The following is a 141515-nucleotide window of genomic DNA, read 5'->3' on the forward strand; positions in this document are numbered from 1 at the left end:
AGTACCAGAGGCAAGGAAAAAGAGAAAAAGCCAAAATAAATCTTTGAAGAAATAATGGCTGGAACTTTCTCAAAGTTGGTTAAAAAAAAATAGATAAATTCACATATTCAAGAAGTTCAGCAAAACACAAGTAGAACAAATACAAAAGCCAAAACAAACAAACAAACAAAAAACTCCTACACATATCATAGTCAAACTGGTGAAACCAATGATAAAAGGAAAAATCTCGAAAGCAGCTGGAAAAAAAATGGATCAATAATTTCAATTACTCCCCCCTTCTCATCAGAAACTACAGAGTCACAAGACAGGGAGACAACCTCTTTAAAGGGCTAAAAGAAGAAGGGGGGGAAAAAAAGGCTGCTAATGCAGAATTCAATATCCAGAGAGAATGTCCCAAAAGAATGATGCTGAAATACAGAGATTTTCATATAAAATAGGCTGATTATAAAACAAAATGAAAAAGTTGTAACTATAAATCTTGTAGGAGCAGTAGGAGACTATCTTGGCAAACTTGGGGTAGCAAAGATGTCTTAAAAGGACACTGGAAACACTACACATAAAATAAAATTCTTGAGAAACTGGGTAGCATCAAAAGGAATAACTTCCGCTCTCCAAAAGGCACATTAAAAGAAAGAAAAAGCAAGCCACAGACTAGAAGAAAAAATTCGTAATACATATATTTGACAAAGGACTTGTATCCAGAAGATACATGAAAGAATGTCTACATATTGATAATAAAAAGACAACCCCAGGGGAAAAAATTGGCAAAAAAATAAATAGTGTCAGGGGCACCTGGGTGGCTCAGTCGGTTAAGTGGCTGCCTTTGGCTGAGGTTATGATCAGGTCATGATCCCCAGTCCTGGGATGGAGCCCTGGCCCTGGTTCCCAGCTCAGCAGGAAATCTGCTTCTCCCTCTCCCTCTGCCTCTGCCTCTACCCGCCCCCCACTCATTCTCTGCTCCTGCGCTCTTTCTCTCTCTCAAATAAATAAAATCTTTTTAAAAATAAATAAATAGCGTTCGTTTGCAAACTAGCCTCCACACACAGAAGGCAGGGAGAGACAGAGAAAGGGAGGGAAAAGGCAGCCTCCCAGATTGGGAGGGTGACAGGTTTAACAAGCAAGGGAATTTACTTACGAGGTTTGTGTTGAGCGGCTGCAAGACAGTAGATCCCTGCACCCGCCCGCCAGAATCTTAAAGGTTTATACAGAGGCCTCAGCAGGGTTCAGTGACAAACTGTCGAGCTGATCTCAACACTTTATTCTCTCAAGGCTACGACCTTGAAATGGCTCTGGCTGTGGAACGATGGGCAGTGGACATTCCAGGGACAGAGGAGGGATGAGGAGCCTCTGACGGCCCTGGTCCAGCCGAAGGGTCAACTGGAGGTCACGTCCTCTCCGTGACCTCCTCCAAAACAGAGACACTTTACAAAAGAAGATACACAAACAGCCGGTGAGCACGTGAGAAGGTGCTTACCCGTATTCCCGTGCAATGCAACTCAAAACCACTGTGAGATCCCACCCCGCCTTCCATCAGAATGGCTAAAACTTTTAAATGTCAGAGAGGACAATGGGACAACCAGAACTCCAATAGATTGCTAGAAAAAGTGTAAAACACAAACATCACTTTGGAAAACCCTTTAGTGGTCTCTTAGTTTAACATACACTACTCAATTGACCCAGTAATTCTACCCCTAGGTATTTACCCAAGAGAAATGAGAAATAGAACCCTGCCCGTGTGAAAACTAGCATGAGAATGTTAGTAACAGCTGTGTTCATAATGGCCAAAACGTGGAAACAACCCAGACATTCCTCAATAGAAGAACGAATGAATTGTGATTTATTCATCCAAAGGAATTCTATTAACAGTAGAAAGGAGTGAACTACTGATACACATGATATGGATGAATTTCAAAAATATTATGCTGACGGGCACCTGGGTGGCTCAGTCATTGGGCGCCTGGGTGGCTCAGTCATTGGGCGTCTGCCTTCGGCTCGGGTCGTGATCCCAGGGTCCTGGGATCGAGTCCCGCATCGGGCTCCCTGCTCGGCGGGAAGCCTGCTTCTCCCTCTCCCACTCCCCCTGCTTGTGTTCCATCTCTCACTGTGTCTCTCTCTGTCAAATAAATAAATAAAATCTTTAAAAAAAAAAAGTATTATGCTGAATGAGAAGAAGCCAGAGATAACAGAATACAGACTCTTAGGAACTTCAAGAGCAGTTACCAATGGTAACCAAAGTTACCAATGGTGACAAAATCCAGGGGAGTAGCTGGTTCTGGGGAGGGACGCTTGACCAGGAAGAAGCATGAAATAACTTTCTGGGTTGATGGAAACTTGATAGGTATGTAGGTTACAAGAATATATGAATTGTTAGAACTGACCAAACTGTACACTGAGGATCTGTGCATTTCACTGTATGTAAGAGATACCTCCCTTTGAAAAACTTGCAAGGGGCAGATTAGCTATACTTAGAGAAAACGCGTCACCTTAAATACTTGTAGTAGGAAAGGAAAAAAAAAAGTAAAAATTCACAAACTAAGTTTCTCACCTAAATTAGAAAAAGAATATCAGAATACATTTTTAAAAGAAAGAAAGGAATGTGGTATATTTTAATTTTTTATTATGGAAATTTTGAAACATACAGGAAAGTAGCGAGAATTATATTGTAAATTTTTATTACCTGACACTCAGGTTCAATAATTACCAACAAATGGCCAATCTTGCTTCATCTAAATCCTCCCAGCATTCCCCTGACCCTATGTAACATAGGGTTATTTTTAAAGCAATTCCAGAATTTATATATTTACATTCAAAAATACTCTCTAAGGGATTTTTTAAAATATAAAATTTTAATGCCATTACCACACCTAAGAATGACAATAATAAAATATATAATAATATAATAGAAAAAACTACAATAAAGATAAACAAAACCGAAAGCTAATATAATGGCTAAACCTCTGAAAACCAACCCAAAAAGCAAATAGGCACAAATAATATTGGGAAAAAAGTAGAGATTCAAAAAATTTGAAGAGGTTACTATCTACAACTTAAAGCAATATAGCTGGACAGTACATGAAATAATTTCACAGGGAAATATAACTTATTCAGAAGGAAAAAGAAAACTTACATAGTCCTGAAACTATTTAGGAAATAAAATCAGTCATTAAAACTAAGCCCACAAAGGAAAAAGAAAAAAATTGTCCAAAATAATTTTGTAGGTATATTCATCCAATCAAGGAATTGATTAATCTAACTTGATGAACCATGTTTTTCATTAAAAAAAAAAACAAAAACAGGGGCACCTGTGTGGCTCAGTTGGTCAAGCCTCTGCCTTTGGCTCAAGTCCTGATCTCAGGGTCCTGGGCTCAAGCCCAGCGTCAGGCTCCCTGCTCAGCGGAGAGTCTGCTTCTCCCTCTCCCTCTGTCCCTCCCCCCCACTTGTGCACCCTCTCGCTCTCTCTCTCTCCCTCAAATAAATAAATAAATTTCTTCAAAAAAGAACACAAGACTTAAACATATGTGTGAATTTGACAAATGACAGAAAGGGCACTAAAAATATCAGTGGAGAACAGAAGCTCCTTTTTTTCAACTTCAAATCACATTTTATTATTGGAAAAGTCATTTACATTTTTAGGATTGCTGTCAAATAACAATTTATTTTTTAAAAATCTCAAAATATGTTCTAGTATGTTCAGTAGCAAAGATCTACCAGTGTTACACATATTAAGAAAATCATCAGTCGTCATCAGGGAAATACAAACCAAAACCATGATGAGATACCACCTCCCACCCGTCAGAACGGCTCAAATTAACAAGTCAGGGAACGACAGATGTTGGCGAGGATGCGGAGAAAGGGGCACCCTCCTCCACTGTTGGTGGGAATGCACGCTGGTGCCACCACTCTGGAAAACGGTATGGAGGTTCCTCAAACAGTTGAAAAGGATACAAAAATACTGATTTGAAGGGGCATATGCACCCCAGTGTTTATAGCTGCATTATCAACAATAGGCAAATTATGGAAAGAACCCAAAGTCCATCAGTTAAGGAATGGATAAAGATGTGATAGACAGATAGATGAGACAGATATAGATATAATATAGGTATATATACACGATGGAATGTTTCTCAGCCATCGAAAAGAATGAAATCTTGCCACTTGCAACGGCATGGATGGAGCTAGAGGGTATTATGCTAAGCAGAATAAAGTCAGCCAGAGGAAGACAAATACCATATGATTTCACTTATGTGTGGAATTTAAGAAATAAAACAGATGATCACAGGGGAAGGAAGACAAAAAAAGAGAGGGGGGGGGGATGCAAACCATAAGAGACTCTCAACTATAGACAATAAACTGAGATTTACCAGAGGAAAGGCGGGGGGGGGGGATGGGCTAAATTGGCGAGGGGTATTAAGGAGGGCACTTGTTATGATGAGCACTGGGTGTTATATGTAAGCTATGAATTACTAAATTCTACTCCTGAAACCAATATTACACTATATGTTAGCTAACGAGAATTTAAATAAAACTTTGAAACAAAAAAGAAAACCTATATTACATTTCTTTTTGGACTGATTAAAATCTACATGCCTATAAAGTCAGTGGTTGTGCCTAATGGGGCTCTTTATGGATCAAGTACATGCATAAAAAACAAGTTTGAAAACTTCAAAGAATTTTAAGACAATTACTTTTTCACAATTTTCCAAAGTCAGTCATGATGTTTCTTTAGCTTATGGTCTTCAGGATGTACCTGCTTCCACTCATTGACACAAAAAACTCGGTAAGAGTCATATTTGCCAATCCTACAAAGCTCAGGTGGATACCTCCACTACTTTGTCAGATATTCATCTGAGAACTTGACAATGGTTTTTGCTTGAAGATTGTGGAGACCAAAGAGGTTTAGGAAGTTCTGACACATCTCTGCAGTCTGCGGTTCTTGCTACCTCAGCTGAAGGATACTTACTTCTCCAGAAACTCCCAAAGCACAGGCATTGACATTTTGCCTGAGGTCCGATTGAGAATTACAGTAGCAATGAGGAGCTTCCGTGGAGCGTGGAAAGGCGTCTCTTGGACAAAATTAAAAGGTGACCAAGGAGGTGTCCACTTCTTAAAGGCTTTGCGTCGTGGTGGGGGGCTAAGAACTTCTCTGTTATATTTGCTGGAAAAACATAGGCTTGTTTTCCTTTTTTCTGTTTGTGTCTGTGGAACGGTATCTTCTTGACATATTTTCAGAGAAATAGTCTTTCTCAGTTTTTGAGCAGTTGTTGTCCATTTCAGAGCCACATTTTCAAATGTCAGTATGCAAATGTTCCTTCCTTCCCCCAGTTTCTACTTTTGTTTATATTTCCCCAGCTTCTAAAAAGGTTTCCTCACACTTCTCGTTGTGCTTCTTCGCTTGAACATAATTTGTTTACGATGCCAGAAGTTATTTGCTCAAAACAAAAATTTGATCCTGAACTCAATAATTTTTTTTTTTACAAGTCTCTTTTCTTCATTGGTTACATCAAGGGGCTTGTTGCTTGCTCCAGCATCAGAAATGGAGATAAAACTTTTTTTATCAAGCTGACTTTCTGCACAAGGTTCACTTTCAGCATCTGCCTTATTAAACTCAGATTCTCTTCTCCTATTACTTTGAGCAGAATCTGGAAGACCCTTCTGGCACCCTGTTTTAGTTGTCTTCATTGGAATTCCTTTCAAAATGTCCCCTTTCCTTTAGACTTTCTAACCTTTCCGGAGTCAACATCATTAACACCTTCATCTTCTTTAAAGTTAGCTAATCCCCTGCTCTTTTGCCATGCCAAACTACCACTTGGGAGGGGAGAGGCATCCTTTTTCCACCAGCTTCGTGTCCTGAGGTTCCAGTTTGAATTTTTACTTTGATTTTGCATTTGCGATGTCAGAGGTGCTATGCTGCAGTCTTTATATCTGGACCTGATGCCCCTTTTAGAAGGTTTAGAAACAATAAAATCAAACTCTTCTGGTGTAAGACAAGTCTCTCCATTTTTGTGAAGATAACTAGCAAGTGCACTTTGGGATCTGAACTTTAGTCCTTGTGGACTAATCAAATATATATCCTATCTTCCTGCTGTTTTCCCCGATCACCTTTGCTTCACAACGCATGGGACAGACTCGTGACTTTCTGTCGTGATAGTACCACCAATCTGAGCAGAAGCATTGGATTCTTGCAGCAAGGGATTCCACTCGCTGCTGCTTTTTATCCCCATTTGTTTCTCATCTCCTTCCACTCTTTCCAATCCCAGAGCAACATCTTCCTCACAGAGGTCACAAGGTTGGTCTGGGGCTAAGCACCCACTGGAAGTGACCAAGGGGGCAGCCCCACAGTCCCCCAGGCTCAGACCCACCATTCCAGCTGTGCCCTTCAAATGGGTTCCGGGGGCAGCAATGGGACCGAGAAGGTGCAATGCCTTAGGAACGGAGCAGAACGAGATGCGAAAACTTCCTCAGCTCAGGGCACTAGGCTGAAACCAAAAGTCAAGGCAGTGCAAGTCTGTCAGACTTCACAGCTGCTTTCTGGCCACCCCCTCGGCCACAGTGGCCATCACATAGCTCAGCCAATCAAATCCCACAGAAACTCTTTAATAAACGGTGTTAGGATCACTGATCGCCTACACAGAAAATCATGAAAAGTTTATCCCTACCTCAGATCACAAAAAATTGATTTTGCAGGTGAATTGAAGTTCTGAATGTGAAAAGCAAGACTTTAAATTTTTTAGAAGGAAATAGAGGAAAATACTTTCATGACCTCAAGATAATTTTCTTTAACAAGAGGGGGAAAATCACAAACCATCAAGAAAAGACGGCTTTTCTTGTGTGATTACATTAGAATTTAAAGTTCTATATAACAGAAGTACCATCAACAAACTGAAAAGACAGACTCAGAATGAGGGCTTTCTGCAACACATACAACTAACAAAGAAATAATAACCTAACTATATAAAGAATTCCTACAAATCAATAAGAAAAGAGGGGTACCTGGCTGGTTCAGTCAGTACAGCATGCAACTCCTGGTCTCAGGGTTGTGAATTTGAGCACCACATTGGGTGTAGAGACTACTTAAAAATAAAATGAAAAAAAAAAAGAAAAGAAAAGAAAAACAATTGCAATAGGCAAAGAACAACAGTGTTCACACTCAATAATTACCTAATAACATTGGAAACATGGAGGGATGACAACAGAGCAGGCTTATGACAGCACAAATAGGAAGGAAGGGTAAATTCTCATTCACCAAAGAAAAAGATAGTGCCTGAAACTGAAAAGTCAAGAGATAGCAATGCAAGTACGGTATTTGCAAATATCAGCTAAAAGAACTGAGAATGTTTGACTGTGGGGGGGTGGGGGAAGTATCGAAATGAGATAAAGGGAGAGGTGGCAGATGATGCTGTTTTCTACAGTGAACCTCACAGAATTATTAACTTTGAATAAAAATTGTAAAGAATGAAACCGGGAAAGAAAGGAACCCAGAAAAAAAAAAGATACCTCACGGGGCAGAAAAAAAAAAAAACTTTTAAATTATAACTAATGTTTTCAGAGAGAAAAGATATTTCATCCATGAAACAAGAGGAGGAATTATAGAAAAAGGACACCCAAAAAATATATAAGAAGGGCACCCGGGTGGTGCAGTTGGTTAAGCATCTGACTTGGTTTCAGCTCAGTTCGTGACCTCAGGGTCATGAGGTTGGGCACCGTAGGGAGCGCCGCACTCAGCAGTGAGTCTGCTAGAGATTCTCTCTCTCCTTCTGCCCCTCTCCCCTCACACTCACTCTCTCTCTCTCTCTCAAATAAATAAATCTTTTTTTAAAAAATAGAAAAATCTCCAGGAAATCAACAATTCAAAGACTTCATAGAAAATAACTTAAAAAGTCAAGAAAACTTTCCAGAAGGGAGGAGAGAGAAAGAGAAATAACATGTCTCAAACTGATCTCTTGATCTTAATCTCAGAACTGCTTTTCCCATCATCTTCCCCATATCTGCAAATGGCGGGTTCATTCTTTCAGGGGCTCAGGTCAGACATCTTGTAGTCAGGCTTGACTTTTTTATTTCTCCAACACCCTACCTCCAATCCTTCAGAAAAAAAATCTGTTGGTGTCACCTCAAAATATATCAAGATTCTGACCACTTACCATCTCCGCTGGTCCATCCTGGTTATAAGGATTCATCATCGTTCATCGACAGATGAACGGATAAAGAAGGTGTGGTATATATATATATATATATATATATATATATATATATATATACACAATGGAATATTATGCAGCCATCAAAAGGAATGAGATCTTGCCATTTGCAACGACATGGATGGAACTGGAAGGTGTTATGCTGAGTGAAATAAGTCAATCAGAGAAAGACATGTATCATATGACCTCACTGATATGAGGAATTCTTAATCTCAGGAAACAAACTGAGGGTTGCTGGAGTGGTGGGGGGTGGGAGGGATGGGGTGGCTGGGTGATAGACATTGGGGAGGGTATGTGCTATGGTGAGCGCTGTGAATTGTGCAAGACTCTTGAATCACAGATCTGTACCTCTGAAACAAATAATGCAGTATATGTTAAGAAAAAAAAAAGAAGATAGCAGGAGGGGAAGAATGAAGGGGAGTAAGTCAGAGGGGGAGACGAACCATGAGAGACGATGGACTCTGAAAAACAAACTGAGGATTCTAGAGGGGAGGGAGGTGGGGGGATGGGTTAGCCTGGTGATGGGTATTAAAGAGGGCACGTTCTGCGTGGAGCACTGGGTGTTATGCACAAACAATGAGTCATGGAACACTACATCAAAAACGAATGATGTAATGTATGGTGATTAACATAACAATAAAAAATAAAAAAAAAACAAGGATTCATCATCTTGGTTTACTACAACAGTGTCCAGACCAACCTCCTTGCTTTAGGCTGTGCCCTCCCACTGCCTATTTGCAATACAGCACTCAGAATTATTATTTTAAAATAGAAGTCGGGGTGCCTGGCTGGCTCAGTCGGTTAAGCATCTGACTCTCAGGTCTCAATCTCAAGGTGGTGAGTTTGAGCCCAGCACTGGGATCCACACTGCGCATGGAGCCTACTTAAAAAAAATTTTTTTTAATTAAAAAATAAAATAAAAGCTAAATCAGGTCACTCCTGTGTTCAAAACGTACGGGTGATTTCCTATCTCAGAGTCAAAGTCTTTACAGTGGTCTACAAGACCCTACAGAATCTGGCTCCCTCCTATCTTTCTGACTCATCTGTTACTCTCTTTTTCTTAATTCAGAACGGACACTGGGCTTCACGAATAAACAAGGTCGTACTGTGCACTGCCAAAGGGGCTGGAAGATCACTAACCAAATTGCTAAATTGCTAAAGGGCTTGCTTCATCCCTGCTCATCCCTATGAGCACTGGCATTGCACGGTGTGCAAAGTTAAAAAAAAAAACAAAAAAAAAAACAATGTTTTTCCCCCCCTCAAGCATAATTTCTAGGCAATATCTTGTTGGAACCCTAGGGTCCCACAAACCCCCAGTCAACCCCCTGGATTTAGTCCTCCTGTTTTGCCTTCTTTGGACTCATCAATGTCTTAATTATTTTTCTCCTGTATTATCTTTAAAAACGTTCTTAGAGTAATCTTTCCACGGGCATTAATGTATGGATGCTTACTTAAAAATAGTTGTTGCAGACTTCTTTAAATTAGTGCTTTTGCTACTTTTGAAACAATACAAGAAACTTATCTCTGTTTTTAATACCCTCTTGCCTTTTTTTGCCCTTTCTTTTAAGATTTTTTATTTATTATTTGAGAGAAAGAGCACAAGCCAAAGGGAGGAACAGAGGGAGAGAGAGAAGCAGACTCCCCACAGAGCACAGAGCCCACCTCAGGACTCCCTCCCAGGTCCTGGGATCATGACCCAAGCAGAAGGCAGGTGCTTAACCAACTGAGTCATCCAGGCACCCCCTACTCTTGCCTTTTTTTCTATACATTGTTGTCATATGTCCTACTTCTGTATATATTACAAATTTTATGAAACATTATCATTATTGTTTTCTAATTAAGAAATATTCCTTTCGGGCGCCTGGGTGGCTCAGTTGGTTAAGCGACTGCCTTCGGCTCGGGTCATGATCCTGGAGTCCCGGGATCGAGTCCCGCATCGGGCTCCCTGCTCAGCAGGGAGTCTGCTTCTCCCTCTGACCCTCTTCCCTCTCGTGCTCTCTATCTCTCATTCTCTCTCTCTCAAATAAATAAAATCTTTAAAAAAAAAGAAATATTCCTTTCTATTTCTCACATATTTTTTTCTTTCTGGTACTCTTCATTCCTTCCTGCAGTGTGCGCTTCTCTTTGAGGCCGTTTTCCTTTAGCCTGAGGAAATCCCCTTTATTTCACTTCTTTGAAGGATATTTTTACTGGATATATAATTATAGGTTGGGTTTTTTCCAGCACTTCAAAGATGTTATCCATTCTCTTGTTCTTCCTTGGTTTCTGTTGAAAACCCAGCACTCCTCACAGGGACTTCTGCCTAATGGCTCACTGGCCTGACCCGTGTCAAATGGTCACCCCAGGCTTCAAGGCCGAGAATTCTAGTATTTCCTTATTTCCAGCCTCTATTGTAGAGCAAGGTCAGGGAGAAGGGAGTTGGACTCGGCGTCATAGGAAGTAAATGAAAATATATGAGTGTTGCACTGGTGGCATCAGAAGAGACGTGTTCAAAAGACATTGTATGGGAATGGTCTATAAGATAAGGTAGCTGTTTGGATGTGGAGGGAAAACTAAAGGGTAACCCTAAGGTGTGTAGACTGAGTAACTGAAAGAGTAATGATAAAATTCACAGAAATGTGAACATCCAGAATATCTTGTTTTGGGGAAAAGAAGAGTTTGGTTAAAACCCGATGAGTTTGAGGGATTGACAGGCATAGACCTGCTACTGATTTTTCATGTAGATATTGTATCCAGTCATCTTACTAGCTCTGATGGTTGGATTTTTCAGTTAATGGTCATGGATTTTTTAGGTCAAACAATCGTAGGATCTGCAAATGATGATAGTTTTTGTTTACATGTCCATATTTTTGTACTAAAAAAAAATTTCAGGCATTGCCTCTCCACAGCATTGTGATAAGTCATTCTGATGCTTCATCTTTTTGTATGTTATCTTTTTCCTTTCTATAACCTGTTATGATTTTCTCTTTATCCCTGGAAGTCTAAAATTTCATGACTTGGTGTGAGTCTTTTTTTTTTTTTTTTTTTTTAATCATCCATTGAGAGAAGTACTGAGATGGGTCATTTTAACTTAGAGATTTTGGTTTCCTGAATTAGCTAATTATATCCCCCCTCAGCTTTTTCTGAGTTCACTTTCTGGAACTCCTCTCATTTGAATGTTAAACCTCATGAACTGATTTTCACTCTGATTCTCTGTGTTCCCTCTCTCTCTCTGTCTGTCTCTCCTCCTCACCCCCACCCCCCACCCCCCGTCACCCCTGGTTAAGGGTTCCCTTGTTAATGGCAATGTAGGAAGATCTTGAACTCACCTCCTCCATGGATACACCAAATCTATACCTATTTATAGAGTAATTCCTCCTAAAAAAGAACCAAGGGCTGGCTGAAAGTGACATCTAAATGGAGACTTCCAGGAGGCAGTTGAATAGGTTTAGGGGAGGAATCTGGGCTAAAGATACATATTTAGAGAACAAAGTGTGGATGTTATTTAAAGTCTGGAACAGAGAACAGATCATCTAGTAAAGATTTCTACCTGGCAGGGGTGCCTGGGTGGCTCTGCCTTCGGCTCGGGTTGTGATCCCTGGGATCGAGCCCCGCATTGGGCTCCCTGCTCAGTGGGGAGCCTGCTTCCCCTTCTCTTTCTGCCTGCCTCTCTGACTGCTTGTGATCTCTCTCTGTCAAATAAATAAATAAAATCTTTAAAAAAAAAAAAAAAGATTTCTACCTGGCATTTCTCTGCATATAAAAGGGTTATGGGGAGTGCCTGGGTAGCTCAGTTGGTTAAGTATCTGACTCTTAATTTCAGTTCAGGCCATGATCTCAGGGTCATGGGATCAATCCCTGCATTGGACACCATGCTCGGCACGGAGTCTGCTTGAGATTCTCTCTCTTCATCTCCCTCTGCCCCTCTGCCCCTCCCCCACTCACATGCTCTAAATAAATAAATAAATAAAATCTTAAAAAAAAAAAAAAAAGGTTACAGTGAACCAAGATGTGGCAGCCCAGGGCAGCCTTGCTGATCCCAGGGTGAAAAAACAAGGGGTTATTTCCTGTGTAGGCCCTGATGTCAGAAAGTTTCAGAAGTGGAAATGTAAGGAATGGGAATACAGAGAAGAGACCCAAAGACTGAGTCCTGGTGTACCCAAAATTTAAAGGTTGGGGCAACGAGGAAAAGCCAGCAAAGGAAAATGCAGAAGAGTGAACAGTGATGAAGGAAGTGAGCCAAGACAGCGTGTTCTCTGAAGCCAAGGGTTTACAGTGTTTGAAGAAGGAAGGAGTGACTGTGTCAGATGCTGCGGGCTGGTCAAGCAAGATGAGGTCTGAGCAATGAGCACTGGATTTAACAACACAGGGTCATTGGTGACCTTGGCAAGAGCCACTTCAGCAGAGGGGAATGGAGGGGCTGAACGCCTGTGTGCTTTCAAGGAAGAACAGGGCAACTCTCTCAAGGACTTTTGCTCTAAAGGGAGGAGAGAAGTGAATCATCACTAGGGAAGGATACAGGGTAAAGAAGTTTGTTTTGTTTTGTTTTTCATCTTACAATGGGTGATATTATAGCACATGTATATGCTGATGGGAATGATCCAGTAGATAGGGAAAACTTGAAGATACAGAATAGGGAAAAACTGCTGGAGCCAGATGCTTGAGAAGGTAAAGGAAGCTGGTAGCCAAAGTTACAGGAGGGAAGGCCAAGTACACACGCACACAGAGGGACGCAGTCCCTGTGTAGATGAGGTGTAGATGGGGTGATGGGAAGTCCACAGGTTCTCTCCCACTGTTGGAAGTGGAATGAGAGAGAAGGGATATGAGGTTTCAGAAAGAGGAGAAGTTGTTAAATTGTCATCTAGGTGCAATGAACATTCCTTACATAAAGTAAGGTCATTGTACTCCCCACGGTCTCTGCTCTCAACTGTATAGTTTAAGAGCTACTTATACTGAAATAATCCTTATACACATCAAACCCATTACTTTAAGAAGCTGGCCTCTTCTAAGGAGATGTGCTTAATAATCTGTATGAATGAAACCATGTCCCAGTTTCTCTATAAAGTATGTAAAGAGCAGAACTATGATTTAATGCCATGTGTGTTTTAAATACTATACCTTAAAATGCATCAGGTTCACATAAACAACTATATAGCAGCCTGGAAATTCAAGAGCAGATAATACAGCTTTCAGCATCAGTCAAAAATCTTCATTTCCTCCACGCCAGCCCCGTTTCTACAGCCCATTCGTATAGGATGTATGAATAGCTTCCATAAATATGATGCTTCTGAGTGGATTTTCTCCACCCTGGTTGGTGTTGGGGTTAGGGGACCAAGACACTCTAAGAGCCAAGGAAAGGTGTGTATCCTGCTCCCCTCCCCCACCACAGACACACACTAAGATTGTAAGTAAATATACTGCAGACAGAAGCTGCTCTAGACCAACAACCAAGATCCCAGAACTTGGATCCCATTCCTCACTACACACACACACACACACACACACACACACACACACACGCACAAACACATACACACATACACACACACACGCACAAACACATACACACATACACACACATACACAAACACACACATACACACACAAATACACACAAACACATACACACACACAAACACACATACACATACACACACATACACACACACACACACACACACACACACACCAAGGAGCAAGGGCTTGATCAGCTACAGTGAGGATCTGTTCTGGACCAGGCTGTGATGTGACCTTCCGTTCTGTTTCTAACCAGCTCACGTGGCTCAGTCTGATGACCGCTTTGGGCCTAACAATATTAATTTCCACTCTGCAGGGGTGCTGAGACACAAAAGACTCAATGAATGTAATTATTATTATTATTATTTAACTTCTCTAAGCCTGTTTCTTAATCTTTACAAATGCAATGGCTCCTAACACCAGCACCCCTTTCCCTGAAGGGCTGCAGTAAGGATCCTGTGAAATCACATACACCAAGTATGGGCAAATTACAAGATGTTCATCGGAGCAAGAGAGGCTGCAGGAGACATGAAAGGGTGGGAGTGATAAGATCATTTACTGAGGGCACCTGGGCGGCTCAGTCGGTTAAGCGTCTGCCTTCGGCTCAGGTCATGATCCCAGGGTCCTGGGATCGAGCCCCGTGCTGGGCTCCCTGCTCCGTGGGAAGCCTGCTTCTCCCTCTCCCACTCCCCCAGCTTGTGTTCCCTCTCTCGCTGTCTCTCTCTCTCTCTCTGTCAAAAAATAAATAATTTTTAAAAAAAAATAAATAAAATTTTTTTAAAAAAAGATCATTTATTGATACAAAGAAAATGTTTCTATTTTGGAGAAGTATGCTTTCTCAAAAAAGAGTCTGGACTGGAAAAAAAAAAAAAGGACTAACCAAAAATTAAATGAGAGGAAAGTTAGAGAAAGCCCGCCTTTGCACAAGACATAAATTCCCCTGTCCAGTTTATTTCTCATAGATTATTCCAAAGAATAATCTCCTCAGATGGCTCAAAGCCAAAAGTGGTGTTTCTCCAAGTATGGACCCAAGGACCACCTCATTTTCACACCCTTCTTGAGGTTGTTTAGAAATACAAATGCCTGGGGGGCACACGGGTGGCTCAGTTGGTTAAGCAACTGCCTTCGGCTCAGGTCATGATCCCAAGGTCCTGGGATCGAGCCCCACATCGGGCTCCCTACTCAGTAAGAAGCCTGCTTCTCCCTCTCCCACTCCACCTGCTTGTGTTCCCTCTCTCACTGTCTCTCTCTCTCTCTCTCTCTGTCAATTAAATAAATAAAATCTTTTTAAAAAAAATAGAAATGCCTGGGACATTCCACCAAGGATTCTGATCTTTAGATCTGGATTTGAATCCAGAAACTTACATTTTAATAAGCTTCCCAGGTGATTCTGATACCACCAAGTACTAAGGACCACCACTGCAGCCAGTCCCAGGGGCAGCCCACTATCTTGAGATTGTGCCTACAGAAAAGACTCCTAGTACTAGCTTCATGCTGAGCTGAGCCTCCCGCTCACCCCCAGCACGCCACAGGCTGGTGTCTGCAGGGGTCTGTGTCTCCCCTCGAAGCCATTGGTTGTAAAAACGGAAAGCTGGTTTTGCAGGAATATAATTCTTATTAAATGATTATACCACGAGCAAGAATGCCGAAAATCCTGATATGAAACACCGCTAGGAATACGATGAATGGGAGAATCTGCCACGCATTTGCATTTTTGGTCAGAGGCAGGGAAGTATACAAGGTGTATCAAATGTTTTAAAAGTGTACAAATCTTTTGAGCCAGCAATTCAACTTCCAAGAAAACCATGCTTAGGAAATACAGAGATGTGTACAAAGCTGTATGTACAAAGATATTCACCACGCCCTATATATAATGAAAAATCATTGAAACAACTCATCTGAAAATTGTAAACTGGCTAGAAAAATAATGGAACCATAAAATAAAATGCTATGTAACTACTACTACTAGCTACTCTTAGAACGCATGTTCTAAAAAAAATATTTATTGGGGCGCCTGGGTGGCTCAGTCGGTTAAGCGTCTGCCTTCGGCTCAGATCATGATCCCAGGGTCCTGGGATCGAGTCCCACATTGGGCTCCCTGCTTTGCAGGGAGCCTGCTTCTCCCTCCGCCTCTGCCTCTCTCTCTCTCTCTCTCTCTCTGTCTCTCATGAATAAGTAAATAAAATCTTTAAAAAATAAAATAAAAAATAAAAAATATTTATTGACAAGGAAAAATGTTCATGATACATCGTTAAGTAGATAGCTGGTTACAAAATAACATAGTATTATATGTAACAAATATACCCCATTTGCTTTACGTATGTATTTATATATTTACATATATATTATGTAAACACTTATTTACCAAACATGGGAGGGAGGTGGAGGGATACTGGTTAAACTATTAAGAACCCTTCCACCCGGGCGCCTGGGTGGCTCAGTCGGTTAGGCGACTGCCTTCGGCTCAGGTCATGATCCTGGAGTCCCTGGATCGAGTCCCATGTCGGGCTCCCTGCTCAGCAGGGAGTCTGCTTCTCCCTCTGACCCTCCCCCCTCTCATGCTCTCTCTCTCTCTAGCTCATTCTCTCTCTCAAATAAATAAATAAAAAATCTTTTAAAAAAAAAAAGAACCCTTCCACCCACCCCCGGTTACAGATGACAAAATCTAATGGATGCTAAAACAAGTGGACAAAGGTTTAAAGACAAATAAGATTTGCATAGTCTCAAAGATATTGATTAATACAAAGGGAAGATAGTAACTTTATGGTGGAGAAACCCAGAAGATACCTCAATAACCAAGTGATCACAGTTAACAAAGCCAGTACAAAGATACCTCAAGATCACGAACCCTTGGATATGATGTGCTAAGAAAAGCACATTTCTCTGGTATTCTTGCCAACGGTACCTAATATAATTGCAATCATGTAGGAACACCTACCAAACACAAATCAAGTTATATTCTACAAAATAACCAGAGAGTCCTCTTCAAAAACATCAAGGTCAAGAAAGACTGGGGAACCATCACAGATTGAATGAGATTAAGGAGACACAATGATTAAAAGCACTGTTTCCTTCTAGATGGGATCCTGGAACAGGAGAAGGACAATAGTGGGAACACGGGTGAAATTCAGGTAAAGACTGTAGTTTATTTTTTTTTTAAGATTTTATTTATTTGACAGACAGAGACACAGCGAGAGAGGGAACACAAGCAGGGGGAGTGGGAGAGGTTGAAGCAGGCTTCCTGCTGAGCAGGGAGCCCGATGCGGGGCTCGATCCCAGGACCCTGAGATCATGACCCGAGCTGAAGGCAGTCGCCTAACCAACTGTGTCAATGTCAATGTCCTGATTTTGATCATTATCCTATAATAAGTAAAATGTTAACATTAGGGGAAACTGGGTGAAGGATAGATGGGGAACTCTCTGTACTCTTGTATTCGTTTTCTATTGCTGCAGAACAAAGTGCCACAAAATTAGCAGCTTAAAACACCACCCATTTATTATCCCACAGTTCCACAGCTCAGAAGTCTGGAGCAGCATGGCTAGATTCTCTGCTCAGGGTCTCACCAAGCTAAAATTCAGGTATCCGTGGAGATCATGGTTCTCACCTGGGACTCTGGGTCCGCTCCCAAGGTCACTCAGATTGTTGGTAGGATTCAATTCCTTGCAATTACAGAAGGATATTCCATTTCCTTGCTGTCTGTCAGCCAGGGGCCATCCTTATCTCCTAGAAGCCTCCCTCTGGTCCTTGCAGGGCCCCCCCCCTCCATCTCACAGCTAGCCAAAGTGGGTTGAGTCCTCATGCTTCGAATCTCTCCGACTTCAGTCAGAGAAAGTTCTCTGCTTTTAAGGGCTCTGATTAGATTGGACCCACCTGGATAAACAGGGCTAATCTCTCCTTACCTACATCTGCAAAGCCTCCAGGGCCATCAGCATAACATCTTCAGAGGATTCTGAGAGTAGGGCATGGATATTTTGGGAAGGACCATTTTCCTACGACTATATTTGCAATTTATCTCCAAGGTGAAAAGTAGTTCAAAATTAAAAAGAATGATAATCTTTTGATGTTGATACTTAGGGAAATTTGTTTTTCACTCTTTCTAAGTCTGCATGGAGTTTATATTTCTGCAGTCATAAAGGGGGATTTCTCTGTTGTCTTGAGTATATATATATAACATATATATATATATATGCTTCAAAAATGCTGTGACAAGTGAGACTACATAAGAAGATCATGGGGCGCCCAGGTGGCTCAGTCGGTTAAGCGTCTGCCTTCGGCTCAGGTCATGATTCCAGGGTCCTAGGATCGAGTCCAGCATCGAGCTCCCTGCTCAGTGGGGAATCTGCTTCTCCCTCTCCCTCTGCCGCTCCCCCTGCTCATGCTCTTTCTCTCTCTCTCTCTCTCTCTCTCTCTCTCTCTCTTTCAAATAAAATAAATAAAATATTTTTTAAAAAAGATCTTGCAATTCCTTGGAATGCCTGGGTGACTCAGTCAGTTAAGCGTCTGCCTTCAGTTTTAGGTCACGATCCCGGGGTCCTGGGATAGAGTCCCGCATGGGGCTCCCTGCTCAGCGGGGAGCCTGCTTCTCCCTCTGCCTGCTCTCCCTGCTTGTGGTCTCTCTCTCTCTCTCTCTCTGACAAATAAATAAATGAAATCTTAAAAAAAAAATAAGGAGAAGATCCTGCGGACTCCTTCACAACCGGACTGGCCCAAGAACAGCAAACAAAAAAGCCGCCTGCGAACAACCTCCCTCCTTCTCAGGCAAACACTGCTTGTAATTCAAAGAGAATTCTAAAACTAGCTATTCCTGTCAAGTCAGTCACTTTGTGACAACGTCTTACCTGTCACAGAGATTCCCCTCCATATATTTTCTCAAAATACCTTGTCACTGGAGAAGTCGAAGGCCCTTGAATTGTTTTCGTAATAAGTCAAAATGTTTGAATAGGTCGTTATAAACAAGCCTAGAAATGTCATTTTCAGGGAGCCTTGCATCAATTTAGACATTGTTATTCATTGAATAATGACAGCATCATGCTGTCTTCCTAAAATTCCAACATAGAGTAATGAGACTAATTACTGGGTAAACTCAGCCCTTAAGAGGCCAAGAGGGTGGATCTTCTCCGCAGCTGTCCCAATGTGGAGGATTTGGAGAAATGGCAGATGTCATATAAAGGCTGCTGACGATGCAGGGCTCAGTCAGGAGGCTCAAAGTATGAGGGGTGTCCTAAGAAAATGATAGGTGGCCATTTTTCTCCAGAAAAGTGGGGAAAGCATGGATTTAAAGTATTTTTCAGGGATGCCTGGCTGGCTCAGGCCATAGAGCATGCGACTCTCAATCTCAGGGTCATGAGTTCGAGGCCCACATCGGGTGCAGAGATCACTTAAAAAATAAAAATAAAATATAAAGTATTTTCCAAATACAAAGCAATTGCCCGCCCTTCAATAATGCTGCAAGGCAGAAAGAATAACTCTTATTCATTTAATAAATATTTCTTGGTCATTGTTTCAGCACTGGAGACACAATGGTATAGAGCTCGCAGCCTAGTGGGAGAGCTAGACATTAAACTAATAACCACTCAAATAATTACAAAACCATGACAATGCTCCAAAGGAAAAGTTCAGGGTTCAACAAGAATGTGAGTCTGAAGGATCAGAAAAAAAGGATACTCTGAAGATGTAAAGTTCTTTTTAATTAAACTTATTTTAAGATAATTATTGATTTACATGCAGTTGTAAAAAATAATAGAACTTTTTTTTAACATTCAGTTTTGAGCGTTCTTTATATATTCTAAATACCAGTGCTTTGTTGGATATGTGGGTTGCAGAGATTTCTTTTCCCCAGTCTGTAGCTTGTCTTGTCATCCTCTTCACATGAGCTTTAGCAGAGCAAATGTTCTTAACTTGGTGAAGTCCAATTTATCAACTTTTCCTTCTATGGATCGTGCTTCTGGTATCGAGTCTAAGAAATTTCTACCTAGTTGCAGACCCTAAAGATTTTCTCCCATGGCTTTTTCCTAAAAACTTTTTAGTTTTGCATTTCCCATTTTGATTATGGGTCAAGATTCATTTTTTGCCAATGGACGTCTAATTGCTCCAACACTCTCTGTTGAAAAGCTGTATTTCCTCTGTTGAATTGCTTTTGCGCTTTTGTCAAAAATAAGTTGAGTATATTTGTTTGGGTCTATTTCTGGGTTGTCCATTCTTGCCCATTGACCTATTGTCCATCCCTCATCCAATGCCACATTGTCTTGATTACTGTGGCTTTATAGTTAGGACTTCATATTTGGGTTAGAGTGATTCCTTCGTTATTCTTCTTTTTAAAAATCATTTTAGCTATGCTACAGCTTGTGACTTCCCATGTAAATTTTATCTTTTTTTAAGATTTTATTTATTTATTCATGAGAGACAGAGAGAGAGAGAGAGGCAGAGGGAGAACCAGGCTCCCAAGGAGCAGGGAGCCCGATGCAGGACTCAATCCCAGGACTCTGGGATCATGACCTGAGCCGAAGGCAGACGCTTAACCATCTAAGCCACCCAGGCACCCCCCATGTAAACTTTAGAATAAGCTTACCTACATCTATAAAAAAAACTTTGCTGGGATTTTAATAGGAATAGAATTAACCCTACAGATCATTCTGGGGAGAAATGACATTTCTACTATGTTTACAGGTCAAGCCCTCACCTGAGCAATCCCCCCACTCAAACTCCACACCATCTTCATCCACCACTCCTGCAGAGCACAGAAGAAAATGGACCGCACTGGAAATATCCAGCTCTCACGCTCCGGCTCCTGAGGAAAACAAATTACCCAGATACTGTAGAAAGACTGTCAGGCGCCTGGGTGGTTCAGTTGGTTAGGCAACTGCCTTCGGCTCAGGTCATGATCCTGGAGTCCTGGGATCAAGTCCCGCATGGGGCTCCCCACTGAGTGGGGAGTCTGCTTCTCCCTCTGACCCTCCCCCTTCTCATGTGCTCTCTCTCTCTCATTCTCGCCCTCTCAAATGAATAAATAAGTAAGTAAAATCTTTAAAAAAAAAAAAAGAAAGAAAGACTGTCAAGAGGTCGCCTCACTGAGTCACCTCAAGAGTACAGAGGCAGGCCTACACATGCGCAGAGCTGCCCAAGCATGAGCAGGTTGAATGAAAACAACATGCAATATGCAAACACTCCCAGGAACTTCGCCTACAAAACTAACTCTGAAGAAAACTAACTCAAGGAACAGAGGGACCCCTGCCCACATTGCTTCTCATGATAGCAAGTCAAAAAGAACATGGATTCAATAAAGCTCAAGGACACGATGAAAACAACAGAATGGTATGAAAAGAAAGATTGTAGGGGCGCCTCAGTGGCTCCGGTTAAGCATCTGACTCTTGATTTCAGCTCAGGTCAGGATCTCAGGGGGGTGAGATTGAGCCCCGAGTTAGGTTCTACAATGAGTGTAGAGCCTGCTTAAGATTCTCTCTCTCTCTCCCTCTCTGAGCCCCTCCCCTGCCACTGCTTGTGCACACACGCTCGAAAGAAAGAAAGAAAGAAAGAAAGAAAGAAAGAAAGAAAGAAAGAAAGAAAGAAAGAAAGAAAGAAAGAAAGAGAGAAAGAAAAGACTGAAACATTACAGAACAATGTAATGTTCTGTCAATACAGAACAGTCCGTCAATACAACAGACATGGCAACAAACCAGACCACAGCCAATGATCAAATTTATGACAGACACAGAAAAAAGGGTTTACAGGAATGGCAGTGAACAAAGACTCAAGGTAAAAGAAATTAAAGCAATTAGAATGAAATTTATGACTGTGGAGGTCAGGGGATAGGATGATTTGTGTTCCCGCTGTGAAAACCCAGCAAATGGAAAGGCAGTTTTCAAAGAAAACACACAAGATAATTTCTCTGAATTTGGGAGGGAAAGTCTGCATGTTGAAAGGGCATACCACATAACAAGAAATTTGACATAAGAAGCTTAATATCCTACTAAAGCCATTGAACTTCAACCCTAAGGACTTCTTTGGGTACCAAGAAGAAGATTTAAGATGGCCTCAGACTTTCCCACAACAGCACACAGAGCCAAAAGATAACACAGAAATGCCCTCCAAGCGCTGAAGGAAAGAATGTGTGCACATGTGTGTATGTATGTCTGATATGATGCTTATTTAATGTTAATGGTGGGATTTGGAAAGGGTTATATATTTTTTAAAATTTTATCATTGCAGTTTTGTGCATTATTTGAACTCTCTAGAATGAATAAATATTGTTATCAAACTAAAAAGTTCTGTGGCGCCTAGGTGGCTCAGTCAGTTAAGCGACCGACTCTTGGTTTCAACTCAGGTCATGACCTCAGGGTTATGAAATTAAGCCCCCTGTCGGACTCCATGCTGTGCGTGGAGCCTGCTTAAGATTCTCTCTCTCTTTGGGGCACCTGGGTGCCTCAGTCGTTAGCGTCTGCCTTCGGCTCAGGTCATGATTCCAGCGTCCTGGGATCGAGCCCCGCATCGGGCTCCCTGCTCCGCGGGAAACCTGCTTCTCCCTCTCCCTCTGCCGCTCCCCCTGCTTGCGCTCTCACTCTCTCTCTCAAATAAATAAATAAATCTTTTTAAAAATAAATAAATAAATAAGTAAATAAATCACAATATCACATAAACTGATGGTGATTTTTCTTAAAAATACTATTTAAAGCAGATATGAAAAGATGTTAGCAGTGCCTAGTCCTGAGTGGTAGGAATGTGGATGATGGTTGTTTTCTTCTTTGACTTTGCTGTGCATTTTCAATTTCCAAAAATTAACAAGTAGATACATAAGAGTAGAGGAAAGAATGTTCCTAGCAAAAGAAATGGCATGAATGCAGAACCTAGGGGCAGAAGGAGATGGGCATTGCTCCTGACAGTGTGGAACAGGAAGTCCTACAACGCGAGGCGGAGGGGTGGAGAACCACCACCAGAGCTTGCTGACCACTCTGGAAACCTGCAGTGTCATGTATAAGCTTGCCCTGGATTGAAATTTAATCCACTCCAAACACTTCACTTTCCATCCTCAGCCACAACTAAAAATATTTTTTGAATACTTAAAAATGAACAATGTTCAGAGTTCTCTGCATGCCACCATGGCCAAAGCAGTGCACCTTGCGGACAACTCTATATTCAGTCCCCTACAGTACCTTCTGTCCTAAAATAGACCGTGTTCTAGAATAGTTGAGTGAGAGGGTTAAACCAAAGATATTAAATATGCCACATAGTTAAAATAATGATCAGTCAACTCCAACAAGCTACAAATGAAAAATTAGCTGTGCCCTAGATGTTAACCCCTGTTGGGTGTTTCAGAAAGTTTCTCCAGAAACGTCATTCCCAATGTCAGCAAAGACAGGAGTCAAACATATGAAACTGGGGGGCAGCACTTACCTGCCACAAAGGGAAGTCACACTGCTGTCATCTTTCATACATCAAAAATAATCAGGATTCAAAAATGAAAATTCTAGGAGTTCATACAAACAATTTCGTTTATAAATTTCAAACAGTGTTAATATTAATTCATCCTTTTCTTTTTACTATTCAGTGTGCCTAAACTAAGTACGATTTCATGAGCTCTTAACAGTAATGCTTGCTTAGGGGCGCCTGAGTGACTCAGTCCATTAAGGGGCTGCCTTCAGTGCAGGTCATAATCCCAGGATCCTGGGACCGAGTCCCGTGTCGGGCTTCCTGCTCAGCGGGGAGTCTGCTTCTCCCTCTCCCTCTGCCCTTCCCCTGCTTGTACTCACTCTCTCGCTTTGACAAATAAATAAAATCTTTAGGGCGCCTGGGTGGCTCAGTTGGTTAAGCGACTGCCTTCGGCTCAGGTCATGATCCTGGAGTCCCGGGATCGAGTCCCGCATCGGGCTCCCTGCTGAGCAGGATGCTCTTCCCTCTTGTGCTCTCTATCTCTCATTCTCTCTCTCTCTCAAATAAACAAATAAAATCTTTTAAAAAATCTTAAAAAAAAAAAAGGCTCACAACAGAATGAGGTCAATCACTGAGGACCATTAATGCCAGGATGAGAAGTCTGAAACCTATCTTATAGGCAATGAGAGCCACTTCAAGTTTCAATGGAGGGCATTCCCATGATCAGTGTGGTATTTCAGGAAGATTATTCTGGCATGGTAGGAGACTGAAAGATGAGAGGAAGCTGCCACAATTCCACTCAGCCTCCCTGTAAGGGAGCTTTCCAGTTTTTATATCAGCTTTGAGAACAGTTACCCGTCAACAACAGTTTCTGGATGAGTATCTCCAGGATGTTCACTGCAGCACGTACTTTGTTCAATTGGAAGAGATCAAAGATAACCAAATAGCAGGCTGACATATTCAAGCTCTGTGTCTCAATGAGCTTAAAGAAGACAAGGCTTAAAAAAAAAAAAAAAAAAGAAGACAAGGCTTTACTCAGCCCACACCCCCTGCATAAGCAGGAGATGCCCCCCACTCTGCTCACTCCTCCCTTACCTCCAGACAAAACACTTGCATCACCAGCTCACCTCATTTTGTTCCCATCAAGTCATTTATTAATATTCTTTTTTTAATTTTTTTATTGTTATGTTAACATTAATTTAATGTTAATACATTACATCATTAGTTTTTTGTTTTTTTTTTAATTTTTTTATTGTTATGTTAATCACCATATATTACATCATTAGTTTTTGATGTAGGGTTCCATGATTCATTGTTTGTGCATAACACCCAGTGCTCCACGCAGAATGTGCCCTCTTTAATACCTACATTTATTAATATTCTTATGAGATCTGTGAGTACAATGTAAAGATCCTGATGCTGTTCCTTACCCTCTCTTGTACCTGACATCAGTGTTCACTCTAAGACTTTGAGACTTCAGATCCTGTTGCTTTGCCTTTCTTTGGCTGTAATGGCAATGGTCACATCTTTACAGCTGAGACAAAGACCAATTTTTTGCATCCTGGGTCTCTACTCTTTACCTGTAGGGCTTCATCCTCTGTGACAGATGCTGTTGCCATGTGAGGGCAGTGAGTTGTTTCTACTCTTCAAAGCACTGCAAATATGGGGGCAAGTCTGCGTATTCTGCAAAATGGCATCTTGAGAAAGAAGCCTAAAATGCACCCACTCCCTTTCTGTGCTTGGCATAAAACATAACCACCAGCATAAAACTAGGATACTGTGCCTCTAAGACTGGTTCAGTCTCAGACTTACCTTTATTTTATTAAACACTTTAAAGGATATACAGTTAATGATATAACTTCCCACTCAAATATTATCACTCTCCTAATACCTCCAAATCAAATCCTTCAAAAGGAAAGAAACGAATACTTTGGGGGTGTCCTGGGTACCAGGCCCTCCTCTGAGCAGTTTCCCTACATGATTCATTTCATCTTCAAAACAACCCTTTTAGGTGTGTATTACCCCCACTTTACAGATGAGGAAACTAAGGTTGAAGAAGGTTAAGTCACTCGGCCAAGGTAAGAGAGAATGTAAGCAGTGGACCCAAGATTCAACCTCACCCCATCTTCATTGTAGGAGCCGGCCCACCTCACCTTCACATGCCTTCCAGGCTCTGAACAGTGTAGCCCACACTGCCTCGCCAACCAAGGACACATTTTCACAGCTCTTATTTTGTTACATATACATCAAAGTTGTTTCTCCAACCTAATTTTATTATTTCAAAAAAATAACGTCCTAGAAAACCAACTGACAATAGTCGCTAAAGCTGAATATGCACATATTTTACAACCCAGCCATTCTACTCATGGGTAAATACCAACAGAAACATGCAGGTATCTTTAAATTTCTTTTATTTGAGTAGGGTTGACACACTATGTTGCATTCGTTTCAGGTGTACCACAGAGTGAGTCACCTTCTCGAAACATGATTGCTGCGCTCATCACAAATGTAACGACCATCTGTCACGGAAGGGATAAATATTTACACAAGGAAAATATAAATAGCAATAAGAATGGGCAAGCTGCAACACCACACACATATGAATCTCACCAACATAATGCTGAGCAAAAGAAGCTGGGAACAAAAAAGTACATACTCTGTGGTTTCGTTTACATGAAGCTCAAAATCAAGCAAAATTTTACCTGGCATAGGAGTAGTTAGGATACCAGTCCCCCAGGTGCAGGGGAACAGATGTGACAGAGGGGGGCTGATGCCTTAGTACAAGTCAAGGTCCTGGCACCAAACTGTCAGAATCACTTGTGTTCTTCATACCCATGCGCTCACCATGGAGGGTGGGGGGGGAAAGCCAGTTTTACTCATCAAGAATGTTCTTGATAGGAAAAAAAAAAAGAAGAATGTTCTTTTTTTTAAATTTTATTTATTTATTTGAGAGAGAGAACAAGTGGGGGGAGGGGCAGACGGCGAGGGAAAAGCAGACTCCCTGCTGAGCAGGGACCAGGCCCAAGACTGAATGGTCACAATAGCCAAACTCCACAGAAGGATAAATTCCCAACAAAGGCAAGTCTCCTGCACCAAGGTCAGAGCCCAGTGGGGAAAAAATGGAATGAATTATCTCGATTGATGGCCCTGAAAATCTTGAATACCCAGATTCCCCTGAGCCCTCTGAGCCTACAGAAGTAGCCCACTCCTTCCCATTAAGAGCTAACCTCTCATTCCCCCTTGCTTGGAGATGATGCAGAGGCTGCTCCCCCACAAGACAATGTTCACCCACCCACCCCATCTCTGCAGGGGGTGTACATCCTCAGGACCTGTCCTTCCCAGCCACCAGGATTTTAATTTCCAAATGGTGATTTAATCTTAAAATTAGGATTGAGTCACAATATAACCCATTGGGCCTGATAAAGGAAGGAAAGGGACTATATAGCCCAAAGAAGCTAGCATGTGCCAGCAAAAGCCAGGAGAGCACTGGTAAGATCGGGTTCTAGAGTGTTTGATCAAGAGGACTGGAACATAAGCTGAAGAAGGGAGAGTCCATCCACTCACAAGCACCTTCCCAAGATACAGGATTTAAAACTGCATTAAGAGTATTAGTTGGCAGGGCGCCTGGGTGGCTCAGTCGGTTAAGCATCTGCCTTTGGCTCAGGTCATGATCCCAGGGTCCTGGGATCCAGTCCTGCATCAGGCTCCGTGCTCAGCAGGGCATCTGCTTCTCCCTCTGCCCCTCCCCCACCACCCATGCGCACTCACGCACTCACTCTCTCTCGCATGCTCTCTCTCTCTCTCTCTCGCAAAAATCTTTTTAAAAAGAATATTAATTGGCAGGGCCCCTGGGTGGCTCAGTCAGTTAAGTATCCAAACTCTCGATTTTGGCTCAAGTCATGATCTCAGGGTCGTGAGATTGAGCCCCATGTCAGGCTCCACACTCAGCAGAGAGTCTGCTTGAGCTTCTCTCTTCCTCTCTCTCTGCCCTTCCCCACCCACGCTCTAAAAAATATTAATAAAAATCTTAAAAAAAAAGGTGGGGGGAAGGGATAATTGGGTGATGGGCTTTAAGGAGGGCACTTGATGTAATGAGCACTGGGTGTCATGTGCAACTGATGAATCACTAAATTCTATCTCTGAAACGAATTAAAAAATAGTAATTCTTAAAAAAGGAATATTAATTGGCAAGCTATAGTTTGGGATTAATATTCTCAGTACATACATGATCTGACAAAAGACTTGTATCTAGAATACATAAAGAGCTTCTACAACTTAATAATAAGCAGACAATCCAATTTTTTTAAAGGGCCTGAGCAGACAATTAACAAAAGACATCTGAATGACCAGTGAGCACATGAAAATGGTGTCAGCATCATAAATCATCAGCAGAATGCAAATTAACCACAAGGAGATACCTCTACCCACCCTTTAGGATAGTTCATATGAGAAAGACTGACATGCTCACTTCAGCAGCACATATACTAAAACTGGAACAATACAGAGATTAACATGGGATGACACGCAAAAAACGTCTGACATCACCAAGTGCTGGTGACGATAAGAGGCACTGGAACTCTGATATTTCGCTGGTAGAGTGGACAACGGCACAAACGCTTTGAAGAACTCTTAAGCAGGGTTGTTGATTTAAACTCAGCAATCCTACTCCCAGGCATTTATCCAGGGGAAACAAAAACGTACATCCACAAAAAGCCTTGTACAAGAATGTTCAGGGGCGCCTGGGTGGCTCCGTCGGTTGGGCGACTGCCTTCGGCTCAGGTCATGATCCTGGAGTCCCGGGATCGAGTCCCGCGTCGGGCTCCCTGCTCGGCGGGGAGTCTGCTTCTCCCTCTGACCCTCCCCCCCGCCTCTCGTGCTCTCTCTCTGGCTCTCATTCTCTCTCTCAAATAAATAAATAATCTTTAAAAAAAAAAAGAATGTTCATAGGAGTTTTATTTATATTAGTGACAACATTGAAAACAGCCCAGGTGTCCATTGGCACAGAGATCAACTGCGGCAGAATCACGTAAAAGAACTGTACACTTGGGGCGCCTGGGTGGCTCAGTCGTTAAGCGTCTGCCTTTGGCTTGGGTCACGGTCCCAGGGTTCTCGGATCGAGTCCCACATCGGGCTCCCTGCTCAGCGGGAAGCCTGCTCCTCCCTCTCCCGCTCCCCGCTGCTTGTGTTCCCTTTCTCGCTGTGTCTCTGTCAAATAAATAAATAAAATCTTAAAAAAAAAAAACTGTACACTTGAGATCTATGCATTTTACTACATATAAATTATACCCTGATTAGTGTAAATAATCAAACCCCATGCTTCTTTCCAAACCCTTTCCTCCTATTTTTAAAAAGATTTTATTTATTTATTTGTCAGAGAGTGAGAGAGAGCACAAGCAAGGGGAAGGGCAGAGGCAGAGGGAGAAGCAGACTCCCCACTGAGCAGGGAGCCCGATGCGGGGCTCTATCCCAGGACCCTGGGATCATGACCTGGGCCGAAGGCAGACGCTTAACCAACTGAGCCACCCAGGTGCCCCTGCTCCTATTTTTTATCTTAGTTAGCACATCACCATTTATTTCATAGTCTTCAAGCTCAACTGGTTCTAGACTTCTCTCTTCCTCTCCTGCCGCCTTCATCTACTCTACTACCAAACCCTTTAGAGTTTAACTCTGACTCTCAGATATGTCCCCTTATTTCATTACTAATGACCCAGGCTTAGTTCACACCCCTGGATTAATGAAATAGACTGTAATAACTAGACTTAGACTTTCCTAATTAATTCTCCACAATGCCGGGGCACCTGGGTGGCTCAGTTGGTTAAGTGTCTGCCTTCAGCTTAGGTCATGATTCTGGAGTTCCATGATTGAGCCCCACGTCGGGCTCCCTGCTCAGCCAGGATTCTGCTTCTCCCTCTCCCTCCAGCCCTCCCACCACTCTCTCTCTCTCTCAAATAAATAAATAAGATCTTTAAAAAAAATTACTCTACAATGCCCTCTGGCCCTCCCGCCATTCTCTCTCTCTCAAATAAATAAATAAAATCTTAAAAAATTTTTCTCTACAATGCCAACAGAGTGATCTTCCTAAAATTCGTAATTTATTAGAGCACTCCCTCATTAAACATTCTTCAGCAGATTTACGCTACCTGTAAAAGAACATCTAAACTCCTAGCAGAACAACAAACCAAGTGCTACCTGGTCTCTACTCTACACGCCCAAGGAATGTAATGTCCCAAGTCACCTAGCCCCCAAGTAGAGGCCTGGCAATTCTCGTTTTCTATCTGGTGAACTATGCATTCATGTTTCCAGTTCATGTGGGATATCCTGAATTTCATAATCATCTCCATCCTGTAACAAAAGCTCATCCTCCCGACTCCCTGCCTCAGGGAGAGGAATCTCCATCTCCAGCCACCAAGACTCAAAGTGTGGAGGGACCAGCTGGTCCCTTCCCTCCTTTCCCACATCAGGTGCAAAAGTCCTGCCCATTCAGCCTCAACAGCACCCATTGCTGCTAACTAGCTGCCTTTTTTTTTTTTTTTGAGAGAGAGAGAGAGAATGAGAGCATGCGAGCATGCAAAGTGGGGAGCAGCCCAAATCAAAAGTCAGATGCTCAGCTGACTGAGCCACCCAGGCACCCTATAGCTGCCTTTTCTTTCTTCTTTCTTTTTATTTATTTATTTATTTGACAGAGAGAGTGCAGGAGAGCACAAGCAGTGGGAGGAGCAGAGGGAGAGGGAGAAGCAGGCCCCCCACCGAGCAGGGAGCCTGATGTGGGGCTTGATCCCAGGACTCTGGGATCCTGACCTGAGCTGAAGGCAGTCCCTTAACCAACTGAGCCACCCAGGAGCCCCTAGCTGCCTTTTTCTAATGTCAAGGCCATATCTCCTCTCTTTAAGATTACAGCTGTTCTCTCTCTCTTTCTCTCTCTCTCTTTTTACAGCTGTTGTCTCTTACTTAGCCAGTTTACTCTACTTCAAATGCAGCTTGGAGGATTTATATCCAATGCATTGACATCACACATGGCTCAGATTTTCAGTGTCCCAGAAATTTCCACTTTCCCTGGGGATCACCACACCTATTGCTTTAACTGGAGTTTTGTATCACAAACTTCAAAAAGATGAGCTACAAAATGAGGACTCTTGGTGGTCAAATCAGTTGTCGATTTTCATGATTCACTTGATCTCAAAGTTAAGATTAGAGGCGAGCCTAACATCAAAACAAAGGCTTTCTTTCACCTCATTGAGTATGTTTGAGCAAAAATGGAGCTGCTTTTGTTGGGGATGCTATCTATAAAAGAAATGTCCAGAGTGTGGCAGGTTATGAGATGCCTTATAACAAAGATATTTTTCTAATAGCCAATGTGCTGAATTAAAGGTGGCCATAAATTGACAGTGCTCCCATTAGAGGTGTCACTGCCCCTCAAATTTGGGCAGGTTCTATAACTGCGTTGACCAGGAGAATACTGCAAGAGTGACGTCATGCCAATTTCAGGCGCAGACCTTAAGAAACAAGCAGCTTCCTTTTCTTGTGTCTTGAAGCAGTCTGTCTCGGAGCCCTCAGCCACCATGTGAGAATTCCAACTACCCTAAGGCCACCGTACTGGAGACACATATAGGGACGTCCTGAGGCTGCATGAATAGAGAGATATGCCTAGCCAGCCCCCAGCTGAGGTCTCAGACATCGAGAAGCATAAATGATTCCTCCGCACTGTGTTCTGTCTGAATTCCTGTCCCACAAAACTATGAGGAAATAACAAACTGATTGTTGTTTTAACTCACTTAGCTGTGAGGTAATTTGTTAACCAGAAATTGATAACTAATACAATACGAACCTGATAAAATTAGAAGCTTTAAACAGAATTCTCCATTCTACAGAAATATATTGCTAATGAAAATAATCTGATTATTATTTTCAGATAGCTTTATGAAATGAAAATAATCTGATTATTATTTTCAGATAGCTTTATGACATTATAAAGCAAATCTATTAGATATGAAACAAAGATAAGAGTGGAAAGTTTGTATGTGGTTTTTAAAAAGAGACAATCAGAGGTGAATAATGGAATACTAACATATTTTGCTCTTCAGAATGCATATCCAGAAGAACATGTCAAATTCCACTTCTGGATGATTCCTAAGTTTACACTTGGACAGACTCTTTTTCAAAAATAGCATTCTGTTCATTTATTTATCTAATGAATATTTATTGGATACCTACCATGTGTCAGGTTCCATTCTGAATGCTAAAGATAGTGATGCATAAAACTGATGGTTCCTGTCCTCTGAGAGCTTACAATGAGTGGTAAAATATAAAAAGAGAAAACCAGTAAGCCATAGTTAGGCTCAAGAATAGGAAAATCATCTCAGTGGACATGGTACAGAGATATACACAGTGGTAGCAAGAGAATAGCCCCAGGCTTACTAGGGCCGAGGGACGGGTCCCAGCCCCGGCAAACGGGACCTCAATTCCTATGGGATAAAGGTCTCTTGCTTTCTGCAAGACTATAGTCCCAAGCCAAACTCAGAGTCTTTAGGCTCTTCCTCTTAAAAAGAAGCTGAAAAATCCCTAAAACTACATATAGTGTGTGTGTGTGTGTGTGTGTGTGTGTGTATAATACATTGTATGTTAACTGACTTGAATTTAAATATAATTAATTAATTAAAACAAAAGAAGCTGAAAAAGACAGCCACCAAGTGGGGCTAGGTGCCCTGATTTCACAGAAGGCTATGGGTCTGGGGAGGTGAAGAACAGAGGATTCGAGCCTAATTGGATTCAAGATTCCCAAATGTGATCACAGAACAAAGGCAGCCAAGTATGGTAAGAAGATCTGGTTCTGGGCCGGGGGCAGACAGAGAACATGTGATGGCAACTATTAAAACCAGAAAGTGACCAGACAAGAAGGAAAGAGAACTCATCTGCAAAACTGTACATCTATTTATGAGAAACAGATACCACTGAAATTAAACATAACCAGAACCTCTAAAGTCTACTTAACATGATTTGTCTACATAGAAGAAAGCCATACCACTGTTTTGTAAGGGAAATCTGTGCTTTCATTTGTCATCTATTGAGAGTTTTTATTATTGTTCCCAAGTGTTTAACGATTGCTATAGTGGGAAAACAAAAATTAGCAGCCTGCCAAGCACTTATGAGTCATGGCTGCTTATGAGTCTATTCCCCCTGACTAGCCGCCACTGTGCAACGTGGGAAAAGAACTGTGGGGCCTGCCCCAAGTGAGGATGGCTCTCCTCTCTAAGGGGAGCCACTGGAACTCTAAAGAATGGACCAAAAATTACCATAAAACTCCAGCTATTCTCACACACAGATTCGACTACTTTAAAACAAAAATGAAATGAGTCTTTTGAGTCATAAATAAGTTTTCATAACTTGATTGTGAGTAAAATAACAATTTCCTAACTGATGTCTTTTAAGTTTGGGTATGAATGGAGCACATCAGATTACCCTGGGTAACTTCTGCCTCCTTTATTAGTGAGGCAAATTAGTATCCAGGATCCAGCCATTTTATTCTTTAAAAAAAAAGAAAAAAAGCAATTGAAGTAAGTATCTACCCACAGTTTGACAAGAATGTGGCCAAGAGGCAATATCAAATAGTCAAGAAGAGCACAAACTCTGAAGCCAGAATAATGAGATTCGGATCTTGACTCTTCCAGATAATAGGTGTGAAATCTCTGGGAGGCAACTTTGCTTCTCTGTGCCTCACTTTCTTCAAGCACTTACATACTATATTGGCACGCACCTAGTACAGTTAAGGGGGTCTTCACAAATGAAAGTAAGTAGCAGAACAATATTTTGATAAGAATATATTGTATTATGGGGCGCCTGGGTGGCTCAGTCGTTAAGCGTCTGCCTTTGGCTCAGGTCATGATCCCAGAGTCCTGGGATCGAGCCCCGCACCGGGCTCCCTGCTCAGCGGGGAGTCTGCCTCTCCCTCTCCTGCTCCCCCTGCTTGTGCTCTCTCTCTCTCGCTGTATCTCTGTCAAATAAATAAAATCTTAAAATATATATGTATTGTATTTTGATTTGCATCACGAAAAACTACACATACCTTTCTGGTGGCTATCTAATGGAGCTGCCCCTAAGAACACTTTCATTTCTAGATGGGGCTGGGGACTTTGTTTTTATTTTTAAATAGGTTATCTTTCATACACTCGGGAAGGAAGAACTGTATTTACACCGAAAACTCCCCACCCAGGAAGAAGCAAACCACTCAGATGCAGCATCTTTTTTGCAGTAATGTTCCTGAGCATCTCCTGGGTAGTTGTCCCACTCCCGACAGGACTCGGGGACTGTGTCCTAAGTGAACAGAGGGACGGGGTAAGATCATCCCACTCGGCACCCGCAACTTCCCTCCTTCCCTTCCTTCAGGCAGACCAGCGGGCGCAAATATAACGCCGGGCGCGCGACCACAGGACCTCACTCACCTGCCGGCGGGAAGCAGCTCGGAGGTGGTCAGCAGCACCTCCCCAGGGCGTCCTGAGCCAGAAGGCGGGGCGAGGGGTGTGGCCGCGGCCGGGGCGGGGTTAGGGGGCCAAGTCACACCCACCGAACCTCGGGGCCGGCCCCTCCCCCGCCCGCCTCACTGCGCCTGCGCCCGAAAACGCGGGGCAGGCTGGGAGGTAGCGCTGGCTCGGTGCCTGGTGCGCCGGCTTGGTGCCTGGAGCAAGGACGAGCTACCTGTTGCGCTGCTTCACCGTTAGCCTCGGCCTCCGCTCCTGCGCCCGCCTTCCGAGCCTCCCAGCCTTCCCAGTCCCCAACCCCCAATCAAGTGAATGAACATAACCATCACCCCCAAAAGTTTCCTTCTACCCATTTGTAATCCCTCTTCCCAGGCACAGTCTACCATAACCACTACTTACAAAACCATAGATCTGCTTTCAGTCACCATAGTTTAATTTGCACTTTATGGAATTGTATGTAAGTGGAATCATATACTATGGGCTTTGGAGAGCGCTCGAAATCAGGCTTAATTATTTTTAGATTTCACCCATGTTGCTGAGTGTATCAAAAGTCCATTGGATATAGCGCCATTTGTTTATCTAGTCACACATTGTTGGACTTTTGGGTTGTTTCCAGTTTCTGGCTACAATGAACAAAACTATCAACATTGATGTGCAAGTCTTTGTACGGATATATGCTTTTATTTGGATTAATCCCTACAAGTGAAATGACTGTCATTATGATGGGCTATGTCTAACATTTTAAGAAAACTGCCAAATTGTTTTTCAAAGTGGTTGTTCCATTTTACATTCCCACCAACAGTGAGTGAGAGTTCTAGATTCTCCATATTCTCACCAAAACTTGTTAGACATTCCAAAAGATGTGTAGTGATATCACCTTGTAGGTTTAATCTGCATTTATCTAAATGACTAATGAAATTCAACATCCTTTCATAAGCTTATTTGCCATCCAAGTGGCAATTCAAGTCTTTTGCCCATTTTTAAAAATTGGGTTCCTCATTCTATTACTAATCAGTGTTGCAAGTTCTTTACATAATCTAGGTATGTCTTTTCAGATATGTGATTTGTGAATATTTTCTTCCAGTGTGTGGCTGGTACTTTCATTCTCTTGAAAGCATGTTTCAAAACAAACATTCTTAATTTTGATAAAGTTTAACACATTTTTATGTGTTTTTGTGTCCTAAGAGATCTTTGCTAACCCGAGGTCCCAAAGATTTTGTCTGTTTTTTCTCTACAAGTTTCATAGTTCTAAATTTTAAACTTATGATCATGATCTATGCTACATTAATTTTTATATATAGTGTAAGAGATGGGTTGAAGTTAATTTTTTTGCATATAGCCATCCAATTTTTTTAACCACTTGTTGTAAAAATTATCCTTTCTCCACTGAATTGCCTTTGCCAATTAGCTAAAAATCAACTGGTTATATAAAGGTGGGTTTATTTATGGAATCTATTCTGTTCATTGATTTATCTATCATGACATTGATACTACATGGTCTTAATTACCATAGCTTTATAATAAGTCTTGAAATGAGATAATTTAAATCTTCCCACTTTGTTCTTTTTTCTCAAAGTGGTCTTGGTTATATCCTTTGCATTTCTAAACGAATTTTAGAATCAGTTTGTCGATTTCAACAACAACAACAACAACAAAAGCCTGCTGGGATTTTGATTGGAATTGCAAAGGATCTATAGATCCATCTACATCAGACCTTAAAAATATTCAGTCTTCCAATCTATGAAAAGGGAAACATCTCCATTTATACAGGTATTCTGTAATTTCCCTCAGAAATGTTTGTAGTTTTCAGTGTACAGGCTTTGAACATCTTTTGTCAGATTTATCTCTAAGTTTTCATACTTTTAATGGAATTATAAATGGTATTATTTTTACATTTTTAATAGTTTATTGCTAATATATAGAAATATAAATGATTCTTGTATGCTGATCTTGTATCCTGAAAACTTACAAAAACTTACTCACTTATTAGTTTGAGTAGCTTTTTATACACGCCAGAAGATTTTCTGTACAATCATACCATCAATGAATAAAGACCATTTTCTTCTTCCTTTCTAATCGAGATGACTTTTACTTCTTTTTCTTACCTTATTGCACTAGCTAGACTCTCCAGTACCATCTAATGGGGAATGGATGGTCTTCTCAATAAATATGGCTGGGTCAGTTGAATATTTATATAAGAAAGCACGAACCTTGACCCCTACCTTACACCAGACACAAAAATTAATTTGAGAAGCATGTGAAAGGTAAGACAATAATAGTATTAAAAAAAACATAAGAGACCATGTTAATGGGTAAGGGCAGCCAAAGATTTCCTTAATGGGACACAAATAGCAGTAACCATAGAAGATTAATACATTAATTCAATTTAATGTATAAACTAAATAAGCTTAACTTATATATTAATTAAGTTAATGAAACTTCTACTCATCAAAAGACACCATTAAGAAAGTGAAAAAGGGGCACTTGTGTGGCTGAGTTGGTCAAACATCCGACTCTTGGTTTCAGCTCAGGTCATGATCTCATGGTCATGGGATCGAGCCCCGCATCAGGCTCTGGGCTCAGCATGGAGTCTGCTTCAAGTTTTCTCTCCCTCTCCTTCTCCCTCTCCCTCTGTCTCTCTCTCTAATAAATAAATAAGTAAATAAAATCTTTAAAAAAAAGAAGTGAAAAAGTAAGTGACAGACCAGCAGGAAATGTTTGCAAAACATATATCTGACAAGGACTCCTATAAATTAATAAGAAAATATCTGGATTAATTTTAAGGAAGGGGAGGGACAGAAGACTTGCACTGACCTTCACAAAAGAGAATGTCCCAATGGCCAATAAGCAGATGAAAAGGCATTCAACATCATTAGTCATCAAGGAAATGCAAATTGAAACCACAATTGATTTTCCACTATAAACCAACACTCTCAACCCCCACCATGGTGCAACCAGTTTGGAAAATTGGCAGCATTTACTGAAGCTAAACAAACATGGGACGCCTGGGTGGCTCAGTCGGTTAAGTGTCTGACTCTTGATCTCAGCTCAGATCTCAGGGTCGTGAGTTCAAGCCCTGCATTGGGCTCCCCTCTGGGCATGGAACCTACTTAAAAAAAAAAAAAGTAAACATACATATTTATCCTATGACCTAGGAGTTCCATTTCTGAGTATATGCCTGATACAAATGAGTGTTTATGTCTACAGAAATACATGTAATAGAGTGTTCATAGAAGCTTTATTTGTAATAACCAAAAACTAGAAGCAACCCCAATTCCATCAACAATAGAATGAGTGACTGTATTTTGTTATATTCATATAATGAAATACTCTTGTATGCAATGGAGTACTGCAATAATGAAAAAGAACAAACTATATCTGCATGCAAGCACATGGATGAATATCACAAATGTAATGCTGACCAAAACTAGCCAGCCACGAAAGGTTCCATCTGTATGATTCTATTCACATAAAGTTCATAAAGAGGCAAAACGGCCCCATGGTTATTTTTAATGGGGGGCTTGATAACACCTGGGACAGAGGACAAGCAAACCTCTTGGGGTACTAGAAATGATCTAGATCTTTGTGTGGTGGCAAAGCAGAAATATACACATGTGAAAATATACTGTGCTTTACACATAAGATTTATGTGTTTTACATAAGCTAAATCAACATAAAAGAAAACTAAAGTATCTGTTTCTGAATGTAATTATTCAATTCTATTGATATGGATGGCTATTTCTGGGCCAAAGTTGTACTCTTAATCACTATAATTTCTAGTAGGTTGGATGTCTACAAAATGAGTCCAACTCTTTTTCTTTCAAAAATTTCTTGCACATGTAGGCTTCCTGGTGAATTTTGGATCAATTTTTCAAATTCCTTAGAAAGATTCCTTGGGATTTTTATTGGGATTATGCCACATTTGTACTTTATTTGGAGAGCATTTATATCTCCAATATTGACTCTTTTCATCCAAACAACCTGGTAGGAATTTCAGTCAAGTTTTAAGGTATTCTTCATGTAGGGCTTGAATATTTTTTGGTATATTATTATGTATATTATGTATTATGTATATTATGTAGTCTATGTCTATATTATGAAAAATATTTATCCTATTACATTATGTAATCGTTGCTGGTACATTAAAAGACTTTTTAAAAAATATATCTGGCCACTTTGCTGAATGTCTTTATTCATTTTCATTGAACAAAGTACTACAGTTTTTCATATGACTCTTTTAACTTCTAGGTGTAGGTAAAGTATTAAACCTTTTTCTCCATTGTATGAGAGTCTGACTTTTGGTTAATTTCCTATGTTTTCATAATAAAAAAATAGAAAAAAATTTTTTCTGTTTTCCTGGAAACGGATAAAGATAGTACGTGTCAATTATGTTACTAGGCAACATTGCTTATAATAAAAATGACCTCTGGTTTGTACCTCTTCTCTGGACTGGGAGTCACCGTAGCCTTGGGTTCCTTTTCTAACCTGCAAGTCCCTTGTGGGGACCCCGGAAGCCATGCCTTTGCAGTTGTTTCCAGGGATCTTGTTTGCTGGAGGGGGGGGGGCGCATGAAATCAGGGCAACTTGTGCACGTGCCCTATGGAGATCTAGTCTTCTTGCACCTGAGCCATTGGCTGAGTGAACTGCTCCAAAGATTCCCACTGCTGGGAGTAGCTGACAGTGACTTGCTGGCATGTGTGGCTCCTGTCCCTATGTCTTCTGAATAGGCCAGTGTCGTGTGTGGCTTCCAGTAGCCTTATGAGTCTGCATATTAGGTTGAATCTAAGAAGACCTTCCCATGGCTTTGCAGAGTGATGGCAGCAGTAGGGCAGAAGGAAATGCTAACATGAGGCATTGACTATCTGGGTGGAAGAGTACTTTTACCCATTCCCTGTTGCAGAAAACTTGGAGGCACGGGGGCAGATGCGGGTTGGAGAAAAAACAAATTCATCCTGAGAGGAGAAACTGCTTGCTCATGGTCCATGGACGGGACCTGGCCAGAATCCCAGCTGGGCTACATGGATGTCTAACCGGGTGGGTGGTGGAGGGGGGCTGCGCAGACAAGAGAATGAACTCGAATACCCCATACTTGTGGTGGGACTGCCAACCCCATTCAAACTTTAATCTACGTGGAGGAATGTTTGAGAGCACCCAAGCGAGCCAAGGGCAAAGGCGGACACATGGCCGTGTGGTGGCCAGCAGGTGCAAGCAGGGCTACAGTGAGAACAAGATTTGGGGCCACCAGTAAAATGTTAAAGAAAGCTCTCTGGGTGTGGAAACGGGAAACCCCAGGCCAACACCGGAGTCTGACAAAAGGGATGCGCTTCAGTGGATTTAGTACAACACCGGAGCCTGACCAGTGTCCTCTGCTGCCATCTAGTGAAAGTTGATGGGAATGCAAACATTTTCTAAAGCGCCAGACGCAAGATTTTTAAAGCAGTAATTGGTTATTTTAAAAGGCCAAAGTACTTTCAGGATGGATAAAACCTTTGATTTACACAGCATATGGAGGGTGGGGGGGATTACTTTTCTAAAAAGCTTAAATTTCACTGTAGTATGTTCGGTTTGTTAAAAACGATCCTGTATGGGGCTCCTGGGTGGCTCAGTGGGTTACCTTCGGCTCTGGTCATGATCCCAGAGTCCTGGAATGGAGGCCCGCATCGGGCTCCCTGCTCAGCGGGGAGCCTGCTTCTCCTTCTTCCCCTCCTCCTGTTCCTGCTTGCTCTCTCTCTGTCTAAAAAAAGAAAAAAAAAAAAAAAGATCATGTAATATCTATCATTTGTTGTAAAATTCCTAGAATTCCCAGAACAAAAAGGGTATTGTATGGACTATAAAGACAGATGGCCAAAGACCATTCCAGTTACATAGGGTATGGAGGGGACCTCCTTATTCCACTGGTAATATAAATTCTGGTGATCGAAAGACGTGCTAACTTATCTTGTTCTTTGTTAAAAGTTTTCAACAGGGGCGCCTGGGTGACTCAGTCAATTGAGCGTCTGACCCTTGATCTCAGCTCAGGTCTTGCTCTCAGGGTTGTGAGTTCAAGCCCCATGTTGGGCTCCACGCTGGGCACAAAGCCTACTTTAAAAAAAAAAAGTGTTCGTAATATGAAAAAAAAGTGTTCAACAAGTCATGGGGGGTAGACTACTGGCAAAGGTTTAACAAAAGGCTTCTGCATGAGAATCTAATCCTAGGTTTATTTCCCTGAGAGTATATGTCAACTACATTGCTAGGCAATATTGCTAACAGGGTGCCTGGGTGGCTCAGTTGGTTGAGCAACTGCCCTCGGCTCAGGTCATGATCCTGGAGTCCCTGGATCGAGTCCCGCATCAGGCTCCCTGCTGGGCAGGGAGTCTGCTTCTCCCTCTGACCCTAACCCCTCTCAAGTGCTCTCTCTCAAATAAATAAATAAAATAATTTTTAAAAAATTGCTAACAGTAAAAAGATCATTGGTAAATGATCTGGACTGAAAGATAATTACCAGATGGGAAAACCACTGTTTGGGGTTTCCTGAGTGTAGAACTCTTGTAATTGGGCACGTCTCTTGCAGAGACCCTGGAAGCTATGCCTCTAGAATTGTGAGTTTACCTCCCGTGAGGTATGGGCATTTAAATTAGAGCAGCTCTCATAAAGGCCAGATGTGGATCTTGCCTCCTTGCACCCACAGAGTATACTGTGGCAAAGCACACTCGCTGCAAAGAGCCCCCGGAGCTGCCCTGCTGACTGCTGTGGTTCTTGCCCTCTACCCTTCTACTGGCTGAGTGTGGCCCGCGGTCATCTTGTGAGCCTGAATAAGCCTAAGAACACCCCTGACGGGCCTTGCATGGGTAATTACATCCACCGCCAAAAGGAGTTTTTTTCTTCTCCTTTCCATAACTACACTCATTTCCTTTTCATTCGTAATTTGTTATAATTTGTTGAATTATAGTGAATATAATGGTGGGGGAAAGGGGTTCAGTGAGTGAAGATGAGAGAGGGAAGGCCTTTTCCCCTCATTTTATTTTTTCACTTTTTATTATGAAATAATTTTAACTTCGAGAAAAGTTGCAAAAAGAACATAAAGAACTCCTAAAGGGGTGCCTGGCTGTCCCTGTCAGAAGAGCATACAACTCAATCTCTAGGTCATGAGTTTGAGCCGCACATCGGGAATAAATAAGACTTTAATGGGGGCACCTGGGCGGCTCAGTCGGTCAAGCGTCTGTCTTTAGCTTGGGTCGTGATCCCAGGGTCCTGGGATCGAGCCCCATGTCAGGCTCCCTGCTTGGTAGGGGGCCTGCTTCTCCCTCTCCCTCTGCCACTCCCCCTTGCTTGTGCTTGTGCTCTCCCTTTCTCTCAGTCAAATAAATAAAATCTTAAAAAAAAAAGACCTAGCAAGATTTCACAGATTCACTGTTAATATTTTGCCATATTTGCTGTATTTTATTTTTATTTTCTCTCTACATTTAGTGTTATTATTATTATTTGAGAGTAAGTTAGAACTGTCATATCCCTTTACTCTTAAATATTTTATTGTGAATTTCCTAAAAACAAGACACCTACTTGCATAATCTCAGTATAATTCTCAAAGTGAGAATTAACATTAATATAACACTATTACCTAATTGACAGACCTGTGAAAATTTCACCAATTATCCCAATATTGTACTTTATAGCGTATTTTTTCCTGGTCTTAGATCCAATCTTTTAGTCGTCACATTGCTTTTGGTTGTCTTGTCTCTTTATTCTTCTTTAGTTGGGAATAGCTCCTTAGCCCTTTTTTGTCTCCCATAGCATGGGAAGTTTGAAGAGTACAGGGCTTGTTTTGGCAGAATGCCTGTCCATTTGGATTTGTCTGATGTTCCCTTATGGTCAGATTCAGGTTTGGGGCCCCACACTTCAGGGAACTCCACTCTGACCCTCCTCGAGCTATATCTCCCAAGTCTAGAGCCAAAGAGGCAACCCCATGAGAGCCTGCCTACTCCCCCTTCTAGACCAAATGTCAGCAAACCTTTTCTTTAAAGGAACAGAGAATAAATAGTTTAGGCTTTGCAGGCCCTAAGATCTCTACTGTAACTACTCAATTGTACCACTGTAGCAAAAAAGCAGCCATAGGGGCGCCTGGGTGGCTCACTCATTAAGCGTCTGCCTTCAGCTCAGGTCATGATCCCAGGGTCCTGGGATCAAGCGCCACATCGGGCTCCCTGCTCAGTGGGAAGCCTGCTTCTCCCTCTCCCACTCCCCCTGCTTGTGTTCCCTCTCTCGCTGTGTCTGTCTCTGTCAAATAAATAAAATCTTTAAAAAAAAAAAAAGAAAGAAAGCAGCCATAGATAATATGCAAATGAATGAGTGTGGGTGGGACTCAAATAACATTTTATTTACAAAAACAGGCTGAGGGGGGCACCTGGGTGGCTCAGCTGTTTAAGGGTCCAACTCTTGGTTTCAGCTCAGGTCATGATCTCAGGGTTGTGAGACTGAGCCCCGCCAAGGGCTCTGAGCTTAACAGAGTCTGCTTGAGATTCTTTCCCTTTCCCTCTGTCCCACCCCCTGCTTTAGTGTGCTCCCTCTCTCTCTCTTCTCTCTCTAAAATAAATAAATAAATCTTAAAAAAACAAAAACAAAACAAAACATAAAACCAAGCATTGGGGGCACCTAGGTGCCTCAGTTGGTTAAGCAACCAACTATTGATCTCAGCTCAGGTCTTGATCTCAGGATTGTGAGTTCAAGCTGTGCATCGGGCTCCATGCTGGGTGTGGAGACTACTTAAAAAAAAAAAAAAAAAAGAAGGCAGAGAGCCTAGATTTGGCCCAGGGGTATGGTTTACTGAGCCCTAATCTAATCCATGCCCTGGCCACCCAGAGCTCCAACGTGCCATACCCAAACAGACTCATGCCCACTGCCAGGGTTAGCCTGTGTGGGCCTCTCTTCCCCAAGTCTGCTGTCCTAAGGGTGTGTGCTTCCCTAGGCTTGAGTGACCAAAAGGTGGCAGTTTTGAGGAATACAAACAGATTGGAACACACAGTTGCATGTGAAGGGGAGGCCTTCCCTGTGTGGGAAAGGACTGAGAGTGGGAAGACATGGGGGGGTGGCCCACGGTGGGGGTTGGCTGTCCCCACTTCACCGTGTTCCAGCGTGTGACTCCAAGGAATCTGAGAATTTTACTTTTGAACCTGGCCTTGGTTTTGAACCAGCTTGGTTTGAAGGTATAGTTTATTCAGAGAAAAAGAACATATTTAACTTAACCATTTATTACTTGAACTGTAACTTTTAAACATTTAGATATATGGGACATGGTCTCCATTGATATTTTTTCCTTGCCCCATAATGCAAGGGGCAGCCTGTGCAAACGTAAGAACACTTCTCAGAACAACCTCAGCCAGGCGGAACGGGTCCCCACAGATGCTCACCTGCAAAGGGAATCTGCAGGTGGCACCAATCTCCACATTGCCCCTGGGAGAGCCTGCAAGGATCTGTAGGCAATGCTGCACAGCCTCCTTTGCCTTCAGCCACAGGCCCCAGGCTCAGTGCTCATATTCTCAACAACAGAACGGTGATGACTCCACACTGGCCTGTCCCTCATTGTTCCTATCATATACTTCTGGAATTTCTTTTCTTTCCAGTTTATCTAACTAATTTCTTTGAACCTCTTGATATTTGATAGTACGTCTTGTGGCAGACTGAAGACCTCTGAGAGTTTGTATCCCTCTCTCGTTCATTTAACATACGGCCACCACCACCGTGACTATCACCATCTCTGTCATCATCACTGTTGCCATCACCATCACCACGGCCATGACCACCACCATGACCACCACTGTCACCACCATGACCACCACCACCACCACCATAAACCACCATGACCACTACCATGACCACCACCACCTTAACTACCACCACTGTCTCTGCTCAGCACAGAGGCTTTAAAGCACATTTCCCTCACCTGGCACACTCCAAAGCCAGAAGATATTGTAGGGGATTGCCTTCTTCCTGACACTAGTGCATACTCATGTCCAAGACACTTTGGGATTCCAACTAACTACGTAAATAAACACCAATATGGTGCCCAGATCTCATAAGTGGTGAAGTGTATCTGGAAAGATGACCAGTTCTTTAAAACGCTACCCCAATAAATACCTCTACTTTTTAATATTTTTTTAGAGGTAAGTGATGTGTATTGGTCTAAATATCATCATTTTCAATAAAGTAATACTTTCGGCAAGGCATCCAATAACATCTAAATTTAAGAATTACTGCTATGTAATTTACATAATGACTGGAATATAGTAACATATAATTTGCTGTTATATAATTTACTGTTCTGCTCATTTTTTTTACTTTTATTCTAAAATTGTTTTCTATAAACTCTGAAAGTTGTTCTATTGTAATCTGTTTCTTTTTATGATGCTTTCAATCTCCAGGAGAAGGCCATTTTATGAAAGTGTTTTGCAGTACTATATTGATGAGTTATTCTATCATTTTTATTTGCCAATAGTTACACCTATACTTATCATAATTTACTTATCTGTATCTTCAGTAACTCAGGTCACTGTCAGAACACATAAGATATGAGGTAGAGCAAAACGAGCAAAACGAATTTTGCACACAAAGATACAGAGCTGTATCAGTTACCAAGTGGATGACTTTCTCTTCTAGGTGCGGTAGACAGAACTGAGGTTTGGAATAAGCTGTGAGTGCTGGTCTTGGCTCAGCCATTAACCGCCTGAGGTCAAAACCACCACCCTCCCTGGCCCTCAGTTTTCTTCCCGCTGTAAAGAGAGGAGCATGATCACACTGGCTCTCTGCTCTGCAATGCAGGTCATCGGAAGATCAAATGATAAAATGCTTTATTACCAATACATTCATGGGCTGGTTGTTATCATTTCGTGGCATGTCAAAGCTGTCCGTGGGACCGTGATCCCTAATGCTGTGGTCGCATTGCTTTTCTTTGACAGATGTTATCAGAACAGATAGCAGGCCTCTCTTTATTGGAATCCTACCTTGGGAATGAGTGCCTTCTTAAATTGTGTGTGTTGGGTGCCTGCCTTGCTCCACCCTAGATGTGGCCCTAGTGCCCTGGGAGAGATGCTTACAAAGCTTGCAGATACAGAATAAACCACTGGAGTTGTTTCCTGGCCTATCAAGCTCTGGTTACTGAAGCTCCATCACAGAGGGGTTGGCCTTCTGCATTCCTCTGTATTGAGCTAGCCATGGGCCTAGAAGTCATTAGATTTTAACCTGTGGCTGCCCATGGACTAAATCCCCCCTCTCCACAAACTTCACATCTATGCATACACTTTGGAAAAAAATCACAAGAGCAGCTATGAAGCTGTATTGTAGATTCTCTTTTGTTTTTTGGTGGGTTTTTGTTGTTGTTGTTGTTGTTGTTTTGGCAGGGGAGAGCATGCAAGCAGGCAGGAGTGGGAGGGAGGGGCAGAGGGAAAGGGAGAGAGAGAATCTTAAGCTGACTCCATGCCCAGAATGGGACCCATCACGGGGCTCGATCTTACGACCCTGAGATCATGACTTGAGCCGAAATCCAGAGTCAGAGCCTTAACTGATTGAGCCACCCAGGTGCCCCTGTAGATTCTCTTTTGAATCTTGGACCTGGGGTTGATGTATCTCACCAAGTTGGGGGAATTTTGAACACTGGTATTTGGAATATATTTTCTACCCCGTTCTTTTTTTCGTCTCCTTTTGGGATTCCAAAGGCACATACAATAGACCCTTTGATATTGTCCCAAAGGTCACTGAGACTCTATTCATCTTCTTCAATCATTTTTTCCCTATATTTCATTTGAATAATTTCTACTGACATGTCTTCAAGTTGACTCTCTGGCACTCAGCAGTTCCATGTCTGCTCAATTAGGCCATCCAAGGGATGTTTTTGATTTCTGATAACTCTCAACCCTGGGCTTACTTGTAAGTCACGATCCTTTGGTTTTCAGTAGAAAGATGTAGGACTTCACTGAGCCCCTCCTACCTGTCAGGACTTGAACTTCAAACTAGTATAGACATTTCTGCCTAAAATTCTAGCCAAAACTTTCAACTGGGTTCCCTGAGGTCTTGCCATGTGCATGTTCCCTTTAGGAGTCAGCCAGAGATTACAGGGAATTTATATGCACATTTTATAGTTTCTCCCTATGACTCTCTTCTTTCTGGGCAGCCCCCCCTTCAATTCCCACCTGTTTTGGCAGCCCTAAAATCTAAGCTCCCTCTCTTCAGCTAATAAGACCTCCACTTGATATTTTAACTCTACTGGACCATGTCCCATGTGTTCCTGAGAACTGGAAGTGCCCTCTGAGGAAAAACCTAATAAATTGGAGCTAACCCTCTTTCCTTCCCTTCTTACAAGACTCATGTTCCCTTCAATTCCTGCCCACTTTAGGTTATTTGCCAGTGCCTTCAAGCAATAGCATTAAAAAATGTGGGGTTTTTTTTGGGGGGGGGCGCCTGGGTGGCTCAGTCAGTTAAGCGTCTGCCTTCAGCTCAGGTCATGATCTCAGGGTCCTGGGATCGAGCCCCATAGCAGGCTCCTTGCTCAGCAGGGAGTCTGCTTCTCCCTCTCCCTCTGCCCCACCCCCTTCATGCTCTCTCTCTCTCCCTCTCTCCTCTCAAACAAATAAACAAAATCTTTAAAAAAATGTTTTTTGTCCAGGGCTAGTAAATGTTATCAACAGGTAAGTGGGTCCGATACAAGATACTGTCATTTCCAGAATTAAAACCCCACCTTCCATAGCATTTTACTTATTTTTTAATTTTTTAAAGGATTTATTTATTTATTTGAGAGGAAGAGAGAGAGAGAACCCAAGCGGGGAGAGGAGCAGAGGGAGAGAGAGTACTCAAGCAGACTCCCTGCTGAGTGCAGAGCCCAACACAGGGCTCGATCCCAGGACCCTCAAAACATGACCTGAGCTGAAACCAAGAGTCAGACGCTTAACCAACTGAGCCACCCAGGTGCCCCTCCATAGCATTTTAAAGGAGCTACTTTTTCTCTGACACTTAATTGTAATAAACTCATACACAGTGAAGATAGAAATCTTAACTATTTCCTTTCTTTAAAAAAAAGTTTTTGTTGTGGTACGCTATCCATAACATAAAATTAACCAATTTCACCATTTTAAGTGTGCAATTTAGCAGCATTAAGGGTATTGACACTGTTGGGCGCCTGGGTGGCTCAGTTGGTTAAGCCACCGCCTTCGGCTCAGGCCATGATCCTGGAGTCCCGGGATCGAGTCCCGCATCGGGCTCCCTGCTCAGCAGGGAGTCTGCTTCTCCCTCTGACCCTCCCCCCACTCATGTGCTTTCTCTCTCTCATTCTTTCTCTCAAATAAATAAATAAAATCTTAAAAAAAAAAGGGGTATTGACACTGTTGTACAACCATCACCAGCACATCCAGAACTTTTTCCATCTTCCCAAACTGAAAACTCTGTACCCATTAAATAAATACTCCCCACTACCCCCTGCTCCAGCCCCTGGTAACAACCATGTTAACTTCTGTCTCTATGCATTTGACTACTTGAGGTACCTCATACAAGTAGAATCATACATTATTTGTCCTTTCGTTGGAATTTCCCCTTTTCAAAGTAAGTGAACTCCTGCTTAAAGATGACTGGATTTCTTTTGTTTTGTTTTGTTTTTTGTTTTTTAAGATGGCTGTTTAGGGGTGCCTGGGTGGCTCAGTCGGTTGAGCGTCTGACTTCAGCTCAGGTCATGATCTCAGGGTCCTGGGATCAAGTCCAGCATCGGGCTCCTTGCTCAGCAAGGAGCCTGCTTCTCCCTCTGCCTGCTGCTCCCCCTGTTTGTGCTCACTCTCTCTCTCTCTCTCTCTGGCAAATAAGTAAATAAAATATTTTTTAAAAAAAAAGATGGCTAATCCCACCTTTTTATCTCCATGCTCTCCCAATACCCTACTAAAATAATCGTAAGGGATGTAAAAGGTACAAATCCACAACAAGAGATGGGACTTTCAATAGAAATCAAGAAATAAGGGCGCCTGGGTGGCTCAGTTGGTTAGGCGACTGCCTTCGGCTCAGGTCATGATCCTGGAGTCCCTGGATCGAGTCCCACATCAGGCTCTCTGCTTGGCAGGGAGTCTGCTTCTCCCTCTGACCCTCCCCCCTCTCATGTGCTCTCTCTCATTCTCTCGCTCGCAAATAAATAAAAATCTTTAAAAAAAAAAAAAAGAAATCAAGAAATAAGACATTTCAGCAGACTTATTGAAGATGTGAAATAGAGGATGGACACAAAGAACAAATATTGTATGATTCCCCTTATATGAGGTACCTGGAGTAGTCAAATCATAGTCACAGAAGATAGAATGGTGGTTGCCAGGGGCTATGGGGAGGGGTGAACAGGGAGGCATTGTTTAATAGGTACAGAGTTTCAGTTTGAGTAGATGGAAAAGGTCTGGAGGTGGATGGTGGTGAGGGTTGTATAACACCGTGAACGTAGTTAATGCCACTGAGCCATATTCTTAAAGATGGTGGAAACAGTAAATTGTATTAATGTTTATTTTACCCTACGTACACACAAAAATAGAGAATGGAGGTAACCGCTAAAGCCAAGTACAGGAGGCCAAAGACTGGAATGCATACGTTGGGGGGGGGAGGGAAACGGCAGTCAAGCAGGGAGCAAATCATCCCTGGGACCCCCAAGTGGCTTGTGTCATATAAATACCCAGTACGACAAAGGGTAGGAATAAGACAGGGCTGAGCCTTACCCTCTCCCCACCACTCTGAACAAACAGCCATGTGATGGCTTGACATGGCACCCCACGCCCAGAAAAATGGCAGAGGTTCTTCTCTAAAAAAGTATTGAACATCCCCGAACTCCCACAGTCTTTTAGAGGTCTGCCAGTTAAATGTCTAAGAGAGTGGCTTCCCACCTGATGACCCTAAGTGAAGTCGTTCAGTCTGAGTCCACTGCAAGCAGAGAGGCCCCATAACAGAGAGGATTTATGATCTGGTTCTCCTATGTGCTCCAGTAGTCACCAGAGTTGGATGAAAGCCCCCAAAATAAAGACTCACTCGAAGACAAGCACACAAAACGTACACCCAAGAGGTGAGGGGCATCCTCATACAATGCAACTGTCAATAAAGCAAAGGCTATACATAGAACAAGGCACCACCCGGACATAAGGGGCCCACCTAAAGACGCATGCAGCCTCAGTCCCGCATGACGGAAATAAAGGCAACTCGGGAATGGAAAAGAAGTTTAAAATACCTCTAAGTACTACCCCCGTGAGAGAAACCTTCATTTAACATAGCTAGAAATTAAGATAATGTCTAAAATGGATGAATCAAGACCTGGTGATGTAAGCATATTATTTAGAGAAACCACCAAGAGAAACAGCCGAATGAGTTAAAAGTGGTTGCCTCCATAGGACCACGGCGGGGGAGAGGTAGGCTGGGAATAATTGCTATCCAATATAAGCCCTTCTGCATGATTCGATGGTTTAACCTTATGCATGTATTAGCAGCACTTTGATTTTTTTTTTTAAGAAAATGCCTGGAAGGTTTTGTTTTTGTTTTGTTTGGTTTTTTTTCTCGTGTAGCATTGTTTCATTCTGGAATTTTCCAATTAAGCTTTTGGCTAAACACATACATATGATAATGATAATTATTCAGGAATCAGGAGGTTTGTAAAAACGTTGTGTGCTATTAGAGTAATCAAGCTCAGCTCTAACACATCTTGGCTTTTCAGGATAATTAGATGACACTGGAGGCCCAGATGGGGTGAATGAGAAAGCCATGGGTGTCTGCCACATAGTAACAAGAAAACATCACCCAGAACTACTCAACTGACAATTGAAATTTGCATGTTAACTTAGTACACAACAAGAAATGAATAAAAAATGCCCGGATTTGAGGCAAAACGTTTCACTTTAAAAACCAAACATAGAACACAGGTGTGATAACGAAGCTCCTACACAACTCATTTTAAGCCCTCAAGTATCAAAATAGAATCTGTAGGGCGCCTGGGTGGCTCAGTTGGTTAAGCGACTGCCTTCGGCTCAGGTCATGATCCTGGAGGCCTGGGATCGAGTCCCACATCGGGCTCCCTGCTCAGCAGGGAGTCTGCTTCTCCCTCTGACCCTCCTCCCTCTCATGCTCTCTGTCTCTCATTCTCTCTCTGTCAAATAAATAAAATATTTTTAAAAATTAAAAAAATAGAATCTGTAAAGCTAGAAGTGGCTCCCTCCATATCTCCTATTTTTTAAAAAGGTCACCTTCTACTGTGAGCATCTTTCTTGAAAATTCACAAAACACCAAAAAATCATGTGTCTATTAATTCACCCAACAGAAATGTTTTGCATGTCTGCACAAGGTCCTGAGTTGGTACTAAGAATGCAGAGGCGACAAGGCATATACAGTCCCTGCTATCAGCACAACTTACCGCCTCGGGTAAGGAGATGGATACAGAACTAGGCAATTCACCTCAACGTGATTAGCTCAACGGCAGAATTAGCACAGTTTGGATCGGATCGTATGGACCGAGCAACTGTCTTAGACAGTCTCTCTCGGGACAGCAGTGAGAAGGCCCTGGGACTGGATATCTAGACGAGGAGCCTCAGGGAAAAGACTTCAGAGGGAGAAGAATTCCAGAGAAATCTAATGTGGCTTCCGGAACCGAGGGACGAAAGCTGGAGGGTAGAGACAATGAAAGAGGACTTTAACTGCCTCCAATTTTGACCTCAAACTTTCTAATTCGATTCTTCTTTCCAGCCTGTCCCTTGGCTCAGGTGGAAGACCCTGTGGGCAAAGCATCCCGTACTGGGAAACAAAACTACCCCCTCAAGCAATAAGGACTGTCCTGAGCCAGCAGACCCTGCCCAGGACTGTCTCTAAGATAGTGATCCATTTGGGCGCCTGGGTGGCTCAGTCATAACGCGTCTGCCTTTGGCTCAGGTCATGATCCCAGAGCCCTGGGATCGAGTCCCGCATCGGGCTCTCCCTCTCCCACTCCCGCTGCTTGTGTTTCTGCTCTCACTGTCTCTCTCTGTCAAATAAATAAATAAATAAATCTTAAAAAAAAAAAAGACAGTGATCCATTTGAGCTTCACTGCCTACCTGCTCACACCCACCCACCTTTGTCCCACATTTTCCTAATAAACCTGGAAGTATTTTCTGCACTTTGGAGATAATCTTTGAGACCCTAGTCTGCTGTCTTCCCCGGGGTTGGCCTCACTGAAGTAAAGTCCTTTCTCGCTTCCCCACCACCCATCTCATGCCTTTGGATTTCGTCAGCGGTAAGTGGCCAAACCCGGTCTGAGACACCACCACCTCCCACCCGCCCACCAGGGATTGTGCACCACCCCAACTGACTACAAGAGCAGACAGCAGAGGGGTTAGAGTTCAGACAGGAGAATTAAGCAGGAGCCAGTTCACACAACAGACCCTAGGTTATTCTAAGGTCATAGAGCTGCAAGGAGTCATTGAAGGTTTTTTGGGATAGGGTTTGAGGGCCAGGTCTGGCATCATAAGATTTGCATTTTAGAAAGATTTTCTTTGGATAAATTCATTAGAGACTAGTTTCTATTATTTTGCTTACTTTCCAGTCACACACACTTCTTACCCATTTCTGTTGTTTGTTGTTAAGGTCATTGGACAGATATTTGAGTAATGGTAAGATTAATAATATAACTAGGGGCGCCTGAGTGGCTCAGTCGGGTAAGAGTCTGACTCTTGATCTTGGTTCAGGTCATGAGCTCAGGGTCGTGAGGTCGAGCCCTGCCTCAGGCTCCTCGCTGGGCATGGAGTCTGCTGGAGATTCTCTCTCTCAAAATAAATAAATAAAAATATTTTTAAAAAAGATTAATGCAACTAATTATAGAGTGTTATTAAGTTTACAAAGCACTTTACCGTATGCACTCTCATGGCAGGTACTTAGGAGGTAAAGGGTATAGACTGAGATTTCCAGGTATCACCACTCTTCCACCTTGTGTCCACGGAAGATACTGATAACCAATCATGGCACAAAGTCCTGATGGTTTCAGACACATCCTCAGAATTGTCAACACAAATTTCCAGGCAAGCAGTGCCATCTACTTGAGTTGTCCTCTGATGAAAAATTCCATCTGCCATCCTAGAATGAGGTAAAGCACATCCATTATAGAATCATACTGATGAGGTTGAAATTCATGATTTCCCATCTTAGTGTTGGATCTAAGTTACTTGATATCCCTGAGCCTCAGTTTCCTCATTTAAAAATAAGAAGGGCGCCTGGGTGGCTCAGTTGGTTGAGTGGCCGACTCTTGATTTCAGCTCAGGTCATGATCTCAGGGTAGTGAGATCGAGCCCTGACTCAGGCTCAGGGCTCAGCAGGGAGTCGGCTTGAGGATTCTCTCTCCCCCTCTCCCTCTGCCCCTCCCCCATTTCAATAAATAAATCTTTTTTAAAAATTAGAAATAAAAACATGTTATTCAGAGCTACTATTCATTAAAAGGCAGCAAATAGGGGCACCTGGGTGACTCAGTCAGTTAAGCGCCTGACTTCGGCTCAGGTCATGATCTCAGGGTCCTGGGATGGATCCCTGAGTTGGGGGGGGGGGGTCCCTGCTCAGTGGGGAGTCTGCTTGTTCCTCTGCCTCTCCCCCTGCTCATGCTCTCTCATGCTCTCTTGCTCTCTCTCAAATGAATAAAATCTTTTTAAGAAGATAAAAATAAAAGGGAGCAAACAATGAAATTGTATCATCTGTGCACTTACCTATGGAAATTCAATGATCATGCTCTGAAAAGAGAGAGGGAGAGAGACGGAAATCAGTCACAATTTCACATAATGTACTGGCACTGCAAAGCAAACATGGGACCATCAATTAGTCTCAGTTTTGATGTGTAGCTCATAGAATGAGCATCTCACTGCACAGAGAGTGGTTCTTTGAAGGGATATATTTTCCAAAAACATAAGCCTTAAATGCAAGCCAACAATGTCATATTACTTAACGAAAAGGCTAGCAGTCTATCCCAACTCTAGAATAAAAACTGACTGGGAGGGCTCTCTAAGGATAAAATGGACATATGCCTAATGGATATATATGACCAAAAAAAACCTCCCAAATTCCACTTCCAATTAGATTGAAAAGGTCACAGCAGACAATCACTTCCCCTGTAATAATGGGGGGGAGAGGGAGAGAATGGGTAAAGTAAAATGTGTTTCTTTTTACAGATATCACAAAGTAGTCTAAAGGAACTAAATTCTGGAGAAGGGGGACAAGACTTCATAGATGAGAAGAGATTAGTGGCTACCGGGGGCATTTACCGCATCTGGGCATGGGCAGGCAAATAACGGGGCCTGCCACAGTCAGAGGGCTCTGCGTGGCTAAGAAGAAACTACTAATACTTTAAACATCTCTATGGGGTAAAGCAACAGATAATAGATGAAAATTCAAAACACAGAGCTAGTCTTCCTCTTTGGTTAAATGGGTGGCAGTGCAGAAGCCCGGGGCCTGAACTGAAAGACATCATCATCTCCTGATGCTTGGGTCCAGGTCTTACTAGAAGGGGAAGCCTACAAGACACACAGATCATATCTTGCCCTCAAGGCATTTGAAGCCCGGGTGAACTTGTTATACTGTGATTTATAATACATATATGGTCTTCATCCTGTTTCTGGAACAGAGCTCCTAAAACACTTGGAATTTCCTAAGTAATGATAGTGATAAAGTTGTCTTCTTGTATGTTAATGAGGTAACTTCTAGAAAGCGCCTAAGAATGGAGGCCGATTGCCAGTGCAGTGGACTGGTAATTACAGGGTTAGACCTCTCAGTGCCACCCTCCCACTCTCTACCCCCCACTCCCAACCTCCAGGGAGGCAAGAGAGTCTGGAGATTGAATCAATGGCCAATGGCCAATGAGTTAACCAACCATGTCTGTGTAATGAAGCTTCCATAATAACCCAAAAGGATGGGGTTTTGAGAGTTTCCAGGTTGATGAAGATGTAGAGATGCAGGGAGGATGGCATGCCTAGAGAGGGCATGAAAGCTCCAGGCCCCTCTCCATATACCTTGCCCTGTGCATCTCTTCCATCTGGCTATTCCTGGGTTATATGCTTTTATGATAAACCAGTGACCTAGTAAGTAAAATGTTTCTCTAGTTCTGTGAGTCACTCTAGCAAATGAATTGAACCCAAGAAAGGGGGTTGTGGGAACCTCTGATTAATAGCCAGTTGGTCAGAAGTATGGTAACAACCTGGGCTTGTGACTGAGTCTGAAGTCCAAGGGGGCTGGGGGTCGTTGGAGCCCCCAGTCTGTAGCTGGTTGGTTGGAAGCACAGGTGATAACCTGGGCTTGTGATTGGCATCTGAAAGGGGGGCAGTCTTGTAGGACTGAGACCTCAACCTGTGGGATCTGATGCTATCTCTGTGTAGATAGTGTCAGAATTGAGTTGAATTATAGGACACCCCAGCTGGTGTCCAAGAATCGCTTGTTGGTATGGAAATCCCTATACACACATTGGAATTGGGATCTTGTGGCTCTTAAGCAGGAGAGCAACATGGGATTTGGGTTTTTGGAAGCCATGGTAAATGAAACATGTCACAGTTCTCAACTGTTTTCTAGCACACAAGGTGGAGATTCATATACATAATATACTATGGGCTATCACACTGATCAGCTATAATTATGCATAGTTCCTGGTGCCATAGGGTGCGGGAAACCATGAGTTGCAAGACATTAACTAGAGGCAACAAGATTGGTGATCCATGGAGTGTATCTAGAGGAGTACTCTTGGTTTCAGTATTGGATACCTGGTTGAGTCCTGGGGCCAGTGATGGGAATGAGGAGCATGGATAAAGGGCAGGTTTATTTGGGGAAAGGAAGGGTACAGATGCAGATAATTTTGAACATGTTGAGTTGGAAGTGCCTGTGAGACACACCCCCAACAACTGCATCTAGAAAGTACATAGTTTGTGTGACAAGGGAGTCAGGAGATCCGGAAGGAAGATGTAAATTTGGGAATCACCAGCTTTGAGATGGAAAAGGATGGGCTCAGGAAGCATCCAAAGCTAAGCTAGGTTCCAGGCCCGGAAGGGAAAGGAATGAACACGAGTAAGAGCTCAATTCCCCGTCGGGAAGCCGGTACTGAAGCAGGTTATCTCATAGCCTTCCTTTGAAGCCATTGTGCACCAGCCTCAACACAACCTCTAGTCTTCTTTCCTGCCTCCCACTCTCCGCGTTGCCGCGCTTCTGGGTGAAGAAAGGGTGGCTAAAACAGAATGGTGAAATGAGACAACAAGGGGCTAAATCATACATGTTTTTATAAAGCCTACGTAAAGAGTCTGGCTTTCACTCTGTGCGACAAAAGGATCACTGGGGAGAGGAGTATTGAGTAGAGGAAGGACGTGATTTGACTTAGATTTTGGCAAGATCCCTCTGGCTGCTGTGTGGAGAATTAACTACTTGGGGCAAGAAGAGAGGTAGAGGGAACTTTTAGGAGGCAATTGCAGTAACCCTGGGCAGGGTAAGTAGGGTTTGTTGTAGAGGGGTAGGGATGGAGATGGTGAGAAGTGATCAGATTCAGTTTATATTTTATAGATGGAAAGGACAGGATTTGCAATCAGAACAGATTTCGGGGTGAGAGAGAAGTCAAGGATGACTCCAAGGATGAGCAGTTGAATAAATGGTACCAGTTACCTCAGTGGTGAATAGTGGGCAAAGATTAATTTTAGAGGGAAAATCGGGAGCATTGCTTTGGAGACACAGAGTTAATTAGATGCCGATTGGACATCCAACTAGAGAGGCTGAGGAGACTATGGCTTATATGAATCCACAGTTCACAGAATTGATCAAAGCAGCAGACAAATGCTTGGGAATGGTCTGTGTAGAGTGGCATTGAAAGCCACGAGTCTAGATGAGACCATCTCAAAAAAAGTGTTGGACAAAGTCCCAGCTCCAGCAGCTGCGAAGGGGAGTAGAGGAGGGGACTTTGTTGGGTTATGGGATGCTGTAATGGGGTCTTGAGAGCTTCAAGAGGGGCACAGTAGCCTCAAAGGGGGAAGGACCGGGCCTTAAAGGGGCTCGCCAGGAGCTCAGAGGCGGATGGGCCACTTTCCAGGCTGAGATCCGCATTAGCTGACATGGGATGCCAAGACAAAATACGACGGGTTTGGAAATGGCGGAGGCCGCAGGTGAGGTCAAGAGGGCCGCGCGCGCCTCCACTCCAGCCCACCGTGTCGTGGCGACACGAGCTACTTCGCCTCTCCCTGAATCGCCTCTCAAGCGGCGCGAGCACCGCTCCCCCGAACTAGGCCAAGAGACACCAGCGGCACTACCGCGACCGCCCGGTAAGGATGAGCCGCCCGCAGCCGGCCGAGTCTCGCGAGAGCGCGGCCTCGCCAGCCCAGCATGCCCCGCGCCGCCGCCGCTGCCGCCTCCGCCGCCGCCGCGCCGCGGCTTGAGGGCGGGAGGCTGGGGGAGGGTAGCGGAGCCGGCGCCGCCGCCATGTTGGGTCTGAGGCGGCTGCTGTAGGCGCCGACGGAGCTAGCGGGCTTGCGGAGCGGCGACAGCGGCGTGGGATCTGCCTCTCTGCGAGCGGCCCGGAGCGGCGGCGGCGGCGGCGCCATGAGCGGGGGCACCCCTTACATTGGCAGCAAGATCAGCCTTATCTCCAAGGCGGAGATCCGCTACGAGGGCATCCTCTACACCATCGACACCGAGAACTCCACCGTAGCCCTCGCCAAAGGTACGCCGGGGCGGGCCTCGGGGTGGGGTGCTGCGCCCGGCTCTCGGCCCGCGGCCTCCTCGCTCCCTCCTTGCCCCCGCCGTGGTCCTCCCGGAGGCCGCTCCCTTCCCTCCCTCCGGGCCCGGGCGTCGCGGGCCGGGCCGCGGCCTCCCCCGGGCTTCCTGGCTTCTACCCCGAAGGTCCGCGCCTTCAATCCGGGAACTACAGGACCGAGAGCTGGGCGGGCGGGGCGGCCCTGAAGTCCGAGAACGGGCCGGAGAACACGGAGAGACGTGTCTTCCAACTCCGAAATTCGGGGGTTCTGTCGTCTTGCCACAAAACAAAGCCTGAGTATTCAAAGAATTTTTCCGCCTAGCTCGAGTTAGGTGATTTGTTGATTCTAAGGCACCTATTTTCTCACGTTCTTAATTTCGATTCGTTACGGTATTCATCAGGTGAACTGTTAAGTAATGTGCCAAAACTTTGGGTTTGCTCAGCGACGCAGACGGTCTCCAAATGCCACCGGTACCATCGAGCAGATTGCATCCCACTTGTCTCCTACGTGGTATTTACCTGTTAAACCGGAATCCTTCTCAAAGGCTGTTGTGCAACCATCTCTTTTAAAAACGCTTGCGCTTCTCGCATCGACCCTGTTTCTGGAAAGCCGGTGGGGAGGAGGGGTCAAGCTTGATCCAGGACCCTGGTTCCCAAGGCAGATCTGAGTAGTCCGTGGGCGCTGACCTGTCCCTGTGGAGGCTCCCTGGGATGGCGAGTTCTGGGCGTTGAGGAGGAAAGTGTCGTACGCGTAGTATATTTCATTAAGCGTTGCCCAGTCTGAATGGGTTTTGTTTCCGTTCACACGTGCTGTGCTTTCGCTCCGCCAGAAAACCAGGAAGAAAATAAACTTTAGCTCCTGCTCTTAAAACAAATCTCATAAGTTTGAAACACTTAGCAGAGGGTGGCGAGCTAACGAAGGTAGCTTTCCAGTACATCTAGTAGAGTTTTGGAATGAATACCGGCGTAGAGACAGGTTCAGGGCTAGGAAGAAATTTCCTAAATCTGTAAAAAGAAGAAAAATTTAATCTATAACTAGAAGGAGAGTCATTTCACAGTATCACACAAGTATTTAGTGACATTTTTGAGGTCCTTTTTATTTTTTTTTAAGATTTTATTTTATTTATTTGACAGAGCACAAGCAGGGGGGAGCGGCAGGCAGGCAGAGGGAGGGGGAGAAGCAGACTCTGCCGAGCGAGGAGCCCGATGCGGAGCTCAATCCCAGGATCCTGGGAGCATAACCTGAGCCGAAGGCAGACGCTTAACCGACTGAGCCACCTATGCGGCCCTTGGGGTCCTTTTTAATGACACTCGGGTTGGGACAAATTTTATACCCGAGTAAGGAGTCTTAATTTTATTTATTTTTTTAAATCTTCGCTTCTTTTCCACTCTCACCCCATGGATATTTAGCTGTATAGTGTCTTAGTTTTTATGGCTTTATGAAATTATTAAAAAGGCTTTCTAAAGTTCTTGGTGAGAACCACATACAGTATTTTTCATTAAAGTCGTTTAGTAACTTTTAAAAAAGCATTGTTTTACCTAATCTGAATTTTAAGGTATCTTGCCAGCTTAGTGACTTACTGAGTTGACTGTACTTTTACTCCTCACAATGAAAAAAAATGTACATTTTTGAGATTTCTGATGTATTAACTTTTTTTTTTTTTAAGATTTTTATTCATCCATTTATTTGACAGAGAGACAGAGGTCACAAGTAGGCAGACAGGCAGGCAGAGGGAGAGGGAGAAGCAGGCTCCCCACCGAGCAGGGAGCCCGCCGCGGGGCTCGATCCCAGGACCCTGAGATCATGACCTGAGCCAAAGGCAGACGCCTAACCGACTGAACCACCCAGGCGCCCCTAACTTTAGCCTTTTAAAAATCTTTGAATATATCATTTTATACAGGAAAACAAAAAGTCTATATTGATAATGAGCCACATTTAAAAAATGTGGCTTTTCAGCTTCTAGTCAATAAACTGCCATTTTATTAGTCTGTAATAGTTCAGTTCATATGCCAATTTGTTCCTTGTATCACGACTTGATAAATAAGTACAGCAATGAAAATATTTTTTTAAATCATTGAATGTATATCTGTACTTATGGCTTTGATAATTAATCCCACATAGATAATATATGCTTTTCTTAAGCAGTAGAAGTTAGTTAATATGTAACAGAGGTTTGGGAATCCAATTGTATTTGCAGAAACTGAAGTTACCAAATTTTGGTAGCTTATTCTACTTAGCAGTATCTAATCTAAAACTCCTATATAGCTATCCAGTCAACACCGGGCACTTCAAATTTCAGAATTAGAAGTGGGGTGTTTGGTCTTAAAATTTTAGAATTTATATGACTTGTGATGTAATTTGATATCTGATATTCCACCTTTTTCAAAATTTGGAGGAGGAATGGCAGTCTAACAGATTAAAGCCAAACTTTATTTATGGAGTTTAGAACACAATATGTATTTGCATTTAGAGATCCCTGTTATCTTTGTGAACTATCAATTGAGTTAATCTCTTCAAATGACATTCTTAGAATTCTCTTTTGGAAGTTAATTTTTTTCCCCTCTGGGAAGAGTTTTTTTCCCCCTTTTATTGTGAAATACCCCACATGTTGAAAAGATACATAGATAAGAATGAAATATTTTTAAACAGAGATCGTTGTAACTACCACCCAGGGCAAGACAGACATTGCCAGCATCCCAGAATCCTCCCACTCCCTGCATCTTCCCATCACCACTACTACCCACTTAAGCTGGATATAAACATTATTTAACATTTATAGTCTTATCACTTAAGATTACATCCCTAAATAATAGAGTTTACGTTTTGTCCTTTTTTGAACTCTATATAAATGGAATCATCTTGTATATATTTGATTTTGTTTTGTTGTGGCATAGTATTTCATGAGGAATATAACAAGTTTATTCTGCATTTGTTTTTAATATTCTACAGTTAATGTTTAAATTGTTTACAGTTTTTGCTATTGTGAACAGTGCCTTTATGAACATTTGTGTTTAAGTGCACTGATGCCTGTTTGTGTACTTTTCTTGAGGGTGTATATTTGAATTGAAGGATCATGGGGAATGTGTGTCTTTACCTTTATTAGGTAATGCCAAGTAGTTTCATTGTTGTTGTTTACTAGTTTTTATTTCAGTTACTAGTATATGAGAGTTCTAGTTCCATATCCCTTACCAACAGTAATACTTAGTACCAGAGATTTTAATCCTTTCCAGTCTGGTGAGTGTGATTGTACCTGGCTTTAATCTTCCTGATTACTAATGAGCTGAACACTTTCTCATATCCTAGTCATTTGGATTTCACCTTTCATGAAATGCCTTTGAAATCTTTTGCCCATTTTACTACTGAAATATGGGTCTTTTTCTAGAGTTCAGTATTCTGAGTACGAATCCTTTGCTGGGTATATCTGTTGCAAATATCTTTTCCCATTTAATGGTTTCTTTTGGTGAACAGAAGTTCATTTTAATGTAGGCATGTTTATTCCTCTTATTTATGGCTGGTGTTTCTTTTTTTTTCTTTTAAGGAATTTTCCCCTACCCCAAGGTCATGAAGATACTTTGATTACTTTTTCAGAACTTTTTTGTTTTCCCTTTTCACTTAAATTTAGTAAGGGATTCACTTGGTTTACATGATCCAGATTAAAACTTAGGTCCTTTACTTGGATGTTACTTAAAATTTAAATTCATGTGGAACTATACAATGCTCTTAAAATTTTGGATTAGTTATATTTGATATGGTATATAGTTATGGTGACCATATGGCCTGGTTTACCCTGGTGGAAGGTCCTTGTTTGTGCCTGTTGTTATGGCATAATTATTAAAACATCCCTTTTCGGGTGCCTGGGTGGCTCAGTCGTTAAGCATCTGCCTTCAGCTCAGGTCATGATCCCAGGGTCCTGGGATCGAGTCCCGCCGGCTTCTCCCTCTCCTTCCTGCTTGTGCTCTCTCTTGCTATCTCTGTCTCTCTCTCTCTCAAATAAATAAAACCTTTTTTTAAAAAATAAAAAAAAAAACTTAAAAAAATAAAAATAAAGCATCCCTTTTCTCTCTTGAAAATGTTCCAGTTTAGGTAATAAATTGTATGATCACACTAAATATAATCAAAAGCCCAATCCCAGAGGTAGTAACTAACTGGGTGATGTCCTTTATTTTCTGCTAGAGATTTCACAGACTAGCTCTAGCTCTGTAAAGGTAATATTGAAGTAAGTTTGATGGGCTTTGATACACAGAATCTTCTATATGAATGTCAAGGAGTCTTTTTTTTTTTTAAGATTTTATTTATTTATTTGAGAGAGAGAGAAACAGTATGAGAGGGGAGAAGGTCAGAGGGAGAAGCACGCTCCCCGCTGAGCCGGGAGCCTGATGTGGGACTCCATATGGGACTCCATCCCAGGACTCCGGGATCATGACCTGAGCCGAAGGCAGTCGCTTAACCAACTGAGCCACCCAGGCGCCCCATGAATGTCAAGGAGTCTTAAAGGCAACCTAGTAAGAGACTGATGTCAGTCTATTAAGTATGTTAATAGATCATTTGGTCTGTAGTTTGTCTCTTGGAGTCTTTGTCACAGCTCTGAGTTTATTTTCTTCCTAACACTGATTATGACCTGCATGTAATCTTTGCTTATTTGCATGTGTTTATTGTCACCTTCCCTCCCCCCTCTCCCTGAGCTCCTGGGAGAACGAATGTTTAATGAATAAATGGAAATGATTTAACATTTTAGTTGATTAATCTTGTAGAAATCTCTTGGGGAATCTCCAAATAGTACTTTCCACGTTCACAATTGTATATCTCTTTAAAATTGAAATGCTTAAGATATGTTGCCCCCCGACCCTGCCTCCAATAGTGAGAGATTTTGGAGAATAGAAGTGCAGGAGGATAAAATCTTACAACAAAACTGACATTGTTAGGGAGATGGAGTTTTTACCTTATGACTCAGGCTCGTTTATAATTTTCATTTAAAATTTAAGGGAAGAATTAGTTCAGGATGTTTGAGGGAATTGGAAGTGGTGGCATGCATGAATAGTTTGTAGAATATTTCCAATTACTGTATATTCAAACCTATGTCTGTGAATATGATGCCCAAGCACATACTAGAGTGTGGATAGCAAGAGATTGCCCACAGGATGGAAGTTTCACGAATGCAGAGTTTTTGTCTCATTCGCTCCTCTATCCTTGGTGCCTAGAACAGTGCCTTGACATAGCAAGCCCCTCGTAAATATTTGAATAAATGAAAGGATAGTTGTAGTTATCGAAGATTTCTAATTATGGGAATTTCAAAGTTGGAGAAAGTATATATTTCCCATAAGTGTTATGTTTGTAGATTTCTACAATATTTAAATAAAATGGGCTAAAATGAGTGAAATTCTCATGTAATATATATTAAGGTAGCTATACCGGGAAAATTCACCACTCAAGTGAAAACCGGGTTGCCACTGCATTAGAAAAAGAGACTTTGTGAAGAAGAATGATTAATAAGCCAGCTGCTTTTAAAATGATTTGTCCTTAAAATCAAGGCATTCGTAGTGGAGTATCAAAGCTGGTCATGGATCATTTACTTAAGTCAGCTGCTGAGTCCTGCCCATTGGTATACCTTAGCCACTTCTTGATTGTTAATTAGCCACATACTCATAAACTCCGTTGAGTGAGTAGGAGAGCTTTGTAGGATGAATGAAATTCCTGTGAAGTGCTTTATTGGTTTTCTGCGTTCTCACATGAGTTGGGGACCTAATCTAGCAATTCACAAAATCGCTACCTAAAATGTCAAAGATCTGGTAACACTTCAAGCTGCAGTTTCTTTTGGTTGCCCTGTTTAGTGAGGTTGCCAGAACTTGGAGCCTTGGAAACAGTTTATTGTTGCTCTACAGTCCACAGAAATATTTAGTAATTTGGGGAGTCTGAAGTCAGTGCCAGAAACTAACTACATTTTCCAGTGGAGTAAGATAAGCTGTGGCTTTCTGAATCAGAAGTAGAGAAAACAGCATAAAGCCTGAAGAAGATAATAATAGAAGGACGGAAATAGGAAGAGTAAAGAAATTTTATCTGTGCTTGACACATAGCAAGAGTTTTATAAGTGTTTATAACTCAGTGCCAAAGTAATAATACCAGTAACTGCAGGTGGTTTAACTTGAGTTTACTACTCCATGGTAGAAGATGCCCTCTACAGGAACAATTTACCTTTTTATTTCTCTATGCTTTACATTAAGAGAGAAGCACATGTGTGCACGTGGGGGAGGGGCAGAGGGAGCCGGGGAGAGAGAATCTTAAGCTGGCTCTAAGCTCCTGGAGCCCGACCACAGGGCTTGATCTCACAACCCTGCGATCATGACCTGAGTGGAAATCAAGAGTCCGACAATTAACTGACTGAGCCACCCAGGCACCCCTGAAGTAATACTTTAATTAGCCATATTAAAATCTAGGTATCATTGAAGTAAGTTTTTTAATGGATGAAGTGTGAGTTTGTAAAATATTTTATTTACGGGGATGTTATTCTAGTTTTGTTTTTTGTGTTTTTTTTTAAGATTTATTTATTTATTTGGAGTGGGAGCAGAGGGAGAGGGAGAATGAGAGAGAATAGAATCTCATGCAGACTCCCTGCGGGGCTCGATCTCAGCCCTGAAATCATGACTTGAGTGGAAATCAAGAGTCCAGCGCTTAACCGACTGAGCCACCCAGGCACCCCTCTTATTCTAGTTTTGTAGGGTGTTTATTTCTCAAAGAAAATGTGACCCAAAAGGCCAGTTGGAATGCTTAGTAGCTCTTTGGCCTTGGACACGTTATTTAACCCCTAGTTTTAACTTGTTCTTTTTTTTTTTTAAGTTTTTTTTTGATAGACACAGCGAGAGAGGGAACACAAGTGGGGGGAGCGGGAGAGGGAGAAGCAGGCTTCCCGCCGAGCAGGGAGCCTGATGCGGGGCTCAGTCCCAGGACCCTGGGATCATGACCTGAGCCGAAGGCAGACACTTAACGACTGAGCCACCCAGGCACCCCTCAACTTGTTCTTTTAACTACAGATAATGCCCATCATTCAGTCATTCTGAGAATTAAATGAGGTAGTATCAAAAGTGACTAGTTTATTGTAGGTGCTTAATGAAGAGTAACTCATTGTTATTTCCAGCAACCATCTCCATCTCTGTCTCTCTAGACCTGAACTCCATAAGTCATTCAGACCTACTGCAATCTACAGTCTGTTGAACTTACTACCTTCCACATCCCCCTCATGGCTTTACTCGTCCCTCTTTATCCTGTTTAAATTCCATGAGCAGTTACAATCAGTACTTAGCATAAACCTAACCCCTCTGCGCTTCTGCTTTCTTGTGCAAGCTTAGAGAAACCATAGTCCTGATTATATCAACACAGACATGCTGACCAGTTTCACTCTAAATTTACCTTCACTAACCTCATCAGTCATGATTACTTTCCTGCAGTCATACTGTATTTCCATAGTCTACTCATTCCATTTTTTTGCATGACTCTTTCATTCCTTCTGTTTTCCTCCTCCAATATCTCCTACCCATCTTCACTTTCAGCCTGTGAACCTTGCTTCCTATTTAATTGAGGAAAGAATAGCAAGCAGAAGAGAATTTTGATTAACTCATCCCACAACCCCACATATACCCAGTTACTCACATCTGTGCTCCACACCTCTACTTTTTCACTCGTCAGTGTAGAGAAAGTGTTCTTTCTTCTCTATCAGACCACCCTTCCCCTTATGCAGATTTCATCACCTCTTGATTTGAGGTCGTTGCTTTAGCAATTCTCTGCTCTGTTCTGTGAATTCAGTTTTTCCTTCTCTACGAGATCTTTCCTGTCTATGTGGAAATATGATGCTAACTCACGCATCTTAAGAACAAGCAACAAGAGAACACTCCTATTTTTTTTTAAACACTACTCTTAACTGTTTCTTCTATCACCCCATTTCTATCCTTCCCTTTACACCCACACTCCTTGAAGGAGCTGTCCACACCACTTACTTATATTATTTTTTGAACCCAGTTTATTTAGGTTTTTATTTGCACAGATGACAGACTTCTTACCAAGATCACCAAAGACTTCCGTGTTGCTAAATCCAATGGTTGGTTCTTATCCTCAGTCTGCTTGACCAGTCACCAATATATGGCACAGTTGGGCTGTTCTCCTTGAAATACTTTATTCACTTGACATTATCCTGGTTTTCTCTCATACCTCACTGGTTGCGTCTCAGTCTCTTTTGTTGATTCTTCAACTCTTAAACCTCCAAATGTTGGCAAGCTCAAGGTCTCATTCTCTGTTTCTGTGTGTGTGTGTGTCTTTCACTGTATCTTTTAAAAAATTTATTTTACCATCTGCACTTTTCTCTTGATAATCTCGTGCAGTTCCTGGCTTTGAATACTCTCTGTACATTATTGACTCCTATCTCCAGACTGGACCTCCTCACTTGTATACCCAACTGCCTCCTTAACACCATCACCTGGAGAAATGTCCATTAGGTATCTCACATACCTGTTTCTCCATCTAAGTGAATGACAGTTCATCCTTTTAGTTGGTAAGTCCAAAAACCTTTGAATCATCCTTAATTCTTCTGTTCTTCTCACACTTCATATGCATTTTTAGTCCTATCACCTCTATTTTGAAAATATATCCAAAATTTGACCCCTTACTGCCTCCACTGCTCTTTTGGTTTATTATCTCTCACCAGACTTCAGAGACACTCAAGCACTCGTATTTCAATGTTGGCCTCTTATTTCATTCTCTTTTCACCCCCAGTTGTGTTTTGAGTGCATCTTTACCATTTAAAAACAAAAACAAAAACTACATGGAATGTGTGGGTGGCAAGTTTTTTTAGTGAGCCTGTGTTTTTCTTAATTACTTGGCTGATTATATCATTCTGAATTCAGAATTTTTTTTTTTTAAGATTTATTTATTTGAGAGAGAGTGCCTGCAAGGGGTGGGGGCGAGAGGGAGAGTATCCTCAAGCAGATTCCCTGCTGGGCAGGGAGCCTGGCGCAGGACTCAATCCCAGAACCCATGAGATCATGACCTGAGCTGAAACTGATTTGGACGCTTAACCAGCTGAGCCACTCAGGCACCCCAAGAATCTTTTTCTATAAAACTTTGAGGGTGTTGGTTTGTTGTATTCTAACATTCTGGCGTTGCTGATGCCAATCTGATTCTTAGTCACTTTTCTCTCCAGAAGCTTTATTCTTAGAGTTCAGAAACATTACCACACTGATTCCTGAGTAGTTCTCCGTGGACCTTATAAATCCGAAGATTCCAGTTATCTTTAACCTAATAAATTCTGTCTGCCTTAGATTAGTTTCTGTTCCTCCATTCCTCACCCATGTTTGTTTTGAATTCCTCTTGAATGCAATATTGTGTGTGTGTGTGTGTGTGTGTATAAATATTTTTTTCTGTTATTTTCATCTATGTCTCTTGGTTTTATAGTTTAGAAGATTAAAATATAAAACGAACTGCAAGGGGCGCCTGGGTGGCTCAGTCATTAAGCTTCTGCCTTCGGCTCAGGTCATGATCCCAGGGTCCTGGGATCGAGCCCCGCATCGGGCTCCCTGATCCGCGGGAAGCCTGCTTCTTCCTCTCCCACTCCCCCTGCCTGTGTTCCCTCTCTCGCTGTGTCTCTCTCTGTCAAATAAATAAAATCTTTAAAAAACAAAAAACTACAAGAAAGAAATCACAACTGAAAGCAGCTTAAAGAGTAAAGATTAAATTTAGACTGCAGGTTGGACAAGCTTTTACTTTTACTTGCTGTTGATAAATCCTACTAAAACTATATGCAAGGGACTTTTTTGTTTTAGGCCTAAAACCATAAAGGACAAGGTAGATTGGGAAAGGAGATAAGAGCAACAAAGTATTGGAATTTGGAAAGCAAATGGATGAATTTAAATGACTTAGAAGAGTTGAGAAAGCTATAACCTAAGTAGATAGTGGGTTAAGCCAAGAACTAACACCAGTTGCAATGGAAACTAGAAGACTATGAAGTAATGAGGACTGAAGATGGAGTTCAAAACTGGAAGATTAACTCAAAATTTGTTTTAATTGGTCAGATTTCCAATCCCCTTTTGCATTTCACACAACTGGATAGCTACTCTTCTCCAGTACTGGTACTCTCTGGAGAGGGTAAAGTAGAGTTTCTGGGGAAACGTGGGCACCGTTAAGAACAGGGGTACTTCAACACTAAAAACAGCTTGGAGCAAATGGGGCATAGAAGCAGCTCGCATCTGCCTGGTGCTTATTATTTTATAAGCTATTCATTCAGGAGAATTACTGAGCACCTACTATGGCTACATGCTAGACAGTATGCTAAGTGCAAGAAACAAAAGAGCATTAGAGACAAGATTCTTGAGAAGATAGCATTTAAGATGCAGCCTGACAGATAATTACAGTTAGCCACATGAAGAGGATATCTAGGAGTAAGTATCTGGTCCCAGGCCACAGAGATTTTGCAGTCTATCAGGGAACAACTAGAGCCCAGACTTTTATCCTGACCCATAACACCTTGCAGCTCACACTTAACTCTCATTCAGGTCCTCAGGTCAGTCACGTTCCTTCAGATTTGAGGCCTTTTCACAAGGTGCCTTTGAATTGGAGTTTTCTTCCCCTACTCTTTGTATGGCTGTGGTTGAAGAAATGAACAGTGCAACAGATTAAGAAGTCACAGTGGAAAGAAAAAAACTAAGAGCTCTGGAAGGCTTAAGTGACAGTGAAAATGTGTCAAATAACAAGCTCAGGCACTCTCCCCTCCCCTCTTATTTTGCTTCCACTGCTAAATTTATCTTAATATATTCAGTTTGTCATTTGAATGACAGGCTAACAAGTCTGAATTTTCTTGGTGGATTTAGGGAGCCATTGAAAGTTTTTTAGCCAATAAGGTAACATGTCAGAGTCTAGCTTTAGGAAGTTTATGCTGCAACATTGTGAAAAAACTGATTGGGAGTGGGGAGAGAGGCTGACAATAGTGATGTCAGTTGGAGTATTTTAAGAGTTTAGGAAAGAGGAAATACAGGCCTAAACTAGTTAGGAGAGGGAAGAACAGATACATGAGAAAGTGGATTGGCCTTAAAAACGTTGACTGGGCAAGGAACAGGGAAGAATTGAGTGATGGTACATATAGTCGTGGTTCCTATCCACTGAAATTGGGAATAGATCAGGAGGGAATTAGGTTTATTTTTCTGTCTGCTTGAGCATCATCACCCCTGCAAAGCCTTCTCTAATTCCCGTAAGTCAAGAAATGCTAGGTGTACCTTCTGTGTTCTCTTTTTGTCTTCTGTTTTCTTCCTGTGCCTCATGCCTGTCTTACTATGTTTCACAACTAGACATCAGCATCTTTTTCCCCTCGTGTTCATTGTACATAGCAAATTAACTATCTGTTGGTCACATAAAGCATTATTGTTTCTGAAAATTTACCTGGGTCTGAAAATGTGTAGTTGAACAGCTTGATATTTAGTAGAAAAAGACAGCATGATAAATGAAGACAATATTAAAGATATTTTATTCTCTCAGATTAATAATGATGGGTGTAATTCAGTTTTCTTTTGCCATCCTGTGCTTTATAGAAATGTTTCAGGATCTTTCTTATCTACAGTTTCAAAAGGGTCCTTGTAAATATGTTTAGCATTATTACCGTTGTTTTGTTGTTACTGCCTCACTATCTTAATTTTTGAATTGCTTTTTGGTTGTACAATTCTCTCTTCATGCCACTCTCCCTAAATTCTTATTCTCACAAGTCATTATTCCCTTATGCTTAGTCTGACATTCTCATGGTAAATGAGGAAAAATACGTCAGGTAAATCTGCAAATATTAGTAATTCAAGGGGAAGAATCTTGCATGGGGAAAGCAAGTGAAGTTGCAAATGAAAGGAGATAATGAACTGAGCAAGGTCTCAAACCTGTAATTGTAGGAGATGACTTTAGGTTAAAAGAAATGTAAGGGTCCTTCCTCCTCTGAGTGCAAGCAAGAGGGAAGAAAATGAGTGAAGATGATGAAATGTATTAATGAAAAGGACAAAATGGTTTGGGATCTTTTTAGACAAACCAGAGATTACTTTAACCTTTAGAGTCAAAGTAATAAGGAGTTGGTTTTAAGAATATTTGGAAGGTGAGGGGCACCTGGGTTGCTCAGTCAGTTAAACGTCAGACTCTTGGTTTTGGCTCAGGTCATGATCTCAGTCATGAGATCAGGCCCTGCATCGAGCTCCACACTAGGCGTGGAACCTGCTTAAGATTCTCTCCCTCCCTCTGCCTCTATCCCCTCTTTAAAAAAATAAAATAAAAATATTTAAGAATGTTTGAGCAAGGGCGTCTGGGTGGCTTAGTCAGTTAAGCGTTTGCCTTTGGCTTAGGTCATGATCCCGGGACCCACATTGGGCTCCCTGCTCAGCAGAGAGCCTGCTTCTCCCTCTGCTTCTTACCCTGCTCATGCTCTCTCTCAAATAAATAAATAAAATCTTTAGGAAAAAAAGAGAATGTTTGGATGGTGAGAGGAAAGTCACCTGCATTGTGAACTTGAGGTGGAGGTGGTTTTTTGTCTTCAGATTGCCAGTGTTTGGTGTGTGTGATAAGTGCTGAGGAGATTGAGAATATTGCAGAGAGAAGGTTGGTAGAGATGTCTCTTGGGGTGACAGGTCTGTAATTGGGTAAAGGAAAAGGTGGTAGAGGCCAGAGACAGATGTTTTCACTCAGTGCAGTAATATTCCCTACCAGAAGGTAGTGTGGGTGAGGGTGAAGAAGGGGCCAAAGAGGAGAGTGCAGGTGTATATAAAGTGAAGCTTGTGGAAGACTGATGAATCATAGACCTGTACCTCCTCTGAAACAAATAATACATTATATGTTTAAAAAAAAAAGATAGTAGGAAAGGAAAAATGAAGGGGAAATTGGAGGAGGAGACGAACCATGAGAGACTATGGATTCTGAGAAACAAACTGAGGGTTCTAGAGGGGAGAGGGGTGGGGAGTGGCTTAGCCTGGTGATGGGTATTAAAGAGGGCATGGGTTGAATGGAGCACTGGGTGTTATATGCAAACAATGAATCATGGAACACTACATCAAAAACTAATGATGATTAACATAACACAATATGGTGATTAACATAAAATTAAATTTAAAAAAACAAAAAAAGAATTCCATTTTGATATATCTATTCTGTTTTTGAGCATCGCTGTATAACTTTATTAATGATTGTGGTAGGTATTAAATAGATATAACTTAACACAAAAAAAAGTGAAGCTTTGTGGAGGCAGTTTTTGATGTGATTCACAAGCAGTCCTGTGTCCCTCCCAAGTAAAAAATCAGGAGGGTGCTTACTACCATCCTCCCATCAGGGTCTATGCAAGGGTACTACATTGTAGAAGAGATAGCTTTATAAAGCTACTCTTCGTATTTAAATAATTAAACCATATGTAACAGCTTATTCCAAATATGCAGTATCTCAGATTCTTTCAACGATAGCGTATGATACCAGTTGTGCAACAAGAACTGTACTTATGGATAAACATCAGAAAGAGAAGAAAAATGCCAAGTGCAACTTTTCACTTTTTTTCCCCCTGGTTCGATGCTTTTGTATACATTGTTTTTTAAGTAACGTTGTTTTTCTATTTTCCCATCCTATTGATATCCAGTTGTTCTTTCTTTTTGATGTAGTCATTCTCCCATTTTATTCTAAGTAGGAGTATTGTATAATTTAATTCAATTCCCTTGATATTAAACAATGTTCAGTAATTTTGGAAATTGCTTACTTAATAGCTTTTTCCACTGTGGAATTTATTCAAGAAATATGCAAATGTGAGCAATATGTAAGATACAGTGTTAGATATGAGGGAGTTGCAAAGATTATTAAGATACAGATTTTTCTCCTGAAAAAAAATTTTTTTTTAAGATTTATTCATTTGAGAGAAAGCGAGGGGCAGAGGGACAGGGAAAGAATCCTCAAGCAGACTCCCAGCTGAGCTCGGAGCCCAACACGGGGCTTGATCCCACAACCCATGAGATCATGACCTGAACTGAAACCAAAAGTCAGATGCTCAACCACCTGAGCCACCCAGGCACCCCTCTCCTGAAGATCTTTAAATTCTAGGATGGGGCAGGTATAGACACTGTGACAGAATGCTGTGTCATTTTTAGAGGAAGAAGTCTTCTACCTGGAAGTATTACTGATAGAGTTGTGTGATGGTTAATTTTGTGTCACCTTGGCTGGGCCAAGTGCCCAGATATTTGGTCACATATTCTGGATGTTTCTGGGAACATGGTTTTTGAATGAGATTAATTTTTAAATCAGTAGGCTTTAAGTAGATTACTCTCCATGATGTGAGTGGGTCTCATCCAATCATGTGAAGGCCTTAATAGAGGGAAGAGTGACTTCCTCTGAGCAAGAAGGAATTTTGCCAGCAGACCACCTCTGGACTCAGGCTTCAGCTCTTCCCTGGGTCTCCAGCCTGCCAGCCTACTCTGCAGATTTTGGATTTTCACATTAGCCAGTTCCTTAAAGTAAATCTGTGGGGTATGTGTGTTTCTCTGGAGAAAGCTGATGAATACAAGTAGCATATAAGCTGAAATTTAGGATGTGTTGAGTGTGGGGAGAAGCTATGGTAGAGGACAGAGAACCTGCTCTGGCTATAGAGAATAATGAGCTTCATTAGAACTTAAGTTTGTGTAAGTGGGATGGTGCTAGGTCTTACAAGTGATACTTGACAGAAGTTTTAACTTTAAGACTACATCAAAAATCTTATTCTAGGGGCACCTCGGTGGCGCAGTCGCTTAAGTGCCCAACTCTTGGTTTCAGCTCAGGTTGTGGTCTTGGTCGTGAGATTTGAGCCCAGCATCGGGCTCTGTGCTTATCGCGGAGTCTGCTTAGGATTCTCTGCCCCTCCCACTCTGCTCACTCACTCTCTCTCAAGTAAATAAATCTTCTTTTAAAAATCTTATTCTAGATTTACATTTGAATTTAGACTTAGATTTCTAACTTACTTTGGGCATTTCTTGAATAATTCAAACTTTCATTTATTGCTCTCACATTTTGGTATTCAGCAGACTTGTTTTTCTTCCTTATCAGTCAATATTAGAGCCTAATTTACAATTTTTAGTTTGTGTCCAAAAGTGAAGTCTTTTGGAAAATACTAATGATGTAATTTTGGGCATACTGACTGTATTTAACTATGTATATGTTTGTCATGTTTAAACTTACAAAGGTTTGGTATTTTATAATGGAGATATTGTATTAGGAAGTTGGTCATTACAGCTCTTCCTCCATCCATGTAGTATGACTGTATGTTCAGGTATTAATGTACTGGTAACTAGGTTTGATATTAGTGTGAAGTTTGAACTTGATCTATTAGAAATAGAGTTTTTTTTTAGATAAATGATTTTGCCAGAACCTTGACCCTTTTTATGTATTTTTTAAAAAGGCAATCATGGGATGCATATCTCAGTAAATTGTAGTCAGAAATAAGGAATTGATTATATTCTTTCAGACTAATAGAGAAAATTTTTTCCGTTTCCCACTCCCTTTTTTTTAAACATGGGCCTAAAACTTGGGCTTTTCTAGTTGGAGAATTAAAAAAAACTAGGATACTTAACTAAAACATAGCACCATGATGAAGTTTAGAATAGAGAGGACAACCACTCCTAGTTCCAACATCTAACCCTGCTATTATTATTATTTTGTGTATTCTCTTTGAGGCTATATTTGTGTGTGGGAAGGGGAGGATTATTGAGATGAAATTCATATAACACAATTAACCATTATAAAGTAATGTAATTCAGTGGCTTTTAGTGTAGTCACAGCATTGTGCAACCACCACCTCACTTCAGTTTCAGAATTTTTTCATCACCTTAGAAGAATACCCCTACCCATTAAGTAATCCTTCCCCATTTCCCTTTGTCCCCAGTAACCATTTATCTGCTTTCTGACTCTATGGCTTTTCCCCTTCTGGATGTATGTAAAACAGATCATACAATATGTGACCTGACTTTAACTTAGCATAATGCTTTGGAGTTTCTTTCTAGTTGTAACATGTCTCACCATTTCATTCCTTTTTTATGGCTGGATAATATTCTATGTATGTGTGTCTAAATATAAAAAACACAATTTGTTTTAACCATCATCTGTTGATGGGCATTGGGCATTTGGCTTTTTTTTTTTTTAAGATTTTTTTTATTTATTTGACAGAGACACAGCAAGAACACAGCAGAGGGAGTGGGAGAGGGAGAAACAGGCTTCCTGCCGAGCAGGGAGTCCGACGCGGGGCTCGATCCCAGAACCCTGGGATCATTACCTGAGCCAAAGGCAGACACCCAACGACTGAACCACCCAGGCGCCCCTGGGCATTTGGCTTTTATGAATGATACTGCTTTAAACATTCGTGTACAAGTTTCTGTGTCAACGTAGGTTTTTACACATATGAGTGAAATTGCTGAGTAATATATATGGTAATTCTATGTTTAATTTTTTGAGGAACCACCAAGCTGTGTTTTCCACAGCATCCGTACCACCAAGCTATGTTTTCCACAGCATCCGTACCATTTTACATTTCTCTTTGCAATGTCAGGGATGCCTATTTCTCTATATCCTTGCCAATATTTGTTATTTTGTTTTATTATTTTTTAAACATTTGTATTTTTTTATTAAAATTCAATTACTATATAATGTATTACTGGTTTAAGAGGTAGAGGTCTATTTTGTTTTATTATTAAAGCCCTTCAAGTAGTTTGTTTTTGTTGTTTTTTTTTGTTATGTTAGTCACCATACATTACATCATTAGTTTTTGATGTAGTGTTCCATGATTCATTGTTTGCATATCACACCCAGTGCTCCATTCAATACGTGCCCTCCTTAATACCCATCACCAGCTAACCCATCCCCCCACCCCTTCCCCTCTAAAACCCTCAGTTTGTTTCTCAGAGTCCATAGTCTCTCATGGTTCGTCTCGCCCTCTGATTCCCGCCCCCCCCCCCCGCTTCATTTTTCCCTTCCTACTATCTTCTTTTTTTTTTTTTTAACATATAATGTATTACTTGTTTCAGACGTGCAGGTCTGTGATTTGTCAGTCTTACACAATTCACAGCACTCACCATAGCACATACCCTCCCCGATGTCCATCACCCAGCCACCCCATCCCTCCCACCCCCACCACTCCAGCAACCCTCAGTTTGTTTCCTGAGATTAAGAATTCCTCCTATCAGTGAGATCATATGATACTTGTCTTTCTCTGATTGACTTATTTTGCTTAGCATAATACCCTCTAGTTCCATCCACATTGTTGCAAATGGCAAGATTTTGTGGGGGTTCTTTTGATGGCTGCATAATATTCCATAGGAGTGTGTGTGTGTGTGTGTGTGTGTGTGTGTGTGTGTGTGTATACACACCACATCTTCTTTATCCATTCATCTGTTGATGGACATCTTGGCTCTTTCCATAGTTTGGCTATTGTGGACATTGCTGCTGTGCCCTTCTAGTAGTTTCGAAGTGGCATTTCATGATAGTTTTGATTTGTATTAACATAATGACAAAGGAGGGGTGCCTGGGTGGCTCAGTCGTTAAGCGTCTACCTTCGGCTCAGGTCATGATCTCAGGGTCCTGGGATCGAACCCCGCATGGGGCTCCCTGCTCTGCAGGGAGCCTGCTTCTCCCTCTCCCACTCCCACTACCTATGTTCCCTCTTACTGTGTCTCTCTCTGTCAAATAAATAAAATCTTTAAAAACAACAACAACAACAACATAATGACCAAGGATATTAAGCCTCTTTTCACAAGCTTGTGGACTGCTTGTCTCTTTTATTGAGAAATATCTTTTCAAGTTTTTGCCCATTTTTAATTGGATGCTTTGTCTTTTTGTTGTTGAGTTGTTGGGGTTTTTTTGTTTATTTTTTTTTAAGATTTTATTTATTTACTTGAGAGAGAATGAGAGAGAGAGAGCACATGAGAGGGGGGAGGGTCAGAGGGAGAAACAGACTCCCCGCTGAGCAGGGAACCTGATGGCGGGACTCAATCCCAGGACCCCAGGATCATGACCTGAGCCGAAGGCAGTCGCTTAACCAACTGAGCCACCCAGGCGCCCATGTTTATTTTTTTTTAAGATTTTATTTATTTATTTGTCAGAGAGAGCAAGCAGTAGGCAGAGGGAGAAGCAGGCTCCCTGCTTAGCAAGGATCATGACATGAGTCAAAGCCAGACACTTAGCCAACTGAGCTACCCAGGCATCCCTGTTGTTCAGTTGTTAGGAGTTCTTTATATATTCTAGATATTAAGCCCTTTTATGTGACTTGCAAATATTTCTCACATTCCATAGCTTGTCTTTGACCATTCTCAGTATTGTTCTTTGATGCACAAAATGTTTTGATTTTTGTGAACTCCCAATTTATTTTTTCTTTTGTTGCTCATGCTTTCAGTGTCAAATCTAAGAATCCATTGTCAGATCTGAGGTCATAAAGATTTACTCCTATGTCCTCTTAATAGTTTTATAGTTTGGGCTTATATTTAGATTGTTGACCCACTAAAAGAAAAACTGTGTGGGATGCCTGGGTGGCTCAGTTGGTTGAGTGTCAGACTCTTGGTTTCTACTCGGATCATGATCTCGGGATCGTGGATGGAATTGAGCCGCATATTGGGTTCTGCACAAAGTGCAGAGTCTGCTTGGGATTCTTTCCCTGTTCCTCTCCCTCCCCCTGGTGCACGTGCATGTGCGCTCACTCTCTCTCTCTCTCTCAAATAAATAAATATTTTAAAAAGGAAAAAAAACTGTGCTTTTTCCTCTACTCACCAGTTTACTCAATAGTTCTGGGCACCACATGTTCAGTCATCACATCAACCAATTCTCCCAGCTCCGTAGACACCAACTGGGTATCCTACAATTTAATTCAGTTCTGACATTATCTACTTGAAGTTAGTGTCAGATCTCACAGGTTAGGGGCTCAGTCCCACGAGACAACCCACACCAGCCTACTTCACACACCAGTCTCAAGTTGCAAGTTAACAACTGTACTTCTGACCAACTGGCTAAAAATTGAGGCTTCCTACGACCCCCTCCTTGGTTTGATCATTTGCCAGAAAGGCAAGCGTCTCCTCATTAGAACAAAATGTGTTCTTACTGCCCAGGAAATTCCAAGAGATTTAGGAGCTCTGCATTAGGAACCAGGGTCAAAGACCAAATATTACAACAAAGATGCTCTTAGTACCTTTATTTCTTAGGAAGTTATAAAGGTTTTAAGAGCCCTGGCCAGGAGCTGGAGACAAAGACCAAATATATATTATTATATCACAACATCACATCTGCTTTGAGTTAGTTTTTGTTTTGGAATAGGTAGAGTTCCAATTGCATTCTTTTTATATTGTCATCCAGTTGTCCCAAAACCATGTTTTGGGATATATGTTAAAAAGTTAGAGTTAAAGAGTTAAAAAGACTCTTCTTTCCCCTGTTGAATATTCTTTGACCCTTATCTAAAATCAATTGGCCAGGGGCGCCCGGGTGGCTCAGTCAGTTAAGTGTCTGCCTTCGGCTCAGGCCATCAGACTCCCTGCTTGGCGGGAAGCCTGCTTCTCGAACCTCTCCCACTCTCCCTGCTTGTGTTCCCTCTCTCAGTCTCTCTGTCAAATAAATAAAATCTTTTAAAAATACATAAATAAAAAAAGAAAATCAATTGGCCATAGATGTTTGGGTTTATTTCTAGACTGTTCCATTCCATAAATCCTTATGCTAGTACATACTGTTTTGACTACTATAACTTTGTAGTAAGTTTTGAAATTGGGAAGTACAAGTCTTCCAAATTTTTCATGAATTTGAAGTTTGGTTTTTCCAGTTCGGGGGTGGTGGATTGTAATTTTGATAGGGATTGCACTGAATTGGTAGCTCACTCTGGGAAGCATTGTAATCCTTTTTTTTGAGAGAGGGAGAATGCACATGCACAGGCAGAGGGGGAGAGGGGAGAAAGAGATGCACACTCCCCACCAGTGTGGAGGCTGATGTGGGGCCTGATCCCAGGACCCTGAGGTCATGACCTGAGCCAAAGTCAGCCATTTAACCGACTGAGCCACCCAGGCGCCCCAGAGCATTGTAATCTTAATATTAAGTCTTGCAGTTCATGAACATGGGATGACTTCCATTTATTTAGCTGCTCTTTAATTTGTTTCAGTAGTCTTTTGTAATTGTCAGTATACAAGTCTTTCACTTCCTTGGTTGAATTTTTCTTAGATGTTTTATTCATTTGGATGGTACTGTAAGTGAAATTGTTTTCTTAATTTCTTTTTGATTGATCGTTGTTGTATATACAAACAGCTGATTTTTGTGTGTTGATATTGCAGCTGTAACTTTGCTGAATTCATTTATTAACTCTAGTTTTGTTTAGTTTTTTTTATGGATTCAGTATAGGTAGAATCCCCATATATGGAATCATGTCATCTGCCAAAAGAGAGTTTTACTTCTTCCTCTCCAATTTGGATACCTTTTATTTATTTTTCTTGGTAATTATGTTGGCTAGGACTTCTAGTACATTGACTAGCAGTGGTGAAAGTGGACATCCTTATTTTGTTTCTGATCTAGGGGGAAGTTTTCAATCTTTTACTATTAAATACGTTAGCTATTGGTTTTTTATATATGCCATTTATCCTGTTGAGGTAATTTCCTCCTATTCCTTATTTACTAAATGTTTTTATCGTGAAAGGGTGTTAAATTTTGTCAAATGCTTTTTCTGCATCTATTGAAATGATCATGTCACGTATTTACCCCTTTAGTTTATTAATGTGGTATATATTACATTGGATTTTATTTTTTATGTTGAATCACCTTGCTTTCTTAGGATGAAATCCCCATTGGTCATGATATGTAATCCTTTTAAGATACTTTTGGATTCTGTTTGCTATTATTTTGTTGAGGACTTATGTATTTGTGTTCATAAGAGATACGGGTCTATAGTTTTCTTATGGTATCTTTGTCTGACTTTGGTGTCAGAGTAATGTTGGCCTCAAAGAATATATTAGGACGTATTCCCTTTTCTTCTCTTTTGGAGGCATTTGAGTAGGGTTGGTTGTTGTTTTTTTAAATGTTTGCTAAAATTTACCAATGAAACCATCTGGTCCTAGTTCTTTGGAGGCTTTTGATTACTGGTCAGTCTCTTTACTTGTTATAGATCCGTTGAGATTTTCTGTTTCTTCTTGAGTCACTTTGGTAATTTGCTGTTTCTAGGGATTTTTCTATTTTATCTAGATTTTCTAATTTGTTGGTATTTGTTTGTAGTTTCTTTCTTATAAGCCTTTTAAATTCAATGAGGTTGGTAGTAATGACTTTGCTTTCATTTCTGATTTTAGTGATTTGCATTTTCTCACCTTTTTCCCTTAGTCATTCTAGCTCTAGGTTTGTCAGTTTTGTTTGTCTTTTCAAAGAACCTACTTTTGGTTTTGTTGATTCTGTTTTTCTGTTCTCTATGCTGTTAATCTCTGCTCCAATCTCTTATTTCTTCCCTTCTGCTGGATTTGGGTTTAGTTTGCTCTTATTCTAATGTTTAAGGTGTAAAGTTGATTTGAAATTTTTTGTAAGATTTATTTGAGAGAGAGCACAAGTGGAGGGAGAGAATCTTCAAGCAGACTCCCTGCTGAGCGTGGAGCCTGACGTGGGGCTCAGTTCCACAACCCGTGAGATCATGACCTAAGTTGAAACCAGGAGTCCAATTCTCAACCAACTGGGCCATCCAGGCACCCTGAGATTTTTTTTTAATGTGATTATAGCTATAAATTTCCCTCTTGAGTATGGCGTTCTTTACATCCCATAGTTTTGGCACGTTGTGTTTTCTTTTTTATTTGTCTCAATTTTTCTTAATTTCCCTAGTGATTTCTTCTTGGACTCATTGGTTGTTTAAGAGTGCGTTATTTAATTTCCAGGTCCAGTTTCCTTTTATTATTCATTTCTAGTTTTATTCCATTGTGGACAGAGAAATTTACTTTGTAAATTTTCAGTTTTTCTTTTTTCAATTTATTGAGAATTGAATTTAACCTAACGTGGTCTATCCTGAAGAATGTTCCATGTGCAATTGAGAATAATGTATAGTCTGCTGTTGTTGAGGGGGGGAAAGGATAATCTGTTGCTTTTAAAAATTTTCAGGACACTGCTGGGGAGGTGCTTTGGCTTTTGAGGATTGAAACAATAGTCCCTCTGTGAATTACCAGGTAGTTCAAATCATACAACCCTGATTTTTGTGGGATATGCTTCCTGTTGCCCACCTAGCACTAGCAAAGCTGCACCAGGATCATGAGCCACCATCCCCATATCTGCCTTTTGTGGAGATGGGAGTTAATAGTAACAGCTAGCCACTATGCAAAAATGCCAAAATTTACCACAAGTTAACAGCCTTACTTCATCAAGTACTCCCATGGATGCTACAAGTGTGTGATTAGACTCCATAGTTCTGAAATGGTTTATTCAGACTTCATGTGCCGGGTCAAAGTTGTTTCAGTGTTGGGACTGATCCCTGGATCTTCCTACTTTGCCATCTTTCATGTCAGTCACCTCTGTGTTTTTATTTTAAGTAGTTGTAATCTTTTGAAAATTACAGTTTTAGGGGCGCCTGGGTGGCTCAGTCGTTGGGTGTCTGCCTTCGGCTCAGGTCATGATCCTGGGGTCCTGGGATCAAGCCCCACATCGGGCTCCCTGCTCGGCGGGAAGCCTGCTTCTCCCTCTCCCACTCCCCCTGCTTGTGTTCCCTCTCTTTGCTGTGTCTCTGTCAAATAAATAAAATCTTTTAAAAAAAAGAAAAGAAAATTACAGTTTTGTAATCTGCCCCATATAACATGTTTAATGTTACTGTATATATTCACCTGATTTTTAAATTTTTTTTAAGATTTTCTTGATTTATTTGAGAGAGAGAGTGAGCAAGCATGAGAGGGAGGAGAAGCGAGGGAGAGAGAAAAGCAGACTCCCCACTGAATGCAAAGCTGGAAGCAGGGCTCAGTCCCAGGACCCCAAGATCATGACCTGAGCTGAAGGCAGACACCTAACTGAGCCAGCCAGGTGCCCCTTAATTCTCTTTTTTAAGTAGGGGCTTAAAAGCCCCCAACATAGGGCTTGAACTCACAACCCTGCAATTGGGAGTTGCATGTTCCTCTGACTAAGACAGCCAGGCGCCCCTATGTCTACTTAACTTTTTGATATTACAAATAATATACCTATTTTGAAAAATAAAAAAAGACCAGAGTTGTAGAATTCTAAGTAAGAAATTGCATCCAATAAATCATATACTTCTGGTGAGTTTGAGTCTCTTTAAGACTGTTGCCTTTCTTTAAGTTCCTCTTCACCATTACTTGTCTGGTAACTTCCAAACTGGTCTTCTTCCATTTTCATTTTGTTTCCCACCATCACTGAAGGACAAATACTGTAGAATGGTGGTTGCCAGGGCCTGGGGGTGGGGGAAATGAAGAATCATGGTTTCTTAGGTATAAAGTTTCAATTAAACAAGATAATAAAGTTCTATATCTCTACAACATCTTGTTATATAAATACTGTACTATATTGGTTTAAAATTTTTTCAGATGTGTTCTTACCATGATTTTTTAAAAATTAAAATGATAGCATTAACAAAAGTGCTGGTAGTGAATTATACCTAAAAAAGTTGTTTGTCAGCTTCAAAGAAAAAATTGAAAGCCTGGTGGAAGAAGATACAAGAATTGAGGCTTGTTGCTGGAGACAGGGAAAAAGTGCATCAAGATCAGGGAGAACCGTGCAATAAGTACTTTTAAGACTATGTAGCCGAGTTGAGCCAAGAGGAAACATGGGGTGAGTGGGTATCATATACTAGTTTTCCATGGTTTGCTGTATTAGCTCTGTTACCACAAGTGCAAAAATTAAATAACAAGAAAAATTGGGGATGAACCAATGTGATTTCTCACTATACTGACAGTTCCTTTACTTAATTTGCACATAAGCTAATTAATGTGTTGAAATGTGTTGTAGCTGAACAGTAATGGTGATTTTCTACCTTTTCTGTGCTCATCATGCCTTTCTTTCCACTCTCAGTGCCCAGGTTGTTTGTATTATCTTCCAGCCATGTGTGTCCTTCCAATCTCTGTTAATTTGTTCTTTATAATGGTACAAGAATTGTCTATTGGAAATATTAAATCTGATCAAACCAGTCTCCATCATTAGAGCATGTTTTTCATACTCTTGGTGTGTGTAATTCATTCTCCATGGTCTCTTTTTTCATACTTTTTCATTTTCCTCTTTTGCTGTATGATACAGGTTTTCTTCACACCACATTATGGAAAATATGCCCTTAGTTTTAAAGTCTAATGTTGGTTACCTTTAGGACCTCAAATAACCAATTTTTTTTTTTTTTTTTTTTTTGAGAGGGAGAGAGGTAGAGAGAGAGCCAGAGAGAGCACAAGCAGGGGGAGCGGCAGACAGAGAGAGAAGCAGGCTCCCTGTGTGGGACTTGATCCCAGGACCCCAGGATCATGACCTGAGCTAAAGGCAGACGCTTAACCGCCTGAGCCACCCAGGCACCCCTCAAATAACCAGATTTTAAGCCTACATATATTAATTTATCAACTTCCCAAAAAATTTTATCAAGTGACTCCCTGCTATAACAGATGAGAGTATCAATTTCTGTATTTCCTTTTGTGTTTTCCTCTATTTCCACTCATCTTTGTCTTCCAATATTTGTTAGACTACTGTGTGATAAACCATCCTGACTTTTGTCAGTATGTAAGTTAGCTTTTTTCAGAACTATTAAACTTATATTCTGTTGTAAGACCATAGTAAATTGTCATACACATTTGTGTGCTTAAATGAATTTATTCTTCATCTCTTAATTTAAATTCAGTTATTAACAGAGTTTATTATTAGTTTCAGAGATAGTTTAGTGATTCATCAGTTGCATATAACACCCAGTGCTCATTACATCAAGTGCCCTCCTTAATGCCCATCACCCAGTTATGCCATCCCTCCACCCACCTCCCCTCCAGCATCCCTCAGTTTGTTCTGTAGAATTAAGAGTCTCTTACAGTTTCTCTCCCTCTCTGATGTCATCTTATTTTATTTTTTCCTCCCTTTCCCTATGATCCTCTGTTTTGTTTATTAAATTCCACATATGAGTGAAATCATATAATTGTCTTTCTCTGACCTATTTCACTTAGCATAATACCCTCTAGTTCCATCCACACTGTTACAAATGTATTCATCATCTTTTATATTTTGTTTGATACCACTGTTTCTGTGAGTTCTTTAATTTGATACAGCAAAGGATAATTCTCTATAGCTTATAGTGCACTAAATCTTTTTCTGGAAATAGAGCAGAACCCTTTGATCAAATTTAGGTCTTCATGTCAGGAAATTTCTGTTACATCTTTATGTTTTCTCTTATTCTCTTGTCTGGATCTGCATAACAGTCATCTTCAACCATTTTATTTCTGTACTTTTTCTTTACATCTTACTTCCTTTTTCTCAGAATTGTTCTCTATTAATGACTTGGTTTTACTGCTTTTACTGTTGTGTTGTTGATACAGTTATTCTGCTGTTACATTTGTCTGTTCTTCTCTTTCCTTAATTCTGTATGCTACCTTTTCTTTTCAGTGTCATTTTGATCATAAGAATTTTATTTTTCTCAAATAGGTAAAGCAATTCTTTCTGAAATTTTCTTCTATTTCCTGTGACAAATATTAATCCTGAATGGATTTTTCATCTGTCTAGTGAACACATGGGTATACTTTGAATGGTTTCATTAGGCCTTGGAAAACCTAACGGAGCTTGTCGGTGGTTTTTGTATAAGGAGGACTTTGAGAGGGCGCCTGGGTGGCTCAGTCAGTTAAGCATCTGCCTTTGGTTCAGGTCATGATCCTAGGGTCCTGGGATCGAGTCCCGCATCGGGCTCCCTGCTAAGTGGGGAGCCTGCTTCTCCCTCTGCCCCTCCCCCCTCCCACTTGTGCTCTCTCTCGCGCTCTGTTGTCTCTCTCTTTCTTTTAAAGAAAAAAAGGAGGACTTTGACTTTTCCTCCCTCTGCTTCAAGATGAACTAGTGTATTACTTCTGAGGCCTGAGGCTGTATACATGGTGTTCTGGTGATGCTGTTGCTGCCACTGAGGTTAGGGATGATACTGATTTCTTTGTAATTTTCTTAATCCTGATTTTTCTAGCTCTTTATTCTTCCTTTAAGATACAGGACAAAATACAGAACCTTGTCACTTACTCCTGCCATTATAAAGTACTCTTTGGCCACTAGGGGAAGAGGAACTTCAACTAGGGTATTCCACATCTTTTCCCTTACCACATCCATCATGCTCCTGTCTCCATCTACCAATGTGGAGGTACCAGTGAGCATTTCCCAGGGCATGCTGCATATGGATTCTCAGATTGGTCTTCCAGTTTGGACTAACTCATTCAGTATTGGAGTGATACTTTTTAATAAAATTTCATGGTATAAATTTGAGATCTCCTAGTTTAGGGATATTTTAACTCTTTTTGGCTATTTAGTTTTGGGGAAGGATATCCTCCTGCAAGCCCACATCTATGCCACCATCTTTTCTGGAAGTATCATAAGTAATAGACTTTTTAGCATGAAAGAAGGAGGCATTATTTAAAATGAAATTATGTGCATATTTAATCTAACCCTGGATCTATTCTACAGAAAAATGTATACATTCAAAATGTTGCACAGTCTTAAGGGGTTTACTCCCTCTAGGACATTCTTAAATGGATAATACATGATCTTTCAAACTTATTTGAACCTTCTGTATGGATGCAGACATTTTCAGAAGTCTAAGATAGTGAATCTGAAACTTTAGTATTCATAAGAAACTCGAGGAATTGGTTTAAAATGCAGATTTATGGACCCTCTCCTCAGAACGTCTGATTCAGTGTATTTGAATAGGATCCCAGAAATCTTTTTAGCCAGCTTACCCTGGTGTAGGTGGTCCACAGTTTAACTTTGAGTAATGCTATCTTAAGTGTTGAAATAATCCGATTTAATTATGAGATAGGTATTTTAGGTAACTAGGGCATTTCAGGCTGTCCCCTGGGGCTGAATACCTGACAGCTGGTTGGCTTGGCTTCTAGAGGACCTACCACTCACTGGGATAGATGTTCCCTTCATTGTCTTCTCTTAATCCAAAAGCTCAATTTCCCAAACTTTGGGATTTTATGGACGGGGAAATCCTCACTTGCCATTCCACCCCCCAACAAGAAATCTCACATAGGTTTGCTAATTTTTTATTTTGCTGAATGATATTAAAAAATCAACAATGAAAGAGGACATTTTTAACACCTCCTCTCACCACAACCACCAAAGATATAAATAAATAAAAATGTAGGAAGAACATGACCTCATAATACAGATTGTCTTTTAAATTGAGTACATTTAGCTCTTTTAGCTCTAGACAGAACCCACTCTATTTTCCTCTTTTTTTAAACAAAATTTCTTGAGCTACAGATTAATGAATATTTTCTCACAGATGACATTTAAGAACTGCTGTTCATTGGTATTTGAAAGAGTGCATTTCTAAGAGGCACTACATGAATGTGATGAGTACACATATCTCTCATATCCTCTGTTTTCTCACCAGTTCGGTCCTTCGGTACGGAAGACAGACCAACAGATCGTCCAATACCACCTCGAGATGAAGTCTTTGAATACATCATATTCCGTGGGAGTGATATTAAAGACCTCACTGTTTGTGAGCCACCAAAACCACAATGTTCTTTGCCTCAGGACCCAGCTATCGTTCAGGTATCTGATAGTAAATTTGTCTTAGAGTGCAAGAAAACTTCAAGTACATGGCTAGTCTTGGCTTTTTACCTCTCTTCTATTTTGGTTTTGGGGTGTTTTTGTTTTTCCTCAATTGAATGTTCGTGTGCTTATCATTTCCTAGTTACCTAAACCTAAAATACCTGGATAATGTTTTCATCTAGGTTTTTTTTCTTTAGATCATAAGTTTGGACAAAAGCAAGAAATATGGGGCGCCTGGGTGGCTCAGTCATTAGGCATCTGCCTTCGGCTCAGGTCATGATCCCAGGGTCCTGGGATCAAGCCCCGCATCAGGCTCCCTGCTCAGCGGGGAACCTGCTTCTCCCTCTCCCCCTGCTTGTGTTCCTGCTCTCGCTCTTTCTCTCTCTCTCTCTCAGATAAATAAAACAACTAAAATAATTTTAAAAATAAATAAATAAAGGGGCTCCTGGGTGGCTCAGTCGTTAAGCGTCTGCCTTTGGCCCAGGTCATGATCCCAGGGTCCTGGGATCAAGCCCCGCATCGGGCTCCCTGATCTGCGGGAAGCCTGCTTCTTCCTCTCCCACTCCCCCTGCTTGTGTTCCCTCTCTCGCTGTGTCTCTCTCTGTCAAATAAATAAAACCTTTAAAAAAATAAAGAAAGAAAGAAATAGAGGGATTTATTTTTATCATAAAATATTTTCTGATTTTAGCAAGTTAAAAATAGCTTACATTTATTGAGGTCTAACTGTATGAGAAGCACTATTCAAACTACTGCACATACAGTAAGTCAATCCTCACAATACTCTCTGAACTTGGTACTATAATTATAGTATAATTGTATAATTCTCCTTTTTACAAGTGAGTAAATTAAGATAGAGCCACAATTTGGACAGAACCAGATAGTCTGGCTCTGGAATCCAGGATCCATGTCACTTACTATGTTATTCACATTTGGTTCATATTACAAACCAGGGTGGTAATGGCTACTCTTAGGTAAGATTATTAGGTTCAGTGAAAAAAAGTAATAAATCATATTAGTATCATACATATATATAACATAATATGCATGCAGTATTGTATAATACAGCACAAACATAAAGGGATTTTAACATACATAGGTATATTACTCAATTCTCTAAATAAGGTCTAAAAAGGGATGGCTGGGTGGCTCAGCCTGTTCAGCATCTGCCTTTGGCTCAGGTCATGATCCCAGGGTCCTGGGATCTAATCCCACATCAGGCTCCCTGCTCAGTGGGGGAGCCTACTTCTCTCCACCTGTCTGCCTGCTGCTCCCCCTGCTTGTTCTCTCTCTCTGACAAATAAATAAATTTTTTAAATAAATAAATAAAATAATGTATGAACAAAGAAGACCCTAAGTATTCTCAGTAAAAGAAATAAAAAATTTATATTTTATTAAAAACAGAAATACATGATTTCTAAAAGATTATAAGTTATGAATTAAGGAGGATATTCATTACAGTGCTTGTTTACATGATAATTGGAAGTATATAGAAACTGCCTGAATTTTAGTTATAACAGCAGAGGAAGCGGATTGACATAGGAGTGTTTTCATTTTAGGGCATAGCTGATTAAAAGTTTATGGCCCCCATGATTTTCCTCTTGGATCCATCATTTTCTGCTCAACCCTTTTTCTTGTCAGTCTTTGGTCATTTGCACTAAAATATGCTTGTTGTTTTTTTTTTAAGTAATGTAATACTTTTAGATTTTTTTAAATTAGATTTTTTTAAATTAACTTTGTTTTATGCTGTGGTGAAATCTTAGTTTTCCACAAAACAGATTCTTAGAATATATATTATCTTGCATAAGATTTGTCTTACTTCCAATATTAAAATACCTAATGAACTCTTCTAAAGAAAATAATAAGTGATATATAAAATTAAACTGGAAAAAAAGGGGTGCCTGGCTGGTTCATTTGGTGGGGTGTGTGACTCTTGATCTCAGGGTTATGGGTTTGAGCCCCATGTTGGGCATAGAAATTACTTAAAAAGAAAATCTTTTTTCTTAAGATTTTATTTAAGAAAGCGCAAGCACAGATGGGGAGGAGGGGCAGAGGGAGAGGAAGAAGCAGACTCCTTGCTGAGCAGGGAGCTTGATGGGGGACTCAGTCCCAAGATCCTGGGATCATGACCTGAGCCGAAGACCGACACTTAACTGACTGAGCCACCCACGTGCCCTAAAAATAAAATCTTGTAAAAAATGGGAAAAAAAGAGAAAGTACCTTTTAATATTTAATATATTTATCTTCCCTGAATGTAAGTTTTTTAATAAGAAATAATTAATTTTATTCTTATAAATTGGAGAAATTCCTCTTCTCTCCCCCCCCACTCCTTGTTAAGTCTAACTTTTAAGGAAGTAAGTCTGAAGGAATCCTGAGAAAATGTGCATTTTCTTAAATGGAGAGAGAAGAGACACATTTTAGTAGAGATAGCCTACACCAAAGAGTGGTATTATCTGACTCTCTCTTGTATAGATTTTCTGATAATTCTCCAGGGAAATAGTTATTTAAGTTATCAGCTTTATGGAATCTGAAGAACCAAGAAAACAGAAGTCAAACTGGTGTTGAATAACTTCTTCCATTCACCATAAATTTTGACTTTTGACCTTTTGATTCATACATACAAAAGTATTTATTGAACACCTGCCATGTGCCTGATACTAGCAGTGAACACACAGACAGGGTCCTACCATCAATGAGCTTATATCCTTTTGGTAATTAGTACACTTCATATTTGTATTATGAGATATTTTATATGAAGATAAATGAATATATAATAGCATATATACGTTCTATAATACATTTTAGGTTTAGTAAGTTGAAATTTTTGTAAAATGTTCTTTAACTTAATGAAAAATATATTTTAAAAATGTAAATGGTCATGGGGCGCATGAGTGGCTCAGCTGGTTAAGCATCTGACCCTTGATCTCAGCTTAGGTCTTGATCTCAGAGTTGTGAGTTCGAGCCTCACATTGGATTCCATGCTGGACATGGAGCCTACTTAAAAAGATAAATAAAAAATAAAAATGTAAATGGTCTTGTGTGGGATAGTTTGTTTCTGCATCTCTTCCCTGTAAATTTAATAGCGTACTTCAGATGATTGAAATATGAGCAAAATGACAAGTGAGATACCTTATTTTTGTCAGCACCAGACTAAAACTCAGTATAACCAAATGTAATTTTTCCCATCTTTTTTCTTAAAGTTACTTTACTTATTCAAGTAACTTTTCTTTCATTCTTTCCTAAACTTGCTATAAAACTCTTAACTCTACTTAACTGTAGAAAAATATATTTATAAGTCACATCAAGCATAATTGGCACATATACAACTATTGAAATCAGGAGGTTGTTAAACTGTTTTGATATTAAGTGCGTGTTGTAAGTTATTATAATTGGTTTTGTATCTAATAGTTATAATTTAAAGCCTTCTTTAAAAATGTAAATATTCGAATTTTTTTCGTTATATACATGTTGTATAGAGCCTGGAAAAATAACCCATGATCTTTCTTCAGTCTTCACTAGGCTCATCTACTTCTTCATTCCAGTCAGTGGGTTCCTATGGACCTTTTGGCAGGATGTCGACATACAGTCAGTTCAGTCCAAGTTCATTAGTCGGGCAGCAGTTTGGTGCTGTTGGTGTTGGTATGTTGTGCTTTTTTCTTTTTCTTTTCTTTGTTTTTCTTAAATTTACCTGTCTTTACCACAAATTTACAGACATGTTGTTTGGTGTTCCTTTTGTAACCTATTAATTTAAAGGTTTTATTTAATGTCCTTAATAACTAGTGGTTCTATAAAGGTCATCTCTCAGAATAGTCACTTTTTTTTTTAAATCTAGATCTAGTCAATTGCCAGATATCACTGAATGTTATTTTAAACTTACATAAGATATCTCCATTTAAAATACGCATTTTTTTCTGGAGTACCTGGCTGGCTCAGTTGGAAGAGCATGTAACTCTTAATCTCGGGGTCATGAGTTCGAGCCCCACATTGGGTGTAGAGATTACTAGAAAAATAATCTTTAAAAAATCGTAAAATAAGCATTTTTTTCCAACAGGATGGGTTTTCAAAAGGATGGTTGGAGATAATGCTATTATTAGGGAATAATAATGCCAATAAGAAGTATTTATATTAGGTAGAATGTGAAAAGATAATCACACATAGCATGTTTGAGGGCATGATGCTTTGTTTATTGTAACAACGTTTTAGAAACATTAACACTGTAAAGAGAAAGCTAGATATAATCAGATCAGCTCTGTTTTTTTGTTTTTATAGCTGTGCATTTTAGCTCTTTAGTAGAAATTTTCACAGTAAAGAATAACTTTTTAAATCTCAAATTCTAGCCCTTAATCTTTTCTAATTCAGTTGAAATAACCATTTATCAGTTTACCCTGTTTCTCTGCATCACAAATCCAGTTTCAGGTATATCTTGAAACCATTAGCATGTTAACAAGTTTTGTTAAAATTAATTCCTTTTTATAAATATACTTTCTTTATGTGGTTGTGACTTTTCAGGTATGTAAATGTTTTGCTTATTCACAAAATCAAAAAGGATGGGAAAAAATAAATCCTAAAATTGAATGGATATAAACAGAAATAACTGGTGCTGTTTATATCAAATTGATACTATAACCACACAGAAAAAAAGAATTCAGGTAACTTTTACAGTCTTAGTAGGGGTATATTGTAAGAACAAAACTAAAAATCCCTTGACTTAGGGTTTGTAATTGGTAGTGGTATTGGTGTTAATTTTGAAACTGTTTTGTATGTATTATAGGATAGGGCAAATGACTAATATAATGATGTTGTTGGGAAATGCTGTCCTTTCCGTGGAGAAGGGAGAAGGAAACATAGGAGTAAGGAAGAACCCCGTGGTGTTGAATGTGAATTGGAAGCATGAATGTGAACTTTTTTAAAACTGGTTATTTCCTAACTCTGTTCATAGAAAGGACCTAGAAGCAATGATACCCTGTAGCAAAGAATATGTGTAGACCCAGTTCTTGGTTTCTATATACCATTCCCCACTAGAAGGAACATGGGCCCCTTGAGAAAAGAAGGGAAAAGTGCTCTTTTTTTTTTAAGTTTATTTATTTAAGTAATCTCTATACCCAACATGAGGCTCAAGATCAAGAGTCACATGTTCTTCCGACCGAGCCAGCCACGTGCCCCAACAATGCTCTTTTTTAACAAAAAAGTCCCAACTAATAAATAGAAGGAATGGTAGATACAAATAATCACCATTTTTGTAATATCCAGTGTATTCATTAGCAAGGATTATCAGTGGATGCTAAAATCATTGGGTGAACAGTGTTGGACAGAATATTAAAATGGCCTTAAAATATCATCCCACATTTAATTAATTACAGAGGGGATGACATTGTGCCTTTATAATGGAGACCTCTCATGGTCACCATTTTAATCAAGTCTTAAAGTTTGGCATTGCCATAGTTAACTAATTAAATGTCTCCTAATGTGATGATATAGCAGTTGGTAAATCCAGATTTACCCTGTTAGCTATAACTGTTAGAATCCTATTCTGAGGATTTAAATAAGGGGCAGTTGCAAATTATCCTTTTGAGACTCCTTTCACTAAATTGAGTAGTTGGCTAACATTGAGATTATTACTGCACTTACCTCGTACATTACTGTGAAGTTTGTATGACCTAATATGTGTGAAGCATTTGAATAGGGTCTAGCATATAGTGTTACATAGTAAATACTGCTGCTACCATTCTTCAGAGCCTGCTTTTCTAATCAGAGTATCTATTTCTTGTATATGCTTTTATCTAATTTTGGTATTATTGGGAGTTGCTAGTTTACTGTTCTTTGGATGTCACAAAGGTAGAGGGTTTTATTTGTATTTTCCATGTCAGTTGAGTAATTTTTGCAGTAGATGATTATTTTTCATTTGTTGATTTCCATATTGGTAGGATAGTTTGTGGAGTGACTAGAGAGCTATATATAATATTCAGAAGTTGTTAAATGAGGAGGAAGAAAATTACTGCACTGATTAAGGTGGTAGGTGATTTTTAGAAAAGGAGTTAACTCAGGTATGGTTTGTGTTAGCACAAATTAAGCCAGATTTTAATCTAAGCCTCTTGTTTTTGATCCCTAAGGCACTTGACCCTTGAGCAAATGTATTTGAACTGCACAGGTCCACTTACACGTGGGTTTTTTCCAGTAAATACATTAGTAAATGTATTTTTTTCTACCATGTGATTTTTTTTTTTTAAGATATTTATTTGAGAGAGAGAGAGAGCATTTGTGAGCAGGGGAGGGAGAGGAAGGGAGAATCTTGAGCAGATACAGGCCTCAGCCTCATGGCCCTGAGATCATGACCTGAGCCAAAACTAAGAGTAGGATGCTTAACTGACTCAGCCACGTAGGTGCCCCTGAATGATTTCCTTAATAACATTTCCTTTTCTTTAGCTTACTTTATTGTAAGAATACAGTAGAGTATTCTGACTTAAAAAGGAAGCTTAAATCAGGGAAACTCTTGCTATTTGGGAAAATTTTTTTCCATTTTAATTCTTAGATGTTTATAGTCTTTTTACAGGTTTTGGTTTTTTTTTTTTTACAATTTGTATCATGAAGATTAGTATCTATAACATCTATAGGGCTTCCAAAACTAAGGACCTACAACCCAACAGAAAAAGAGGCAGGTGTTAGGAACTAACTTTGCCTTTTTCAGAAAGAAAGTAGTACAAATGTCCTTCAAATGTGGAAAAATGCTTAAGTTTTGCTTATGATGAGATACACAAATTAAATCTGTACTGAGGCACCATTTCTCACGATCAATTTGGCAAAAGCCCAAAAGTTTAAGTGTGTATATATAGTATTTTTGCAAGATAGTGAGGAAACAGATACTCTCATACATTGAAAAGAATGATACACCAGACAGAATTAAAACAGTATTTTTTTAAAGCTGATGCCAAAATAATTCTTAAGTGCAAAGATTAGGTCTTTATTGACTTTAATTTATGGATCCTTAGGAAAAATTAATGACCCCACAATAAAGGAAACAGCAAAAGTGCCATGGCATGCTAAGTCTCATAATACCCTGTGGACAAGACTGAGAACTGTTGGCTGAATAGACAGACAAATGGGTACATTTTAGCTGGTTAAACATAGTCAAGCCGTATTAGACAATGATTCTCTTAGTCTCCAGTATTTCATACAGATTAATTTTTAATGAAAATTTAGATCATTTTGATGAACATTTAGAAGGCAGGCTTATGAACTTTATAGTTAGCATAAAGCCAGTTGAGTATTTCTTTTTTTTTTTTTTTTTAAAGATTTTATTTATTTGACAGAGAGAGACACAGCGAGAGAGGGAACACAAGCAGAGGACTGTGAGAGGGAGAAGCAGGCTTCCTGCGGAGCAGGGAGCCCGATGCGGGGCTCGATCCCAGGACCCTGGGATCATGACCTGAGCCGAAGGCAGACGCTTAACGGCTGAGCCACCCAGGCGCCCCAAGCCAGTTGAGTATTTCATACATTGGGGCTGATAGACTAAAGATTGTTCAAGATCCACTTTGATAAAGTGTAAGGGAATTAAACATTCCAGTTAAAAGGCAGAGATCATCAAACTGAACTCAGAAAAATAACAAGACCTAACTATGTAATGTTTATAAGAAATACACTGAAAGAGGAGAAAATAAAAAACAGCATGGCATACCATACAAATACTAATAACAAGAAAACCATGTTAGACAAATTAACAGCAGACAAAGAAACTTAAAGATCAGGGGTACTACCAGAGATAAGAAGGATTCTTCCTAATGATACAGAGGACAGTTCATCAGGAAGCTTTAATAATTCTAGGTGGTAACTTTTATAAAATAGTGCACCCCAAAATTGTAGAATATAGATTCTTTTCATTTAAATATGGACCACTTAATGGGATAGATCAAATCCTAGGCCATAAAACAAGTTACATTAAATTTAGGACTGAAATCATACATGGTGTGTTCTCATAACCATAAGTTAAATAAGTATAACTTGAGGGGTGCCTGAGTGTCTCAGTCGTTAAGCGTCTGCCTTCAGCTCAGGTCAGGATCCCCAGGTCCTGGGATAGAGCCCTGCATTGGGCTCCCTGCTCCACTGAAAGCCTGCTTCTCCCTCTCCCACTCCCCCTGCTTATGTTCCTGCTCTAGCTATCTCTCTCTCTCTGTCAAAAATCTTAAAAAATAAATAAATATAACTTGAAAAATTCCAATAACTGGAAATTGAGCAAACTTATAAATCACTAATGAATCAAAGAAGAAAGCATAAGAGAAACTAGAAAATACTTTTTAGTGATCATAAAATGCAGCATATCAAAATTTATGAGTGGAGCTTAGAGGAAATTTTACACCTTTAAAAAATTTTATACTTTCAAATGCATATATTAGAAAATAAGGATGTTTTAGAATTAGTGCTCTAGACTGCCAGCTTAAGAAGCTAAGAAAAAAGGAAAGAAAATTAGCCCAAATGTAGTAGAAGGAGAAAAAATTAAAAGCATAAATCAATGAAATAGAAACAAGCCAAAATAACTTCATGTAATGAGCACTGGGTGTTATATGCAACTGACGAATCACTAAATTCTACCCCAGTAACTAGTAATATAGTATATGTTAACTAAATTGCATTTAAATAAAGAATTTTAAATAAATAAATAAATAAAAGAAAAGCCAAAATATACATAACATCAACAAAGCCAGGCCCTAGCAAGACTGATCAAGGAAAAAGAGAAGACCCAAATTACCAATATGAGGAATGAAAGAGTAGATATCATTATAGATCCTTAACAGATCTTATGGACGAGTTTAAATCAACAAATTTGACATCTTAGATAAAATAGACAGATTCCTTAAAAAAATACAACTTTCCTAAACCCAAACAGGAGCAGATAAAAACATGATATCCTGGCTAACTAAGATACCGAAATCTAATGAGGTCATTACAAGAAAAGAAAATTACAGCCCACCATCTCTGTGGACATGTATTTAAAAATCCTTAACAATATTAGCAGTGAAAGTCAGCAATTCATAAAAAGAATAGTATCTAATGACAAAGTAAAGTTATCGCAGAAATGCAAAGTTATTTTAACATTTGAAAATTATTAGTAATTTACCACATTAACAGAATAAAGGAGAAAAACTAGAATCCCAAGAGACACAGAACAGGCATTTGATAAAAATTCAGCACCTACTTATCAACAACTGAGGAATGGGAGGGAATTTCCTAAATTTGATCAGTGAAATGAAAAGTTTACATACATAAAGGCAAGAAAGAAAGATTATAATAAAGATTGAAAAGGAACTAAAAATGTCTCTATTTGAAGGTGTCATGATTGTGTACTAGAAAATGCAAAAGAATATTCAAACCATTAGAATGAATAAGTGAATTTAGCATGGTAAGGGAATACATGGTAAATATACAAAATGAACTATATTTTTTATTCTAGAACAGATGGGTTGGCAAACTGTGGTCTGTGGACTGAATCCAGCCAGCCTCCTGTTTTGATAAAGTTTTATTGGAATACATGCACACCCATTTATTATATGTTGTTTATGGCTGCTAAAAAACTATATAGGCAGATTTGAGTTGTTATAATGGAGACCATATGGCCTGAAAAGCCTAAATATTTATCATCTGGTCACTTATAGTTGAAGTTTATTGACATGTGATCTAGAACAGATTGTTGAGAAGTGAAATGTAAAATGCACCACAGCTTGCAGTTAGCACCAGTAACATCAGATACCCAGGAAATAATACAACAGAAGATATTTGAAAACATCTACAACAGTGGTTCTCAGTGGAGGAGGGTTAATTTCATCTTCCTCCTGCAGGGGCATTTGGTAACGTATGGAGACCTTTAGGTTCTCACAACTGGGGGATACTACTAGTATGTGGAGAGAGGCCAGGGATGCTACCTAACATCCTACGGTGCATAGGACAACTCCTCACAAAATGTCAGTAGTGCTGAAGCTGAGAAAACTGCTCTATAATGAAAACCACAAAATATTGCTGAGAGAAGTTAAAGTTCTAAATAAATGGAGAGTTGATCCAGGCTCGTGGGTTGGAAAACTCAGTATTATTTTTAAGGTGATATTTTTCCCAAAATTGATTTACAGAATAAACAGAATGCCAGTAGACATTTTAAAAATAGAAATTGACAGGGGGCGCCTGGGTGACTCAGTCGGTTGGGCATCTGACTCTGGATTTTGGCTCAGGTCATGATCTCAGGGCCATGAGATCAAGCCCTGTGTTGGGTTCTGCGCCGGACACACAGCCTGCTTGGGATTCTCTCTCCCTCTACCTCCCCACCCCCACTCCTGCTCTCTCTCAGAAAGAAAGAGAGAGAGAAATTGACATGCTGATTCTAATATTTAGTGGAAATACAAAACCTAGAATAGCCAAAACAGTCTTGAAGAAAGGGGGCATCTGGGTGGCTCAGAGAGTTAAGCGTCCAGTTCTTTTTTTTTCTTTTTAAAGATTTTATTTCTTTATTTGACAGAGACATAGAGAGAACACAAGTAGGCAGAGCGGCAGGCAGAGGGAGAGGGAGAGACAGGCTCTCTGCAGAGCAGGGAGCCCGACATGGGGCTCGATCCCAGGGATCATGGGATCGTGACCTGGGCCGAAGGCAGACACTTAACCAACTGAGCCACCCAGATGCCCCTAAGCATCCGATTCTTGATCTCAGCTCAGGTCTTAATCTCAGGGCCGTGAGTTCAAGCCCTGTGTTGGGCTCTACGCTGGGCATGGAACCTACTTAAAAAAAAAAAAAGTTTGAGGTTTGTATGTGGTTTCAAGATTTACTGTAAAGTTAGGGAAATCAGAACAGTGACTCAATGATACAAGGATAGACAAATATATCAGGAATAAAGAATAGAGAGTACAGAAATAGACCTACTTAAATACTCATTTAAAACAGATGCCAGTGCAGTTCAGTGGAGAGGGGCAAATCTCCTTAACCAATATGTATTTGGAAAAAATTAGCCTTGGCCCCTGCCTCACACCATATATGAAAAACAGTTTGAGGGGTGCTTGGGTGGCGCAGTCGGTTAATCGTCTTACTCTTGGCTTTGGCTCAGGTCATGATCCTCAGGTTCATGAGATTGAACCCGACTGCACATAGAGTGGAGTCTGCTTAAGATTCTCTCTCTCCCTCTTCCTCTGTCCCTCCCCTCTGCGCTCACGCTTGGTGTCAAATCTTTAAAAAAAAAATTTTTTTTTTTTTTTTTAGATAAACTAGTAGGCGAATTAGAGTAAGGAACTAGGTGTGGTACAACCAGGAACTCAGAGAAGAGATGGAGGAAACAAAGATACATAGAAGAGTTTGCTAACCAGAGGGCAAGCAGTGGGAGGTTGGAGGAGGTGAGGAAACCAGCATGCAGATAAGACTACATATGATCAGAGTGGCTTATGTCTTGGTCATTGCCTAGAAATACTAGGGATAATGGGATGGATTTAACTTCCCACAATCATTGAGAGCATTAGTCCCCACATTTCTGGTGATGTAGAAAGTTATGTTAGGCCTCTCCTGAACTGGCCAGGACTGTAGCCTGACTGGATTCTACCTCCAGGAGAGTCCCAGTGAATCTCATTATGAGATTCTGTGCTAGGTTCTGATGCCCTGTTTTAAAAGGGATATGAATAACTAGGATTTATTAAATTGGAGGGGACAGTGTTAAAGACTGGGACGTGGGAAGGTAAGTAGTGGTTGAAGGAACTGGAGTTGCTTAGCTGGGAAATCAGAAGATTCCTAGAAGCGTGATCATGATCTTCAAATATTTAAGAGCAGACTGGTGAAAATAAGGAAAGTGGTGAGAAAAGAAGTAGACAGATAGGGGAGGGCCTGATAAACTGAGGTAAGTAATCTGAACTTTTTATCTTAAGGGCAGTGGAAAGCCATAACAGGGTCCTTAGCACTGTGGTAATGTGGTTATATCTGTATTTCACAAGAGATCATTCTGAAAACCACCTTCAGATTGGATTTAGAGGTGGGGGAGGAAGGGCTACTGAGATAGTTCCTGCTGGAGAAAACCTACATAAATTAAATATTACGTCAGAAGAGAACACAGCATAAGAAAAGTGAATGATCCATAAGGACTATAGAAATTTAGAGGAGATTGACATAACCTCATATAGCAAAGAATTTGGGCCCTTTCTAGGGATTTGTTGTTCATATTACCAGAACTTTTTGTGGTTGCTTTAGGCAAAATGCAGTCCCATGGTACCATCCTGGAGGGAAGCATTAAAATGAACTGGAGTCCACTGGCTCCTTGGAAATGCTGGACAAGCTCTTCATAGACCTGTCTGCTAATTTGGCTGTTTGTGCAGATACTCGGTATTAAAATAATTACACCTTAATATTGGTGTAGAACGTACCATTTCTGCTACTTCTCTATCTGACGTCAGTCCTTCCTGTCCTATCTATGTGACTGCCTAGGACAGTGTTGCTGTTAAAAAATCGTTTGCATCCAAGGATGCTGGAGTGTATATTGGTTTGTTTTTTCCATATAGTGTAAAAGATTTCTCAAACTATTTTTGATGCACTTTGGTTAATTTCCAAGATTACTAATTTGCACACATGTTGCATGGGGGAGGGGTGGCAAGTTATCATCATTAAAATGGTATATTACTTTATATAATTGAAAGGTTTAAATTAAATATATATTTTTGTCATTTAAAAAAAAATCTCTTAAAGCTGGAAGCTCTTTGACATCCTTTGGAACAGAAACATCAAACAGTGGTACCCTATCCCAAAGTACTGCAGTTGGTTCTGCCTTTACACAGGATACAAGATCGCTAAAAACACAGTTATCTCAAGGTAAGCTGTTTTTTCTTTCATGTATTTCCATTCCTAACATCTTTAGTGGTTTTTGTCTTTCTCTTTGAATGTAAGGAGCTTTTGCAGCTTGCAAATCACATGTATACTTTCTATTTGGTCCTTTTAAGATTTTTCTCCTAAATCTTGGAGAGTTGCTGTTGTGATAAATATATTATTGAATGACATCCACTATTTAGACTCTTTGCAGTTCTGAGATCATAAAACTGGGAACCAGTGAACATTCTCTAAGTTTGAAACTTTCTTGCAAGGCAATTATATGACTTCTATATAATATTTAAATATATCAAATTAGTCCCAGACTCACCACGGAAAATGAATTATTCTTGATGAACTTGAAATAGCAGCTTAAAAGAACCAAACTATTCCTTACGCTGTTGGATCTTGCCTAGCATCCTCACAGGAGCTAGAGCAGTGGTTCTTAGTGTGGACCACCCACAACCAAATCATGTGGAGTGCTTCTTAAAAATGTAGATTCTGACAATTGCTATATCAGAATCCTTGGAGTTTGGCAATGTGCATCATAATTAGCTTCTTAAAGGATCCTGTTTAGGGCGCCTGGGTGGCTCAGTCGTTAAGCGTCTGCCTTCGGCTCAGGTCATGATCCCAAATATATCAGGAATAAAGGTCATGATCCCAAATATATCAGGAATAAAGAATAGAGAGTACAGAAATAGACCTACTTAAATACTCATTTAAAACAGATGCCAGTGCAGTTCAGTGGAGAGGGGTAAATCTCTCCACTGGGTAACTATTGAAAGGTATGAATTTAGTGCCATTGTATTGCCTGTAAGGTGACTGTTAACTGTATGTTGTCTGTGGGATCGAGCCCCGCATCGGGCTCCCTGCTCAGCGGGAAGCTTGCTTCTCCCTCCCTCAGTCCCCCTGCTTGTGTTCCTGCTCTCGCTGTCTCTGTCAAATAAATAAATAAAATCTTTAAAAAAAAAAAAAGATCCTGTTTAATTTTTTATTGTTATGTTAATCACCATATATTACATCATTAGTTTTTGATGTAGTGTTCCATGATTCATTGTTTGTTCGTAACACCCAGTGCTCCATGCAGAATGTGCCCTCTTTAATACCCATCACCACGCTAACCCATCCTCCCACCCCCACCTCCCATGTTCGGGGCATAGATATTTACAATTGTTAGATCTTCCTGTTGGATAGACCCTTTAAGTAGGATATAGTGTCCTTCCTCATCTCTTATTACAGTCTTTGTTTTAAAATCTAGTTTGTCTCATATAAGGATTGCCACCCCAGCTTTCTTTTGGTGTCCATTAGCATGGTAAATGGTTTTCCACCCCCTCACTTTCAATCTGGGGGTGTCTTTCGGTCTAAAATGAGTCTCTTGCAGACAGCATATTGATGGGTCTTGTTTTTTAATCCAATCTGATAGCCTGTGTCTTTTGATTGGGGCATTTAGTCCATTTACATTCAGGGTAACTATTGAAAGGTATGAATTTAGTGCCATTGTATTGCCTGTAAGGTGACTGTTAACTGTATGTTGTCTGTGTTCCTTTCTGATCTTTGCTGCTTTTAGGTTCTCTCTTTGCTTAGAGCACCCCTTTCAATATTTCTTGGAGGGCTGGTTTCGTGTTTGCAAATTCCTTTAGTTTTTGTTTGTTCTGGAAGCTTTTTATCTCTCCTTCTATTTTCAATGACAGCCTAGCTGGATATAGTATTCTTGGCTGCATATTTTTCTCGTTTAGTGCTCTGAAGATATCTTGCCAGTCCTTTCTGACCTGCCAGGTCTCTGTGGATAGGTCTGTTGCCAATCTAATGTTTCTACCATTGTAGGTTACATATCTCTTCTCCCGAGCTGCTTTCAGGATTTTCTCTTTGTCTCTGACACTCGTAAGTTTTACTATTAGATGTCGGCGTGTTGACCTATTATTATTGATTTTGAGAGGGGTTCTCTGTGCCTCCTGGATTTTGATGCCTGTTTCCTTCCTCACATTAGGGAAGTTCTCTGCTATTATTTGCTCCAATATACCTTCTGCCCCTCTCTCTCTCTCTCTTCTTCTGGGATCCCAATTATTCTAATGTTGTTTCGTCTTATCGTATCACTTATCTCTCGAATTCTGCCCTCGTGATCCTGTAGTTGTTTCTCTCTCTTTTTCTCAGCCTCTTTATTTTCCATCATTTGGTCTTCTATATCACTGATTCTCTCTTCTGCCTCATTTATCCTAGCAGTTAGTGCCCCCATTTTTGATTGCACCTCATCAATAGCCTTTTTGATTTCGACTTGGTTAGATTTTAGTTCTTTTATTTCTCCAGAAAGGGTTTCTCTAATAACTTCCACGCTTTTTTCAAGCCCAGCTAGTATCTTTAAAGTCATGATCCTGAACTCTAGGTCCAACATCGTACTAATGTCCGTATTGAGTAGGTCCCTGGCTGACGGTACTACCTCTTGTTCTTTTTGCTGAGGTGATTTTTTTCGTCTTGTCATTTTGTCCAGAGGAGAATAGATGAATGAGAGAACAAAATGCTAACAGGTTTACAACGTCCCCAGCAAATATACTGTATACAAATCAGAAAAGACCTCAAACCAGGGGAAAAGAAAGGGAAAGAAAGAAAAAAGAAAGAGAAAAAAGAAAAAAAAAAAGAAAAAGATAAAAACAAAAACAGAACAATACAAAAAAAGCAGACTATAATCAAATATGATCAGGCTAGTGCATAGATCAGTGCCACACACTAGATTTTGGGCGTATTTTGGTCTGTTAGAAAAAAGTGCCTCCTAAAATTTTAAAGGAAGAAAGACATATATGTACAAAATAAGGGTTGATACAATGAAGGGATGGAAGATGACTGTAAAGATGAAAATTATAAAAGATTTTATAAAAGGACTTGATAAGATAAGAAGTTGTTTGAAAAAAGATTTAAGAAAAATAAAAAGGAAAAAGGGAGAGAATGTGATCAGGCAGGAGATTAGAACAAAGCCATACACTAGTGATTTAGGGTATATTTTGATCTGTTAGAAGAAACTGTATCTCAAAATTTTAAAGAGAGAACAACTTATATATATATGCCAAAAATAAGGGTAACTACTATGAAGGGATAAAATATGACTCTAAAAATGAAAAATAAAAAATGTTTTTTTAAAAAAAAAGGGATTGATGAGATGTTGGTTGAAAAAGGGAAAAAGAAAAATAAAAAAAAACAGTTAACAAAAATTAACTTTGATGAACTAATGAATCATGGTAAAAAAAAAGCCATGAATTCTATGTGCAGTATTCCCCTAGCGCTGGAGTTCTCCCGTTCTCCTTGATCGGTAAACTTGGTCTTGGCTTGCTGGCTGTTGTGCTGATCTTCTGGGGGAGGGGCCTGTTGCTGTGGTTTCCAAATGTCTTTGCTGGAGGCTGAATTGCCCCGCCCTTGTCGTCGGGTTTGCTCTCAGGAGCTTTTGTTCCCTGCAAGCTCTCAGTACAGCTTTGAAGGACCAGGGCAAAAATGGTGGCCTCCCAGTCTCCACCCGGAGGAGCCGAGAACTCGGGGCCCCGCTCCTCAGTGTGCCCCCAGAGAAAAGCAGTCACTCCCGTCTCCCTGGTCTCGGGCCGCACTCCGTGCTCACCGGCCTGTGACCGAGCGTTGCTATCTCTGGCACCCGACCCCGTGTGGAGTCTCCAAACCCAGCAGATCCCTGCGGTGCGTTCCCGCGCCGCTCCTCCCCGGGGAGGGAGGGGAGTCTCCCCGGCTCTGCCGCTTGTTGGGTCCCTGCTGGAGGAGCAGTGGCCTGACTGGGCCGCGGATCACAGTTTATGGCAACCCCGAGCTGAGAGCCCGTGCCTCGGCTCCGTCTCTGCAGCCGGCTTCCCCGCTCCGATACCTGGGAGCTCTGCCGCACTCAGGCACCCCCGGTCTTTCTGTGACCCCAAGGGTCCTGAGTCCACACTGTCCCGGGAGGATTTTAGCCACTGCAGCGACGTCCCTCAGCCGAGCCACCTTCTAAAAGGTCCAATTTTGTGCTCCATGGCTCTATCACTTGCCAGAAGCGGCCGGCGGAGGCCCCTCCCCCGCCGTCTATCCTCCCGAATATCGCCTCGGATTCACTTCTCCAAACGTCCTACCTTCCAGTAAGTGGTCGCTTCTCTGTTCAGAGAGTTGTTGCTACTCTCCTCTTCGATCTCCTGTTGAGTTCGTAGGTGTTCAGAATGGTTTGATCCCTATTCAGCTGAATTCCTGACCAGACGAAATCTAGGTCTCCTACTCCTCCCTTAATTTTTTTTTTTAAGATTTCATTTATTTATTTATTTATTTATTGACAGAGGGAGAGAAAGCACAAGTAGGCAGAGAGGCAGGCAGAGGGAGAGGGAGAAGCAGGCTCTCCACTGAGCAGGGAGCCCGATGTGGGGCTCAATCCCAGGACTTTGGGATCATGACCTGAGCCAAGGCAGCCGCTTAATCGACTGAGCCACCCAGGCGCCCCTGTTTAATTTTTTTAAATCTATTTTTCTTTTTTTTTTTTTTAAAGATTTTATTTATTTATTCATGAGAGAGAGAGAGAGAAGCAGAGGGAGAAGCAGGCTCCCAAGGAGCAGGGAGCCCGATGTGGGACTCGATCCCAGGAACCTGGGATCATGACCTGAGCCGAAGGCAGACGCTCAACCATCTGAGCCACCCAGGTGCCCTTTAAATCTATTTTTCTACCAGCCAGTTTTGTAATCTTCGGTGGTCCCAAGAGTCTATATTTTTTTACCTGCAGCTGAAGTGGTTGTGTGTTTTTGTTTGTTTTTAATTCATTTGAGACACAGAGATAGAGAGCAGAGAGCATGAGCAGGGGAAGAGGCAGAGGGAGAGGGAGAAGCAGGCTCCCCGCTGAGCCAGGAGCCCGACGTGGGGCTCAATCCCAGGACCCTGGGATCATGACCCGAGCCGAAGGCAGACGCTCAACCAACTGAGCCACCCAGGCGCCTCTGAAGTGGTTGTTTTTGGCTCGTTACTTTATATGGATGTTCACTTTTAAATAAAACAATGTAGTCATTTCAGAAGGATGCTATAATCATCACAGGATAATATTGTTTAAAGCTGTTGAGGGTAAAACCAAGCTAATACTAAACATAATCCTATGTATCTCACTTTAGATGTTTTGAAATAATTACTGTCATACTGATTTAAAATAACTTAGTTTTTAATTTTTTAACATTCTAAAGATGTGTTGTAGATGAATTAGAAAATACAGTAAGTATAAGGAAGAAAATAAAAATAAAAACACCCATAGTCCCACTATCCAGAAATAACAAATAATTACTTTTTGTTGTATACACGTCAGACTTTTTTCTAGGTTAATAGAAGTGTATATTTCTCTATAGCTCTTTTGGGTCTTTTTTCTTTTAAGAATTCTTTCTTACCCTGCAGGGAGCCTGCCTCTCCCTCTGCCTGCCGCTCCCCCTGCTTGTGCTTTCTCTCTCTGTCAAATAAATAAATAAATTCTTAAAAAAAAAAAAATCTTTCTTAAAATTCTTCAGTAAAATTCTTCATCTTTTTAAGCATTAGTTTTCTAAACTATAAAATGGGACTTTAGGGGTACCTGGCTGGCTCATCTGGTGGAGCACATGACTTGATTTTGGGGTTGTGGATTTGGGGTTGTGGATCTCTATAACCCCATGTTGGGTTATAGAGATTACTTAAAAATAAAATCTTTATAGGGGCGCCTGGATGGCTCAGTCATTAAGTGTTTGCCTTCGGCTCTCGTCACAATCCCAGGGTTCTGGGATTGAGCCCCACATCGGGCTCCCAGCTCAGCAGGAAGCCTGCTTTTCCCTCTCCCCTTCCCCCTGCCTGTGTTCCCTCTCTCTCGCTGTGTCTCTGTCAAATAAATAAAATCTTAAATAAAATAAAATCTTCGTAAAAAATAAAATAAAGGGGCACCTGAGTGGCTCAGTTGGTTGAGTGGCCAACTCTCAGTTTTGGCTCAGGTCCTGATCTCATGGTCGTGGGATCGAGCCCCATAGTGGGCTCCGTGCTGAGTGTGGAATCTGCTTCACATTCTCTCACCCTCTCCCCATCCCCTGCCCCACTCACGTTCACATTCTCTCTAAAGTAAATAAAACCTTAAAAAATAAGAATAGAATAAAATGGGGCTCTATGGGTAAGTAACTTATTGTGAGAATTACATTTTTTAAAATGTATGCAGTGTCCTTAGCATACTGCAGATGTTATTTTAATCAGTAGTGAACATTAACCTTAATATTGAAGCACTTATTAAAATCATAAGTAAGGATGCCTGTTATCTTTACTACTCAGCATAGTTCTGGAATTTTTAGCTAAATCGGGAACACATGAAAAGAAATAAGCATAAATATTGGAATTGGTATTATTTGCCAGTGCAATTGAGAATTGCCAGTGAATTGAGAATTCACTGAAAAACCTAGAACTAAAGGACTGAAATGAGAGTTATTTAAATTCACACATATAAAAAGCAATAGTTGTTCTAAAACCTAACCCACTGATTATGTAATGGAGATAAAAGATGTCATAATAAAAAATAGTAATTAAATATAAAATACATAACAAATATGGTAAACTTCTGTAGAAAATACAAAATGTGGTAGAGGAACATAAAAGAAGTCAGAGGTAATCAGAGAAATAGATCTTATTCCTAGATTTAAAGATTTAGTATTAGGAAGATCTTGTGTCTCATATTAATTAAATTTACTCTACTTTTAATCCACATGGAATAGTAGGAGAACTTAATTAAAAAGATACACAGACCTGAAAATAAACATGGAAGTATAGTTAGACATATTTTTCAAATAAAAGTAATGACATAGGGCTTACCTACTTGATAATAAAGTACACATAAAGTAAAGCAGTGCAGGAATAAAAGTCAGAAATAGTTCCAAATATAAATAAGTGATTAATACATGATAAAGATGTTCTTAAATTAGTAGAGGAAGGCTGGCTATCCAATAAGTGATATCAGGACAGACAACTGCCTGATCATTTGGGAAAAATAGATCTAGATTCCTTCCCTCATACTTTGGACTAGAATTTTAAATAGATTAAAATATTTAAAAATTTTTCAAGTACATATTATAAGAAAGAGGTATATTTATATAAAGCAGTAATGGAGAAAGTCTGGGACTCTGCATTTAAGTTTCATCAATGAAAACAACTTAACAAAATTAAAATACCTAGAGTTTTCTTCGAAATGGTAAGAATGTGCAGATAAGTCAGGGGGTTGTGTTTTTATTATGTCGAAACCAGCTTCTGGGTTTATTCCTAATGGTATGTCTAGCATTACCTGTATTTCCCTGTGGATAACACAGCTGCCAATAAGACTAGGAGACTTCAGTCACAAAGGTTTTGAAAGTACACAGCAGGGGACACCTGGGTGGCTCAGTTGGTTAAATGTCTGCCTTTGGCTCAGGTCGTGACCCCAGGGTCCTGGGATCGAGTCCACATCAGGCTCCTTGCTCAGCAGGGAGCCTGCTTCTCCCTCTCCTTGCCGCTACCCCTGCTTGTGTGCGCACTTTCTCTCTCCTCTGATAAATAAAATCTTAAAAAAAAGAAAGAAAGTACACATCAGATGAATCCTTGCTGTGATCGCCCCATCACTTGTGGTTCTACAACACTTGTGGGTCACAGGATTCTTTTCTCAAAAGCCTCAATGAGACAAATTTTAGAAATTTATAAGATCGGAACGCCTGGGTGGCTCAGTCGGTTAAGTGTCTGCCTTTGACTCAGGTCATGACCCCAGGGTCCTGGGATCAAGCCTCCTTTCGGGCTCCCTGCTCAGCGGGGAGTCTGCTTGCCCCTCTCCCTCTGCCCCTCCCTTCTGCTCGTGCTCTCCCTGATAAATAAAATCTTTTTTTAAAAAAAGAAAGAAAAAGAAATTTATAAGATCATTTAATGTAATATTATAAAATTGAACAATAGGCTTTTCAAAAAACTTAGCACTTGTTCTATAAGTAAATCCCTGTACAAGGTGATAAATGATCACAAAATGATTTCTCATAGGCCAGAACTTCTACAAACCACCATGATTCCCATTATAATCACGGAACATTGCACTGTTTCTCTTAATGGTAGAGTAAACTTTGGCATTAATGGCTGGAAATGGTGATATACATTTTTATTACGTACTTTAGATAACTATAAACATGGGAAAATTACTAATAGATGGTCCCTGAAGCATCTGGTGCCTAATAACCAATGCATTGTCAGCACTCAACCAGTTCACCAGTGGTCGGAGCCTATGCAGCTATGCACTGGTGGGGAGTAACATTGCAGCATACTTGGAATTTTTTTTACTTGAAATGAGCATAATTTTCTTAAGCAAAACATATCCCGTGCAATATCATGAGATATGAGAGCACCTTGAGAAGAGATTTACCGCATACGTAGAGACAGAACATGATGGGAGCATCCAGTGTTCTATTATTCTGTCCTTACTGTGACCAGGCTCTGAACTCATATAAAAGGAAAAATGGAATTTGTAAGTGCACAACTCATATTAAGCAAAAGCTTCCAAAAGATCTTTCAAATGGCCAGAAATGAATATGGGGCTACTCTGTTATTATCTGAAGGGTGTATTTGTTGCTAGCCTTTGAGTATTGACATAAAATTTCCCAAGCCCCTAGGATATTGAAGGACTTCACCTGTCTAACTTTCTAGTTCTTTACTTCCTTTATAATGGAAATGTATGGAGATAATACCTATAAATATAAAAAGTACTACTTTGGACATATCTTCAGAAAGTACTAAAAATTTTAGGTTACAGCCTCTGGAAATAATGTCTAAAGTGTCAATATAATCTTGTGGTTGTCATTATTGGGGAAAGCCTGCATCCTACCTGCATACAACATGATCTTTGATAATATTCCTGGGAAGTCTTGCCCAGGCAGCAATTTTTTAAAAACTTACTTAAATCTTATTCCACCAGGTAGAAATACAGAAAAAGTTCCGTTGGTTGGTTGGTTGGTTCGTTGGTTGGTTGTTGGGGGTTTTGGGGGTTTTTTCAGTGTTTCTTTCCTAGCCTAGTGACTCAGCACACTAAAGATAACCAGTTTTAAACTCTGGTCTAATAAGTAGATGAATTCAGATTTGTGCTAAGGATTTAAATTGGTAGAAATAAAACCATAGACCTTTTTTTTGAGGGTCTAGATTATTTTGAAATCCCCAGAGGATAGGGTAGTTTCTTATCTTTTGGTTACGTTTTAGGTCGTTCAAGCCCTCAGTTAGACCCTTTGAGAAAAAGCCCAACCATGGAACAAGCAGTACAGACCGCCTCGGCCCACTTACCTGCTCCAGCACCTGTTGGGAGAAGGAGCCCTGTATCAACCAGGCCTTTACCATCTACCAGCCAAAAAGCAATAGAGAATCAAGAGCACAGGCGAGGTAGAACTTTAGCTATTTACTATTCGTTAATTGACTGATCAACATTTTCCATTCACCTTATTTTTTATTAAAAAGATTTACTGTATATGAATGATCCTAGAAGGTTTAAACTGAACTTGATAGAATGTTCAGTCTTTCAAACTTGACTCAAAAGTAGTGATGGTGGTGGGGGTATAGATTTTTTGCTTTTGTTTTGGGTTCCTTTGTTTTTCCCATTTTAAACTTTACAGAAGTTTTTGATTTTGTGTCCTGAGCTCATTCCTGATTTTGTATATCTTTTATAGCTGAAGTACACAAAGTTTCAAGACCAGAAAATGAGCAACTCAGAAATGATAGCAAGAGACAAATAGGTAAGTTACTTGAATCTGAAAGCTATATTCTGGGCTTCTCAATTAAAAAGAACATTTGATGCATAATTACTATTAAAAAATGAAAGCCTGCAGGGCACCTGGGTGACTTAGTGGGTTGAGCATCCAACTCTTGATTTTGGCTCAGGTCATGATCTTGTGGGTTGTGGGATCAAGCCCCATGTTGGGCTCTGCGCTCGGCAGGGAGTCTGCTTAAGATTCTCTCTCTCTCAAATAAATAAATCTTTAAAAAAAAAAAATGAAAGCCTGGGGTTGGTGACTATAAAGGACTAGCACTGGGGAGTTCATTGTGGTAACAGAACATTTCTTTGTCTTGATTATGGTAGTAGTTGTACAGATGTATACATATAGCAAAATGTTATAGAACTATATCTAAAGATACACTAGAAAATAAGTACCTGCAAAAACTGTTGAAATCTGAGTGAGGCTTATAGTGTAATTATATTGTGCCAGTTTTAATTTCCTGGTTTTGGTAATGTACAGTAGTTAAAATAAGATACTACCATTAGAGGGGAAGCTAGATAATGGGCATATAGGACCACTCTGTACTACTTTTTTTTTTTTTTTCAATTTTTTTGTGTCTAAATGTTTTAAAATAAAAGTTTTTTTTAAAAAATCACTATTATATTTCTGGAATAAACTCCACTCGATGGGAGGCAGTTGTCTTTCAGTATATTGAATTTATCTGCCATTAAGATTTGTACACTTATATTTACATTGTTGTATGGTTTCCTCTTTAGTACTGTCTTTTGTATTTTTTTACGTTTTTATGTCAGTTTCTGGTTAACATTATAAAATTTTTATTGTTTTCTGAGCTTTTAAGAGTGGATTTATCTGTACCTCGAAGGTTTGAGGTTTTCTCATTATAATTATTTAAGCCCTGAGTTTTTTTTCCTTTAAGTAATTGTTCAAGAACTTTAATTTTCTTTCATTGTTATTGAATTAATAAGACTGTACCTTTGTGTTTTGTAATCTATAACGTTTATCCCCAGATTCATTTATTTTATCAATACTTTCAAATATATTACCAGAGAATAAATTTATGATTTTAAATGTCCAAATTAAAAAATAAAGGCAAGGTGTAATCACCTTATTTAGATAATAGAAAATGATCTTTCACTTAATTTCAGAAAATGTATACTGAATTTCTCCTGTACATTGCTGTATGTGCTGTGTGCGGTGGGATTCAGGGGTTTTGATTTGATTTGCTATGTTTCACTTTTTTTTATTTTGGAAAAGAGAACTTCTCTCTCAGAACAAGGTAATTGCCATACTACCATCATTTAAAAATCACATAAAGTAATAAATAAAAGTACCTTTCAGTGTGCTTCAAAATTCATACCCCAAAGGTTCATTAACAGACCAGTGACTATTCTTTCAGACATTTTTTCTTAATGATTTTATAAACATTGACTATACTTAAACTTTTTTTGTTTTTTTTAAGACGGAAAGATTGTGCTATATTTACTTCCTGGCTTGTGGCCAAGGTGTTTTTAATAGTGAAGTTGAATGTTTTAAACATCCTGCTTATCTAGATTTAAGTGTCTGGATATGCTGCTGTAGGTTTTTGTGGTTTGTTTTTTCAGACGTGGGCAATTTGCAGAACTTCAGCCAACACTGAACATAACCTGTCTGTTTCTGTGCAGTCACTTTCTGATCTTTGTCACTATGTATTAAACATTTCACATAATTATCATTGAATTCATACTCCTTTGTGCTCTGTTTCTTTTAACTCACATGAACTACTGTTCCATATTCCTCTTATTTTTTTCTTAACTCTTCCTCTTATGTTGGATATTTGGGTTCTCAAGTTTTTACTGTAATCTATGTTATTTTGCTATTGCTTTATCATACTTCATAAATCCTTTTAGCACAGTAGAGGAAGTAGATACAGGAAGATTTGAATAATATGAAGCCATTTAGAGGGAGACAAGAAAGGTGAAAGAAAGTGGTTGGAGTAGTTGAGACGTGGTGGTGCTTTTTGTTATCTGTGATATTTGTGCTTATTAACGTTCATTTATTTTCTTATTATAAATCTTGGTTCCTGTGATACTTTCATAGAAGACTTCCTAAATTTTGAGAACCCACTACATGTTTGGCACTTTGTAGGAATTAGAACTATAAGCAGAGCAGAGCCCCTCCCTCAAGGAGTATGCCAGTAATTTACTATAGAAGTCTTCAAACAGTTTGGTTGTGCACTCTGTGAGAAACATGTATGAGTTTGGACCCCATAAGTATAAATTTCATGTGTGCTGTTCTCAGTTCACTATGTGTTAGGTTAGTGAAATCTCATTTCTTTTTTAATTTTTTTTAAGGATTTGTTTATTTTAGAGAGAAAGAGTGTGTGTGTGTGTGTGTGTGTGTGTAGGGAGGGACAGGGAGAAGATCTTAAAGCAGGCTCTCACAACCCATGAGATCATGACCTGAGCCAAAACCGGGAGAAGATCTTAAAGCAGACTCTCACAACCCATGAGATCATGACCTGAGCCAAAACCAAGAGTCAAGCACTTAATCGACTGAGCCTCCCAGGCATCCCAATTTATTTTTATAAAAACTACAAATATAGTAATGTGTATAAAAGACCATAGTAGTAGCTTCTGTCTTAAACCAGCTTATTCTTCCTTTATTGACATAGTTCCAGGTGCTCCTTCAGCTCCAAGGAGAGGGCGTGGGGGTCATCGAGGTGGCAGGGGACGATTTGGTATTCGACGAGATGGTCCAATGAAATTTGAGAAAGACTTTGACTTTGAAAGTGCAAATGCACAATTTAACAAGGAGGAAATAGACAGAGAATTTCATAATAAACTTAAATTGAAAGGTGAGTTTATTTTTCTATTCAGAAAATGTTATTTGGCTTGTGAATTGTGGATGTTTAATAAAAATCTTGACTTTCTGGTATGTGCTTGTTTTTCATTAGAGGATAAACTTGAGAAACAGGAGAAGCCTGTAAATGGTGAAGATAAAGGAGACTCAGGAGTTGATACCCAAAACAGTGAAGGAAATGCAGATGAAGAAGATCCACTTGGCCCTAATTGCTATTATGACAAAACCAAATCCTTCTTTGATAATATTTCTTGTGATGATAATAGGTACAGTCTTTTAAGCTTCTCTTATGCTGTTGGGAGGTTGAAGTATGAAATGATTTCCTATAAATTGACAAAGTTTAATGAATACTTAAAAATATCTAAGGACTACAATTTTTTAATGTGTTATTTTGCTAAAAGAAAATAATCCGTACTAAAATTTTCAGTAACATTACTCCTTATGAAGAAGAAATAACCATATACTTTTGTTTAGGGATGCATTGACATTTGGAAATTATTAATTAAAACAAAAGCATTCATCTAATATCTAAGTAAGACCTTTTACTTTACTCCTCTACAGTGTAGTTCAAATGAAGTCATGGCCAAAAAATGCTAATGTTACTTTGAAGTTTGCTGATATAGTAAAACTTCACCATATCGCAGCAAATGTGGATCCAGAAAATTGTCAGGTTAATTAAAGGATCCAGCATAACAGGAGTTCTAGAGTTTCTGCTATCCATTCCAAATTTTCCTTCTCCTCTCTGTAGTTTGGTGCCACCTGGTGGCAGTTATCTACTTCGGCGTAAATATGGAGGGGGAATGATCTGATCTGTGTCCTGCTGTAGGACTGGGCTGTGGGACAACAGCAGTAGCAATTTAAACACTTGCTTCTGACATCAGGTCCAGGGATTGGGCTAGGAGCATACTAGGACCTTACTTTCCTAGCATACTAGGACTTACTTTCCTTCTCCCAGCTTCCTGAGACAGAGTTCCCTTTCCTGGCTTTGCGCTCTCTCACATTGGGGCTGAGGGGAGAAGTAGTCAATTGCCAATCCTACTATATTTGAATTCCCATTATATTGGGGGCTGTTACGATGTTTGTTTCCTCAACTGTATTTGAAAGAAACTAACACCAGTCATGTTTTCACATGAAGTTTAATAGAATATTATGGGAACATACTGCCATGGACAGTTTGTGATGACTCAGATAAGGTGCTTATTTTTATTTGATCTTTAGGATTTATTTATCCTTAATTTGGGAATTAGTGCCACATTGTTTTGCTGGAAAATGTTCTTAAACCCGATACACTAGAGATGATTTGTTCTTAAAACAGAGAACGGAGACCAACCTGGGCTGAAGAAAGAAGATTAAATGCCGAAACATTTGGAATCCCACTTCGTCCAAACCGTGGCCGTGGCGGGTACAGAGGCAGAGGAGGTCTTGGTTTCCGTGGTGGCCGAGGGCGTGGTGGTGGCAGAGGTGGTACCTTCACCACCCCTCGAGGATTTCGTGGTGGATTCAGAGGAGGTCGTGGGGGCAGGGAGTTTGCAGATTTTGAATACAGGGTAAGTATTATATGCTTTGGGGTTGGCATGCAGTTTTATGAAATTCAAAATGGTTTTATTTTGAGTGAATATTTTTAAGACATTTGTATAACTTCCAATTTGACTGTTTAATGGGGGATTAGGTTGTTTATGTAATTTTAGGGAGAATAACTTCTTTGCTGATGAGTCCAAAGTTTTTAACTGTTTTCAATTGGAGGAAGTAAGAGATGAAATGAGATTGGGGTGGGAGGGGTCTTTTTTATTGTAGAACCATGGTTTTAGATTTCATGGACTAGTAAAATTTCCCCCAAAAATGTATTAGAAATTGATTTAGGGTGGTTTTTTTTCTTTCTTCCTTTTTTTTTTTTTGGAGGCATGGGGGATTACTAAAGTATTTATACCAAAAAAGACTATATCATATTACCTTTATTTTATATTACAAAGTATGTTTTAACACCAAAAGAGTCTAGGAAGGACATACTCCAGAATGGAAAGCATCCATAGCAGCCAACATTTATATAGTACTTTGCATGTATTAGGCATTGTTCTAAATGTTTTTCACATATTAACTCACTTAAATCTCATGTAACTCTATAAGATAGTTCTGTTCTTATCACCATTTTACAGAAGAAGAAATAGGTATAGAGATACTAAATACCTTGTCCAAGGTCAGCTAGTAAGTGATGCTGCAGTGTCGTGAGCCTAGTAAGTTTGTTCCTGAGTCAGTGCTCTTAATTTACTTTTATGGAAAATTCAACTACATTTTCCCTGGTTTTCTTATTTTACCTTGGTCTTGAAAATATTGTGATATATTGGCATTTGAGAACTGCTGCTAGAAAACTATAGTTTGTATATATGTGTAGTTAATTTATTGCAAGGAGTCTGTAGATGACGTCAGTGTCACTCTCCTAGTTTATTGATTTTTAGGTTCAGTAGAGAGGAAAGTTATATAATCACAGAAAGGATCAAAATCCCCTTGTAAAGAGATCTACTAGAATTACAAAGGGCAGCTGGAAACAAAAAGCCCTGCTGGCAGGAATTTTATCGTCCATTATTCGAAACTGGCCATTGTTGAGATCCCTCTTGAAGGATCGATGTTAGTGGCTTTGGGGTCTAGTCTGTTAATTCTGACACCTCTGATACTGTATCATCCATCCAAGACTACTGGAAATTAGCCTCAAGTCATTAGCTCAGGCTATTCAGCTGTCGTGGCCTGGTGCAGCCGCTGTAGGACATGTAACTTGCAAAATTGCCATTGCTTGTCACTGTTATTGTTCTTATTACTGCCCTTGCCAGTGGCCTTTTGCTTATAGAATTCAAATATTTGCCCTTAACCCCTCTGAAGTATTTGACACTGATAACTGCCCACCCAACTTGAAATCTTTCTTCCTGGTTTTTTAAAAATACTGTTATTTGGGGTGTTTTTGTTTTGTTTTGTTTTTCTTTTTAAAAATGACACCATGGGGGCGCCTGGGTGGCTCAGTCATTAAGCGTCTGCCTTCGGCTCAGGTCATGATCCCAGGGTCCTGGGATCGAGCCCCACGTCGGGCTCCCTGCTCAGCAGGAAGCCTGCTTCTCCCTCTCCCATTCCCCCTGCTTGTGTTCCTGCTCTCGCTGTGTCTCTCTTTCTCAAATAAATAAATAAAAATCTTTAAATTAATTAATTAATTAATTTTTTAAAAATGACACCATGTTCCAGGGCACCTGGCTGGCTCAGTTGTGACTTGATCTTGGGGTTGTGACTTTGAGCCCCATGTTGGGTGTAGAGATTACTTAAAAATAAAATCTTTAAAAATAATAATAATAACACATGTTCCTCAGCACAGCCTGTAAACACTTCATGATCTATTTCTCCAGTTCAGAAGTCTTGTACTGGCTCTTGTCCTTGTTGCCATTGGGACTCCCCTTTTCTTTATTCAGTCTGCTGCAGATATGTGGACCACCTTCTTGCTCTTGTTCAGTGCCAAGCTTATTCTTATCTCAGGACCTTTTCACCCATTCCTTCTGCCTAGAATGTTCGGTTTGCTCCTTAAAAGCTTTCATGCTCAGGGTGCCTGGGTGGCTCAGTCAGTTAAACATCTGCCTTAGGCTCTGGTCATGATCCCAGAGTCCACGAGATGAAGTCCTGCATTGGGCTCCTCACTCTGTGGGGAGTCGGCTTCTCCCTCTGACCCTCCCGCCCCAAATAAATAAATAAAATCTCTTAAAAATAAATAAAAGCTTTCGTGCTGATGTTTGCGCTTGCTCTTCTTCCCCCTTCTTTCTTGTCCCTACCTCTCTCCCCTCCCCTTTTGTGAGCTTGTTGATACGTAGCTTTTAATCAGTTTTCAGCTTGGACCTTGTGTGCTTCCACCTGCATTTCTCCATCTTTATCTGCTTTATGTCCTTTGACTAACTTAAACTTGACCTTCTTCAAAATGACCTTACCATCTTCTTGCCTTCCCACCACCCCAGCATCCACACTAACAGTGTGGCACAGCCCCTTTACACATTACCACATTTGTTCCTATTTGATGTCCCTGCGCACTACCATAATAACCCACTAATTGGTCTGTAGACATTCAGTCTCTTTACCTCACTTCAGGCATATCAGCTACCTGTTGAAGAACCTGTGACAGCTCCTTGTTGAAAACCACATTGACTCAACTTGGCTTGAGAAAAAGTACATTTAAATTAAACTTGGATCCTGATGAGAATTCTAGTGATTGTTGCTAGTGTGACTTCAGTTGAGTTGTTAAACCTTTCAGGCCCTCAGTTTTTACATTTTTGGAAACAGTTACACTTTTATCAAATACACATGTTAAAGATCATTAAAGCCTCAGAGTTGGGAAGCATCTGAGAGTTCTGAGCTTCTGGCCAAGCTGTGAGTTCTGACGTATCCCTTACAGGGGCTGGCAGCTTACTTTTACTAAGAGGCATCCATCCCACCCCAGGGATGGTCTAATTAGTAGGATTTCACAGTGTGGGTGAAGATCTTTTCCCCTGTATCTTCACTCTTAGTTTAACTCTACCCTTGTAAACACACAGAATATACATACTCCTCTTCATGATAATTCCACAGATACTTGATAAAACCGCGGTCATGCTGTCTACAAGATTGGACTGTTATTTCCCATTATCTGACAGTCATCAGTAAACCTTTGAATAACTGCCGAGTGCATGGTACATGCATTTATTAATTCAGACTTTCTGAAGCTCTCACTGTTCAGTCATTTTGAGCCTCCAGTGAAAACCCCTATGCCACGCATTGCAGAATTAGAATGCATTGTAGAGGTTGTCTGCGTGAGTCTACCCACATTAGTGTATCCTTGACAGGGAGCCCAGCCTCTGCTTGGGTGTTTCAAGGCGTCATAGATTGGGCCCTAGATATTGCCCTGGTGGTAAGAAGGTTCTAATGTGACATTGTACTGCCTGCTCTTCTTACTCTGTGCAGATCCCACTGCTATTTCCAGCCCCATTTCTCATTGCCCTTTAAGCTGTCTGGTTCAAGCAAATTGACTCATGGTCAATGCTTATATGCACTGTCCTTGATTCCGACTTTGACCTCATTTGTTGACCAAACATATTGCATTCTTCATATATGGCAAGCACTGTGCTGGATATTAGTGGTAAGCAAAACGGATGCAGTCCCAGCCTTCTTGGTGTTTTAGTCCAGTGGAGAGATAGACATAGCTAAAAGTCAAGGGGTTCCCTTTCACACCCTTCACAGTCTTGTCCAAGGTTTGCTCTGTCCTTGGAAACTTCTCTTCTTTCCTGCACTGATTTCTTCTTTTTCTGACTCCTATGGTATCTGCTTTCATCAGCACACATTTTAAATACACTCATGTTCCGTATTTCATGTGTTTTGTTCTGCATTTCCAGCTAGATATGAGCCTCTTGGCATTAGTGAACGTGTATTTTACTTTTCATTTCCTCCAGTAGACATGGAACTATAGTGGGCTTGAAGTAAGTGCTCAGCATGTTGATTAGGAATACACTACTTCAGCCTTCAGTAAGGCAGAAGGTCCATCAGTGTGGCTAGTCCTTCATTGTCCATTCCAAAGTTAAATGACCCTCAAGTCTGGCACTAGAGCCCTGACCTTCTCCGCATTCAACGTCTTCTAAATCATATCACCTGGCAGGCACCTTTAAAGGTGGAAAGAGTGAGTGATCACTATTACATGAAGGAAATTTACCTTCAAGGATTAAACTCCCTTCTAAAACTACATCTAATACTTCTTAGAGAAATGGAGGTCATTGGCATTTACAGCAGCCTTCATGTAATGGGTTGGCTTTCTTCTTTGTGTTCTGTTGGCATGAATCATTAGTTTTGAGGTGAGCATAAGCAAATCTGGTTGTTTAATGAAAATGTGGGCAAAGTAGGATTATAGATTTTTAGAACTCCTCAAAAATACCAGCTGAACTATAAACTCTCTCTCACCCTACCCCCAATAGATCAGAAACCAAGGACCCAGAGAAGTTAACTCTCTTGATCTGGGTACAAGCTAGTAAAGCCAAAACTTAGTCTCTTTGACTTCTAGCCCAGTTTTCCTTAAGGATAATGTCAGAAAGATAAACTTGTGTTAAGCTTGGTCCTATGGCACTTTGTGGGTTTGGGGGATGAGGAGATCAGGTTGGGTTTGTAATAAGAGTATAGTCAGTTCCTATTTTATATGCTGCTGCTAAGGAGGTTAAATAAAACAGCATGGTAGGTGAGACAGACTGCCTTCCGTTTGAGTCTGTTTCTTCAGATAGGGTCCAGAAACAAAGAGGTAACCGAAATGACTCAGCATGGTACTCTCTCTCCCTCCCCCCCTTTATTTTCTCCTCTCTTTCCCTCTACTTCCCTGTATCCCTCTCCCCCTCCCTTCTCTCTCCCTTTCTTTCTTGCTTTCTTTTTTTTACCTTTCAGAAAACCACAGCTTTTGGACCCTAAAGTAGGTCTGGATTGATCATACAACTTTCTGAAAGGTAAAAAAAAAATATCGGGGCATGTGAAGGTTGGCTTCGGTGGGGGACTGTGGGGTGGGTGGGATTATCTTCAGTTTATTTCTTTTTGCACCAATTCACACCATGCCATATGTATCCAATTTAATGGCATTGTACAAATGGTTTGGTGCTGTATACACAGATAAAGTTAAGTCTTTAACATGGGAAATAATGTATTTATAATAGTCAGGCTGAGAATCAGCAGTAAAAATCAGGTATATGATAACAACTAGTCCTGAGGAAAACAGTAGCCCCTGGCTCTGGTGTTACGTACAGGACTTTTGATTACGTTTAGTCTCACTGGAAAGCTAGAGACTCCTTGAGATTTTTGTTTTTTCCCTGGTTACTTTTTAAAAATTACTACCCAGTCAACCTTGATTTTCAGAACTTATTTTTGAATTTAAAAGTTATCCTTGTAAAATGAATTTCTAAATCATTGCTTTCTCCTGGCATGAAACTTTGGAGAGAAATGTTATTTTACTGTCTGGATATTTTATTGCTTAGTAAAAACATCAAAGACTTCAGGATTTTATTAATCCTTTTCCAGGGTATGTTGTCAGTTGTAGTTGATGAACTTGACTGCTAAGTTGAAGGTTTAAATCATTGTGTTTAAAAATTATTAAGATGCAACCAAAGATAGTGAGGTATGCCTGTATCTTAGAGGCCTTCTTGCTGGAACCAGCCCACACCACATCACCACTGCTGTAACCTCTAGTAACTGGGAAATGCAGTTAACAATAATGAGCTGCTGCCGGGGGTGGAAGTCAAAATGTTTCCTGGAAATTAGTGAAATGGATTTATACATGAAAGGAAAAGGAGGGTATATTTGAAAGTAATGGGAAATATACTTAAGTAAATTAGAAGTACTTATTAATAAACTGATAATTTGAAACATGAGATATTTTTTTTTCCTTTTTAGAAAGACAACAAAGTTGCTGCATAGTCTACAAACAAGTCTTTGAAAATAGGTGAATTTCTAGCTCTTCATGGTCCTGAGAATTGGTTTCAGTCTTTTGAGAAGAATGAAGAAGTGAATTTGCTGTATATTTGTCACCAGCACTGGGTTTTTGTTTGTTTGTTTGTTTGTTTGTTTTTCTGCTTAATTTCAAAGATACAATGCAGTTACTTTTGGGGGGGAGGCTCATCTTAAAAAATGAGCATTAAATATATTTGGAATAGCAGAAGGTTAAGTAATTTCTTATGTATAGTTAAACTACAGCAGTACTTCAATGGGACTTATAAGTATTTTTTCATCACTGAAAGGATTTTTCTTATCACTAAATTGTATTTGGCAATTGTAAGTTGCCTGCAGATAGGGCCGTGATACTGTGTTTTGAGCCACAGAAGGTTGTGTGTGTGTGTGCGCGTGCGTGTGTGTCTGTATCTTTCTTTCTTTCTTTCTTTTTGGAAATCCTGTAATATCCCCTTTGAGGTAGCTTATTTGGTCAATTAATTAGGGTGCTGGATGGTAGAGAATTTTGTCAGTCAACTATGTACACACAGTAAATACTGTTTCTTAGGCAAAGGTAACTTTTTTATATAGTTGTAAAATTCCATTATATTCCATTGCCAAAGAAACATTAAGAACTTTGTATAGCTGTATAAAAAGCAACTAATTTTTTAAAGAATAAACATTTTAAAGTCAGCAAAACATACTGTGTCCTTGCAGAAGTTGATGTGCTGAGGAGCAGAGCTGTGGGTGGTGGGTCTTTTTTCATAGCTTTCCAGGCTTGAGATTTTTGATTTTGATTTTTTTTTAATGTTTGGAACATAAGATTTGATACATTCTTCCATTATCTGAAAAGGATAAATTACTCATACTCATTGTAAGAGCTTCATTTTATAACAAATGGCATATCACAGGATTTGTCCAAATAATAAATATTTTCAGTATATGAATGTAAATAATCATAGATAAGAATATACTTAGCTGTATTTTCAAATAAGCACCCTCCCCTTTTTTAAGATAATAAAACTGGGCATCGATTAACCCATTCTTCCTGATATGCCTGGAATTTTGTCGTGATACCTTGATTCATTCCATTATATTTCAAGAGGATTCAGAGTGCTAGAAATTATTTTGGCAACCTATAAGATATCCTAACACTGGTCCTTGGGCCCATGGCCCACAAATGACTCGGTAATAGAGTTCATTGCTAATTATAAATCACTAGTAAATCTTTTTGATATTTTAAGCTAGAGTGGAAAAAAAAAATCGGCCACTTTTGTGTTTTTATGAAGGCCATGGAATAAAGGGATCCAAAGATTTAAATATTTTTATCTATTTTGATTTTTGTTAACTTTCTCCTTAAAGTATTCAATAGTGATAAAGATGTGGAAAACTGCACTGTAGGAGAATTGGAATATTTAAAGATGGTTGATATTTTTAATTTTAATTTTATATCTTTTGTATAGCTCCCTACAAGGAAATGTTTTGTAATTTGGTTTCGTTTAAGGTCCAGTACTTGGCAGCCGTAGTTTAGATAATGTTGCTTAATACTGTTTGCTTGCATGTTAACAACAAAACCTTTTGGAGGACCCACAAATCATGATATTGAACACATTTCCGAAGCATTCTGAACATCAAAGCAGTGCTATGATAATTCCTATGTAGACTGTTTGAGATGTCCCGGGCCAGTTTCAAGAAAAGCTGTAAATACCAGTTCTACATGCTCTGAAAGTATGAATTCACGTGTTTTTCAAGCCCTCTGGGTCACTGACTAAGGCATTTGGTGCCCCAATAATAACTGGCAGCATGGCATACCTGCAGTGCACCTTACAATATTAAAGCAAGGTTTTTATTCTAAGACAGAATAAAACTGTTAAATAAAAAATGTTCGTCAAAGTTCTTTCTCTTTAAATAGTAGTATCATCTTACCATAGAAAGAAACATAATGAAAGACCTCTTTTAAGTATAGGAATGGAATTACGGTTATGTTTATATTCCCTAAAATAACTAATTTCTAACATTTTTCCTAAGATTTATTTATTGTTGTAGGTGCTTAGGAAGCTGGGAACCCCTTTGTCCCCCACTAGGGTGCTTTGCAGTCCACATCTTGAGGAGACTGAGCCCGCCATGCACAGGCCAAGCTAGAAGCCTCAGGCTAAAATGCTCCCTCTGTGGGCAGGCGGGTGTGAAAGAGGAGAGAGGGAAGGGCTGACTCCTAACTTCATTTGTAGGATTAGACCATGTCTTCCCCTGAAAAAGCAGGACTTAGCAGGGGGTAGGGAGAGGGGTCAGGAATGTTAATCCAGCTCAATGGCTCTTAATCAGGGTTTGAACTGACATCCCAAGAGCATTTAGAAGTATGAGGGGATGTGTGTTGGTTGTCACAGTGACTAGGAACCACCACTGGCATTTAAGAGTAAGGGCCAGGGTGGCAAAATTGTACACTATGCTCGATGGTGCCACATCATCAGTTATCCAGCCCAAAGTACAACGGTGGCCCTTCCAATTTGAGAAATACTGGCTGAGGTTCCTCTAGAACAAAAGACGATGAATGGGGAATTAATTCTTTCCCTCCCCCAAAATCTTTAAAAACATTTACTGAAGAAATTGTCTATATGGAATATGAAAGGACAAGGTATAAAGGGACCTTACTTCCGGTGGCACAGTCAGTGTTTTGGAAAGCCATTATCACAGGAATTACCACTTCATCCCAGTCTCTCTCAAGAAATGGTTCACAAATCTCTTCTCCAGATCTGCTCAGGAGCATTTGTAAAGTACAGATTCCCATACCCCACACCTTGAGTCAAGAGTCTGAAGTTCTGTAGAGGAGCCCATAGGTAGTTCTGATAAGCAGGTTTAGAAGAACAGCACAGCCAGCTCACCTCATCTAGCCCCCTCCTTAAAGGGCCTTAGTAAAGTTTTCACTGGATTATTTTTCCATTTCCCCATCCTTCCAAATCCAGTACATCCAGGCTGTGACGGCGGCAGGAAGAGGGAAAGAGGACTAAGGGGGGGGGGGCATTTCTGCAGGACAGAATCCAGGGGAAAACAGGGAGACAGAGATTAAATTTCCTACGGCTTTGGCTGATTTGAGTACTAAGACTTAGTTTTTTATTCCTAGCATACAGGAAAAGGGTGTGTGTTGTTTCTGTGTCTCAGTTTTACATGGCCGTTTTCCCTGTCTCTGTGGGTTATCTGTCTGAAAGAGAAGCTGCGCCTTCTGCACGGCTGTGTGCTAATCACTCGGGTCTAATCATGCCCAGATGCAGTGTGTGGGGATGCCCCGGCCCTGTTAGTTCAGAGCTGGTTTAAACTGTGACCGTCAGGAGAGGTTGTGGGATAAAGTAATCGAGGTAAGTGAGCTCTCTTAGGAGCCCACATGTGCATGTGACTTTACCTGTTTCGACTGTATTTTTATTTTTTAAAGATTTTATTTATTTATTTGACAGAGAGATAGCGAGAGCGGGAACACAAGCACGGGGTGTGGGGGAGGGAGAAGCAGGCTTCCGGTCGAGCAGGGAGCCCGATGTGGGGCTCGATCCCAGGACTCTGGGATCATGACCTGAGCCGAAGGCAGACGCCCAACGACTGAGCCACCCAGGCGCCCCTCGACTGTGTTTTTAAAAGATAAGTATTAATACAGTTGGAAGTCAATTTAGGGAGGTAAAGTAGCACTGTTAATCTCAGAATCTGAGGATGCTAAATTGGGGTTTGCTCAGAACAGGCTGCCCTAGCTCCTCCCAAGAAGGAGACACAAGGACAACTTCTTGGAAGAGGTATTCCCTGACTAGGAGTTGGTCAAGTGAGGGAAGCCAGGGAGTGTAGCTTTGAGCACCGGGCTTGGAGGCCAATGGCAGCCAGGCAGCCAGCTAGTGTGTGCACTGGGAAGCTAGAGGTACAGGTCCCAGGCACTGGTCTTGGGATAATCCCAAACTTCTGAGGAGTGATGCAAAGGTTCTTCTGTTTTTCAGAGCCAGTGTTAGTAAAAGCAAACTTGTGGTTTTGAGACATTTATAAATCTGGTTCCAAGAGCACATGGTGAGCCTGAATCTAATGTGGTTTCTGTTCTCAGTGATGGTGCAGAGCTGTGAGCCAGTGGTGTGGGTGTCCTTTAAATTCCAGCTTGGTTCATATTTAACGAACTGGGCTGACTGGTAAAAATGTTTTCAGGTTTAGCTCAGAAACATGTCAAAATAAACCTGATTCTGACTCCAGTTCATAATGAATGTTGATTTTAAGGAAATGCTTTAAAATGCACTGATGTCCATGTTGTGGTTCATAAAGAAACAAAGTAGCACTGCGAGGCTAAAGCATATTTCAGCTCAATAATAAGGCTTTCTTAGAGTGACTCCATTTAGTAAGCCTTGCCTTTGCCTCCAGACTTGAAAAGTAGTCTGAAAGTGGAAGGAGAGAGGAAAGAATACCAGTCTTGAGGAGCTGTGAGAAGTTGGGGCCCTAGGTAACACTGTAATGAATTCCAGTGAATGGTTGACAGTCATTCAAAAGTACCGAGGATGGGAACATGTTTACTAGATGTCTGGAGTGTGCCTCTATAATCCTGGGGCTCACCTAATCCTGGTAATCCTCCAGTGCTAGACTCACACAGGATTGTTGATGAGAATGCAAATCCCAACATTGCAATTCAGGATTTTGCTTGTGCTGAAATGGTTTTGTAAATTTTTTTTCTTTATGGGTTGCTCCATTCCTCAGTGTTTAATTAATAGCATTGCTCTGTCCCAAAGTGGGTATGTGGAACCTTGCAGGTTGCAGTTTATAAAATGGTAATAGGTATTGCTGTTTTGTTTTTGTAAAAGTCATACATTTAGAAAGAATATGGGCGGTATGGGTTCCTGGCTGGCTCAGTCAGCAGAGCATGCAACTCTGGATCTCAGTCGTGAGTTCAAGCCCCACATTGGGCATAGAGCTTACTTTAAAAAAAAAAAAAAAAAGAATATGGGCAGTATGGAAATGGTTTTTAAAAATAGATAAGAAGAAAAGGAAATTTACAGTCCCATTACGCAGAGCTAACCATCCTCAACACTATTGGGGTATATTCTGCCTGGCATTGTTCTGTACAGCCATGTGCTTTTCAGCAAAGATGGATTCACAGTATATGTACTATGGTGAAACTTGCTCTTGTCACGCAATATATTGAATAGCACTGTTCCAGTTTTGAAGTACAATATATACAGCGAAGTACATGTGTCATAATTGTAAACAGCACCCAGTTTGGGATTCAGCTTATTAACAGTACCCTAGAAACCCCTCTATAACTCCCTTCTAGTATCCCCTTGCCCCTCAGGGGTAACTACTATCCTGACTTAAAACGGTGTAGATGGCTTTTGCTTTTTGTTGTTCTTTATATAAATTGAATTATACACTATAAATTCTTTTTGTGCTTAGCTTTGCTCAACGTTGTTTGTGGGATTAGTTCATATTGTTGCATTTGGCTATGAACTGTTTTCATTGCAACGTAATATTCCTTTGTGTTAATAGCCCACAGTTTAGCCATTCTGCCATTGGTGCCACATTCAGGTAATTTCTACCTTTTGGCGGTCAATCATGCTAGCACTGTTTTTTCCTCTGCAAGAGAAGCCAGAGCTGCAGTAGGTGAGAGGAATGCTGATTTACACCTCTTGAGGACTTGGAGTATGGTGAAAGATGGTAGTGCCCAACTATGGTGCACCCCACACCAGCGTGCTACTGCAAGTAATTTGTTACTGACCATGAAATACTAGAAAACCCTGATGTCCTATAGATGTAGACAGAGATGTATAGATTAGAGCAGACACAGGGTTAATCCTCCCCTGTGCCTGCTCCCCCCACCACCCTCCCAGTAGGGACACTAGAGTAGTTCTTGCCCTGCAAACCAGTGTTCAGGATGTGGGCTTGGTGTCCTTGTTCCTTCCCCTCCTGGTGAAAGCCCTACTTACTTTGTTGAGGCTCATGTGATCCTCTCACCCTCCTGGTTATGATCATCTAATCATCTCATTACTACCCATTATCTTAAAAAGTCTGATGCCTGCCTTTCTCTTCCTCCACACTTCCATCCTTCCGAGTGTCCAGCTTCTGTGTGGTTTACCCATCTGCACTGAGAGACCCCAGGATAATCCTAATAAAGGGATTTCTTAACAGCTAAAGGATACAAAGTAAAGTTAGCAAAGGGAAAAGACAGGGGCAACATCTGGAGGAAACCAGGCTCAAACTTTCCAAGGGGACTTTGAAGTGGAACCACACAGGATGTACTCATTCCCCCAGCAACAAGTTGTTACAACATGTGTGGAATGTTGTCTACCAGGGAAGCTCATTCAAGACTTAGTGCCCACTGTTTTGGTTGGGGGCTGGCTATGTAAGCACCGTCTGCTTGGCACATCCCCAAACCCCAGAGTTACAGAAGTAAAGCACAATTAAACCCTATTGATCGTACAAACAATTCAGGCACAGTGATCCACTCTTACAGGTCTGGGAGTGGTAGAAACCCTCCTGAAATCCAAGTTTCCAGATAGCAGCCAAGGACCAAACTTGTAAGCAGGAATTATAAAGGATAACAGTCAGGCCTAGTATGTTAACTCTTCTGGACCCGTCCCACACCCTGGTTACTGTTCCTTGTCCTGTGACCTTTTCCTCTCACCCTCCATCTCCTACCCAGAGGTGTGGAGACACCTGGACCCTGCACATCAAGATCAATTGCATCACTTCTGAATCATGGATTTAGACACCCCACACTGATCTTCCAACTGGCTTACTCAAGAAATAACTCCAGGGGCACCTGACTGACTCAGTTGGTGGAGCATGTGACTCTTGATCTCTGGGTTGTGACTTTGAGCTCCACGTTGGGTGTAGAGATTACTTAAAAAAATAAAATCTTGTAAAAATAAAAAAGGGTTGCCTGGGTGGCTCAGCCGGAGAAGCCTCTGCCTTCAGCCCAGGTCATGATCTCGGGGTCCTGGGATTGAGTCCCGCATTGAAGGAGCCTGCTTCTCCCTCTCCTGTTCCCCCTGCTTGTTCTCTCTCTCTCTCTCTCTCTGTCAATAAAATCTTCAAAAATAAATTTAAAATGATAAATAAATAAGGGGCACCTGAGGGGCTCAGTGGGTTAAGCCCCCCAACTCTTGATTTCAGCTCAGGTCATGCTCAGGGTCATGGGATTGAGCCCCACGTCAGGCTCCAGGCACAGCACAGAGTCTGCTTGTCCCTCCGCTCTTCCCACTGCTCACTCCCATGCTCTCTCTCTGTCTCTCAAATAGATAAAATCTTTAATAATAATAAAGTCTTTAATAAAAAATAAAAAAATCATAGTGACCTAACCACTCCCTTGCTCAGTAACTGTTCTTAGCCTGGTGGAAATCTCCAGGTCAAGGATCTTTCTACTTTGAACTCATTTAGCTCCCTCCTTTCTTTTGCTTTCCCCACCACCATCTCCCACCAGCCTAGACTCCATGATCCATCCTTTATCTTGCAATTACCCTGAACCCCCATATACCTCTTGAGCTGCTTCTGCTCCTGCCCAGAGGAACTTCAACTCTGAAAGCATCCATCCTTTCACATTGTCAGTATTCACTCAGAGGGTTGAATCCTGCAGAAGAGAATCACAATGGAGTAAATTAGTACGACTGTAAATCTGATTACTGCTCTCTACTGGGCCCTCAGCATTGCCAGCAAAACTGAGTATTTTCCTTGAATCACCTCTTTGCAGTCAACAATAGGCCTTGCCATCTATTTCAAAGAGAACTAGAGGACATTGGACAGAAACTACTTCCAATACTTAAAACCACACGCTAAACCAACCCCCCATCTAAATCCAGCCATTTCCTGGTGGCCCTATAAAGAAAGAAACCTATCAAAAAACGGCTTGTCTCATGCTCCCTAACTCCCACTCTTCCCAGACATAAAATACTGATTTGCCTCTCTCTTCCTGTATCTTCAACATCTTTCTTGATAAGGCATCCTTTCACTTGCATTTAATTATGCTGGCATACTATATCCCATTGTGTTAATATATATTAATATATGATTGAAAGTATGTAGTATATTTATTATGTTACAAACTCCTTTTTTAAGAAAATAATGCTTGGGGCGCCTGGGTGGCTCTGTCATTAAACGTCTACCTTCAGCTCAGGTCATGGTTCCAGGGTCCTAGGATCGAGCCCCACATCGGGCTCCCTGCTCCGCGGGAAGCCTGCTTCTCCCTCTCCCACTACCCCTGCTTGTGTTCCCTCTCTCGCTGTGTCTGTCAAATAAATAAATAAAATCTTTTTAAAAAAGTGTCTGCCTTCAGCTCAGGTCATGATCTTTTTTAAAGCTGCATACTCTCTGGCCTCAACGTCTGTGGCCTTAACTATATGGAGTTATTCTCAGATTCACATACCTAGCACAGATATCTTTTCTGAGTCTAGATCTGACGTCTTGTTACCTGTACTTGAATGTCTTTAACAGTAGCCTGTCACATTCAGTGTCGCCAAACTGAAGTGATCTCCCCTCTACTTTTCTTCCAGCATTCTTTTTTTTTTTTTTTTTTTTTTAGGATTTTATTTGAGAGAGAGAGACAGAGATAGCAAGAGAAAGCATGAGCGGGGAGGAGAAGGAGAAGCAGGCTCCCCACTGAGCAGGGAGCCTAACCCAGGACTTGATCCCAAGACCATGGGAGCATGACCTGAGCTGAAGGCAGGTGCCTAACCTACTGAGCCACCCAGGTGCCCCTCTTCCAGCATTTTTTTTTTAAGATTTTATTTATTTATTTGACAGAGACATAGCGAGAGAGGGAACACAAGCAGGGGGTGGGCAGAGGGAGATGCAGACTCCCCAGTGATCGGGGAGCCCAATGCGGGGCTCGATCCCAGGACCCTGGGATCATGACCTAAGCCAAAGGCAGACATCCGAAAACTGAGCCACCCAGGCGCCCTCTTCCAGCATTCTTGATCCCATTATGGAGCAGTACCAGCTACTAAGTGGAGGATACCAGAAATCTGGCAGTCCTGTCTTTGACACTCTGTTTTCCTTCCATTCTGTACCAGCATCATACCTGTTACCAAGTTCCGTCTACTCTACTTCCTAAGTATTTATGATAACCTCTTTTTCTTAAAAAAAATTTGTTTTGATAGGAGATATACGTGTGTACATATTTTTTTTAAGATTTTATTTATTTGAAAGAGTGAGAGACATGAGCATGAGAGGGAGGAAGGTCCGAGGGAGAAGCAGACTCCCTGCTGAGCAGGGAGCCGGCGCAGGGCCCGGGATCATGACCTGAGCTGAAGGCAGTCGCTCAACCGACTGAGCCACCCAGGCGCCCTTTGTGTTTTTATTTAAATCAGAAAGGATTTTTTTTAAAGATTTTATTTATTTATTTATTTGAGAGCACAAGCAGGAGGGGAGGGCAAAGGCAAAGCAAGAAGCAGACTCCCCGCTGAGCAGAGAGCCCTATGCGGACTCGATCTCAGGAACCTGGGATCATGACCCGAGCTGAAGGCAGATGCTTAGCCAACTGAGCCAGCCCAGGCATCCCTAAATCAGGATTTTAATGAAAGGCAATAGTCATGCTCACAATCTTATCCCTTTCTACACCTAGTCTTCTGTTTTTAGTTTTGCTGATTCTCTATAGAAAAAGGGAAAGAGTTTGTTTATTCAACAAACATTTATTGAGCCCTTACTGTGGAAGAGGTATAGTTGCGATTGCAGGGTAAGCAGCAGTGAACAAAACAAATAGCCCCAATAGGGGCTTGTTTTCTACTGAGGAGACAAAATAAATGAGTAAAATATGTAATATATTAAAATCATTAAGTGCTATGAAGGAAAAGGGGGACAAGAAAGGGCATATGGACTGGAGGAGGGATTTCTGCTTCCGATTTAAAATAGGTTAGAAGGGGGCACCTGGGTGGCTCAGTTGGTTAAGTGACTGCCTTTGGCTCAGGTCATGGTCCCAGGGTCCTGGGATCAAGTCTCACGTCGGGCTCCCGGCTTGGTGGGGAACCTGCTTCTCCCTCTGACCCTCTCCCCTCTCATGCCGTTTCTCACTCTCTCTCTCTCTCAAATAAATAAATAAAATCTTTAAAATAAAATAGGTTAGAAGGGAGGCGCCTGAGTGTTTCAGTCAGTTAAGCATCTGCTTTCGGCTCAGGTCATGATCTCAGGGTCCTGGGATCAGGCTCCTTGCTCAGCGGAAAGTCTGCTCCTCCCTCTCCCTCTGCCTGCCGCTCCCCCTGCTTGTGCTCTCACTCTCTCTCTGCAAATAAATAAAATCTTTTTAAAAGGGGCGCCTGGGTGGCTCAGTTGGTTAAGCAACTGCCTTCGGCTCAGGTCATGATCCTGGAGTCCCTGGATCGAGTCCCGCGTCAGGCTCCCTGCTCATCAGGGAGTCTCCTTCTCCCTCTGACCCTCCCCCCCCCCCATGTGCTTTCTCTCTCTCTCATTCTCTCTCTCTCAAATAAATAAAATCTTTAAAAAAAATCTTTTTAAAAAACAAAATAGGTTAGAGGGGTGCCTGGCTGGCTCAGTCAGTAGGGGGTTGTAAGTTTGAGCCCCGCATTTCATGTAGAGATTATAAATAAATAAAGTTAAGAAATAATAAATTAGGTTAGGGAAGCTGACGTTTGAGAAATGACTCAAGAAAGTGACTGAATATTCAAGCAGAAGAAATTGTAGCTGCGAAGACCCTGAAACAGGAGTGAACCTGATATGGCTGGAGTGGAGCAAAGCAGGAGAGTAGTAGAATATGAGGTTAGAGGGACACTTGGGTGCATCAGTCAGTTAAGCGTCTGCCTTCAGTTCAGGTTATGATCCCAGGGTCCTGGGATCGAGTCCCCCATCAGGCTCCCTGCTTGGCAGGGAGCCTGCTTCTCCCTCTCCCCTTCCCCCTGCTTGTGTTCCCTCTCTTGGTGTGTCTCTCTCTGTCAAATAAATAAATAAAATCTTAAAAAAAAATCATCCACATTTTAATTTGCTTCATGATTGGACTTTGCCTTTCTTCTCCAATTTTTAAATTGCATTTCCTTTATCTTTTTCTCTTTTCATGTTTAATGTACACAAAAGAATATGTAATTGTACTATGATGAGGAACTGTAAGTCTGTTATTTACCCCAAAAACTAGTGTCACAACAACCTGCATCTATGTATTATAGCCCCCTGTTCATTTGTTCTTCACACAAAAGGAAACCGCTATTCTGAATTTTATGTGTATTATTTTCTGGGTTTGGGTTATGTTTACAATGTTTATCCCTAGAATTTCTGGTTGGTTTTGCAAATATTCTCTCTCTCTCGTCTCATTTTCCCTCTGACTGCCTCTCATATTCTCTGTTACTTGGAATCTATTTCATTCTTCTTGAGCTCAACAATTTTCTAATATACTTTAGACAGTTTTTTCCTTGGACCATTACTTTCTCTACAGCTTTTTCTTTTTCCTGGAATTGCTGAGTGTTCTTTGCTTGTATTTGTTGCTTTTATCATACAATAAAGCTTTTCTAAGCCCTCAGCCATACTATCTTTCCAATTCGGTCTATGAAGTCTTTTTTCCTAGAGGCTGTTCTGTAACTTTCTGCCATCCTAAAATCCAAACATTGCTTTCGAGATCTTCAGCAAAGTGATGATTCTGGGATTTCTGTTCATTGCTCTCATGGATGAGAGAGCTTCATGGATGCCATGTTTTCCATTTCCTTGTTTGCTAGAACTCTTCCTTAGGGAGCTTTCTATGAAAGTATATATAAAGGGCCAGGGTGCCTGGGTGGCTCAGATGGTTGGGCGTCTGCCTTCGGCTCGGGTCGTGATCCTGGGGTCCTGGGATCGAGTCCCGCATCGGGCTCCCTGCTCCTTGGGAGCCTGCTTCTCCCTCTGCCTCTCTCTCTCTCTCTCTGTCTGTCTCTGTCTCTCATGAATAAATAAATAAAAAGTTTTTTAAAAAAAAAGGGGGCCAGATAGTATGGTCTCTGTTAAATCATCTTTTATTTTAACAACCCTTTAAGAATATAAAGACCATTCTTAGCTCAGTTGCTGACCCTTGATCTAATATGCAGTAGTGCTAAGCCCAATGCCAATCTGATTCTTTTTCGTTAGAGAGGACAGGTTTTTTCCTCTCTGGAAACTGAGCATTGTCCTTTGTGTTAAGAAACTTTATAATGACTTCTCTGGTTATGGGTCTTTCTGTTTTATCCCAGTGTTATCTTGAACAGTTTGTAGACTCTTTGGATTTAAAGATTAGTCTTTCCTTTAACTCTTAACTACTTCTTGGGTAGTTTCTTCAGTGCCACCCACACTGCTCTTTCAATCTCCTTCGTAGATATGAGAGCTTCAGATGCATCCCCTGTGTCTTTGTTTTTTTGGTTTTTGGTTTTTTCCTCATATTTCTTTCCTTATCCTCATTTTCAATCTTGGTTTCCCTTCTGTAACATACTTTATTCAAATATCTGAGGATTCTTCATTGTATCTCATTAGAAAGAGGCAGAATTGTTGCCAGGAGCCCTTTTTGTGGCCAGAATTGTCATCTGGCAGGGTTTCCTTTAAGGTAGTGAGTGCTCTTAATCCTTGAGATCTCTGAATTCCAGAAGGTTTTGTCCAGAGGTGCCAATATTCACAGATCCCACAGCTATCTGCAGAGAAGAATCTTCCTTTTGTTTGTTTGTTTTTCCCAGCAATTCGTTCCCTAATTATAGGTCATTCTAATTGTAGCAGTGAGAGGATTATTCACTGCTTATTGTGCAGACAGACCTAAAATTAGTTTTTCTGTCTTCAAGCCTCCCCCTCACTCTTGCCCTCTTGTCATACCTGCTGCCTCAGAGTCTGAAGCATTTCAGAGTTCAGCCAAGTGGCTCCTCGTGCACAGAGGCACCCTCAGGCGTGGTCCAGGTGGCCGCACCCTCTGCTCTGCCCTGGGTCGCCAAGCCAACTCCATATGCTCTAATCAGTCTAGAAATTTGTCGAAAAATAACTCACAGATTCCTTTCTGCCCAATTCTCTTTATATTACAAATAGTAGTTTACTCATTTGATGACCTTTTAATGTCCTTTTTTTTTTTAAAGATTGTATTTATTTATTTGAGAGAGCGAGAGAGCACGAGCAGGGGGAGCGGCAGGCAGAGGGAGAAATAAATAAATACAGGTTTTTTTTAAGATTTTATTCATTTATCTGACAGACACAGCGAGAGAGGGAACACAAGCAGGGAGAGTGGGGGAGGGAGAAGCAGGCTTCCCGCGGAGCAGGGAGCCTGATGCGGGTCTCGATCCCAGGACCCTGGGATCATGACCTGAGCTGAAGGCAGATGCTTAACAACTGAGCTACCCAGGCGCCCCAATAAATACGATCTTTAAAAAAAAAGAAGAAAACATTTATAGTTGGTTTACCATCTTGAACCAGAAATCTGTTGACCTCTAGTGTGAAGCACCTTCACCTCCTGCATGTATTACTGCAGTAACTTCTTCACTGGTCCCTTTCCATCCCTACTGCACTCACCCCAATTCATTTTCTATGCAGCAGCCAGAATGAATTTTTGGAAACTTAAACCTGATCGTCAAATTATATCCCATGTCTTAGAGAAGGGCCGCTAATGGAAGGCCTCAAGAGAGTGTGTCCTACTGGAAATTCTGTCGCTGCACCTACGTGTGGTCTGATATGGACAGGGTCGTGGTGTCAAGCAGCCAGACCCGTGCTATTCCCAAGAGCCAGCCCCTGAGTGGGGCCTCTTCTCTCCCCAAGGCCTCGGTCCTGGTTTAAGCCTCTGAGTCACAGATCTAAAAATAAGGCACAAGGCTGCACACCTCTGGTTCTCTGCGGCAGCGAGTCCCCATGTCCAGCACTGCTACTGCTCTGGACAGCCTGGAGATTGGGCTCGGCTCCCACAGGGATGAGGCCTCGGAGCTGCCCCTCACCATGCGCTGGACTTGTCTTAAAGGTGTGAGTGACCAGAACCTCAGACCTGTTCTCCACAAGTGTGTAAAGGACTTCTTGACAAAACAAGAAAGGCCAGGCCAGCTCATACTTTACCATCTCCCTGGGTGGGTCCATGAGTTAGAGGCCTCTCTGTGCTTCGGTTTCCAGACTCAGTGGTTTTGCTCTGCAGCTTTCATCAACCCAGATGATGACTTAACGCTCAAAACATACCCCAGTGTCTGGGCGGGCTTACTTTTCTCTTGCAGCTCTACTTGGTTTAAATCTGGAGATCCTGCAGACATCAGCCTTCCATGGAATGGAGATGGGCCACTGTCCTGGTGTCTGTCCCTAGCAGTCAGAAGATGGCTGCTTTTTTCTTCTCCCAGGAATGGAACGGAGCTGTCAGACATGCTCATTTTTACATTATCCCAACTTGAACTTACCTCATTCTCACTTAAGGAGGCAGGGAAGTATAGAACCAAATATTAGCCCAAGTAATGTCGGTCACAGCCAACTACCAGAAAAGAACAGCCAGCTACAGATGACCTGGCAAGCAGGAGCCCGCACAGACTGTTGGTGGAGAGGCCAGCAATACCCCCAGCAACCGCTGATGTGAGCCCCAGGGTGCCTTCTGGAGCAGGCTGACATCTTTTCACATTTGATTCCCCATCCCCTTCCACCATGAACAAACTGGGTGTGCACACAGTCTTCAGCCTTTCAAAAAAGAAAGACTTTTTTCTTTAATTCAGCGAATTAGGAATAGATGGAAACTTAATCTAATAAAGGATATTTAGCAAAAATGTTAGGCAATAGTACATGTAATGGTGAAATATTGAACTCTCATCTTGAGACTGGTGTCAGCTCTCAGCACTTTCATTTCGCACTGTATTGGCCATCCTGGCTAGTGCAATAAGGTATGAAAAAGAAAGAAAGGTACAAAGATTGGGAAAAAGAGAAAACTGTCATTTGTAACATGACATGAGGGGATATGTATAAAATCCAAACTATTATAATTAATAAGTGAATTATCAACACACAAAAATCATGTCTTTATAAACAAGCACCAAGTAATTAGAAAATGGTAAGTTAGAATATTACCATTTGTACCCTACCCAAAAAAATCAAATACCTAGCAATCTAACAAAGATGTGCAAGACCTTTACACTGCAAACTATAGAACATTTCCAAGAGGAAAATAGGGTTATAACTTTAAGACCTTCAACTGGGCGAAGAAGACACCAAGCAAAAAGTGATAACCATAAGAGAGAAAAAATGTTGACAAATGACTGCATTAAGAGTAAAAATTATCAAAAGGAAGTGAAAATGGGAGCCACAGCTTGGGAGAAGATATTTACATCATGTAATATTGGCCATCAAAGGGCTCATTACCCAGAATATAAGAAGAACTACAAGTCTGTTCTATTTATTTTTTTAGTCCATTTTATTTTTTTTAAAAAGACCAACAATTCAGTTTTTAAAATCTTGAACAGACGATAAGAATATTCAGATATCTAATAAACATGGGAAAACATTATATTTTTTTTTTTTTAAAGATTTTATTTATTCATGAGAGACAGAGGAGGAGAGAGAGAGAAGCAGGCTCCCAAGGAGCAGGGAGCCCAATGCGGGACTTGATCCCAGGACCCCGGGATCATGACCTGAGCCGAAGGCAGACGCTTAACCATCTGAGCCACCCAGGCGCCCATGGGAAAACATTCTTGACATTTTGTCATCAAGGAAATGCAAATGCCAACCACAGTGAGATACCATTCTACCCCCACAAAAATGACAGACTTTTTTGAAGACCGGAATGTCAAGTGTTGGTGAGGAAGTAGGAGAGCTGGGATGGACACACTTTGATGGTGGCAATGTAAATTGGTACAACCACTTTGGAAAGCTAATGGGTAGTGTCTACTAAAGCTAAGTATATACGTAGTTATGCTCCAGCAGTTTCACTGTTGGGTATGTACCAGTAGCAGTGATCGGCTTATGTCACCGGAAGACCGACAGGAATGTTCATAGTAATCATAATAGCCAAAACCTGGCAATAACTCAAATGTTCAACAACAACAGAATGAGTAGTGGTATGTTCCTCAATGGAATACAGCGAAAAAAAATTAAAACTTGTCCTACGCAACATAAATGAATCTCCCAGGCATTGTGATGGGTGAAAGAAGCCAGGCACAAAGAGTACATACTACCTGATTTCACCGATGGGAAACTCAAAACGGGCAAAACTAATCTATAATAGTAGAGATGAAGTAGCAGTTATCTTTGGGAGAGGCAGGGCCTGCTCAAGTATTATATCTTGATTGGGATGAGGGGTACCATATATATACATGAGTAGGAATTTAAACTTGCCTTTAAGATTTATATACTGGAGGGGCGCCTGGGTGGTTCAGTTGTTAGGCATCTGCCGTCGGCTCAGGTCACGATCCCAGGGTCCTGAGATCAAGCCCTGCATTGGGCTCCCTGCTCCGCAGGAAACTTGCTTCTCCCTCTCCCCCTCCCCCTGCTTGTGTTCCCTCTCTCGCGGTGTCTCTCTCTGTCAAATAAATAAATAAATAAATAAATAAATAAATAAATAAATAAATATCTTTAAAAAAAAAGATTTGTGTACTTGATGTAAAATGAACATCAGTATTAAAGATCCATGGAAGAGGACCTTGGATTTTCTCCATTGCTCTGGCCCTTTGATACCACACACAGGCCCCTGAGAACCTTGCTAACTGCCTTCCCCTCTGCCTCTCCACCGCACCCCCCCCCCGCCCCGCCCAGTGCTATGGAAACAAATTTTTGCATCAAACTCTCCAGTGACTTCCTGTTTCTCTTAAGAAAGAGCCATGCTGCCCAGCCTGTCTTGTATGATCTAGTCCCTGGGGAATTCCCTTAGCCTTCCCTCAGTTCCTAAAATAAGCCACATTCCTTGCTCCGGGGCCCTTGTACAGGCAGGTCCTTTCACCTGGAGGTCTTCCCCAACTACAGTTGACCTTGAACGTTGCAGAGGTTGGGGTGCTGGCCACCCACACACAATAAAAAATCCACATACAGCTTCTGACTCCCCCCCCCAAACTGAGTAGCCTACTGTTGACCAAAAGCCTGACCAATAATACAAACAATTGATTAACACGTAGTTTGTATGTTATATGTATGTTATATTCTTACAATACAGCTAGAGAAAAGAATGTCATTAAGAAAATTGTAAGAGAGGGGGCGCCTGGGTGGCTCAGTTGTTAAGCGTCTGCCTTCGGCTCAGGTCATGGTCCCAGGGTCCTGGGATCGAGCCCCGCATCGGGCTCCCTGCTGGGTGGGAAGCCTGCTTCTCCCTCTCCCACTCCCCCTGCTTGTGTTTCCTCTCTCGCTGTGTCTCTCTCTGTCAAATAAATAAATAAAATCTTTAAAAAAAAATCGTAAGAGAAAATCCAGAACTGTGTTGTGAAAAAATGCACCCGTAGGTGGGCCCACACAGTTCAAACCTGTGCCGTTCAAGGGTCCACTGTAATTGCTTCTCATTCTTCAAATGCCAGTTTAAACATTTCATGTTCAGGGATGCCTTCTAGGACCTTCCAGAATGTGTTAAGCTCTTCTTGCAATAGTCTTCTGGTACTTTTTTTTTCTTCACTGCAATACGTTCTCATTGTGCTTGCATGTTTGTATTATGTTTCTCTTTGTGGGTTTTGTTTGTTCAAAACAAACCCCACAACTGAGTGGAACGATCACTTTTGTGGTATTCACCAACTCCATACCCAGTACCTAGCACAGTGCCTGGCCCATAGTAGGTGCTCAGAAATGTGTTGACTAAATGAAGCTGCTTCGTGAATGCCTGCTGTTTGCTATATGCAAAAACCCAGGGCTGGAGAGATAGCTGAGTATGAGATGAACATTGTCTAAGCTCACAGTCCCGAAAGGGCAAAACTTACAGTTTTGCACGATAAATACTATAACGGGAAAGTAAGCAGCTGGGGATTTCAGGGCAGGCTTCCTGGAGGAGGAGGCCCATGAGGTCATGCTTTAAAGAGCCCCACCACCAGAGGCTTGTTCTAGGAGGGGGCCAAACTTGTGACAGCTTCAGGACTCATGGTCCTCTTGGATTTTCCTGTGACTGCACCTGGGCAGATGTGGAATCAGCTTGAATTGCCAATTTTATGGGATCACAGGTAATCTCATTTATTTTTACTGATCTGATAGGCTTTGTGCGGGTGATGTTTTGCTTCCAGGGTTTCTCCATTTATGCTGAGGGCTTCAGCCCAATCTCTTTGGTGATTCTGGTGGGAAGCCCGGAGCTATGGCAAGTGAAAGGTGGCTTTAATTTTTGTCAGCTCCCTCTTCAGTCCTCACTGTCGGCTCAGAACTGGATGCTCCTGCACCCTCATTTGATGCCGTGTAGAGTGACCGTGCTTCATTGTTTTGCACTTTACCAGCAATGTTTTGTGGTCGTGAAATCATTGTAGGTTAAGAGCCAAATTGTAGTGTATCCACTCAGCCTTTCCGCAAATGTTTCTAATAACTTGGCTTAAAAATGTGATTTGATTCTGCCCAGCTTTGCCCCTAAATGGAAGGCCCGAGTACTTGGCAGCTGCGCGGGTTAGCGTTAAGGTCAGGTGCAACATTGCCTGGCAGTGAGAAGCCTGGGGGGGCTGGACCCTGAGCCCATCTCTCCCCGTGGAGTGAGTGGGTGTTGCGGGGGAGAAGCTTCCTCTCGCCTCTCATCACTCAAACCCCCACTGCTCCGTGACCTGGCTGGAACACCTGCTTGTCCAAATTGCACGTGGGGAGGAGCCAGCTGTTTGATGCTTATGCGCTCCTGCCCTCCAGCACCTCCGTCGTCCCACATCTCCTTGGAAGGAAGGGAATCCGGGTTCTGCGGCCAGTCGCTAAGGTCTCATAAATCACCGTCACCACTAGAAATTCAGCCGGTGGCAGCTCCCTGCCCCTGCTTGCTAGCAAGTGGAGACCCACTTGAAGTGCCCTAACTGGCCTGTAACTAGGGGCAACCACATGGAGAGATCTCTAAGTGGAGCCATAACGGAACGTCAGAGTTGCCGGGTTGGAGGACTCTGGCACTGTGTGTTGCAGAAACGAAGACCCAGCTCCTGAGGGCCTCCTCCCCACTGTGTCCAGGGGGAGCACACAAGCTGCAGGGTAGCAGTCTGTGAGTTATTCCCGGGCATCAGGACGGCTGCCAAGGACAGCCATTCTAGTGGCCACAGTGCCCTTTTTGTTAGGGCTAATAAATCCCCTCTTGTTTCCATGACAAGGAGTTGGGGTTATTACATTTTGATAACCAAAAGAAAGTCGCCCGCACTCAGGAAAGGGGACAGAGTTCTGCTTTCTTCAACCAGATGGACCCAAGAAGGTTTCTCAGGCCCCTCCATCTTGGCCCCTGGTGGGTGTACACATCTGAGGGGGATTTTCATAAATGTAACTGTTCAGAACTCCAACAAGTGTTCAAGGCCGAACTTTCCACAAGGCCATGGAATCGACCCTGCAACTCTTCTCTCACAGTTCTCGGGAGACACGTCTTGCTGGACCAGAACCACAGCAGAGACCTTCTGAGTGAGGGCAGTGCCCGTGGTCGGGTTCACATATGGGAACCTGAGGAGAGTAGGACCTTGGCTCTGTCAGCTATGAAATGGACCGGAGCTGCCCACGGCTTTCAGGATAACTTGACCTGGAGGCAGTAACACCTATGGCTTCACCGGTACCAGAACCTTGCCTGGTTCCCTCCCCAGCACACTGTCCTTTCCTGCCCATGAGCCCTGGGAACCCCTGGAAGTCTGTGGGGCCTGGACTATATCTCTCTCCACTGTGAGACTTTCACAGCTGATCACTATGGTGGGCATAGCCTTCAGGGTGGTCCCTAGTCCATCCAGCACCTTCCCCATAACCCAGATACCTCTGTTTCACTCAGCCCCAAAGAGCCCCCAGGGAGCCCCCAGCAGCTCATCCTGCCTGTATCTTGCATGTTCCCTAAGATGGGACCAGGCCTCCTGTCCTGGCTGCAGGGGAAGGGGCCTGGATCCTGGGGTTCAGCTGCCCCCACCACCATCAGGGATCTCCCAGGACTCTGGCCAGCCCCAGCCCCCCAGAACAATGAAAAGCAACCTGGGATCTTAGAGGTGTGGGTGGACAGAAGCAGATGGCTCTGCCCGGCAAGGGCCTCTTGGCCACAGCACAACCAGTGAAGAAAGGACAACAGGATGCTCAGATGCTTACACACGGGGGAAAGGGAGGAGTGAGGAGTGACTTCCTCAGGGAGGTAATCTGGAGACCGGGGGAGAAATTTCCCCCTCAGCACATGACTCACACCACTTTCACCCCCTTTCCTGCTTGGGCCACGCCACTCAAGCTAGACTAGACTGGCCTCGCCCCAGCCTCTCTCCACGCCCAGCAGACAGCCGGTTGCTCTCTGTCCAGAACGTCTGGCCAGCCCTCTCCAGACTTGCTCCCCAATCCTGTGGATTCTGGAATGCAGCTACCCTTCCTGGGGCTCCTAGTCCATATTGCAGCTTTCACATTGTGCCCAGGGGAAACCAGTAAAGTAGAGGAGAAAAGGTACTCTCTCCAAACCAACTCCATTGCGCCTTACCCCACCCACAAAACTTGGCTGGGATAACCCCTTCCCTGAAGGCTCTTCTTTCAGACATGCCCACTAAAACTAACATGGAAAAGCCCAGCCTGGGAGCCCTGGCTTCTACTGCCATGAAGAATGCACAAGCCAACAGTAATAACCTTGGCTGCTTAAGAAAATTAGTTCTCTCATTCCTCATGGGCCCCTCAGTGTGGATATCTGTATTCTGCAGCCTTTCACGTTAGGAATGTGAATCTGCTGGGTTTTGTTTTTGTTTTTGTTTTTGTTTTTGCCTCAGCAAAGAGAGGCATCTCATGCCAAGGTCAAGGTGCATCTCTGGCCCATCTCCCTAATGCAGGGCTCTTTTGTCACTGAGGAACTCGTGAAATTTCATTCTCACTTCCCACGGTGATGACCTCCGAGGTCTCCTCCCTTCCGTGGGATCTGGCTCCCACCAACTGTGCCTCTAACCAGATACACAGGGCGTCAGGTAGATTCAGAGAGAGACCCTGTTCCCTGCCTGTGCCTTCTTGGCCTCTCGCGTGGCAAATTGAGGTGCTGGTCTGGTGGTCTCTGGGCTGCCGTCCTATCCCTATGTGCGTGTTAAGGCTCCAATCACAAACCTCTCTGCAAACCTGGAGGATCACAGCTTCTGTCCCTGAAGACAGCGGGGCTCCAGGAGGGCCTGGCCTCCATCTCTAGATCTTCTTTTCTTGGCAGGCCTGTGCAAGGGAGCTTGGAATGAAGAGGCGACCCGACATGACAAATGTCTCAGACCTGTGTGGTGGGTACGTGGATGTTTTTTCCCTCCTTTTCCATATGTATGTGTATTTGAGGAAGGAAAACAAATTGTTCAAACCTCTAAGAGGTAGGTATGAGAACTGTAGATGTACTCGCAGAGCAGACTTGAAATGTGCACGATACAAAATGTCCTCAAGGAAGCTTGAGAAGTCCAAGATGGCCTGGTGCTCAGAGTACCACAGGAGTCACCAGAAGGGCCCCAAGGTTGACCAGGTTTACACCAAGCCCAAATAAGAACTGCACATATGACCCAAAACTAATATAACACTGTATGTTAATTATACTTCAATGAAAAGAAAAAAGAAGAACCGCATGCATGGCAGGATGGGTCTCTAGAACCTCCTGGTCCTGGCTTGAAGTCTACAGAAGGGGCCCCGATGGAGCCAGGCACAAGGAGTTTCCAGCACATCACTCTGGGACCATGACGTTGGGAGTGAAGTGAACAGCAGTGGTTAAGCACACGGATCAGAGCCTGCCACGTGCAGAGGGAGCCTCTTTAAAGTCCCATCCAGTGTTTACCACGTGCCTCTGACACAGCCACTAGAGGCCTCTGGGGCCTGTCCTAGGAGCTAGGAGGACCTCTGCATGGTGGGCGGGCTTGTCCTGAGACTGCAGGAACCACAGTTGGCCCACATAGAAGCCAGCCATCATCCCTTGTCCCTTGTCTGAAGCCTCCACAGATAAGATGACCCCAGCACCCAGAGACACTTCCTCCAACCCAATGTCTTCTCCCGCCTCACATCCCTCCTGTTGTAGCTTGGGTTTCAAGCCCATCACGTCAATAACACTCTTGCTCCACTCTCTGTATTCAACTGCCAGGTGAATCCTCACTCCACCTTCCTCACTTTGACCTGAAGGCTGCCGGGGGAAGTCGCTTTCTAGAAAGGAGGGCTCTACTCTGAATTAATGACTATCAACCTGAAATAGATCCTTAGTACAAGTTGTAAATTTTACCACATTTCTCCTTCTACTCACCTTTCTGCCTTCAGACCTTTCTCACTCTCCTCACGCCTCTGTCCGCAAGCTCCCCACTGTCTTTGCTGCAAAGCAGTTTTTGTTGTTTTTTTTTTTTTTGAGAGAGAGAGAGAAAGCACAGGAGAGGCAGAGGGAGAGAATCTCAAGTAGGCTCCATGCCCAGCAGCACAGAGCCTGACGGGGGCCTGAACCCACGACCCCGAGATCACGACTCCAGCCAAAACCAAGAGTTGGATGCTCAACCGACTGAGCCACCCAGGTGCCCCTGCTCCAAAGCATCTTAGACCCCCTCGAGTCTTTTCAGAACCTCACAAAATGACCAGATGTCTCTACTGTATACTCAGCTTCTTTCTGTTAACTGGATTCTCCTCTCTAACACTGAAATGTGTCTAAATTTCTTCCACTTTAAAAAACCAATCTCCAAACGGGCACCTGCCTGGCTCAGCCGGTGGAGCATGAGACTCTTGACCTCAGGATCGTGAGTTCAAGCCCCACATTGTGCGTAGAACTTACTTAAAACAAAATGAAACAAAACTAAATCACTAAAAAGCCTCCCCTCGATCTAAACCCACCTTCAGCTCCTCCCCACAGCTTGGATGACCACCAAAGCTCCAGTGACATCTCCAGCACTCTCCTAAGCTCCAGACCCTCATCCCAGTTCCCTCCTTGATGTCATTTTCACAGCGGAACTCATGGCCTTCTTTCTACCTTCCACCCTTCCAAATGTGGTCTTCAGGAATGTCCCAGCACTGAGTATCACCACTACAATGGTTTGTCCCAGAGACTCAGGAGAAATCCAGGACTCCCTTCTCTTCCTGACCCTCCATATCCATTTCATCACTGACTTGCATCTGCTTTACTCCCTACTGCCACTACCATAGTCTATGAGTGGCTTTCCAAGTGAGGTTCACATACCCACTAGTGTAAGAAAGCAATCTATTAGAGTACAGGAGAGAATATTAGAACTTCTATACAGACTGTTTTCTTTTTAATCTTTTAAAATTCTTTATTTCGGTTTCATAATGTAAATAGTATATGAGTAGTGGAGTGCATATGGGCATACCTGGACATATTCCAGATTTGGTTCCAGACCACCGTAATAAAACTAATATTGCAATAAAGTGAGTCAAATGAATTTTTTGTTTGTTCCAGTGCATATAAAAGTTATGTTTATACAAGCCTATAGTCTATTAAGTGTGCAATAGCATTATGTCTAAGAAAGCAATGTATATACCTTAATTAAAAATACTTTATTGCTGGGGTGCCTAGGTGGCTCAGTCAATTAAACATCCAACTCTTGATTTCAGCTCCGGTCATGATCTCAGGACGTGGGCATGGAGACAACCTAAGATGCTCCCTCCCTCCTTCTGCCTCTGCCTGTCCCCTCCCGCTCTCTCTCTCTCTCAAAAAAACAAACAGGGGTGCCTGGGTGGCTCAGTCGTTAAGCGTCTGCCTTCAGCTCAGGTCATGATCCCAGGGTCCTGGGATCGAGCCCCGCATCGGGCTCCCTGCTTAGTGGGAAGCCTGCTTCTCCCTCTCCCCCTCCCTCTGCTTGTGTTCCCTCTCTCACTGTGTCTCTCTCTGTCAAAAAAAAAAAAAATCTTTAAAACAAACAAACAAACAAACCAGCCCAAACTTTATTGCTAAAAAGTGCTAACCATCATCTGAGCTTTCTTTGAGTCATAATCACTGATCTTGGATTACCATAATAAAATAATAATGAAAAAGTTTGCAATATTGGGAGAATGACCAAAATGTGCACAGAGACACAAAGTGAACAAATGCTTTAGAAAAATAGCACCAATAGGCTTGCTCGATGCAGGGTTGCCACGAACCTTGAATTTGTAAAAAATGCTGTTTCTGGGGGCACCTGGGTGGCTCAGTCGGTTAAGCGTGCCTTTGGCTCGGGTCATGATTCCGGGGTCCTGGGATCGAGTCCCACATCGGGTTCCCTGCTGAGCACAGAGCCTGCTTCTGCCTCTCCCTCGGCCTGCTGCTCTGCCTGCTTGTGCTCTCTCTCTATCTCTCTGTCAGATAAATAAAAAAAATCTTAAAAAAAAAAGAACAAAAACAAAATTTGGAAAGCCCTGTTCTAAATCAGAATAATTTTTTTGCTTGGACAATCAAAATAGCCTCCTGATATCTATCTATCTATCTATCTATCTATCTATCTATCTATCTATCTATCTATCTATCTAAAATATACATATAGGGGCGCCTGGGTGGCTCAGTCATTAAGCCTCTGCCTTCGGCTCAGGTCATGATCCCAGGGTCCTGGAATCGAGCCCTGCATCGGGCTCCCTGCTCAGTGGGAAGCCTGCTTCTCCCACTCCCCCTGCTTGTCCTCCCTCTCTCGCTGTGTCTGTCTCTGTCAAATAAATAAAATCTTTAAAAATAAATAAATAAATAAATAAAAATATACATATAATTCACCATTTTAGCCATTTTAAGTGTATGGTTTTGATGTGGCTGTGCATCATCACTGCATTCATCTCCAGAATTTTTCATCTTTGCCCACTGAAACACTATACCCATTAAATACGAACTCCCCATACTCCCCTCTCCCCACTCCCTGGCAACTACCTTCTACTTGCTGTCTCTAT

The 141515-nt window shown here is 41.3% G+C and overlaps 1 protein-coding gene and 1 pseudogene across 4 annotated transcripts; one reads left to right on the forward strand and one right to left on the reverse strand.

The window, feature by feature from the left end:
- Positions 1-4681: 4681 nt before the first annotated feature.
- On the reverse strand, positions 4682-6368 carry LOC114224440 (methyl-CpG-binding domain protein 4-like; annotated as a pseudogene).
- A 49525-nt stretch (positions 6369-55893) lies between these two features.
- On the forward strand, positions 55894-117416 carry LSM14A (LSM14A mRNA processing body assembly factor). Of its 4 annotated transcripts, XM_028123522.2 has the most exons (11): positions 55894-56179; positions 83746-83909; positions 87416-87545; positions 96598-96720; positions 105904-106080; positions 106365-106430; positions 109084-109266; positions 109366-109537; positions 110587-110818; positions 115689-115747; positions 116685-117416. In XM_028123522.2, the coding sequence occupies exons 1-10, from the start codon at positions 56059-56061 to the stop codon at positions 115710-115712; spliced, it is 1392 nt and encodes a 463-aa protein (XP_027979323.1). In that variant the 5' UTR covers positions 55894-56058; the 3' UTR covers positions 115713-115747; positions 116685-117416. The 4 variants fall into 4 exon arrangements, with proteins under 4 accessions (XP_027979323.1, XP_027979324.1, XP_027979325.1 ...); XM_028123523.2 differs by lacking the exon at positions 115689-115747; XM_028123524.2 differs by lacking the exon at positions 105904-106080.
- The last annotated feature ends 24099 nt before the right edge of the window (positions 117417-141515 follow it).

Source organism: Eumetopias jubatus, unplaced genomic scaffold, assembly GCF_037043125.1.
Source record: "Eumetopias jubatus isolate StellerSeaLion01/CBP00866 unplaced genomic scaffold, mEumJub1_p1.0 scaffold_10, whole genome shotgun sequence".
Classification (NCBI taxonomy): Eukaryota; Metazoa; Chordata; class Mammalia; order Carnivora; family Otariidae; genus Eumetopias; species Eumetopias jubatus.

What these genes read in the sequence shown, in the direction of transcription:
- LSM14A (XM_028123522.2), top strand. Translation starts at nt 56,059, where the DNA reads ATGAGCGGGGGCACCCCTTACATTGGCAGCAAGATCAGCCTTATCTCC. An exon ending in AGGACCCAGCTATCGTTCAG is followed by an intron (nt 83,910 to 87,415) that starts GTATCTGATAGT and finishes ATCTTTCTTCAG; the next exon opens with TCTTCACTAGGCTCATCTAC. An exon ending in TGATAGCAAGAGACAAATAG is followed by an intron (nt 106,431 to 109,083) that starts GTAAGTTACTTG and finishes TTATTGACATAG; the next exon opens with TTCCAGGTGCTCCTTCAGCT.